This window comes from Lutjanus erythropterus, chromosome 14 (assembly GCF_056507025.1).
Source record: "Lutjanus erythropterus isolate fLutEry1 chromosome 14, fLutEry1.hap2, whole genome shotgun sequence".
Lineage (NCBI taxonomy): Eukaryota > Metazoa > Chordata > Actinopteri > Lutjaniformes > Lutjanidae > Lutjanus > Lutjanus erythropterus.
The window spans coordinates 26,790,233-26,934,411 of NC_139330.1; the positions used below are offsets into that span (position 1 = coordinate 26,790,233).

Genomic DNA, 144,179 nt, shown 5'->3' on the forward strand with positions numbered 1-144,179 from the left:
TTTACCAACAAAAACTTTCCACCAGTTGAGGAACATAGGAACATATAATCAACTGATATGAAAATGCTTTAAAAAAATCAGCAAAATCGAAGTTACAAGGCGACACAGCAACAGTAAAACAAATCAGTTGCACCCTGTATGTACGTGGATGGGCTGTGTGTACTGCATGTATAAAAACAGGACTCACTCTCTCTTACCATCCAAATAAAGGCCTGCGAGAAATGACAGACTGATCGAATTGTCCGTTTATTCAGTTTTCTTTGTCTTTTTAAAAATGCATCGTGATTCAATGGAGGGAGGGGGCAGGAGGTCAAATTTGATGGAGAGACGGCACACACATAGTGTGGAAAGAAATCAGAAAAAAAGAGAAAAAAGTTCACATCCTTTTTTTAAAAAATCTATTAGAAACAACATAATATGCAGAACAATACAATAGCATTTACAATACTTAAATTCCCAGTTCTTGTGAGAGTCCAGCGTAATTTTACAACAGTATACAGTATATTTTCTTTCTCCACTCGCTTCCCAAACTAGGGGTTGATATAGTTATACTTTTAATTTCTTTTCTCTTGCTTTCCCTCCTTCCATGTTTCAATCCACTATATTTTTTAAAGGGCACCTCTTTTGTTTTGTTAGTGTCCTGTCAGATACAGACATTGGCTTCTCCTTGGTCCAATTCCGTTGTCCCAAAGAGTGGAGTGCTCTTCACAGGAAGTCTCTTTTGTTCGCCAAAGAGTCTAGAATATATCGCCAGGTGCTGCATTCACCAAAGGTACAGGCAAAGGACACAGTGTGTCTCTTGTGTCATCAATGCACACAATCGCAATCACTCTCACTGGAGGAATCCATGTGATCTTGGTGGGCAGTGGCAAGAGGGCGAAGTCTGATGCCCACCAGAGAAGAAGCAGGGGTCCATCGGAACAGGGGGTCATCTGGGTGGGACGGGGTTCGATCTTCTGTGCATCACCGTCGCCAGATACACAGATGAAGGTTGCAGACAGTCATTGAAGGTTTCCATGTTGCAGATATCAGCCAAATCAAATGTTGTTGGGTCTTGGTGGTGGGCAGAGGGGTTGGCTGTTGGTTGTTGACATCAGGAAGTCAAGGAGTCCCGTTCCCAAGCTCCAAAGCCCTCTGTGAGGCAGGTGATCCCCTGGTTTGCCCTGCAGTTCTGAGAAAAGAGAAGATCAAAATGGTTAATCACTGTTTTGCACAGACAAATGAGAGAGGTTGCATTTGGAAAACAGGTTGGAGTCTGCTGTGAATGACAGATCAGAGAGAGGAGTCATTGTCAAGTTTCTAGTCAGGCAGTATCACTGCTTGTTTTCTGGAAGCCTTTCGCAAAAAACATTAAAATAAAAAAACAATAATAACAGACATAGTTGTGAGGTAGTGTGGGATCATGGGAGTTATGTCTTCATTGTTAAATAACCACCATTGCGAGTAAAGGGGTGTGACTGAGGCATTAATCATGTTCATGGATGAGGTAATACTAAACTTTTATTTAGACACATTTTCCAACTTCCTTCCTCACTCTATCTGATGTAACCCGTATTTTCAAAAACTGTTTGGATAGGAACACTTCCTGGACTCAAAATGCCTTTGTTGACGTGCTCTTTGGATCAGGAAATGTGTACATAAAAATCACAAAAAAACTATAAGGGAGTGTCTTTTTTTAAACAAATATAATGTCTTTATTGTCATGGCATCGTCATGTTAGAGTATGGTGTAGTTTTCTACGATTTTTGTGTATTCCATGTTTTCTTGGAGGTTATAATAACTAGGCTTGTGGGAAAGGCATTGCTACCTTGAATAAATTATGTATTTCTCCGGGTTTGACCACCGTCAGAAACATTTGGGATAATGTGCAAGTACAAAAGTCAACAAAATATGTAACAAATGTGTAACATTTTTACAAATTTTAATATGGAAATGTCAAATATTATAGCTTTGAATCCAGGAATTACACAGTCCCCTACAGGTTGAAATGAGGGATGAGTACTGGTACTCAATACCTTCAAGGTATTGATTGAAATAACTCGTCTTTTTGTACCCAGATACAAAAAAGAGACTACTCATATGGTTTTGCTTGCAGCAAAAATATTTATCAAATGAAGTTCTCCTTTGGTATCAGAATCATTTTAAGGGCACTGGAATCAGTACTGGTTTTGGAAAAGTCAGCTGATCAGTCCTGATGCTGTAGAGACAACAAGATTTCACATGGCGGCAGTGATATGTACATTTGGTCATTGTATATAGTTGATCAAATTAAAAACTCCAGTGTGTGTGTGTGTGTGTGTGTGTGTGTGTGTGTGTGCAAAGTCATGCAAATATGATTAGGGTCTGAGCAAATTGGCAACTTGTTTCCACCACTGGGGCAGAAAGCATTTAAAAGAAAACTGCTGAATGAGTTAGATGTCATTAATCATTCATTAAATACGACAATAGATCACACTAGACTTCAGAAAGCAGACTCTCATGTTACATTTTCAGGCCGATGGTACATGAACATGGCGGGACTTGCTGATAAGACCCTGGGGGGAGCGGTACAGTATGTGGCAACTGCTGCAAACCCAACACAGTGCTAATCTGGGTCAGAAAACAGACCTGAGCCTGGCCTGCACTAAGACTGTGTGGATGTATGAGAGAGGGAGAGAGCATCGGAGGGTTTAGTGAGTTAATCCTACACCCTCAGTAATGCTACTTTAACAGTAGGAGAGGACTTAGAGACCAAACACACATGATCGACTTGAAGTGATACTGAGGTCCACTACTTAACATTTCCTGGATAATCTGTTTAACTGGACTACAAGGAAACTTGAAATTAGCCTTTGATATATCTTTTGATCATTTACAGTCAGCATTTCAAACTATGTGGGGTTAGTACGAATGTGACAAATAGTTAAACCTTGTTTTAAAGTGGAATGCAAAATCTAAAAGTCTTGTATTGCAATGGTCTCATTCGAGTGAGCATTTTTCTGATAAAAGATGATTATGGCAACTAGTGAAAAGACGTTCAGAACTGGTTCAAAAGTTAATTTGTTTTGACCGACTCTTCACTGAAGACATTGAGTTAAAGTTCATATTTAGATCATATTTCACCAGAATTTGCAGTGACATTTTTCATACCCTATCATGTGCAAATTATAGCCTATCGTTGGCCTAATATCAGAGTTTAAAGCCAGAAAAAGCAATTTGCCGTACAGTACACAAAGTACACAAACCCTAGTTGACTGGTTGAAAGTACAACATTTGACACACTCATCCATCATGTCTTCCTCTTAGGGATGCACCAATACCACTTTTTTGCAGATCAAGTACAAGTACTTACATTTGGGTACTTGCCAATACCAAGTACCGATATGAGTACTTAATAATGCCATTACAGTTTTTACAGTGACTTCAAAAACATGTTTTATTCTCATTGGATGTTCCTCACTTTGTAAAAGTAATTTGTTTTTGCTGTTTCCCAATGCTAGCATTAGCAAGCTCCTTGAACTCTGCGTCACGTTGGTTCTTTAGGTGTTTTATCAAATTGCTTGGGTTTAAGGAGTTTCTTTTTGTAAAGTGGTATCAGGTGTGGTAGTATCGGAGTAGTTTTGCGAATACAAGTACATGAGCAAAGTGTCAGACTGATGCCTGATACTGATATTTGTGTCAGTGTCTATTTGTGCAATTGTCTTTGTCGCTCTTAATACAGTACTACATCCTGGGTCATGTATCCCAGAGTAGTTGAAGCAAATTTGTATTTTGTGACACAAAGTTGTAACCACATTTTAGCTATTGGAAAAGAGGGTGAAAAGAGGTCAAAAACAAATATCAGTCAGTTTTCCACTGGAAATCAACAGTGAAATTCCACTTGGTGCTTGCTGGGATGTATGCTATGTATCAAGCAACACCCGCCAAACTGATGTCACCCTCTGTACGCTGCATCAAACATCCTCCTACAATGAAAAATTGAGTAAAGAAATCCATCTTCACCCTCTACTATCCCCACATTCTTCTCCTCAAAGCCAACAATAGCCACCGTCCATCTCTGCAGGTGGAAAGTCACCACTGAGGAACGACAGCCATTGTTGTCAAAACCAAAGAGGAGAGGTGAGGCTCGCGGCCGCCCGTCACCTGAGAGCGCCCGGGGCCCGTCCACGCGCTCACCACACACTCAAGAGGGCCACTACAGACGACACAATGGCAGCCAGCAGGGAAAAGGACAATGAGGTGCAGCGGGAAGAGCGAACGTAAGGGCCCTCATTTGTCATTCCCCTCATCCATCAGTTTTCACCTGGACAACTGAAAAGAATAGGTGGAACTTGCATAAGTGAAGGGTGAGCTATTGTGTGAGCTGTGCAAGCTTCAGTTAGCTTCTTTTCAATGAGTGAGGTGGTAGAGGTTACGCATCTCTCTGGACCTAATGGCATCAAACCTGTGACCTCTCTATTGTGGGGCTCAAAGTAACCTGTAACACTACAACAAGCTAAGTCATTAGCAACGCTAGCTTAAATGCACTGCAGACCATGTTCATACACTCTCTTAGAAATAAAGATGCCCACTAGAACCATTAAGCGTTCCTTGGCTTGTCCCTGGGGCAGAACCTGTTTTGGTTCTTGGTAGAACTTTTAATAAAGGTTCCACCTCTGAACACAGAGATTTCTACCCTAGAACCCAACATAAAGGGTTATACCCAGAACCAACTGTGAAAGGTTTTGCCCAGAACCCCATTTGAGAGGCTCTAAAGGAGGACTTTTCTATGATGTTGTTCCACCCAAAACCCTCTTTGGGAGTTCCAGAATTTTTCCACTTTTTAAGGGTGCTAACAGAGCTCTTCAAGGACTTCAACAACCTTTGAAGAACTCTTTCTTCCAAAAAGGCTTCTTTGGATGTAAAGTTCTTAATGGAACCCTCAGTCTGACAAAGAACCCTTTGATGAGCCTTTTCTTCAAAAAAGGGTCCTTCAGAAGTAAATGGTTGTAGGTAGAACCTCAGCCTTCAAGAAGAACCATTTTGTTGCCCTTATTTCTAAGAGTGTAGCAATGAAATGCTGAACTTTTGCAAATTTCAGAAAATTGCAGTATGTTTTGTAAAATGTTCTGCCATTAAAATTACAGAAACAAACTTCAGCAGACAACCAAAGCAACAGAAGTCATTATCTGTTGTGACTAAATGCAAAACAGAAACAAAACAACCAAGAATCTGCTGGATTGCTACTTTAAGTTGCTTCTTTGAGTTTTCTGTGGCTCTTGCATATGCAACCCTGGTTAACGAGAGCGTCTTGGCGACTGAAGTAAATCCATGTCAAGGTTCTAATAAACGCTATGCGCGCTTGAAAGAGCACACATTGCTAATAAGGTTTTTCACTTAATAAGCCAATCAATACATTGAGCTGTAGGCCTCCTTTCTTGGACTCCAAGGGGGATTCCAGAGGGGCCAAATCAACAGGGACACACATTCACATGGACAATACACGGGGGCACAAAATCCCCATCGGGACCTGTTTTTTCCCCAATGTTCGTTAATAGTAAAAGTTCATCCACCAGAAAGAGAAGTTGAGGGTGGGGGGGTGCCGGTGGGAGGGGTGCGTAGCAGTGGGGGGTGAGGGGAGGGATCTTGACCCCTCAGCAGAAGGTTAACAAATTTGTGCTTAATGATTGGAGCAGTGAATCCTGGGACAAAAGGTCTCCAGCCGAGACTGGCAGCAAAGGGGTTACAGGCAGCGTTCACTCAAGCGTTCCGCCCGACATTTTGGGAAAAGCTGCGAGCGGGGAGGGCCAGAAAAAATTCCATACGCTCTGCGCCATAATTAATTCTTCCACCCCGTGATAACTATTGTCCTGAAACTGAAAATTACAGTTTTCAGGGGCCACCCCTGGCTAATTTCGTGGAAGAGAGGGAAAGCAGGGGAGAGGAAGAAGGGAAAGGGGGTAAGGGTCATCCGAGAGTCATTCTCGTCGCTATCAAAGGCTCGGCTCGCTTCTGCTTCACTTGCTGGGCTTCATCTCAGCTGACAGGTGTATTGTTTCGCAAGGGGATATAAGCTCTGTAATCATCATTGGGTGGAAAGCATAACGCTTTTCACTAAGCAGGACTAATTGGCTTTAGTTTTAACTAATGTTGCAGTGTGACTGCTAGGCACACCTTCTGTATCAAGGCTCAGCACTCCTCAGCACAATAACCGCTCAATTTAGCCCCGTGGTAACAAAACCTCAACTCCGCTAATGAAAATTGCTTATAAAATATAATGAACCTGTGCTCTCTTAATCAAATAAGATAACCGCTTCCCTCCCCTCCCGTAATAACCTATTAATTTAATTGGTCATGAAAGAATATAACACATCACTTACATTTAATTGACCTAGAAAGGAAAGTAGCAATATTGGAGACAAGCTAGCAGCTAGCAACGGCTAGCTGATGAAGCTGTAAAGAAACAACTAGTCGTGAGGAAGAGTAGACATATTTCTATCACCATCTCTCTCCTTCCCTCCTCCTCCTTCCTTCCTTCCTCCCCTTTACTTCCTCTACCCCTCCCTCTTGTCATTTACGCTCCTCTCGCTCGCCATCTCTTCATCCGCCCCTCCCTCTTTTCTGTCTACCCCTCCACTCTCTCTCCCTCTCTCTCTCTCTGTCTTTTTTCTTCCGCCGTCTCCTCGTCTTCTCTTTGCTTCACCCGTCTCGCAGAGGATTCCTCTGGTGGCCCAATTACGAGATTCAGCAGGCAAATTGAGGCTGTTTAAAGCAAGGTCTGCTGGGAAGGCTAGCAGCTGCTGGAAAGAGGCAGCTTGGACACGGCAAACCAGCCCCTCATGTTTACACACTCGCACACATAAACACAGATGCACACACACACACATCTCTCATTCTGAAAGCACAGCCTTTCTATTACCATGTCTCCCTGCATTTCAAACCTGAGAGATGCCATTCCATGTGAGATTTTCTGTCTTTGCTCTGGTTGTGGACATTTGTGACTGAAACAAGGGGCGGCATATTTTCATCGTTGCATGCACGCACATGCACGCGCATTCTGTGGAGGGTTAATGGTCTCTATTTTTGTAAACTGAATAAGTCAAATCCATTGGTCACACCTCTGGTGATGGCATATTTAATTTGGATCTAGTCAATTAGGCCCAGCTAAGCTCCATACCCTGCTGGCTACCTCCTCCATTTTGCACTAGTTTGTGTCCCCTCCCTGTGCCAGGAGTAATCCTATTACCATACACACACATGCACATACATACACACACACAGTCACGGCTACACAGGCACGCACATTTGTACGCGTGCACACACCCACACATGGGCAAATGCATGTATTGAACATATGAGTGTTTGTATATGACACACACACACACAGAGACATATATATATGGTATAGAAACACAGACAAACATGAATTCACACACATACTAAACAATGATGTTTCACAATGGTTTGGACCCGTAGCCACTTTATACACACTGCACTGTGACAACACCAAGCCTGTATACATCCAGAATTACGTGGGAGTCTATTTGGCCCTGGGGCGAGAGGGAGGGAGGGAGAGACGGAGGGGGGAGAGGAGGTGAGGGAAGGAGAGAGAGAGAGGCAGAGAATTAAAGAGAAAAACTGAAAAAAAAGGTGTTTGTGTGAAAGAGATAGAGGAGGAGAACTGACAGCAAGAAAAACCACAAAGAGGGGGTGAGACAGAGAGAAACAGGGTGAGGGTTGATGGGGGGGGGGTTGAGGGCTGGTTGGTGTGTGTATTAATGTGGCTCATGCATCAACAGCAACCCGGCAGATTTATGACACTTAAGGGGCGCTCCTCACTTCTCTCCCTCTCTCTCTCTCTCCTCTCCTTGCACCAGCGACGACTGCTTACATTTTTGCCAATCAGTCTGTTGCCATGGCAACGTCCTACCTGCCCCCCCTCCTCCAACCTAGTCCCCTTACCCCACCCTATCTTAACACCCACCCCCTTGTCCCGACCCATCCCTGCAGCCTCTCCCTCTCATCACCCCTCTACTCTCCTTTCTCCCCTCTTTGCCCCATTCGCCTTTTCATTCTCCTGCACACACACACACAAACACACACACACCTGTACACACACACAAACCAAGACTAGTTGTTTAATAGAACTATATAAAGATTTTCAATACATACATACTCATACTCATTCAACACATATTAGTGTCATTTGTTATCAACAATTATAACATTTGTACATTCTAAATAAGTATGTAAGAATGATAATTTCTTTTCATTTAAAAAATAATAATTAAATAAATAAATGGATAATTGGATACTGCACTTAACCATATTGCGATATAATATTATTGCAGGTTCTACACATAGATGTATTCATACTTTCTGTTATTCTTCTCCCTTTTTGCCTTTCTTCCTCTCTTTCTTTTTTTTTGGTTTCATTGTCTCTTCTATGTAAGACAGTGAAACAGCTACACACGCACACACACGCATGCAGGCACATGTGTAACACACACACACACACACACACAAAGAGTTACAAGGTTGTGATCAAAGGCACTTATCACCAGACCGAGGGTGGGACAGAGTAACAGAGAAAAATCTGCCTGAGAGGAACAAGAATGTGTTTATAACAAAAAAATCAGGAAAAAAGTACAAATTGCAAAACTCCCATGACCTAAATTTTCATAATTATTTTGTTATGCATTGGTACAAATTGTCAGAGATCCCATTTTTCAAATGCTTCAACCAAAAAGCAGATCCACACCTCCTGTCCTGCAGTAAATGTGTAGATGAATAATGTGTACTGTGCATGAGTCTGAGACACCCATTCAAAATGTTGTAGAGACGCCTCTGCTGGTCTGGCAAGTAAAATCAATCTGTAAGTATAAGTGCATGTGTGTCCATGTGTACTTACATCCCCCTTTGTGTTGCGATTGGTCGGACTGAGGCGGGGCTACATGTAGTGCCACTGACCTTCCATGCCCATGTTCATGCCCATTCCACCCATTGGTCCTGAGAAACACAGAAGGAGTGGATTAAATGCAAAACCGGGTAAAAGAAAGTGTAATATATCTATGCAATCTAATGGCATAGTTCAGATTTTTTAATGTGGGGTTGTATGAGGTACTTATCAGAGGTCAAAGTATTAACTGCAATAAATGCCAGTTGATATGCCCCTAGTTTGGAGAAGTAGAGAGGGGCGCCAACATGGAAGCTATGCAATGAACTGCTGTGGACAGGGTCAGCAACAAAATGTATTCTAGCCACTTAAAAAAGGTCCATCTAAAAAAAAGGTCAATATTTGTATATGTTTAATTATATGTTATATCTAGAATATTTAGGATGTATTTAGAATATTTTCACTGCTTTACCTTGCCATTAGACAGCCTTTAATAAGCCAAACATCACTTTCTCCAAACCAACAAACCTTAATAGGTGAAAACAGTCATTTTACCTTGAACATGGGAGTAGCTGCTCTACTGCTTCCTCCATCAGTCAGACTGTTTGTGCTGTTGTGTGACCTTGGTGAATCTGTACTGTCCTTTTTAATCACCAAAGTGATACAGTAACACTAAATAAATAACATATCAAGGCAGCGGTAGACCAGCAGCTTCATTGTTCTGTAAAGTAAAATGATTGATTTGGCCTATGGAGTTTCGTAGGTTTGGAGAGAGCATTATTTGATCTACATAACAGTGGTTTTCTCACAGAAATGACTGTCTGATTGCAACATAAAGCGGTAAAAATATTCTAAATATAGCGTACATTTAGACTGATATTGATTTTTTTTAGGAGGACCTTTTTAAGTGGCTAAAATATCTTTTGTTGCTGCCCTTGTCCACAGATGTTCATTCCTTTGCTTCCGTCCTGGTGCTCCTCTATGCTTCTCCAAACTGGGAGCATGACAGTCAAGTGCAACCAGGAAAGTGTTTGCAAACTGAAAGAGAGAACGTTGAGGTAAACACTAGAGACGGGTTTTCTGTGTAGCTAACTTCACAGACATCATAGCAGAGGAGAGCACTGGCTTAAATCTGGAAGGGTGAGGTGTGGTGAAGTGGGGTGGGGTGGGGTGGGGGGGGGGTTAAGTAGCCTGGCAGTTTATCCAAACCTGCTGACTTTGAGTGGAGGGTGAGATAGGGTTAGAGACTTGAGAGAATCCCAGAAAACAGGGGATAGAGGAGGAGGAGAGGAGCTTAAGGACAAACTCTGGGATTAGACCTGATGGCGTGAGAGAGAGGGACTGAGAGTGAGGGAGTGGGAGTAAGGAAGGAGATGGTTGTGTAATGTGATTGACCACACCTGTTCTGGTTTGTGTGTCGAGGGAGGGGGAGGTAGCAGTGTGTGTGTGTGTGTGTGTGTGTGTGTGTGTTTCTTTATCACTGTGTTTGAGGGTGCACATACTGTTCAGCTTACACTTAAACCACCACACAGTGACCATATAGCTCTTGCTAAGTGCTTGTGTGTGAGAAAAGACGGAGCGTGCTCATAGAATAAACCACCAAGATGGCAGATACAGCATGAAATACACCGAAACCTACACTCTTAGAAATAAATGTGCTAACTAGAACCATAAAGTATTCTTCAGCTTGTCCCCATATAGGCCTTTTCCACCAATATGGAAATGGCCCCTTTCTGGTTCAAGAACCTAAATTTGAACCATTCTGAGCATTTCCACCAAAAACAATTTGGTTCAGAACCTGAAAGGCTAGTTCCCAGCTGGAACCAAAAAATATTTCCTTGATAACCAAAGTGGACGTGTCACATTCTACAGATTGTTGTGCATTGTGCAGTGCCCGATGCTCTCTAGATAGCACCAAGGTTCCAAGAATCTTGAACAGAACCAGTTCAAGAACCAGAGCTAGTGTGGTGGAAAAGGGGGCTTCAGGGAGTTCCACCTAGAACCCAATATAAAGGGTCATACCTCATCTACCTCACCCAGAACCCCCAATGAGAGGTTTTATAGAGAACCCTTCCATGGTATAATGGTTCCACCAAGAACCCTCCCTTGAGGTTCTATCCTGAATGTTTCCACCCTCTATGGGAGACAACAAGAATCCCCCCAGGGGGTTCCAAGAATGTTGTTCTAATCCATGGATTTTATCAAGACCAGGGAGTTCTACCAATAACCTTTTTATATTCCAAAGGTTTCATCTAGAACACACCCAGGGGGTTCTACCGAGTTTAGGACACACTGGGACTTTTCCACCAGAAAAAAACTAGAATATGACATGCCTACTTTGGTTCCCAAGGAAAACCTTTAGATTTTTTTGATTCAAGCCAGGAACTTTTCAGCTTTTCAGGAACAAGTTTATTTTGGTGGAAATGCTTGTATTAGGTGCTTGAACCAGAACAGGGTCAGTTCCATGTTGGTGGAAAAGGGCCCACTGAGAGGATTCTACAGAAAAACCTTTTATATTGCAAGGGTTTTATGTAGGATCCACCCAGGAGCTTATACTGAGAACCGTTTTATATTGTGATACAAAAAAACCTTCACAAATGATTATTCAAAGACTTTCAGCAATCCTTGAAGAACTCTTACTTCTAATAATGGTTCTTTGGATGAAAATGGCTCTTAATGGAACCCTCATTCTTACAAAGAACGCTTGGGAAACCTTTTCTTCAAAAAAGGATTCTTCAGAAGCAAATGTCTCTGGACAAAACCCCTCAGGAAGAACTCTTTTGGATCCCTTATTTCTAAGAGTGTAGAGTTGCTGTTAGAAGAGGAGAAAGAAGAAAAAGAATGGATGAAGTAGAAAAAAAGGAGGACAAAGGCATGAAAATGAGCTAACGACAGCAAGGAAAGAAGGATGGGAAGAGCGAGAGAGGAAAGAAAGGAACAGACACGCAGAGAAAGCCTTACCAGGTGGTCTGATTCCCATGTGCTGCTGGCCGTCCATGACGAAGCCCCCCATCGGCTGGCCATCTGGATTGTAGGGAGCTCCTTGACTTACTGTGGATGGAGGAGGAGACAGAGGGAGGGAGGGATGGAGGGATTGGAGGGAGGGGACGGAGTGGTCAATTAGTGCTTTTAATTAAGGCTCAGTGGCCGAAGCGGGATCATCTGTTGGCCGGTGCACGCACAGGGAGCCGCCGTTGTCTTTCAACGTCATTCTGCTCCGTGTCTGTCCAGCCGGCTCTCCACTGTAAGCCCCTGGTAGACTTTAATGCGTCTAAATGCTCTAATAGGGATCGGCCTGAGAGAGTTCAACACCCGCTATGGTACAACTTCAGACACACAAGGACTTTTGTTTTAAAATGAGATCTGAGCCATCTGGTGACAATGGTTTTCACAGAACTGACGGAAAACAAATGTAACATGTTATAATCACTGGAGTCCTTGTGTTGATGAAATGTTTTTTATTTTACTATTTAACATGCAGCTGGTCCTCTCCTTTAAGCAGCTTTAAGGTTGTTAAAATCATCTTACATACTGCATAAGTGAAAGAGCAGTTTGAAAACAAACTCCTGCTACTTAAAGGACTGGTGTGGAGGATTTAGTGGCATCTAGCAGTGAGCTTGCGGCTTGCAAACACTTGGTCTCACTCTCTCCTTCCAAGTGTCGGGTAGAATCTACATCAGCCGTAAAACTGGTTTATCCATCCCGGGCTACTATAGAAAAATGCATGGAAGAGGAACCACACATTTTGCAGATATAAACGATTCATTCAAAGCCAAGGACACAGATCTCATTACAATTTAGAGGGGGACAGTGGTGAAATTCTGCCCTGGGCTTACCTGCTTGTAGTGGAGGTCTTTCTATCTTGATTGCAATTTGTGTGATGCTGTGCATTACGTGAACTTTCACTACGAGCTGAGACAAGTAAAATCAGGTCAGTTTTAGCTCCACTGCCTACGTTACTTTATGCTGTTGACAAGGTTCATATTTCATTATTAGATGGCAGGTCAGCTCAATTAGTATGAATTATTAATGTTAAAGTACCCTCTGCTCCCAGCGGTCTTTCAACTGGAGAGACTGTTTAACCAAACTCCATTCTAAAAGCAGGTGTTTTATGTTTGTCACAGTAAAAACTTTAGTTCCACTATAACCAAGGCTCTTTTCTGATTCACTTCAATCTGCAGGCACAATCAGCACACCTAATTTACTCAGTAACATCATTAACTAACATGTGATGATGTCTTTGCCACAGACCTACATTATACCTATTGACTGGCCCAGCACCTGTGACAGTGAAATATGCAGATTATACCATTTAGCGGGAATGATAGGGGGGAGGAAATAAAAAGTGTTATGTTCATGTGGGAATTACTTAAAAAGTGGTGTAGGTTTCTATAAAATATATCTTTTCAATTACATAATTTACTTAGACATAATTTAATAATAATTTAGGTTCTAGTTATTATATTTTGTTTGTTAGAAACTGGGGTATCCTGTGCGTAGCCCTGGGATCAGTGCCCAAGTTCTAAGGTAACAAAAACACAATGATTTTTATTGTCAAGTGATTATGATATAATGAAGACATACTTATGAATATTATGTTACATTTCTGACACATTCTACTGCAACTTTGGCACATAATATTGCTATGTTTATGACTTTAACACATGATCCAAGGGACAAAATGAGCTCCATGACGCTCTGATCAGTCAACAATAAGTCATTCTTGCTGAGCAGCCTGAGAATCTGCTCCTACATAAATGCTTTATCTAATAAATACTGCTTTAACTGAGCAGCGACGATAAGTGAAACCTGATAGGGTTCCTCTTTTTCGCACGCCTCCATTGTTCTGCTCTTATAGAAATCCATTTACCTTCGATTTAGGCTGTTTGGGGGTCAGTGAAGCAAAAGCAAGAACTCAGCCCCACTGAATGCCTTTGAACTTTACTGCGCCCCTAATGCCACCCTGACCTCTGACCCCTATTACAGGTAATAAAGTTTACGGCAGTCCAAACCAAGCCATGCACCAGGGGGACCGCTCACTCACTCCTCTCGCTCCCTGAAACAGCCGCAAATAGGGTTGAGGGGGGAGTTTAAAGGAGTGAGGGGGCGCGGGGGGTGGGTAAAAACAGGTCTGGAGCCAAAAAGCCAAACAACGGTCACCCAAAAAAAGAAACGGGTGTAGGTTGCTATATGTTTTGGTTTGAGCCGAGGAGGAAGGGTTGAGTGTTTTTTTTTCTTTGCCTGGCTGGCAAAGGTTGGGGGGAGGAAGGGGTTAAGAGCAAACTTGACTGAGAACACAGCTAGTTTTGTTTACGGGCTAAGAAAAATAAATCCACTCATCGTTAACTCATTTTCAGCCAAATCATTATATTTTATAATTAATAAAGAGTTTTACACTCCAAATAGCACGTCAAAGCTGATTAATGGTTGCTGTTAATGTTGTTGTAACGTTTTCGTTCTTAATTTTAGTGGTAAGTCAGGACACTGAGGGGGGAAAGCCCCTGGAGGTTTTTGGACATTCCTGTATTTACCAGCTGAGGGGCCTCCGGGTGCATGGAGTGTGGACGGCTTTCGCCTGCGCGACTTGAATACAGTAACTAGAGGAGACTTGCCTGCACGGTTTGACTGGTCGATCATGGGCTGGACTATTCTCCTCCTGGCGTTAATGAACCTGCAGAAGATGAAGAGAAGGAGGACGAAGAGGATGGAGGGGAAAGAGGAAAGAGACACAGAAACATTGTCAGTGTATTCCTCAAAACAAGATCAGGCAAAAATTGCTGACTAAGACCGTGAAAATCTTGGCACACAGCACGAAAACAAACACATTGCCAGACCCGCCTCTTTCTCTTAGCTAACCATAACAGTGATAGGGAGAAACGATTCCCCTCTAAGCAACCCTGAGCCCCAGTAAAGCCACAGCAAAAGTCGCATCTTAACAGCCTTAACAACCAAGGCAGTTGTCTCTCAAAACGCAGAAGTCCACGACTTGTACAAACTTGCACAACCCCAGCTTATACACAGTCCCATCGGCCTGAACACTGGGGTCTTTGTGGGGCGCGGCTTAACCAGGATTTTCTCCCTGCCTGTTTGAAACATGTCGACCCATCTTGCTTTGTTGGAGACATTCCACCTCACGACGAGCCGAGATTGCTGACTGTTTAACACACTTGGCTCCGAGCGTGGCGGAGTGGGAAGTGTTGCTGACAGAAACATGTCACGTTGCCACCGGTGAGAGGCATTGTTTTGGGTGATAGCTGCTCTGTTAAGACAGGTGACCATGTGTTACTCTGTGACGGCACAAGCTTTTTTTAGGTGTGTGTGCGTGTTTTCACAGGAGCAGGATTTCGTACATATAGCCTTGAACAAACCCCTTTACCCTGTGACCTCTAATAAAAGCAGACGGTCACACTGTTTATTGTGCACATACACACACGTTACTCATATTTAAATCGGCTGCTCACTCATTTTCCTCTGCACTCACACTCTCTTAATCTGTCTCCCTGTCCTACACTCTTACACATAATAGATCCAAAAGGGACCTTTTTTTGCATAAAGGGTTTGGCAGGAGTTCTTTGTAAGACCAAGGGTTCCGTTAAGAACTCTTTTGTCAAGGGTTCATTAAAGGTCCTTTGTATATTAATATAAAAAAGTTAGAACCACTTGGGTGAGTGTTAGATAAACCCCTTTGAATATAAAAGTGTTCTCAATGAAGCCCCTTGGTGAGATCTAGATAAAACAACTGGAATATAAACGGGTTCTTGGTAGAACCTCCTGAGTGTGATCTAGATAAGACCAAAGGAATAGGAATATGAATGGTTTTTCAATAAAGCCCCCTGTGTGGGTTCTTGTTAGCATGCTGGTGAAAAGGTTCTGGACACAATCCCCCGAAAGGGTTCTGGATGGAACCTTTACACAAAAGAATCGCTCTCTGTAGAACCTCTCATAGAGGGTGAAACCTCACCACAGATGGTTCTAGGTATAACCCTTTGTGTTGGATTCTAGGTAGAACTCTCAGACAGGCTTTCTCCACCAATAGGTCCTGGTCCAGTCCAAGCACCTAATTTGTGAAATAAATTGCGGGCTGGTTCATTAGAACTATGAGCACAAGGTGAGGAACCCCTCAAGCTTCTAGTAAGCACCTTTATTTCTAAGAGTGTAGATCCATTCACACACGTTCACGCCCTCGCACACACCCACACAGGCAGCACTCTGGCCTTGCTCAGCCTAACCTCTTCTGAAATGACCCTTTGACCTGTAATGACCCCAAGGAGAGGGGACTCTTGGGGCTTCTGACTTGATTTATGTGTTCCTGCTGTTGCTCCACCGGACACTTCTATTTCATCTTTAAAACGAGGGGGGGGCATTAGCTGAACTTTAAGGAAACAATAGTCGCGTAACGCTTCTGAAGCTGGAAAAAAAAAGGAGCATTTAAGAGATCTGAGAAAGGAGAGGAGGGAGAACAGAAACAAAGGGACACTAGCTGGTGCATCTGGTTGACCCCTGATTAGTAAATGGAACCCCCCCCCCAGCTTTATATCTCTTTAATATTCCTGCTTTATGGTGCTCCTCCTTTTATTTTCTGCCTGCTATCTCTCCTGTATCACCTTCTGAAGGCAGAGCTGCAGGGAAGTGAGGAGACAGAGAGTGGCGGAGACAGATAGCAGAATGATTAGCAGCCTGATTGTTTCCCTGCATTGTTTTTATATAATTGCTCTGTTATATCTTGTAAGCCGCTTTAGAAAAATTGTTAATTTTTGACAGGGGTGCCAGCGGTGCTTTCTCTGAGGTGAAACGATCTGAGGAAACAGAAGCGACAGGGATCTTGTCAGCCTTTGAGCTTGATTCTTTGGTAATTTTCTTGGTTATAACGTTGAATTGGAATTTGGGGGGAGACAGAAACAGAGAGAGCTTGTAGGGAGGAATGCAAGAATGCACTGACATGGCAGAGCACCATCAAATGAGGGAACGTCTGGAGTTTTATCACCAACACCCCCCCCCCCTTCCTCCCTTCCTCCCTTGCTACCCTGTTTTGCTGGGGGAGATATGAGAGGAGGAGCGAGGACGAGGGGGCAAGGAGGCCTGAGCATTCCTTTAGCTCTCCTCTCCTATCTCCTCCACTACTCTCCTCTGCGGGCCCTTTATAGAAGGACGAGGTCAACTCGGGGCCAGCGCTGACTAACTGTTGACCTCTCCTTCTCTTCAGCTCCTTCCTCTTGTCTTTCATTGCAGTCCCCTTGCCTCTCTGTCCTGTCTCTCGCCTAATTTTCGCTCCTGCCTCCCTCACAAAAACACTGATGCAACAAAGGAGGTTGTTTTGGCAATAGGTGTGCAGTACTTAGAAAGTCGGGCGTTTGTTCCTCGTATAATGTGGATCAGGGAGGAATGTAATGGACCTGTAAAATGATTTGACCTCCCAAGAATATGGCACCAGTGCTTACTTACTGAGGATTAAATAGAGTATGTATCAGTAAAGTAATAATCCTACACTCTTCTATCTCTTCTTCACTTTTCAGTCTCTTTCATCCCTTCTTTCTCATCCCTTATGCTCTTCTTTCTCAACTGTATCTCTACACTCTTAGAAATAAGTGTTCCAAAAGGGTTTTTCCTGAATAGCTGAGGTTCTACCTGAAAATATTTGCTTCTGAAAAAGCCTTTTTTGAAAAGAAAAATGGTTTGTCAAGGGTTCTTTGTAGGACTAAGGGTTCCATTTAGAACCCTTTATGAAAGAAAGATGGGTTCTAGGTTAAAACCCCTGCGATATATGAGGGTTATTGGTAGAACCCCCTGGGTGGAAAGGTGGAAAGGTTCTGGATAGAACCCAGAGAGGATTCTGGGTGGAACCATCACACAGTAGAAGGGTTCTCTGTAGAACCCTCTCATAGGAGGCTCTGGGTAGAACCCTTTACAGATGGTATTACCAATTATTTTATCTAGATAGAACTTTCAGATAGGATTCCAGGATCCTTTATAAAAGGTTCTACCAGGAACCAAAAGCGTTCTCCTTTGGGGATAAGCCAAAGAATCCTTAATGGTTCTAGTTAGTGTCTTTATTTCTAAGAGTGTAGTGCTGTTACTGTTCCTACAGGAACAGCTCCAGTGCCTCTGCCCCTCTGTCCCTCTCTGTATCTGTTTCCTTCTCCTGCTCCCTCCTTATCATTCCTTCCCTGTATGGTGGAAACTGGCGGTCCACCTCCCAGCAGCAAACCCACACTGTAACCCACGAGCCCCCTCCTCCTTGCAAAAACTCTCGCCGGTTTCCTGTCCCCGTCGTCCCCATATCTGAGGCCAGATGCACCATGGGGGCTGGAACAAAGGATAAAATGCCTCTCATAATAGCAGCCAGGGGAACAGAGCGATGGAGAGCGGGAGAACGGGAGGGAAGGAGGAGTGAGAGAGTGCGGGGAGAAAAAAAAAAGCAAGGGGCTCTGGTCTGCAAACCAGACACTCTTGCTGTGACCGTTAATAAGCTGACAGAGAGGGAGACTGTGAGAGACAGAGAGGTAGGGGTGAGGGAGAGAAAACAGAGAGGAAATAAGAAAGGGGGAGACTCGGAAAGAGATGAAGAGCGACGGAGAGATGGAGAGGAAAGAAAGGGAGGGAGAGTGGAGAAAAGCGGAGCTCCTCTATTAGGGGGAGTGAGGCTTCACCTTTGCACGACCCCTGGGTGCTATAGGGCCAGTGTTTATGGCCTGTTCATTCCCCTGCCTCCCATCACAACACAATGAGCTGCACTATTCAGCTCTGCTCAGTGCAACAATAGCTGGGCTATTTTGGCGTGACACACCACTGGTGGTACGCCTAAAGTTGGGCAAGAAACACCAAAAGCAGGAGACAAGCAACAGGAAGGAAAGTAACTTTGGCCTTGTGTACACACAGAAAAATACAGGTGCTAACTGGAACCAATAATGGTTCTTCTTTAGGGCTTGATATCGTTTAAAAAATTATGATACCACTACTAATATCAGTACTCTCAAAGTGATATAGATACCAATAAAGTACTTTTCTTTCATTTTGGTGGCATCTTGGCACACTCATCTGCCAACTTTGTCAAATACACCATGCTAAACTTCATCACCAATGACTGTATGTACCTGCTAGCTGCAGTAGCGGGCCAATCCCACTTGCAGTGACTGGCTCAGAGCAAAACCAAATAATAGTATTTTTCTACTAGGCCTTTCCAGGTCTGGTACTGACTGAAATAACCCATTACCAAGTAGTATGAAAACCTCTCCAGTCAAACAATACCTGCACTCAATTCTTTTTGCACCCAGATCTAAAAGAAAATTACTAGTTGTATGCAATTTGTGAATGGGCCACTACCACAGCTACAGCTAGCACCCAAAAGCTACATACAGTCTGTGGTGTGGTGAAGTTGACTGTGGTGTATTTGAGTTCAGTGTGCCGACATGCCACCAAAACTAAAGAAGAGGTACGCAAACGAAGTATAAAGTTACTAATATTGTAATTTTTTTTTAACACTGCCCAGGCCTATGGAGGACAACCATGCAAGTATAGGGAGAACATGCAAACTCTTACTCTGCTCTTACTTCATTTAATTACAGACAAGTAAGGTATTAAAAAATGTCAGCTTCAGAGAAGCATATAGGAAGTCCAATGGCCAAACACAAACACAAAATCAGTCACTATGAGGGTGAACACAGAGCCAGCTAGAATCTTAAAATAACCTGTAGATCCAGACTGAAAATCACGAAAGACTGACAGCATTTGCAAGCTGCAGACACATCGTCATACATTGTTATACAGTCTGTGCACAATATGAAGGCTTTACAGTGATTTGGTTTCTGCAGAGTTCCAGGTTAAAAGACTTTTCAGACCTTTGAAATGTCATGTACCTGCCAACAAATACCTTTGTAGAACCAATTCGAGAACATTATTTTTCTGAGAGCAGTTCAGGGAATTCCCAGCATGGGCACACATGCTTGACATATGCACGTACCCATGGTACAGTGGATCAAAAATGTCGGCCACATGTGAAGCCACAACTGAAGAACATAAAAGTCACACGAGGAAACTGGGTGAATTTTATTCTTTGTTGCTCTGCCTCCGATCCATTTCTCCTTCTGAGATTGCTAATGTCTGGATTAATCCTCCCGCCCCTCTCCCTCCTTCTCTAGAAAGAGTGGAACTGATTGCAACGGCGTCTGCCAAGCCCTTGCTAATGTCCTATTCTCATTACACCCGAGACACGCACACACGCGCACACACACATACACAGACACTCTGAGCTGAGGCAGCCGCACACAGGTGTACACGAAGCACACGTGAAATGCCCAATTAAAAGCAAGAAATTGTCTTTTTCATCAGCTGCCTTTGTTGCGTGACCAATTAGGGGATAATTTAATAACGAGCAGTGGAAAGATGCAGATTGGATATACAAAAGGTTACTCGGCAAGCTCGTTGATTTAAATTCATGTGGAGTTCTCAATTTCTCTGGCACACATACTCACACACATCTCCTGAGTCTTCCACCAATATTATATTAGTAATATGAGACACACAGAAACACACACATGTGCACATACACATATGTACACACACACGTCCTCTGCACTCACTACCAATATTACATTAGTAATCTGAGAGAATGTGCACACACCTAACATTTATACAGAGCCGGAGATTTCAACATCACACACACGCATGTCAGGACTTCAGCGCACGCCGACAGGGGTTTACATGCATATTCAAATCTGAGAGCCTCTTAAAATAACTGTATAACCACACAGTCGTCCTGGCTGCCAATCAACTTGATTTAAAAGCAGTAAAAAGAAAGCGGGCTCAGACGGGTGGAATCATGTAGCTTATCATCAGGTTGTCACTGCGCCTAGCATCGATTGTCTGCTGCTCAACCACAATTAACGCCTTGCCCATATATCCTTCCTACTCACACACACAGAGCCGTGTGTACACACACACACACACACACACACACACACACACACACTAATGCAAACTGAGGTGCTGTTCTGTTATTTATCTGAATTAAATCTGTTAATTAATTCTTTTATCTGAACTGTTTCTTCAGAAGGAAATTTTTAAACAATCCTACTTCTATAAAACTGATTATTTCTACACAATTCAGCCCTACATACTTATTATTATTTTATACAAAACTGCACAACACATTTTTTTAAAAACAGTTTTAGAGCCCGACCAATATATCAGGTGACCAATTCTAAGCTTTATTGATCTATATCGATATCAGCATATATGTTGTCCAATATGTGCCAATATGAAAACAGAACATAATGATTGTTTTTATTTTTTAACTTTATAGGCAGCATTTTATGTATATGTGAACCATTTGCTTAAATGACCACAATTTCAGAGATTAAGGAAACATACCAAGTTGAAATACTCATTTCTCTGGCAGCAGGGCAACAGCTGATGTGTTCTCCTTTGAAATTTCTATTCCAGCCCATAACTTGTGTTACTGTTTGCTTTATTTTAAATGAATCAGATTTAAAATGTGTTGGCTGAATGAGTAAATGTCTGTTTATGATTCAGAACAAATCCTTAATAATCTTTTAGAAGGAGTAGATGTTTATAAGAGTTAAATTCAGCAATATGTTAATGGCAGTAAGACAACTGACATCCACTTACAGCAACTTACAGCAGTTGTTACAAATTGCTCTTTTAATTCTAGTTTAATATATGTACACATAATATATTTATATATTCTATTATGTAATGTCATTATATATATTTCGTTCTATTTGCATTTTTTATATATTTTTAACTCTTTTTAACACAATTAACAAAAGTAAAAGTTGAAGAATCATTGCAAAAAATGTGTCCTTATGTATATAGTCCAAATTCTGTACATTCAGCCGATATATCAATATCAGACTCTTTTTACTCCCTAATATCAACATTGACCCCAAAAATCCGGTATCAGTCGGGCTCTAGACGGTTTTCACTTGTGCACCCACACAAATACAGGCACCAGTCATAAATCACAAGATAAGCACTCACACAGCATGTTGGCACTACCACTAACACCATCCACCCCATTCCAATTCTTATATCTCACCTTGTATCCCTGCAGAACTTTATTATCCCATCCCGTGTCCCAGCACATCTCCATCTTCTTAAGTAAGTACTTATTTTATTACAGAGCTCACACATGATCTCATACGCAGCAGGAGGGTGGCAGTGCATTTGAGCGCCCGTACCTGCATACTAGTGTAGGTGTGTATATGTATGTGCAAGAGTGTGCTGCACGTGGGTGTGTGAGGGAATTACAGTTATGAGTTTCTAGCCTTGTTCTCCTCAGTTGACGAGTTAACTCGTAAATCACCTCCTTCTCGTTCCCTCTCGTATCTCCCTCCCTCCCTCTCTTTCTCTCCCCTCAGTGTTGTTCTCAGGTCAGATGCTTGGATTAGATGCGTCAGATTAGTTTAAATAAACTAACGCAGCTGCTTAGAGAACTCTGTTCTCTGCAACAGACACACACACACACACACACACACACACAAATCCACAAACACTTAGGAAAAGAGAATATGGGGGACAGATTGTGCAAAAAGTAAACCATACCTAATATTGTGCAAAGACACTGTATTGTTCTCAATATTTCCATGCAGCTTTCAACACGTACAAATGCCTTCATGCACACACAGAGTTACAAATGTGCTCAACGCACTCACCTTACTACATGTGCTCACTTGTCAGCCAGTAATATTCTCACTGTTTTCCCTCAAAGCTGCCCAGACCAATCAAACGGCTACAAATAGCTACATGCCATACGTCCATAATGCTCCTACACACAAACATACACCCTGCTCGGTCCCATGATCCTCTCTGCTCCTCAGCCTCATCGTATGTAAAAAAGGCTGAGTGATTTAGGTCTGTGGAGAATTAAGGTGTGGTACTTGACATTTGCTTTGGGGTTAGCTGTGGCTCTATTACAGACATAAACAAACATGCATGCTCACACATGAACAGACGCATAAAAACAAGAAGTGTAAAACTTTATGATAACCATCATTTAAAAATTGTACATTTCTAGTTAATTACACTTTAGTTAATATTTATTTTACCGTTAACAAACATTCAAATATTTGTTTTTGTATTCATAAACCATTTATTAAATTTTCTAAACAACATTAACATCCATAATCCATATTACTTGAGAAAACAATGATTTTAAGATATTAAATTGTTTCTTTCAAAACTTAATTTAATGAGTTCATTGGCATTCATCTATTTATTCGTATTTACTTTAAGGTAATGAGAAAAGATTAGTTGTTTCGAGTGAAGTCCTTTATGATATTTTACAGTGTATTTATGTGAGTTCAGGTAACACAATTTACACACGCTAGTATAGCCGTCCAAATAATATTTATAGATGGTTTACAAACTAATTAATGACCGACAATGTGTTACAAATATCTGGTCCATCTCTCTGTGTAATAATTTCTTAAAGGTGTATAAATTATTTGCCATCTTTATCATTAACAAATACTTAATATAGTATATAAAATGTTATTATAGTGTGTGCAGGAACAAACTTTAAACAGAGAATGATTAAGTATGTAACTGATAGTCTCTCATTCAATTTATAAACAAATTATTTTTATTACACAAATCAATAATAAAATAGCACAAATCATACCATTACTAATATTAGTAAACATAATTAATTATCATTTTATCAATCATTATTAATTTACCAATAATTAATGATGGTTATTATAAAGGGCTACCGCAATATGCAACACACACACAAGTTAAAGTTGGAGTGAGGTCATGTTGGGGTCTGAATGCTGCAGCTAAGCTGTTATTAGACAGCAGGCCTGTGTTTTGAGTCAGCAGTACGTATACGTCTTTTCTGGCAGGCAAATAGTTCCTGAATGATCTCCAAATACATGCCTAGCTACACACAGACACACTCACTGACACACACACACACACACACACACACACACACACACACACACACACACACACACATTCAATACATGCAGCTCTGCTGATCCAACTCCTAATAACATGAGGTGGATTAGTTGGATCTAGCGCTACATATGGAGGGAAACATAAGAAAAACAGTGTGAAATTTAAAAGGAGCTTTAGACTGAGAGCAGCCATGGGGTCACTTAATCCCCATTACTGCGCACACATAAAGTACAAGTATGTAAGCACACACACACATACACACACACTGTTGCTCCACTACCCAAGAGCCCAGTGTCCATTAAGAGAGCCATGAATCTACCACTAAAGCTGGTTTTACAGAGTGGAGCGACAGGCTGTGGTAACCACACACACACACAAACACACAAACTGGAGAAGAGCTCAGTGTGTACGTGTGTTTGTTGTGTATGTGTGTGTGTCCATGACAACCAGGTGCCTCTTGGAGTTATGGAGAGGAAATGTTGGCCGCTTGAAAAACATACATGAACTCATTGGCTCTGACTGGGCAACACTCTCTGACTTGTAAGTGGGACTCGCCAAAAGGCAAAATATAAACAGAGGGGTGAGAATACAAGGGACAAAGAAGAAGAAATAACAAGGAAATAAAGGCTGAGAACAAGAATGTGACATCTGAGGGGAGTGCGTAGCTGTCACATGTGACCTCCATCACTGCCTTTATCTCTGTTCCTGCTTCCCTTCACACACATTCAGACAGTCTTGGACTCACTCGGCCAGTCATCCATCACTGCCAAAGAGAGGCTGTGGCTTGAAGCCTGGCTTTACCCAGAAACAACATGGCTGTCCTGTGTTGCCCACTCCACAAACACAACATTGGACAGAGTCTGTGTCCTTTAGCCTTTGGGCTTGGATCAAAATGTATGTATGAGCACGAGTGACTGTGGGTTGCTCTATGTGCTCATGTTGAAGCTCTGTTAGCAGTACTCTCCTTGTGGGTTTTTTGTAGAGGTGGCAATATATACATTCTTTACTCAACTAAAAGAAACTACTTAAACTTTTTTACTCAAGTAAAAGTAAAAAACTAAAAAGTAGCCATCTGAAAGATATTTCTGTGTTTTTGTTCCATCCATTGAGGATGAAATCGGTGTTGATGGTAGGAAAGCAGCATGTAAAATATTGCAAACTGACATAACCGGGTTATGACACCTGTTATGAACATGAAGGAGTCTTTATGAATGTTTATGACTTTTGTCATTACGTATTATTGGGTCAACTTAGGGTTAGGGTTAGTTTGAGATGTCTTTGTTAAAACAGCATTAGTCAAGCAAATGACGTCTTGTTATGACAATTGGACATTAACCAAGCTGTCACTGTCTTTGTCATGACAACTTGAGAGTATCAGAAAGTTTAGGTTTATGTTTTAACATTACAAGTGACCTTATAACATTTAATGACACCTTTTTGACAATTCCAAAATGTACCTCTTCACTTGAGGTCAAGGAAAATATTCAGTGCACACTTATAATGGTCTCATTTTTGTCTTGGCTAATGTCAAGTTGTCATAACAAAGACAATCAAACACCTCTGCACTGAAAGTTAAATAATTGACCGGTTTCCGATTAATGACAACACTCATTAACATTCACATAGACTCCTCTATGTTCATGACAGGTGTCATAACATCCTTTTAACAGTGTAATGAGAGTCTTATACATGTCCCTTCAATTGAAGTGTACCTAATAATACCCAATAATTCCCCTCAAATGCATTAAAATTAAAGTACCATTTTGAAAATGTGAGTCGAAAGTAGAGATATTTGTGTTAAACTGTAGGGAGTAAAAGTAAAAAGTTGCCAGAAGAATAACTTATAGATACCTGAAAACTCTACTTAAGTACACTAACAAAGTATTTGTACTTTGTTACTTTTTTGGTGGCAATTTGCATAATGTATCCGCATGCAAACACATATAGTGTGTGTTTCTGTTTACCACATATACAAATACATACACAAACCTAGCCACTCAGAACAAAATCTCAGTTCACACACACACACAGATGACCAGTGTCACACAGAGCCAGTACTGCTGACAGGGCTTGCAGTGGTGACTGCTGCAAACACAAAGTGGTTGACCTAAATCCCCCCATACTGCCCGTGTCATATCCTGTCTCTGCGCGTGTCACTTCCCCCTGCTGGCTCACAGCAGCCGTCGCTACAGGGATCCCTCTGACTGCCCAGAAACTAGTGAAGGCAGTTTCAGGCAGTTGACATCCACAGTCAGCAAACAGCAAAGGAGTGGAAGTGAGGAAAAGAGACTGATGGGATCGTGTCTGTTTTCTTTGTGACTATGTGAATATGTCAGCGGCTGACAGTCCCAACAAGTGCATCAGTGCCAGCAGAAACAGTCTGTTAGCCTCATTATATTATGCTTTGTCTACAAATCCTTTACACGCGACCATCACTTATCTTAATTGCATGAAATCAACGTCAGTTCTCAGCTGTTAATTGTCGGAGTAGGTGTCCTATTTTTCCCAGATATTTAATTTTTGGCAGAAAACACTTGCGCCGTGTCCCCGCTGATTCACTTCACAACAGCTTTTGATCAACACAAGAAAACACCAGCGTGAGAACAACAACTGACTGATGGCGACGAGTACGACAGCGGCCATGTGTGCGCTTCGACACAGAGCCCTGGCATTCACGTTCTGCCGCCTTTCATGTTTTGGACCCCCCCTCCGCCACTACAAAAGAAGGTTGAAAAGCGAGGGAGAGGAGTGGGGAGAAAAGAGGAGGGAATAAAAAAGACTGAGAGAGAGGCGAGTGAAGAGAAATGCAGGTTTGGCCTCGGGCGGCGTGCTGTGATGTAAGAGAAACAGAGAGAGTGAGAGGAAGAAAGGGGGAGGAGAGATGGTGTTCGGTTCACAGTGTGTCTTTGCACATGGACACCTATATGTGTATAAGCACATACACACATTCACACACACAAACTCACAGGTCTACACACACTTGTGTTGACATAATACAGCAAAGACAGGGTCGTGTCTGCACAGGCTGAAGATTCCTGTAAGAGGCGATTGGTAGCAACAGACTTCAAACTGAGGGAAGAAAATATTGTTTTTGAAATGATTTTCACATTTTAATTTTAAAAGGGTTGAAATCTGAGGGTGAGGTCATATCTAGTCAAGTGTGTGTGTGTGTGTGTGTGTGTGTGTGTGTGTGTGTGTGTGTGTGTGTGTGTGTGTGTGTGTGGTATTTGCTGTAATGTCAGGGAGTTTCAGGCTGAAGCAACTCAACAGAGCTGCAGTGTATGAAACAGGCTCTAGGGCATGGACTGAAACTGGGCCTGGTAATTCCAAAACACACACATACACACACACACCCACACACTCACACACACACACCTCAGAAGGCTTTCTGCGAACAAGTTCCAGCATCTCTCTCTCAATCCTGTCAACATACTGAACCATGCAACTCCTCTCACTCTACCTGTTTGTCTCTCTATTGTATCTGTTAAAGGATCATTCTGATCTTTTAAAACCTTACAACTTGGGTCTTATTAGCAGTGATACCATTCCACACTGTAAAAATAAACCATTTGTTTTAACTTAAAAAAGTGTTTGGGCTGCCTTGAAATTTTAAGTTGATTGAATTTGAAATTTGCAATAATTCAAAACAAATAAACACTTGTAGTCAAATAAACTTAAGATATTAAGTTCAATAAACAACTCTTCATCACACTGACAAAAAATTTAAATAAATTTGATTTCCTTCAACATTTTTTTGATTTGAAAAATCAGTATTTCATTCCACACAAGGAGCTTAAATATATTATATTTTAAGTTTAAGTGGGTAGGAACTGTGGTTTCCGTTTGTTTGCATGTTTTCATTATTTAGAAAAAGAGCAACCATGTCTTTCTTAATGTTCATTGAGACAAACAGCAAGTTTTCATGTATTTCTCAAAGTATAAAAACAATAAAACAGAAGGATCTCGGGGGGGTTAACTCTCAAACAATGCATGCTGGGATGTCTGCTGATATGCTGATCCTGTCTCCTTTGAAAATTGAACTCGACTTAATTTAATGACTTGATTTAACTATATGCAGTACATTCATTCAACTCATTATTTCAAGTCAAAAGACTTCAAGTTAGACAAAATCATGTTTTTACATTTTGAAGTGTTCTGTAAGCAAGTATCAGAAATTTTAAGTTGAATTAATTTGACGAAATAAAACTTTTTATTTTTATGTATAACGTATGCTTAACATAGCATATATAACATATATTTATGATATTGACAAAAGATTAGTTGATTCCACTAAATTCCTATATGTATATATTTTAGACAGTGCATTCACCAAAGTAACATATGAGACCTTGGGCTGTTTTCTTACAGTTGTGTCAGAGGCAGAGCAGATCAGATTGATTGTAAGCAACAGTTTAGCAAGAATTTCAAAACACTACTTTAATTGATTAGTGCACACAAAATGTTGGTAATAATTCCTCACTGCACAGGAAAAGTATGTGTTCACAACTATAGCAAGTGCAGCAGATCAAAGTTCAACCCGGAAACTTGTTCAAGAAACTGTAAGGGAAGTTTCCAACAGACAGAGTAATTAGTTCATGGTTTGTCCTTATTTTCTTTGGCTTTAAAACCTGTCTGATCGTCTGACTGTTTCTTGTTCTGCCTGATTTCTTTTAGCTTTGTCACAGCGTCCCCAGAACAGTACGGCATTATGATGACTGCCTGAAACAATGGCCAAACCTAAGAAAAATATCCAGAATATATGGAATCATTCCTGAATTGTGATACAGTGTATTTTATTAGCATGAACACAATTCACCAAAACTGTCTGAACATTTTTTTACTATAAAGAAAAAACAAACAGTAAGTGCTTCCTCTCCATCCATGTTGTCTTTTTCCTTGTTCTTTTTGCTCTCGCCCGTCCCCACCTCTTTTTTCTCCCTCTCTCAGTTTCTCTCCTTCCCCTTCCCTCACCTCTGTTCTCCCTCTGCTCGTCCCTTTTGAAACCTGATAAGCGGCGTATATGTCCGTGCGTGCCACGCCGCTTCTTCCTAAGTAGCCTCAGCGTCCGTCCACTCTGCCCTCTTAAATACTACCTCTCTCTCTGTTTCTCTCTCCCTCTTTCTCTCCCCCTGTCTATGCTTTTAAGACGTTCGTAAAAGGAGGTCTTATTGACAAAACAATCGCTCGGCGAGGCTTAAACACTGCCTTTAAAGGGGCATTATTAAATTGCAGGCAGGAAGGGGAGGGGCAGCCAACAAGGGAAACCTGATGACCTCGCCATCGATTTTTACATCAGCGGAGCGTTAGGAGAACTTAGCAGAGAGATACTGACTGTAGCCAGAGAAAGAGAAAGTGGAGAGAGAAAGACATTTTATATGTTACACTTTGAGCTATTGGCTGACGCATGATTCAGAACGGTTCACAACGTGTGAGCAGGTAGAGGCTGTACGGTTCAAGGACATTTAGAGACTGTGGATGTTGATAGACTTAAATCTGGGACAAACTGGTTAATTTTCTGATCTAATTACTGCTGACTTCATTCTTTACTGATCCATATATATCCCACGTTCACGTCACAGTTAAGCAGAGAACGTCCATCAAATTTAACTGAACAGTTCAGACAGTTCCAATAGTCCAGCTCCATTCTTTTGAGTTTTTAATTAACACAAGTGCACTGCAAATAAATGCCTCTTAAGATTTGTTTGATCTTCAGCAGATTTGATATTTTATGCTTCGGGATGTGCACTTTCATCATCAGGCACCACTCCCACATCAGCCTATGGTCACATTAAAACAGAATCAAACATTGCTGCGATTAGCTGCAGGGCTGTGCAGGAGTGTCGGCGGTGTTTATCAGAGCTTAGAACATGACTGTGGTGAAACAATCAGGAAATAACATGTTATTTCTCTGATTCACCGACTTTCTCACCACCAGCGCTCCCACACCTCATTCAGTCTCTACCTTGCATGACCAGCTGAATGCTCTCTCTCTCTCTATCACCCTTAAACAAACACACAAACCAAATGAAGTTTTGTGTTATCGCTGTTTTGCAGGAAACTGCAAGCCAGACTCAGATGTCATAGCTGGGTATAAACAAAATAAACAAAATGAGGACACAACTGTGAGATTATCATCATTTGGTCCATTAAGTTTCAATGACATTTCACTCTGTTCTGACTGTTTCAACTTTCTGCTTTTTTCAGCATCCCCTGCGGCCTCCACCCCCACAGCCTAAACGCACTACCCCCATTCAAAATGAATGAGATGACTGGTGTTTTCGCTGCAACACCTGACTCTGTCTGAATGTGGCTCATGAGGGACAGGGAAAGTTTCATCGCTCAGTGAAATGAAGTAAAATAAAAAATGTTTCAACTTAAATGTCACCGGTTCTGTTGTAATAAACTATATTTTAAAAATAAAATTCTTACTCATTATTTCTCCGAGGCATCTTAGCCTCCTGTTTCTGAACGTGACTGAATATTGGTTTGCATTACAACATGATTTCTTTTTGTTTTTTGACTGAAAATCATAATGAGATGTCAACAATTAAATATACTGCATGATATATGTCTTCAAAATGTAAGTAAAATACTGGCCTTGTGTATCTAATGTATTATTTAAAATACATTTGCTTATTCTTTCACAGTATGTATAATGAACACGGATCCATTAAGATAGCTTTGTCATGTTTGTTGTATGTTTAATTCCATGCCTGTGTGTGTATGTTACAAAACCGTTGGTGAGAGTTCAACTCTGTGTGCATAAGTGTTTGTGTAAGTGTGTGTTTGTGTCATGTGGTGACCTATGTGTGTGTGTGGAAACAATACACTCATTCACTGTGTGTACATACGTTACCTGTCTGTAGGATGTGTGTGTGTATACTGTATGAGCTGTATGTAGGGATGTGTGTGAGTATTTACATTTAGGTGTGTACAGTATGTGTTCTCGGTATATGATTCCACCGTGTAAATGTGCACATGCATTACCACACACACACACACACACACACACACACACGTTCTCCATTCAAATTGAGATTCCCTAGTGCAGCGTATTTCTGCCAATAATTCATGAGTGATCTGCGCCCCTTGCCGGCCTTTAGCATTTTTATTTAATCTGCTGAGCCCTACCGCGTGCTCGCTCATCAATAATACACACCGACATGTGTGTTAACACATCTATGGTGTGTGTGAGTGTGTGAGAGAGAGAGAGGAAGAAAGACAAAATGTGTGTGTATGAAAGATAGTGTGTGTGAGTATATATATATGTGACGGAGAGTACATTGCACACGAGAATAAAGAGAATGTGTGTGTATTAGACAGAGAGAGGAAGACAGGGCAGGGTTCCACATTAACAACGGCCTGATGGCCACAAGAAGTGACTCTATGGCCATCAAATATTCCGTGTAGGTGACCTATGGCCACCAAGTTTTATGCCCAACACAGCATTACAGTTCCACAAACATCCCGATTCCTTTGTTCCTTTTAGTTCAACATTTTGTGAAAACAGTGAACAGTACTCGTCTTCAGCTAGCTACTCATATCAGGGTTACTGAAGTAAGGGTTTACTATGCCTGTCCAGGAGAACTTAAAGCACAAAGGTGTACTATGAAAAAATGAAACGGCAATGAAAATCTAGAAGTGAATGGAAGCAGGAATTTAAGTGGCTAAAATATGACACATCTAAGGGCGTAAAGGGCAATATGTTGGCATGTCAGCGCTTAAGCCTCACAGCGAAAAGATCATGGGTTCAAATACCAGTTCGGACATGGCCTTTCTGTGTGTAGTTTGCATGTTCTTGCTGTGCGGGCAACAGATTCCTCTGAGTGCTCCGGTTTCCCCCACCCGCAAGAAAATACATGTATGCTAGGTCAATGCACCAGTCATGGCCACTCACTGAGGTGCTGGATTAGACTTGGAGTTGGTTCCTGGGCACCCCTAATAGGATGGATTAAATTTGAATTTGATTGTATAATTGTACTCTGTATGATTGTACGATCACAATAAAGTTGGCCTTTAATGTACTGCTGTGTGTCTGGAAAGAGTATGCCACTTTCCTCCAAGTTTACATTTGGGGGTGCCTTGGTAGCTCAGTTGGTAGAGCATGTGCTGGGGTTGAGTCCTCTGCAGTGGCTGTGAGTTTGATTTGCTGCATGTCACCCACCTTCCGCCTTTCCTACCATATCTTCAGCTTTCCTATCAATAAAACCATTTAAAAAAGGCCCAAAAAGTTTAATTTGGGCCACCAAAAATGTACTTTGGCCACCAATTTTAGTGGCTTGGTGACCCAGTGCTTAAAAAAATGATGTGTGAAGAGTGTGTGATCCATGCTGGAACTTGTGACAGGATTGAACTGTGCATTTTATTCATCACCTGCACTTGTTTGTCATCATTAGGTCTTCCCCTGTTGGGACAACAAGCGCGGATGACCTGCGGTTCATCTGCGGCCATGGTCATGGCCGGGGGTATGACCGTGAAACAGACTCCCACTAAGTGTTTTATGCTTCCTGACATCCTCTTTGGCTTGATGTCACAGTTGTAGACCTGATTCAGTGCAAGTGAATGCATGAGAAAATGTGTGTGTGTGGATGCAAATTACTCATGTTGTGGGGACATGAACCTGTTTACTCACTCATGTTGTGGGGACTTGTGTTCGTTATCGGGAATTATGGTTATGGTTAGGGTAAGGTTAGATTTAGGTTAAGATTAGTCTTAAGCAAGTTGTGGTTATGGGGCAGGTGAGAGTAAGTCTCCAGAAAATTAATGTAAGTCAATGTAATGTCCCCTGAAGTAATAGAAAGACTGTGTGTGTGTGTGTGTGTGTCTGTGTGTGTGTGTGTGTGTGTGTGTGCGCGCGCGTGCATGTGTGTGTGTGTGTGAAACTCTGAGAGAATTTAGAAATGCATGCATTTGTGTGTGCGTATGTGTTCATGAACAACACCGACAAACACACTCAGAGCCAGGGAAATTGACTTCACCAAATCAGTGGGTCAGGAGGTAACATCACCGGGGGTTGCTATGGAGACACCCAATGACGGGGCTTCCCAACCAGCACAACAACACGCCTGCGAAATGGCAGTTCCCCTAACGTAACCTCTCTGTCTCTGTCTCTCTCTGTTTGTTTCTCCGTCTATCTGTCCAACGTCTCTGTCATCTTTTTTTCTGTCCTCTCCTCTTCCACCTCTCTTCATTCCCTCTTTCTCGTTTCTTTGTCTTTATCTCTCTCGACACCCCATCTTTTCACTTGATTGTTTTCCTTCTCAATCGCCCTTCCATGCTACAGTGTACTGTTTGCTTGCTCAAACAACCGTGCATGGAAATATGCCTCTGGACAACTGTGCACACACACAAACACACACACACTTGTATACAGCGAAATGTGAGGGGGCAGCGGGATCCCAGCATGCAGGGTTTAACAGCTAATACCCCTTAGATTAACCACCCCCGGTTCCCCTCTCTTACACACAAACACACACACACACACACACAACATCTTCCACAAACCAAGATTAACCTCCCACGATTTACACAGTGTGTGTTGGTCATGCACAAATACACACATGCACACACACCTTCAGGGTGTGTTGCTATCCCCCTACCAATAAAAACAACAAACAGAATGAGAGCACACAGTCAGCCTTAAGTGACCAAGCTACTGTTCATGTGACTGTCTGTCTGACTCTCTCTAACACACACACATACACACACACACACAAACACACACTGTTCGGCTTTATCTCAGCTGTAAGAATTGATCCCCCATGGATTTCAGAGGGGTCACGTGATTTGATAACCTCTACAGGATTCCCTCTGGTCAGGAGGCCTTTTTCAGCCAGTGTGTGTGTGTAAGTGTGTGCGTGTGTGTGTGCGTGTGTGTGTGGGTGCATTATTTTTGGCCCAGTATAAAATTAATTCTCCATAGACTGATACACCATACCCTAATCTAACGTCTGTCTGTCTCTGAGGTCTGAGATTGAACAATGGCGGGGAATAATGTTAACATCATTAGACTGCTGGTAATGGGGATTTATCATGTCTCATCTCTTTCTCTCCCTCCGTCCTTATCTCCCTCTCTTTCTCTTCATCTATTTTTCACTCCGTCTGCCTCTTTAACTCTCTCCGTCCTTCTGCCGCTTGTTGCCTTTCTGCAGTCTCCGCTTTCATGCCCGCACCTAGCGACTGACTGATACTTTCAAGGATTATTTTAAGGGCCGCTCAGATCAAACACCCTCAGCCTGGACCCTGCCTCAGTTACGCAGACTCCAGCCCCTTTAATTAGACATGGCTAATAACACTAAGCATGTGCTGATAGCCATCTCTCTGATAAGACTAGCCGCACAAGGACATAGGGCCCCTTTCTACCTTTTACAGAGCTACCTAAGGTTAAAACGGCTAGTTAGCAACCTTATTTTATGGCGCAAGCCAGTCACGCTTACGCCCAATTAACAGGCTAGTTGGCACTTACAGAGCTTTAATTTGCAAAAGCAACCATGCTGCACGCTTCTATGCCAGGCTCCTTGCTAACAAGGGCAACTTAAAATGATAAATGGATTATGAAAAAGTGCTAAATAAAAATGTAAAAAGGGTGTATGGTCATTGGGCAATAGATAAAATAATTGTAAAACAGATTAATGATCAGAGGCTAGTGAGCAGCTGCTGCTGTAATGTAACAATAAAAACTTTAACTACTTTTTTTTGTTTCTTAATTTAAGTCTACAGTTTTAGAATTTTTTATTCAAAGTACAAATCTGTCATTGTCATCATCGCTATCTACACTGGAAAACAGGTAAATGTCTTCAATAAATTGTTACATTTTTAATCAAACTCTAACTCTAAAGTTTTTAAATAAACCTTAAAAAAAGTTTACCAACCAATAATCTTTTGTTGAGATGATTTACTTTCTCCTTTAAAAAAAAACTTTAATCTTTTAGTAAATTCACTTAAGTGAAAGTGCGTAATAGTAAATCATTTAATGTTTTCAACTGCAACCATTTCATTTCAAGCACCCAAACTGACTTCATAGGTCACTGTGAACAATTAGTGAAACACAAAATTTTGAGGGTTTCTCAAAGATTCAAGATTATCTAAAGAACAAAAGTAAATTATCCAAAAAAACAAAAGATAACAGGTCAGAAAAACTTGTTTTAGCTTATTTCAAAACATAAAGGTTTGGGCTTAACTTGAGCATTTACAGTGTACATTGTGAAAAAGAAATAAATAACTATGTAGGAAAATAATATATATTCATTGTACAACTATTGAAATGATCAGATGATAATGAGCAGCTGTTCCTACAATTTAAGGCTAAAAACTAACAGCACTTTGTCAGAATTTTGAAGTTCATGGTGTTGAAATTCTTCATTTGAGTGCAAATCTGCCATTGCCATCATGGCCAACCATCTCTGAGGAAGGCATAAACAAACTTTAAGCTAGCTTCAAGGATAATACGTTGCATGTACTGGGAAAAAATGTTAAAATTTTACCAAGAGAGAATAAATGTTAAATGAGATATTCACCGACTGATTAAAACAAATGTTAATCACAGTAAAAGGTGCTACAGAAAGCCACAAACCCCAAAATAAGTCAGTCAAAGTAAAACCCTGTAATTAGTCTCAGAGCTACCACTTTCTCGGTAATCATTCTTGTATAACTGGGAAAACATCCAATAAAATCATCCAACTTGCATGTTGGATGATTTTTATTGGATGTTTTCAGATGGTAGTTTGACTCTTAATTAACATGGGTGCTCATGTTTGGGCTGAGTTAGGCTGTTGGTTTGGAAAATCACTCCAGGCCATATCTCTTTAGATGGATTGATCTAGGTGAGGACGATTCGGTAAGTGGCGTGTGTGTGTTTCTGTGTGTGTGTGTAGGATGAAAATAGGGGTGGAGTGGAGGCATTAATTCCGATCATTAAGAACTTGGATAGCCTGGGGCCACAAACCCCTGAAATCGACTGCATGTAAACTCTGAAATGACTTACCAGTTGTTCACTTGTAGGATGGTGAGGCCTGTGTCTTGCGCCAGCTGTTTCTTCTGTTCTTCTGACGGGTAGGGATGCTGCAGGAGAGAAAGATAACACCTATGAGAAAAGGCTGACCACAAATTGTTTAATGAAGCTTCTTGTTGTTGAAAAAGAGGTTTGATGTGCCTTTTAGTAAAGAAAGAGTTGTTGCAGGGCACAGGTTACACACACACGCACACGCATGGATACGCACAAAACCGTACTCCGTAATGAGAGGTAGAAAATGAGATGTGTGCTCATGCTCATTGGTGCGTAGGTGCCAGTATGTGCCTGTGTCTATCTGGATGTATACTGTAAGAATGTGTGAGTGTGTGCACGTTAACGTGCCTCTCTCCCCCCGATCATTAATGGAATATGAAATCTTGTAATTAATGGCAGCCAAAAAGGCAAGCCAATTAGAAAGTTAAGTGAAGTGGAGAACCAGCTCTGGTAATTAGGCAGCCTCTTACACAAATATATTCGCGTCGACGGCCCCCCTTTCACCCTGCTGCATATGTAATCAGTGAGCGGGGAATATGTAACGTTAACCCGATGGAATACAGACAAGAGAATGTAGAATCTCTTGTCTATATTGCTGCTGTTTGCTTGTATCCTTATTGCAGCTGGTACAATAACATGGCTCTGTTAAGTTTGCCACTTTGCTGTAATGATTTTTGAAGTTTTACAGAACTGATCGTGAGAAACTTTAAGTACAGAAAGTCTTCCAGCTTTCATCCTTTTGAGTTGCAGCTTGACACAGGAACAAGAATGTCCTCCAAATCACACTCAGCAAAGCATTTAATCTAATTTTGAGGCTTTTAAATATTAAATATCAAAATAGCTGCCAGTGAGAGGGTGGGACAATGTCACATTTCTCTAATGTCAATGAATTTTCACACATATAAACAGATGATAAACTTTCTTTTTTATCTTTTCTTAATGCAGTGGTTCTCAGCCTGGGGGTTGGGACCCTCAAGGTTGTCATGAGAACACTTCTGGGGGTCACAAAATGCTTGTGCAGAATAAAATAACATATTGTTGCAAGCAGCATGGACTGACAGCAGCTCTTTAATGACATTCAACATAAGAGACAAGCACTTAAAAAATGCAAAAAGCAGTCATCTTACTAATGGTTAAAACTATACTATATACCTTAAACTATATACCGGCATTATCTACTGTCAGTACTGCCAGCATGGCCAACCTTTGGACTGATGAAACACTATGAAAACACTCTCTACAAAACATCCTGTGCCTTAACACTGCAGACCGCATTTGTAAAATATGTGAAATATTTCTCAGAAATAAATGTGGAGTTCCACAAGGATCTATGGTGGTACCCCCTCTGTTTTATTTTAGCTCATCTTTTGCAACATTATTTGCAATATCTCATTTTTAGTCTTATTTTATCAAAAGTAACATTTGCATTTTGTGACATAATGTAGTAAACTTAAAGTCCAGCAAGCTTACTGGGAAATGTGGGCCATATTTTAGACTGGGGAATGGTTTTAACACTACATTGTGTTGAACAATCTCAGGCAGATGACGTCAGGAAGACCGATCTGAATTTTTCATGGTTCAAACAGTTGTGTATGTTCAATCAAGCCTCATCACCTTCACATTACAGGCTGTCACTTTTAGGGGAGATTTGTTCAAACAAAACAATTTGCGCTGAAGAAAAATAAATGACCTCACTCTGACATTACTCTATATTTGTCTAAAGACTCATGATGAATACACGATAAACAACAGCCCAGTTGTGGGAAAGACAACCCAAGCTGACTTCAAGCCCGGTGTTTAAATATAAACCACTGAGTGACTGCGGCCTGTCCTCGAGAATCCAGCTGAGAACAGTTAAAATCGAGCCACCTGTTTAAATATATAGAATGAATAAATTGGATAAATGTGAACTCGGGGAGTGTGTTGATTTATATTAGAGCAAGGGGGGTATCACAGTTGCAGGGAGCCTTGTCCGTGGAGGACAATGTGCTGTTCATGACTGAGACAAGACATGGACTGTGCTGAACACCATAGGCAGGCCATAAAAGAGGGGAGGAGGAGGAGGGAGGAGCAGGGGGGAGGGAGAAAATAGATTGTTGAAGGGATAGCATCAACTAGAAACCATATATATTCCAAAAGTGCTATGTACACATTTACGAAATAAAGAAATCGTTAAAAATAACTGAATGATCCTTTATGTAGAAGTGGTTTCATTGTGCCAGCCATTTTTGTCACAGGCAAATTAAAAACATAATTTGTTGGCAAATTTCTACAAGTTCTCTTTATCAGTTCAAAAAATAAATGTCAAGAGGAAAAAAAAGCATATTTTGGTTGGGTTGCTCTGACAAAGATTTATTTTTAAACCTAATTGAATCATGGTAAATTTAATTCTGTTGCACAAAAACTGTGATCTAGTATTAACTTTAACAAACGCTTGTGGACGTTTAACTTTTAAAATAGCTGCTATTTTGAGGTGGATTAAGCATGAATAATGAAGTTCCTCAAATGAAGTTCCTCTTCTTTCTTTCATTTAGGCTGATAATTTGGCAAATACATTTTTCTCAAAGGAGGAAAAATTAGAACTTAAAAAGCTAAACCAGTAATGCCATTAATGTCAAAAGAGTCGCTCATTAACGCAAATCGACGACAAAAAGTGTTTCAGCTGTTCAGCGGCAACGCAAAATGTGTCCTGCTTCGACTAGAATGTATTTACTTGAATGACTGGAACAGGCCACCCTGACAGAACCCTGACATTTACTGAGTTATTCTCCCATGTTATGTTGACCAACAATAGATGCCACAAATAGCCACTGTATAATATATAGAGTATGTCTAACAAGAGCACACACACTTAATAGTCAATCAGACGTGCAAAATCAGTGCGGCGCCAGTGTTTTCATTTTTTCATTACAGTTTTTTCAGTGCATAATGAACAGGATTGTGTTTAATGCTGGGACGACCCAGCAGAGAGAGAGGAGACAGATTTTTCCCAGCCTTCCCTTGTCCATGTGATTGGTTGTGGGGAATGGGAACACAAGGAGGCTAATTTCATGCGCTAAGTTATAATTGCATTGTCGCCTCTGGCCAAATTTGTGTCCACTACTTTTCTGCAACCATTTTTGTGCGCCTTTCTCTGTGTGGATCAGTGCATGCGAGCTGCCTGCCCATTCATTTACTGTGTGTGCGCCTGTGCACAAGAATCTACACCGTAATGTAGACTGATCAGATAATATCAGAATTAAAATAGCTGCATAACTGGGGCGCCACTCGCCTGCCCACATGTGCAGAAAGTGAGAAAACATGACTCTTTAGGGCTTGTGTCATCTGATGTCTTCACATATAGACAACACGCACATTCACTGCTGACATAGGAAAGCTAATCATGTGTCTTCTGAGGCTTTCTTCTCAGCAAACAAAGCTGAGCGAACATGAAACGATCACTGTGTCCATTCTAGGTGCCTCAGATCTGTGGAAGCAGGAGTGTCTGCCTCGTGATATCGGGGGGCTGCAGCCACGCCAGGGGCCACAAAACAGCACAAGTACACCCTGTTTCAGCGCTTTCCTCCCTCTGGCTTCCCAGCACACACACACACGCAGACAGACAGCTATACACAACTAGTCACACAGAGACAGAGACGCACACAATCACAATCGCAGACAGCGGCAGTGGGAGAAAAATGTGCTTGGTGGCATGACTGTGATCTGTTCAACACACATCCTGACAGTAGTGCAATCTAAGTTTATTTCCTCAAGTACGGAAAATAGTAAATTTTTGAGGTTCTTGTCAAGTCACTTTTATTTGTATTGAGCCAAATCAAACAGGAGTTATCTCAGGACAGTTTTCATACAGAGCAGATCTACACCGTGCTCTGTCATATTATTTACAGAGACCCAATAATGCTCACCAAGAGCAAGCACTAGGGTAACAGGGATGAAGAAAAACTACACATAAAAAACTCATATGATTGATCATTACAGAATAAACTACCCAGAAGTATATAAAATAAAATCAAAAAAATAATAATAAAATAAAAGGCAAAATTAGCTCCACCTCTGTCAGCTACAATATGAAAATGCTGTTAACATGTTAATGCAGCAATAATAAACACTATAAAGGACCATTTTGTGGAATAATAAGCACTTTTACTTTTTGCTGATAACACAACTTTTACTTAGGAAACACACATCCTGCAAATGGCAGACTATACGTTTATTTACTCAAGTATACAAAAAGTAGGCAACTGTACTCTTTATAATGTTATTTACAAAGACACACAGTCCTCACCAAGAGCAAGCACCAGGTTGAAAGTGGTGAGGAAAAACTACACTTAAAAAACTCATAATATGATTCATGGTTACAGAATATAACAACTGCCAAAATTAGCTGCATCTGCTATAATGTGAAAATGCTGTTTACGCATGAATGCATTAGTTATAATATGATGATGACACTGGCAGGGTCAGAACTTTTACTTTTCATGCTCTCAGTACATTTTGCTGATAACCCAACTTGAACTTTGGAAACTTGTGAATGCTTGAGTGCTTTAACATTGCGACATCGCTATTTTTACCTTTGTAAAAGATCCGAACACTGCATCCTACCCCTAACACATTCTCCAAAGTGTTAAATGTGCCAGAGTTTTCAAGCTGGAAAATAACACACACTTAATGGAAAAGATACCAGGAAAAGAAGGCCCGAAAGCCAGAACATCAAAACTGTTTTTGTCCTCCTTTTTTTTCTAAACCACCAAATTAGCTCCTATCTGTCAAAACACTGTGATTTAGTTCCTCGCTCAGCAACAAGTCGCCCAGTTTTAATATTGTCTGTGACTGATTCTGGTGTCTTAACGGCCTTTGGCTGTGGTTCAGCGGGTTGAGGGAGAGAAAGGCCTTTAGTGAGAAAAGCAATAACATGTTCTTTAAAAGAGCAGATGGAAAGTTTCTGCGCATCCTTCCCTCCCTTCCCTCTTCCCTCCGCCTATCTTAATGATATGTCTTCTCCAAATATACAACTCCTTTCATGAGAATTTCCACCCTGCTCGCCGCTCTCTGTTGGGCTCTGAGCATGTGGGTGCCAGGAGGGGTGTGTGTTTTCTCCTCTCTCCTCTGTGTGTCTTATCAATCCAAGTGCATGCGTGGGTGTGTGTGTGTGTCTGTTGTGTGCGTGTCAATGTGAGTCAAAGATTTTACTTGTGTCTTCATACTGGTTTATCTATGTGCAGACACCCGAGTGTGTGTTTATGCACACGCGTATGTACTTGTTCTCATTTGAGCCACTGAGTTTGCTGGACCTACAAGTAGGTTCAGCTTTGCATGGTCATATGTGTGTGTGTGTCTGTGTCTGCATACAGATGTCTGTGTGGGTGAGTAACAGAGCATCAGTAACATCCCCTCCCTGTCTGACTGTCTTCCTCTCTGACCCCCTCAGACAAGAACAAGAGGGGGATAGATAGACGGAGAGAAGAAGGAAAGAAAAGGAAGAGGGAAGAAGGAGGCAGGGGAGGAGACGTAGAAATTGATATCTGGAGCCCCAGGGGCTTAACAAAGAGATTAGAGTATAAATATTCCTCAAGACCCCTTTTTACTCCCCTTGTCCCACGCTTAACCCTGGAGAAAACTATTCTAGGCAAAAATGTCAACCATTACAGTTACTGTAGAGCTACAGAAATATACTCGACAAAAAACCTTTCCAAGTAAAAATTCTAAGACTTTTTCTATGCACAGAAAACGTTTATTACTGCAAAATTTTATTCATAGCTTTGTTTTAATGAGCACTTGTCCATCTACCTGACAGGTGTGACATATAAAGATGCTGATTAAACAGAGTAATTATTGCACAGATGTGTCTTGGACTGGTCACAATAAACAGCCACTCTAAAACATGCAGTCTGATCTTGAACAATATCATTTAACAGGCGCTTTACTGTGGCTATTTAATAGGGTTACATATATGATTTTTTTTCCCAGGAGGGCAAAGTCATGACTCACCCTACTCTGCCTCTGATTGGATGATCAGGATATTCTTGCCCTTACAACCAACAAGGGTGACCTGTATTAGCCAATCAGAGGCAGAGCAGGTTATGACTTTTCCCTCCTGGGAAAAAAATGCTATCTGTGTGCACAGAAGAAGTCTTAGATCTTTTACATCAACTCATGAGCAAAAACAAAAGTGTTGAACTTTTAATTTTGTCGAGTACTTTAATCAGTAATCAGGCTTTAGATGTTAATGAGGCTCTGCAAAATATCATCTCATTTTCATGTCTTGTGTGGATTTCCAAAAGCGACTTAAAAAGTGAAGGTGTACCTGACCTTCACCTCACGCTAGCTGCACTGTTATGATTCAGATTTCTAGCTCTGCTTTTCCATTTATGTTTGAGAAACCCGAAGCTGGAATGGACTTAAAATATGGGAGCAGCTATGTGCTTGGTGCCATGCCCAAGGTCACTTTGACAAGACACACGGCTGTTGTGTGGACTGAACCATTAACCTTTACAAGACAAACTGTCCAAACAAAATCTTAATCTCATCTGCAGGAGCAACAACTGGCCAAAGCATGAAAAACTACCACCTTCCTAAAGGTCACACCTCTATAATTCCTGTTTTTTTCACCTTGTAAACTTTATAAATCCTCACCTTAGTCTTTGGGAAAAAAAAGAACAAGAATCTGAGTGTCGGGAATGCTCCACTTAACCACGAGAAGAGGACTATTTCTGAAATGTCTTTTATCTTGCTGCTGCTCTCCCTTCTCTTCATCTCGCCTCCTCAGCAAAACCAGTTGTCTTTCCTAGTCTGTCTCACTCTCCCAGGCTGTCTCTTCCCCTTACTGCTCCAAACAGTTGGATTTTTAATTTGGCTTTGGCTCAAAAATAAGGTCATCCACCCTTTAAAACTGACATAAACATTGATGAAACAACACCATGAATATGATTGTAAAATTCAACCTTTAGATATTTGTATGTTTGGGCTTCTAAATGCTAATGCAACATTTGTAATTTAATGTCAAATAGCTTTGTGTAAAAAATGCCTACTTTTTACTATCACATCTCCATATCAATGTGTGTGATTCCACCCTTGTTAACCAATGCACCGCAGCCACAGTCCTCTTTAGCCATTTAGCATTGCAGTGTTATCGTTGCATATATTTCTATTTAAAGCTGTGCTTCCCAAGCCTCCGTGCATCCCATTAAAAAGCCTTGACACGCCACATTAGCTTTATAAAAACTGCTTCCATGAAACAGGATGGAGGGAGGAATAAGGGAGAGGAAAATCATATGTTGTCACAGTCATGTGACGTCCCTCAAAAAGAGGGCATGACACTGCACAATCTGTGGATAACAGACATGGGTCAATGGTATTTTGAGTTAACTTATTTTACCACCAGATGGTTGGGGTTTGCCCCAAGGCACGAAGATCCCAGAACATGCAATGAATCACAGTAAACAACTTATTTAATGTGCAACAATTTACTCTAGTGTACTGTTCTGTTTCAGTAATTTACAACCCCAATTCCATAAAAAACATAAATAAAAACAGAGTGCAAGTATTTTCAAAAACTTTTAAACCTATATTCAATTGAATATAGTACAAAGACAAGATATTAATTAACTTTTTTGTTTTTTGTAAATATACACTCATTCTGAATTTGTTGCCTGCAACATGCTTCAAAAAAGTTGGGACAGAGCATGTTTACCACTGTGTTACATGACCATTTCTTTTAACAACATTCATTAAGTATTTGAGAAATAATTGTTTAAGTTTTGAAGGTGAAATTCTTTCAAGTTCTTGCTCGATATGCAACTTCAGGTGCTCAAACACCTGGGTCTCAAATGTCACATTTTGCACTTTAATGCACCACGCATTTTCAGTGGGAGACTGGTCTGGACTTCAGGAAGGCCAGTCGAGTACCTGCACTCTTTAACTATGAAGCCACACTATTTTAACACATGCAAAACGTATTTTGGGACATTTTCCTGAAAAAAAAAAGCAGAGACGTGTCTAAAAAAAAGACATATGGATGGCAGCATATGTTTCTCCAAAACCTTGTCTGTACCTTTCAGCATTAATGGGGCCGTCACAGACGTGACAGTTAGCCATCCCATGAGCACTAACACACCCCCATATCATCCCATACCGTGACTACTGCAGAGTCATTTAACCTGGGAATGATTGCACCCTTTCCCACTGAGGACAAAAGCCAGATGTTAGTGGGGTTTTTTGTCCACTGTAAAAGGGGCTTTATAAAAGAACTTTAACTGTCTTGACACAGTAAATCCCAACGACCTGAAGCAGGTTACAGCAACATTATGCATGGTTATTGACTTGCATGTAACAGTTGAGGTTCATGTGAAAAGCCCTGACCAGGCCAAGTCTGTTCCCCTCACTGTTCCCAGGTCAAATCTCTGTGGAAACCGAGCTGCCCATCAGGAATGCCTGACGGCTAATCCAGGAGCCTTTTTGGCTAGAAGGGCATCACTATATTACACACACACACACACACACACACACACACACACACACACACACACACACACACACACACACTTCATGCACACATACACTGATGAACACACAGTTTACTGGAAGTGTAGTGTTGTTGCTGCCAGACGTGTATGAGATTACCTTAAATATTTGGGGAGGCGAACACATTGTTATACTAACAACAAATGCCCAAAACCATGAGCACAAGCAGACTTTAAAACAAGCGTTCCAGACTGTAAGTCTGCTGTATCTCATACAACAAGCTTCCAATTTCAAAATTTTTTCTTGCTCATTCTGTGGAAGTTTCATCCTGTGTGTGTGCTCACGCTGCGCCGTGAAAGCTATGCCATTTCAAATTCCTTTCTGTGTAGGTGGCATCGACTGACATCCCTTTGACTTCATTAGGGAGCAGGGACCCAGCAACAAAGCTGGCCCTGGGAGAAAGGGGGGATTAAAGAAAAAAAGAAAAGAGAGTGAGAGCGAACAAAACAACAACAGAAAAAAAACAAAGCACCCCTAACCTAATTTCCTCTGATTTGGGCTGCTCCGATGCAAAATAACAAAACAGCGCAAAAAACAGATCTTTTGAGAGACTCAAAATGAACCAACTAGAGGATGAGAGTTTCATGAGAGGGTGCTCTCTGTAATATCTACGCAAAATAAACGCGCCCTGTCTTAGCGCTGTAATACGCAAAAAAAAAAAGAAGCAGAAACAGCCTCTTTTATGGTGCTGGACTACGTTAAACCAACTCAAAGCTTGTGGCATGAATAATTCACTGTCACTTTTTTTTCTTTTAAACCTCGATATATGCTCCAGAATGGCAAAGAAACCCCCGTTTCAACTGTTTTTGTCATCAAATCCCTCCATCTCTTCTGGAGATAAAGAAAAAAAACAGCTGTTCTCGTGCCTTTCATTCATTAATGAGCATTTTCTCTCTCAAAAAAACAGCTTTTGTTGATTTAGGGAAATCTCACAGCGCTCTTGCCTATGGGAATGAGATAAATCTAGTTAGCTGGTGAGGCAAAGGGTGAAAAGTATGTCATTAATGCTCTTGTACAAAGTGGATTAGACAATGTACAGCATTACCAGCTTCTCCACTATGATAATTAATGATTAGCATCACTCACTGCTGTTATGAAACTCTGAGGGCACATATAACATAATGCAGGGCAGCAGTCAGTGCTGTGCTGTAGGGTGTGAACGATGATCCGTGTGCTTTACAGTTGGGTGGGTCTATGTGTATACTGAAGCTTATAGCATGTATGCACATGCTATAAGCTTCAAGTCATAACACAGTGCTGTATTGTTGTGTTTAACACAGAATGTAAAGAGTGAGGTCTGTTGAAACCGAGGGAGAGCATCTTATCCTGTATGTGTGGTGTCTATACTCTCTGCTTGCTTTCACTAAGAGCGAGGGCGTGCTTCATTAGTCCTCCCTATTCCAGCTCAGGGGAGGCTAAATTTATTAAGGGGGCCGGATGTTGCACAACACCTGCTGCTGTGCTTCCCTCTGTGCAATAAAGGGAAGGGGGTGCAGCATGCTAGCTAGCGCTAGTGGTAAGCGCTGCTCGTTGGACTGAGGCTGATGAGCTGGGGCTAATTCAGGGGGTGATTATGTAGTTTGCTGGACCACTAAACCTCTTTAAGCCCGTAATTACTGCCTATTTGAGCGAGGGGAGGCACTCCAAAGCAATCGGTACTTGCACCAAGCGGCGCAGTGAACGGCAGCCACAGCTGGAGGTGGGCTGCCTCAGGGCTGCCTGGGATGGAGGGGTGTGTAAATGGGGAGTAGGAGGGATCCACAAAGCCTCATCCCAGTCAGGTAGCACAGAAAGCTGAGAGAAAACAGCGGGACGCCCCTCGGAGCAGCAGCGTGCTAGCTCCAAGCTATACAGTGCTCGGAGCTAGCATTCCAGCAGTGATCTCCAAGCTTAAAAACAAATGTTCTCTTGTTACACACGGCTACAATACACGGAGCTCATTACACAGGGCTGCAGAGAGACAAAGTGCTATTATGGGAGAGTTCAAGGCAACAAAACAACAACTCAAGTCTGTGTAAAGCAATAATAAATATGTCTTCTGAGTTTGTCACACCATAGAAACATGTGTTATTAACACCCAGCCAAATCTGAATGATTAAAAAATTCCTAAGTATGTAAAAAATCAAGAAAAAACGAGTATAGCTCCTGTCTCAAGCGTCACATACCAGTATGACCTGCAACATGGATGCTCCACAAGAGCCAGAGGACAGTGTCTTACTCAACTCATTGGAGAATCATTCTGCAACAGGATGGTATTTTTTCCTGCAGTGTCAGGTTTTTGGAACTGCCAGCTGATTTGGACTGAGAATTGCTGAAGGTACATTTGGATGGTAAGTTTTAGGGGACCATGGCACTGAGCCATATTTCAGGTCCAGTCAGAAAATCCTGAATACAGAACTTGTGAGCAACCAGTCTACCAGTTGCACATTTCAACACTACATAGTTCTCAGTGTTTTCACATGTTTTCAGCAACAGTTTTCTAACATGTGTTTAGACTCTCAATTCCCTTTAGGAGAAATCTGTAATACATTTGTTTGCCTGTGTTACATTAATTAGAGTTCAGATCAATGATTAATGTTTGCCAAATGCATTAGAGTCTGTTTATGAGTTTTGAGTAATCATCAATAATCTTTTAGAAGGAGTAGATGTTTATAATAGTTTAATTGAGCAATATCTTAATGGAGTCTGGCAGGCAGAAGACAGGCAGTCACCGAACTCCAACTCCCAAGCGTGTATTTTCAGAGCAGTGGGCTTTTGTATCAGGATAGCAGGTTTATCTTTACATCGACAGACATTTGACAGTTATAACAGCTGATCGTTAATTATAATTAATATTGTGAAATTCTAGTGTTGTGCTCTTCCCCTGCAGCCTGCCTTCCTCAAGTTTACAGAGGGAAACAACTCGCTTCAACCATAGACTGTATATTAAATAGGATTTCAACCTGTTTTATATACCATCTGTGGCTCCAACATGCTGTTAGAACTGCAGTACTCATTTTTGGATGTACAATTGTTACATATTGCTCCTTTAAATAAATGAGTACACTTTCTAACCACACAACTCATCTGATGAAATTGAGCCTGGAAGTTAAGTGAGGAGGGGGCTCTTCAATATATGTCATTGTGGTGAGAAACTAAAGGGCTTTTTTTAGACTCTGTGTCTGTGACAATACAAGAGGGAATCAGATTCTCAGATTGCACCTCGACCATGGGGGAATCCATTTCATTTCACCTGACTTTCAAGGAAATTTGACTTTACGTAATGCCACTGAAATCTGATCTCTCTGAGGAAGCAATTTGGGGACCACAGAACATTCTAATAACCCTGGCGATATTATTATGTTATTATCATAATTACCCTTTTGCCCCTGACGTTTTAATTAGAAACTCACCGTTGGCCCCTGGGGGGGTGAAAAGAACCTGGGTTGGGGGAATGCTGAAACTAGGTAAGGGTATTTCACAATTGCTCCCTTATGCTCCTCGGAGCGGCAAGTATAAAAGAGAAGGAGGACACAGCCGACGCTATTGAAAAATGAAGCGTTCTCACTCTACCTCCTCTGACTCTCTGACATCTCTGTCATTCAAAGTACAGCTACACCCCTCCCTCCTCTCTTTTCCTCTCATTCCTCTATCTCCGTATCTTTCTCACCCGTCTCCACCCCCTCCATCCCTCTGTTCTATATTTAGCATTTTGCTTAACTATCTCATGCTGCCTCCTCTTCTCCCCCCTTTTCTTCCACCTCCACTTAACTCCTCTCTTTACCGTTACCTCTCATCTTCGATTTTAATATCCTCGCCTCTCTTTCTCTTCAGCCAAATGCATCCCTCCATCTCTCTCTGTCTCTGCTTTCTCTCTCCCGCTCCTCGTCTTCAGCAGCGGAGGGCCTTCTCCATCAGTGCACCGCTTTTACAAATCAATGACTTAATCTGTTGTAACAAACAAGTGAGCAGCACCCTCAGCTCTGTTCACTTCCCCCCCGCCATCGCTAACACTACAACAGCACGCCTCAGAGAGTGGAAGGAGAGAAATAAGAAGAAAGCTGACAAATATGCAATGTGAAATGTACTGTATGTGTTAGAAGACAGAGGAATTAAGAAAAGGAAAGACATGAGGATAGATAGGACATAAACATGAGTGAGAAAGGGGAGAAGAAAGTAAAAGACAGGATAGTAAAAAGTGAGAAAAATGAAAGTGTGTGTGCATTGGCCTGGGTTTTCCCACCACATCTCCTCTCCAAGCCCTCAGCCCTGTCCAACTCCTCTACCATGAGTTATTGAGCCTGTCTGCATTCACCACCTGGTTCACTAGCTATGATTTCTCTCACTTCACTGGATACACACACATCCCGACACACAAATATACACACCACACACAAACACACACACACACACACACACACGTGCACTTGTGTATATATGTGTGTGTTACAGATGCACTTACATTGCCATGTACACGAACACACACCTGACCACCTGGCTCCAAAGGGGCACCTTGGGTCAGCTGGCCGAGTGTGAGCACACCACCAGCCTATGCCTATACCTTCAATACCACCTGCCCCTATGCATCATGAGCCTTATACTGGGTTGCACCCAGAAAGATTCATTTAATATAAGATTAGTTTTAATCAGAGTTAAGCAAAGGTAGGTTTAAAATTAAAAAATACATATTTAAAATAAGGCTGAGCTCTTTTGCATAATTCAAAACTACAATCTCTGTTCAGTCAAAGTTTACTGATGTAAACTGAAAATATACAGTTTAGTCAATGTGGTGATACTTGGTAATCCAAATTAAAAAAAAGATAATAAAAATAAATTCAAATGCTGCTAGCTAGCTAAAAACTAAACAAAAGCGGAAAAAGTTATATTTTTTACTGGCTAGCTAGCTAAGAGTTATTTTAAAAAGTGGTATACTTTGCTAGCTATCTAGTTAAAAGTCAAAAAAGAGTTATATTGCTTGCCAGCTGACTGAAAAAGTAAAGACATTGTATTGTTTGCTTGCTTGCTAGAAGGTTAATGAAATGCTTCCTTTGTTTGCAAGCTAATTAAAAAAGTTGGTTAGCCCAGTTAGCCTACTCATTGTGGCTCAGCAGAGAATTATTTTTTCTCAATCCATCCAATCCCAATCCCTCTTAAAGGTTAAACTTCATCAAGTGTAAGTTTAAAGTTAATACTAGATCATAGTTTAAATTGGAGTTTAAAGTTTTGGTGCAACAAAATTAAATTTAATCTACATTTAGAGTAAAAACTAAACTGATACTTAAATTTAATCTTTCTGAATTTTAAGATAGTTTAAAAGTTCGGTGCAGCATAAATTCAAGTCAAACCATGATTTAATTAGGGTTAAAGAAAATAAATCCTTGTTGGTGCAACCCAGCCTTTTAGAGTGCTTTATGCAGAATACTTCAATCATAACATGATGAGACAAGTAGGTGTAAAATGATGAGTTATGGATAGATATCACAAGATCTCTCATCAATAAATCATAGCTCTCTCCGCAAAGCCTTTGAAACAGCGCAAGTGCACCAATATTGCTATGATATCATGGTTCAAGGCCATTAACATGTAAGGCAACACAGCTGTACATTATAGAAAATAACGAGAGAGAGGGAGTCATGGAAGAAAAGAGGAGAGGCAGAGAGAAGTCAGAGAGGCAGAAGGCATGCATAAAAGATAGGAAACCCTTATGGTTTGTCAGAGAGAAGTGTTTTGTCTGAGAGGGAGACAGAGTGTAGGGGAAAGAGAGGGAGAGAGGGTTCACGCATGGGAGAGAATACAAGTGGGAGGAACTGAATTGATAAATTAGTTCAGCCAACGCGCAAACTGATTACCACGACGGCAAAGCCACAGGATCCATCGAGCACACGCATGGAATGAGACACAAAGACACGCACGCACTCATACACAGCACTTACAAAAGAGACATGAAGCTGACACATACAAATAATGGCACAACTGCATATGCAATCGCACACACACACGCACACACACACACCGAATGTATCTAGGGCAGGCTGCTGCAGTTGCTGTAAGTAAAAGGTATTGAGCTGCTGACTCCAGCCAGAAAAGATCCCACAATCCTCTGGATCACCAAACACAGCCTAATGGATAATGGCTAACAGCTAGCGCTAATGTGATTTCACACTTAGCAGATTTAATATATCACTGGCTGAACAAAATCATGCTACACAAAGAATCTATGCTAAACTCTCTTTCTTGAAAGGTGGTCGACACTTTGCTGCCAAAGCGTCATTTAAGGAGTTTTAAACAAAAAAAAGGAAGTATCTGAAAGGTAATGTGTGTGTGCTTACAGTGAGAACGAGAGGCTAAACCACTAACATTGCTAATCTCTCATTCCATCAAGCTAACCACAGACTTATGACAATATTTTTCCCTGACTCTTCAACACGACAACTTGCCACTCACTCTCCAATAAATACCACAGTGATGGTGGGGAACTCCACACCCCACCCAGGCACTGACGTCACTGCTGTGGGCCCATGCAATAGTGTGTGTCTGTGTGTATATGCACTGTAAAAAATCATATGGGAATTTAGTGATATTAACTATCTTTTCTACATGGTTATTTATTCAAGTTAATTATACCTAAAATTTCCTTTTTTTCAGAACACTTGAGAACTTATAGTTCTTACTTGAAGGGCTTGAAATGAGGAGTTTTCTCTAAAGAAACATAATCAACATATTAGCAGACTTCCCAGCATGCATTATGTGGAAGTTAAAACTCTCCTGAGAGCCTCCTATTTTTTAAGAAAGCATGTATGATGAAAACTTGCTGTTTATCTCTAATACACTTTAAAATAAGTAAAAGGAAAACAAAGTTTGTCTGTAATGTTCATCAGTGTGACTGAATAGTTGTTGGTTCAACGTAATATCTTAAGGTTTTTGAATATATTTTCTTAAGTACAACTGAATTAATATCAAGTTGGTTTCATTTGTTTTTAATCATTACAAAATTAACCCAACTTATCTTTTCAAATTTAATCAATTTAAAATCTTAAAGCAGACCACACACTGACCCTTCTCTCTTAAAACTAGTTTATTTTTGCAGTGTATGTTTGCATTTGTGTGTGTCAGAAGGTTGAGAGTGAGCCTCTTCTTCTTCGGATTTGCAAATCATTGTAAACTGATTAGTGGGTACCAAACCAAGAATGATTTCACACATCCGAGTCATTGGACCTTTTTCCACGCTGGACACATGCGTCCACACACACACATGCACACACACACACTTATCACATACAGCTGATAATGAAAAATAGAACGAGTGTGAAACACAGCTTCAGCATGAAGCCATCAATCACTCAGACGTACAACAATGAAACCACACACTGAACTGTTTCATAGTTTCCCAACTATGAAATTGTGTGTTGGGTTGGAGGGGGAGGGGAGAAGGAATGAAGAATAAGGACAGCAAAGCGAAGAGAAGAGGAAGATGGCAATAATGGTGACAAGATAATTGAGAAATTAAGAGCGAGATTAAATATCCTCTGACTTTGATGTTTAATCATTTAAACATGTTACATTTTAAAACATTAAGAAACAAGCCAAATAAGATTCTGTCTCCTCTCACTGGGGCAGTAACTTCTAAGAACAAATTGTAAAATATATAATTTGTAAAAACAGAAATTAAAAAGACCCTTGCTTGTGTGTATGTGTGAGTCTGTGTGCCTCTGTGTGTGTGTGTGTGTGTGTGTGTGTGTGTGTGTGTGTGTGTGTGTGTGTGTGTGTGTATTCTTGGGAGCCATGTTAGATCTCTTGCGACTGGTGATCCCCTCCAGTGCTACTGACCGACCTTGAGGGTCTGTAAAGTTCTCACGTTCTCAAGGAAACACACCGACCGCCCCTTGACTAAGGCCAGATCAACACACACACACTGAACACACACATATGCTCGCTTTTGGTCTCAATCTATGGCAGACATTTTGGAAAAGTTCAAAGGTGACGTGAATTAAAAGTTAACTGCCCTTCAGGGCTTTTAAAAAGAGAGGTAAAACGATACAGACAAAAGACACACAGAGCAGAAAGTGGGAGAAAAAGCTGAAATAAAGGGTTGATAGAAATGTAAAGGGACTTTGTTAAAGTGTATATAATTAATAGTTCGGTCTGCTTTGAGAAGGGACATCTGAATGTGATAATGAATTTGAAAAGTAAGGAAAATTTCTCACATATAAGCTGTATAAAATGCTCACTTACATGTCAAACAAGTTAATAAATAATTATTTTCATGTAGCATGTGACTAAAAATCAACCAACATGACTTCCATGCAGACAGAACTTTGGGTGGAAATGGTCCAGTTTCATATTTATACAAAAGTTACTTCAAAAAATGTAAAGTATGCAGTGTTTTTCCCAGAATCAGATTCTTGGCAGAATGGGAGCATTTCTAAAACAGACGCTGAACACCTAAACTCTGCTTAGAAACACAGAACCTATGAAATGCATTAAGGTGGGCTGGCTGGCAGGTGGGGTACATAAACTTTTTCAGGTTTTGGAACCTCTGGGATATTGATTTCAAATGAAGAAAATAGATCATAAAGCAAATAAAATGTTTGTCAGACCAATAGATATCTTCCAAATAGGGAAAACTTAATTTCATTATCAATTAATCTGCTGACTAATTTCACTATTAACTGATTGTTTAGTCTAGAAAATGTTGAAAAAATGTTTTGAAAAAAATGGTCATTACAATTTCCCTGAGTACAAATTGTTTCTTTTGTCTAATCAACGGTCCAAAACCCAAAGACTCTACATTTACAGTCATACATTTAAGACACAAACTCCTAACTGTTTGATATTTTTTGCTTGAAATAAGACTGAAATTATACATTGATTAAACATTCAGTCTATAAAATGTCATGAAATTAAGAAAAAAGCTCATCACAATTTCCAAAAACCCAAAGTGACATCTTTGTATTGCTTCTTTTGTCCAAACAACAGTCCAAAACCCAAAGCCTCTTTATTTACACTCATAAATGACAAATAAAGGCACCAAATTCTCATTGAAGATGAACAAGACTTGAAGAACAAGTAAATGTTTGAATGTTTTACTTTAAAAATAACTGAAATGATTGATTATCAAAATGGTTGGCAACTGAGTTTCTTTCTATCAACTGACTAACCAGTCACTGCGGCTCTGCTTCCAAACATCTGCCATGTGTCAGTCTTTCTACTCATCTACTGTATCCCTCCATCCATCCATTCATCTACTCATCCATCCATCATTCCGTCCATCAATCACGAAACAGATGGCCTTTCAGGAGCGCCTGTCAGGACTGATGGCTTCCCTCTGCCCCGGCAATACCATTACCCCTCCCTCGCCCTTCCACCAACACCCCCAGAACCCCACATAAAGTACACACACATATACATTCACACATGCAGAGACACCTCCACCACATGGACCGCTCTTACTATCTACCATCCACTCCCATGGACCAATATCTACCCTCCTGGAAAAGACGGGTCATCTGCCTATCAGCTTTTAATACACATGGTGCAAAAACCCTATGCATGCCCTCATGAAATAGTCGCAAAGAGTGAGTGTGTGAGTAGTGAGTCTGCGTATCTGTGAGGGTCAGTCCACAAAGAGAAGCCCCCAAAGAGAGCTGTCTGCCTTTGGTCCCTGGGGCCTGTCAAGAGGGATAATTGATGATGTTTTCATTACAAGGTGTGGGGTAATGTGGGGGTTGGGGCACAGTATGAGTGTGTGTGCATGTGTGCATGTGTGTGTTGTGGGGGTGGGCAGGTTGACTCAGCTGCCTCCTCTTTGACACCAACCACTCCTGCGATTGGTACGGACAAGTCTTTGCTTCCAAATGCCCTCGTACAGACACACACACACACACACATACACACACTAAAGGAATCACACACAACACTGGTCCTCAAAGACAGATGCACACAAACACAGATACACAAACACACAGCCCAAAGCCAAATCCATTCCCAGAGATAAACTCTCTGAAACTGAATAAAAATGCTGAGAATAAGACTAACTTGTTCTCTTGTTTTCCGCTCTGTCTCATCACAGTGTCATGCCAGGCCCTTGGCAGATCTGTCCGCCTGTCTGTCTGTTGTCTCTTAGGACCTCTTTGAAATCCTAATGCGGTGGCGCCTAAGATTCTGACTGCCACTTAGATTAAATTAAGACCTAATCGGAGACACCAGGCCACAAAGGCCACCATATTACTTTACAGTATCAGGGTGGACATCGTGCCTTTGTTGTCGATTATGAATAAATGAATGAAAACATAAAACGTCTGCAGATGTTTTCCGATTAAGCTCGCTTCCTGATGTCCCTTCAAAGTCATTACCGAGACGTCCTGGCGGCTTGGACAGTCAGTTGTAATTTTTTTTCAGGGCAAAAGTAAATTTGTGTAGGGGATAACTAAGACAAACGAGGCTAACAACAATCACAGGACAAGCGTACAGAATAAATGTAACATCGCTGTGTTCTGGATTTATTTCGAGCGTTACATCTTTGCCATCATCTCCCTTTGTCTTCCAGATTTCCTTCTTATCACCATAACTGAGGAATAAAGATGAATATGGCCACAAGTGAACTTCAGCTAAACTGTTAGAAGGAACACAAGGGCCAATTTTGAGTGCACAAAATTGTTTGGAACCAGTCGGATAACACCCCTCCAGGCGTGAGTTGCCGTGGCAGGTCAGGGTTGCCGCGGGTGACCAGGGTGCTGACATGTCCAGGCTCCAGCAATAAACAGCCGAAGACTAATGGCATCTGAGGCAACTGTGAACCCTGACCTCAGACGTTTTTTTTTTTCCCTCTCTTCTGCTGTTTAGTCAATGCTTTGCATATCTGGTTTGTGTTCTCTTAGCTGAGAAGTTCAGGAACTGATAAGTCTTCAGTTTACACTGCGCTGCACTAACACTTTGCCCTACGAAGATCAAAAGAAGACTTTAAAAATTCCTGATGAGAATTTCCTCAGAGGTCGATTTTTCGCAAATCGCAAATAACTGAATACTGTTGTTCTATTCAATTACAACCTAAGGTAAAATGACTGATTTTGCCTTTGGAGTTTGGTTGGTTGGGAGAGAGCGATATTTGGCTTATATACCATATATATAACACCACATCAAATAATACAAGCTATCTCTTTAAGATACAAGGAGAAAATATCTTGCCATTAACACATAGCACACCTATCCATCCATCTATCACCTCCTTTCACCTTCCTCCCACTCTGCACACCCAGTCTGGATTCCTCCACCACCCAGGGCCCACGACAGCGAGGCTCCTGGCCTCCTCTGCCAGCGCAGAAATGAATTATATTGCCTTTCACACCTGTTTCTGCTCAAAACCCTGCTGCACGCTGCTGTGTTGAAGAAAAAAAAAAGAAAAAAACATTTCCAAGGGGGGTAACAGCGCTCCCCCAGCTCGGCTACATCTGCGTACACGAGCGGTTAAATTAGACTCTAATTGTATTAACGGCGGATTATGCCTTCCAGTTGGATTTTTTATACTCTCTCTCTCCGCATTTTACACGTTTTAAGGGGAGAAAGGAGGAGGGGGGAAAAAAGCAGCTCATTGAGGGTTTGCGGGTTGGCTTCTTTTATGAGCTGCGATCACGGCTGCCCCTCGTTACACTGAGTCTGTGTACAAATAGGAGGGGAGGAGAGCCAGAATGAGAGAGTGTTAGTGATAATGTGTATGAGAGTGTGTGTCCCAGTCTGCCAGGCTAATATACCGATGCTAACACTCTGAATGCCAAACCCCCCTGCCTTCCCTTTCTACACACACACACACACACACCTACTTCAGTTTAGCAAGGCAGCAATCTAAACGGGGATACGGGTGGTGTGTGTAGAGGGGAGGCGGGGGTGAATTCCATCTAATTACTCTATCACATAATTTCACAAATTGCCTTTTCATAGGGGAGTGGAGAGCAGAGCACAGGGCGCGTTGGGGATTTGAGGCCTGAGCTTTCATTTACTACTCATTTCTTGTTAAATTAAACAAGAAAATACCATTTGTGAGGAGGGAGGGGCACAGGGTGGGGGGGGGGGGGGTTGGTGGATTCCAACTGCACAATAGGAAGGATGAAGGAAAAGGAGATTGGGTACTACTTCTTATTCTCAAGGCTTGTCTCTTTGGTTGTAACACAAAGAAACGAGGAAGCTCCAACAGTTATGCAATCAGTTTAGAACTGATTCTATTATGTCAATTATTTTGTTAAAGTAGAAATATGTAAGTCCCTGCTATATAAAAATGAGAGCAAGTAGTGAATTGTAGCCATACATGGTATATTAAAGAGGTTGGATCCCTCCTTAATACATGATCTGTGGTGGAAGTGAGATGTTCCTCCCCAGACTTGAGGCTAAGGCAGGTTGTCTGCAGGCTGCATGTACCTTGAACAGGAGTGTAAAATTAACTGACAAGTGATGATGAGTCCTCCACTGGAAGCTGATCAGCTGTTTATGACTGTCAATTATCTATCGATGTAAAGCCCATTATCCTGAAAACAAAAGCCCACTGGTCTGAAAACACACACTCTGAAGTTGGAGCTGAGTGGCTGCCTGTCTTACTGCCTGCCAGACTCCATTAACATATTGCTCATTTTAACTGTTATTAACATCTACTCCTTCTAAAAGATCATTAATGATTTTGTACGACTCACAGACTGACACTTGCTCTTTGGGTGAATATTCAGCATTAATATTAACTCTAATAAACATGAACTGGGCAAACAAAAACAGATGTTCCAGTCCGAAATGGACAAATGAGTGGCTGTATTGTTGTTGTTGTTGGAGAACTTTTTTATAAGCATATTTCATTAATGTCTTGTGAAATATCATGACCATGATTTAGCACAGTAAATATATTTCTCCGTTAAGCACATTTGTTTTTATTATTTCAAGTAAACTTGTAGATATTTGAACAGTGTCTACAATTTCAAACACATCCTCACTGGTGGAGGTGGAGGATTAGTTTTTTGGCTGGACAAGGGCGTTTTTCTCTTATCAAATGTCCCATTCAGTTATTCAGTAATACCAAATGGCTGTTAGTTGTCACAACATATGTTTAATTAAGAATGTCAATGGAAAACAAACATCAAAATGAGATGAGGACACAAGTGGAAAAGCCCTCACCCCCTCCTTTATTTTGGTTCCCCATCAAGTTTACAGCTGCATGTCAAGCTGGCAGCGAGCTGCATGGTTCAGCCATTGGTGACAGGCGGTAAATGCGAATGTTTTGTAGTCGCTCCAAGTCAGGCCAGCCAAATTCTTATGATGAACTTGTCCCACAAGCGCTGCAGACAACATATGAGCTCATTGGGCGTGTTGGAGAGAACTCAGCGAGCTGCGACTGTCGTCATCGTCACAAATCCAGCACCACTGCTCTATCAGTCGCTCTGGCCATCACACAAGAGCTTTAATCCTGGCACTGATGATACTGGCGATCTAGACCCCCTTTTTCCATACACATGTGTTGGATTTGCATCTCCAAACAGTGCCGCCCACTTGAAGATGTCTTTAACTGAAGACAAGCTAAGCTCGAGTCCAGTGGCAAATAAACGCTTGACTTCCGATAAATTCTTCACAATAAAAGGCTCCTGATACCCTGTCATTTATCTGTACCCAAGAGTCACCCTTTTACAGATATGTCCACTTTATGCTAATCCCAGCTGAAAGCGAACATGAAACAGTAAAATAAAGTACAAATAACGATGCAGGAGACAAACTAAACTTCAAACCGCAGAGATTCAGTTAGAAGCTTCAAAAGCAAGATGTTACCACAACTTGCCTGAAAGCTTGTCTTGCACGCTTTGGAACTACTCAGGAAATGATCCATTGTGGGGACAATTTAGCGATAAAATGATATGGTTTGCCAAAAGTTACAATGGATCATTCTGAGTTACAACTGATGGTGTCCATGGTAATAACAAAACATGACGCTCTCTGATTTTGAAATCTTTCCCTTTTCCAGCTGGAAAAAGATGGGAAATTAGCATCCTTGATAGATACATGAGCAGAGAGGCAAAAATGTCTTCAAAACAGCCCTTAAAAAAAACAGCCATGAATGTGAATGCCACCTACCAACTACCCTGCTGGTGCACTCGCAGCCTCAGTTTGCCACCCACCTTCCCCTTCCGCTCCGGTACAATGGGAGCTCCCCTGAGGGTCCAAGTGTGAGGGCGAATAACAGAAAATACACCAAGGTGGGTATCCAAACTTCAGCTCCACTGCATTCTGCTCTGTTATGTCCCATTGTCTCAAACTGCATATTTATCATCACTGAGAAATGACAGATCCTGACTCCTTCATTCAGGTCTGTATAGGGCCACATCACCCTGCCATGAAAGTGAGTGTATACATGTGTAGCATGCCTGCTGCGTGTGCCTAATTGGCATTGTGTCTATCTCTAAGAGGCCAGACTCACATCCTCCGCCCCTCTGAGAAACAAAGGTGGGCCAGCTGATGATGCTGCGGACCAGCCTGGATCAGCTGTCTGCGCTTATGGGAGACATACTGCCAGTGTAAGAGATACTGTAAATGTTTTTCCATTAGAGGTGCTATGTGTAGCATTTATAAACACAGACATATGCTGATTAAATTAATGGTGACACTGAAGAATGATTAGTGTAAACAAATGAGACCACTGCAAGCATTTATCTGACACCAGTGGTATTGTCAATGCCAGTCTTTCTCAAAATTAAGACCACATTTCCCATAAACAAAGGAGATGCTGCTCCTCGCCGCCTGGGTTTCATTTCTGTTTGGCCTTGCTGAAGAGGGTAAACATATTGGAAGTGATTTTTCCCATCAACCTTTTGGTTTACTTCACATTTCTGAAAGCGTTAGCTCTGCTCGTACTCTCAGAACAGCAGCTTCTTTCTGTTTTGTGCCCATATATTATATATGTGCCATTGTGTGCCCTGTATGCGTGCATGTGTTAGCTCCTCTTCCTCTTTTGCCTGGGAGAAGGAAAAGCTGATGGATCCTCCTTATCCCCCTCTTCACCTCCTCGCCTTCTCCTCCTCTTCTTCTTCTCTTCTCCCTCGCTCCCTTGACACTCACTTATATCCTTCCCACTGTTTGAGATCTAACAGAGCAGAAGCTTCCCATAAGCCCAACTCATGGTGTAATATGACACAGTAGGTGTGTTGCCATGTGTGTGTGTGTATCACTATGTGAGTGTGCGCTGAGCTGCATTTCCACAGACAGGATGTGTGTATGTTTCAAACACCTTTCCTCTGCAGCCCCGAAGGTTTCAGGTTGTGTATGGGTTGAGGTCAGAGAGTTGGGGGAGAGGTTAGTGTGCATGTGTGATGATGTGTGTGTGAATGTGTGTGCAGGGTGATGGAGAGCTGGTGGTTTGTGAAGGAGGTGGTGAGGGTCAGATGGAACGGGAGAGAGCACGAAGAGAAACAAAAAGTATAAGACGCCCTGTGAGATGTGTGTGTACAGAAATACACTATAAATCTCTGCCCACATTCCGCACTATGAAAGATGTTCCTCTGAGTTACCATTAAAACAGCTGGGACAGACAATGCACAATGCATACCACCAACATCAACGACAGGCTACAAATACATAAACAAAAAGTGGAGCCGATGCAATATCCATAATCCAACAACTAAATTACTTTCCCCAGCATCCTCCCTGTTGGCTTGTGCAATTCAAACCAACACCCACTCAGCCAAACTATATCATGTTCTCCACAAACTCCTGACATAGGCAGAATGTGTGTGACGCAAGGCTGGCTGAAGATGGTTTTGAAACATATTTCCTCAACAGATTCGAAATGTAATTAGGAATTCGACTCAGTAAAAACACTATTACAAGCTTTGTTAAAAAAAAAAAAAGCTTTACACATGAACATCTGTAAGTTTAAATCCTGTCAATGTGTCTTTTTTGTAAATTCAAGCAATGCATACCTTGTGTACTTTTTTTAGATTTATTTTTTCATAATCTTTAAAATGTCAACTTTCTGACATCAAACCAGCCTGATATTCAGCTTGAATTTCCTCTCGAATCAGTGAAAACATCAGTTGTTAGCTGTGACTCAGATCTTAAACTTGCTGAAACATGTCAGATAACGTGTCAGGCAGTCTCTAGGATATATTTTTTTTTTATCAAAGCCATTTCATTAACTACAGCAAAAGTTTTCAGTTACTTTCTCAATTATATCTAACATTTAAATGTTTAATGTTCCGGTGTGTAAGATTTAAGGGGATTTATTGGCAGAATATGGCAGAAATGGAGTATAACATTCATAAGTACGTTTCACTGGTATATGATCACATGAAAGTTAAATTGTTTTACCTTAGAATGAGCCGTTTATATCTAGAGAGATTGTGGGTCCTTACTCATGAGGCCGCCATGTTGCACTACCATGTTTTCACAGTAGCTCTGTATACAGACTTTTTGCACTTTTGTGGTTCTCCTACATGCTTGGAATGCAGACAAGGTGTTTGCAATCTGCAAGCTCACCGCTGGATGCCACCAAATCCTACAAACTGGTCCTTTAAGCTTTATGTTGAATGATGTTCTTATCATCCTAAAATCCTCAAAGGGATCAATACATTTTAAATTATTGTTACATGCTATATACGTGTTAGCACAGAACATGCTACAACTTTTTCAGTGTTATTTTCTTTGATTATTTTTTCAGTGCTGAACAGAGGAGAATATATAGTCAGTAAGCTTTACCAACATTAAGTTGAAACAGGGCACACATGACTCCTTAGTGGAGCCACTGCTGCAAATTCTGCACTCAATAATTACAAGAGGCCCTATAAATTACAGTATCCTTGTTATTTAGCTAAACATGGGAACAAGTTTTCTCTTCCCTCTTTCCTTTGGCAAGTATTAAGACATGCTGGCAATGCTGACTGTGGCTAGTGAACTGATGGCGTCTGAAATGATAGAAACTGGTGTTAAACAAGACAGGACTCAATTTCCTCATGGCACGTTTGTATCTTTGACTGTCAAAATACATTTTTCCCACACTATTTCCTCCAAACATTTTGTGACACTGTCAGCTGGTGCTAACAGCACTGGTATTCCCTGCTATAATTGAGTAAAAATAAAGCCAAACCACAGGCCTTTGCAGCATCCCAGGCATCTGTTAAATAATGACAGATTTGTTCTTAATAAGGTTCATCTATGTATCTGCAGTTGTGGCCAGGGGCGGCTCTCCTTGGCTTCAACCTTATTCAGTTTCAGCAGATGAGGAGCGAGAGCGCAGGCTGCTGAGATCGCCGGCAGATTACACAGGCCCGTGTCTTTGAAGTGCTCACCATATGAACTGGGATACATTGTGGAGGAGAGGAGGGCTCTGCGCGTGCATGCGTGTTTGTCAATGAGTGTGTCAGTGCCTGAGAGTGTGCGTTCTTTTGTGTGTAAGTGTATTTGTGTCAAATGAGGCAGGGGCAGAGCTGGAAAGCTAGAATATGTGTGTATCTGTGTGTGTGTGAGAGAGAGAGAGAGTAAGAAAGCCTAAAGTGAAGTTCAGCACGCACACGTGATGTGAAACTGAGAACAAATGCTGTTTCATTCAACTCACTGTTAGGTGCTGGAAGAGCCACGCTCTCATGATGTTGGTGGCCACCTTAGGGAAGATCCCTCTCTTCTTGTTGCGTTTCTTTTCTTTATCCGGGTCATCGTCGTCCCCTGTGCTCGGCGAAGCCACGCTGTTGTCCAGGCCATCACCTGTCACATGACAAGAAACAGGAAGAGACAGCGGAGATCAGACGCACAGTTTGTTTACTTCCTGCATTCGCTGCGCCTCTGCGTTCAAAGGGAATAAATACGATTTCGAAGGAATTCTGGAGGGCTTTGTATGCACAGACGGAGGGGTATAGAGACACAACAATGGCAAGCAGAGAATGGCTGGAAAACAGCACCTCATAAATGCATTCATTTTTAATACATTTATAAATAACCCTGCCTTTCATTTTTCTCCCCCCGTCACTTGAAAACACAGCGAGCGCTCGCATCTTTCCGCGAGAAAGAGAGAGGGGGAACAGGAGCACAAAGGACTTGTAAGGTCGCATTTCCCCACTCTCCCATCCAAGCTTGCGCAGAATTGAAAATGACAGAGAGATTTAGTCTTTATTATCCTGAGGGGAAAATAGTTATTGAAGCGTCGCCCCGGCGCATTCTGCCATTTTACCTGAGGTGGAAAGAGTAACACAGCACTACAAAAGGGGAGGTTGCGAGGAGGGGGGGGTGGTGGAAAATAAAAGGAAAATAGGTGGAAAAAAGGAAGTCAGAGGCACAAACAGCGCTAACAAAGCTAGCTGCTTTTCATAACAATGGCGTCATGGCTGCTTACAGCAACCTGTAGGGCTTCGATAAGGCTCTATTAAGGCCAGTTAACCTCACCTAAGGGGAACACTGAGACAGCTTAGAGTGTTTGAGCACTGAGAGGAAAAGTGAAAGGAAGATGCTCCATGGGCCTTTTCTATGCATTCAGGCTCAACAACATGAACCCTCACACACGCGCGCACACACTCACACACACAGGGAGCATATTCACAACTACCCAATTACTGTACGCATTCTATACAGCTCCAGCTTCAGTGGAGAGAAAGAGGCTCTTCCCATCTGTGGCTGTGAAAAGCCTAATTGTTATTATCATTATTCAAAAATGCAAGCCACCCTCAATGAAGACGACAATCATAAAAGAAACATGAGGCGAGGTAAACAAGTGACACCCTCACCGCTTGAAATTTTAGCAGCTGATAAGTGACTTTTGTCCCGTGCCGTCTCTGTCGACTGGAAGTGAGGGGAAGGAAAGAAGGAAAAAAAGAAAAGAAAAAGAAGCTAAAGCAGTGCACAGAATTGGATCCAGTTATTTATTGATTACACACAAAGCACTTCTAAAGCTTCTAGGTCTATTCTGTGGCGGGAGTAGATAACTGCATTCAAGCGGGCCCGCACTCCGCTAACTTGCAGAGGGCGACACCCAGCACCTAGCTAAACCCTAAGCCCCCGATTCATCGATAATTAATGGGGATGTTGGCGCTAATCCGGTTGGAGATGACTTTTTTCCAGCCTGCCACATCAATGGAATAATCAAGGGCCTAAAACCCAGGCCTTTGCTCCCCATTACCTCAGGCAAAAGAATTCCTGAAAGCATGCCTGGAGGGCACCTGAATTATATACACCATTAGGAGAGAGAGGCTCTCAATGATCCATACGAAACAACACTCTTGGCTAGCTCTCACTGCCTCTCTCTGCGACTGTTCTGGCAGAAGGAGATACATATGCACACATATTGAAGGCTTTCTAATGAACCTCGTGTGGAAGTGGAGGTGACGCTGTTGGAGGGTGGGGGAGGGATAAAACACGAGCTTGCTTTTCATAGATACGGATGCAAACGCCACCCACTGCACATTAATAATGCACATATGCATGTAAAGCTGGTGGAGGGGCTGGGCTACTGTAACTCTGCCAAAAAGGTCAAAACTGGATTCGGGCGATGTGGCAGGCTGAAGTGCCTTTGAGCAAGTCTGCAACCTCTGTTTACAGTAAGTAAATGTATATACAGTACACGCACACACTTTCAATCTTCTACATTTAACCATGCTCTCATATAGTCCTGCAATCAAGGATTATTTTCATTATCTGTTGATTAGTTTTCTGAGGGATTAATTCATTGTTCAGCTGTTTAAAATGCAAGACTATTAGCTGTGTTTTACCCAAAGTACCACAAACTTTTAGACCCAGAAACTACTTTTCAAGGCACTAAAATGCTCCTTCCGCCTGTTGTTGTGTTTCCACCGCGGTCTAAAGACCCACGATGATTAGGCAAATTAGTCCACTGACATATCAAAAGGCAACAACAGTTTTCACGCATCATTTTTGTGTGTGACTATACAGCAATGACTCCATATAAAGTGAGCAAGCACCATTTTTTGTAAGGTGGTGGCCATTCTGTCATATGTTTTTTCTGTAACTAACACAAAATAATTTGATGTGCATATTTTCAAAAATAGTGGATGAAATAAGTGAAATCTGCAAGTACTCAACCAATCAGAACTGTTCAGCACTGTAAGCCCTGCCCTCAAAGATCCAGTTTTTTTGGAAAGTACTATCCTCAGAGCACAGACCTCTGGGGGTGTAAAACATCCCTGGAACTTGATTTATACCCTGGTCCCTGCAGTGGAAATGCATTTAGTTCCTCTCAAGGTTCCTTATCTCTTGAGAAAGTTTATGCTGTGGAAAAGCAACTTTTTTGGGGGGAAAAAATGCACATCAAAATTATCCAGAGCTTTAGATGACTTTGCCAAATTCCTTTTTTCCCCACAGAATCCAAAGATATGGATGTAAAACAGAGAAAAACAGCCAATCCTTAAATCTGAAAGAGTGAACTAGTGAATTTTTGGTACTTTTTCTTGAGTAACAATTACCTAATTATTGTTGTTGACTTGCTAATTCATTGATTGACTAATTGATCGTTTCAGCATGACACGCATACTAGCCCTCATACACACTCAACACACAATGTACCCCTTCCACCCAGTTTCTAGACCTCTCTCTGTCTAAAAACACACTCATGTTGCAGGCTTCAGTTACATCATTAGCCCGGAACAAATGAAGCCTGAGCTTAACAAGTGAGTTTTTTCTGCCTACTGTTTCAGGGCTAAAATACACCCACCTCCCTGTCTCTCTTTCTCTTCTCCTCTCTTCGTCTCTCCGCCTGCATGCTGGAAAAGACGGGCTGAGCAGAGCCGAGGCCCTGTAATCTAAGACCAGATTTTCATTGGAAGCAAATGCTTTCAATCCGTTGTAAAGACCGGCTCATGTTCAGCAAAGCCTACAATAACAAACCTAGGGGCTTGTCCCATGTGAGTTGGGAAAACAGAAGCAAACGGCTGGAGTACCAGCTCACATCATGAGTGAGTAAAGTGAGTGAAGGAGTGAGTGAGTGTGCATGCAAGTGGGAGAGAGTGGGCGAGCAGGCACGCTCAGGAAGAGGTGAGAAATCGTGAGAGGCATGGGGAGAGAGGGAGAGAGAGAGAGAGAGGGGGAGACGAGGGAGCGAGAAAACAGAGAGGGGACACAGAAGGCACAGAATGAGTAATGAAAGTGAGGAAAACTGTCACGAGAAACTGTATGATCCTGGGTTTGATTAGAAGTCTTCTACTAATATTGTATTATGTAGTACTTTATTATCCCAGGTTAAAAAGCAGTACATAAAATTTAAAGGAGCAATATTCAACAGTTTCTTATCCAAAAATGGGCACTACAGTCCAAGTATCTAGTTGGACCCATAGACGGTATATTAAATAGGTTTAATCCCTATTTAATATGCCATATATGGTTGAAGTATGCTTTATTAAAGTGTACTATAATTTCACTTCATTGGAAATGTATTGGATATACATTTATTGTAAGCTGTACTTCATTGTAGTTTGAAAAAGTAGCTAAAAAAATGCAAACGTAAATTTCACGAATCAAGCATGTATATTAGTACAAATAGAGCGATAAACCTCAAGTATACTTGAAGTTGCTCCACAGTAGCACTTTGAAGTACACTAAATACATTTAAAATTGTGCTTTTCTACAATTACAACAAAAAATGTCCTTAATGCAAAGTTTGTTGTTCCAAAATAGCAAACTTTGAGTTAACTATTCATTAACACACACAAAGTGTGACTGTAAGTACACTCATGTATGCTAAAATTTAATACACTCAACATATTTATTTTTCACCGGGGTACTACTATATATGTTTTATCTTAAACCTTTATTGAACAGGGATCACTGAGTGCAGCTCTCTCTTTTTCAGGTGCTCTTTCCAGTGCGGTAGTCGAGCATGCACTCTAACCTTTATGCTGCCACTGTCCCGTGTAGTATAATATCATTCTGCACTTTATCAGCTATATTTTATTGTACTACATGATTTTTATTGATATATGAGGAAAATAATGATATGCAAGCAGCAACTAAGACTATTAATCGTGACCGTACAGAATATAAAATAGCCCCAAAGACCTCATGCTAATCAATAATTAATCATAAACCAAAATGATGCATAATGTGGGAGAAGTACTCTCCATCCATATCAAACCCATTTCATCTCCCTGAACCATGATCAAGAACACAGAAACTTGTGTTCATGTCTAACATACAAAAGATCTCATCAAAGCATTTACACAAAATTAACAAAACTGAACTGACCTCTGCTTTTCAAATTTCAGGCTAAGTTTGATCATTTTTGTCACCCATAACTCAATCCCTAAACCAGAAAGAGAAACATTAATCCCATCCCAATATCCCTTTCTTTCCTTTCCCTTCACAATACTTCTAAGTAAGTCTGACCTATAGACACTTACTTTACCTAGAGGGGGAAAAGGAAGGAGGAGAGCAGGAGAAAGGCCGTCAATTTTATTGGCATTTCCATTTTCACTGCAATTTGATACCAATCACCTCTGCAAGGTCTGGGGATAATTTCTGCTTTGCTTTAGCCCCAGCAAGAGAGGGAAGAGCGCGAGGCAGGAGGAGAGAAAAGAGAGACACCATGGGAGTGAGGAAGGGTGAAGCAGGAAAGGTGTCGAAGCTGTGTCTGGCAGCCATGTTGGGGAAATGTCAGTGGTGTTACCTCAGACTGAAAGGAAAGTAGGGTAAAACGGGAAGAAGGCAGACGAGAGTTGGTGAAGGAGGGTAAGAAGAGAGGAGGAACGGATGTGGAATATTCATTGAGAGCGGAAAAAACTCGAGCCACTGAAGAGGGCATTGAAGGGGGAGAGTATAATGGATAGGAGAGGGAGGAGATGGAGTTAATCAGCTGAAAAAAAATGACACAGGACAGTCAGTCAGGGTATGTCCACAGATAATTCCTCTATTCTGAAGCTGACTTACTGAAGGTCTTCCAAAATGGATAAATCTGCTTGCTAGTATGTGTGGAATTGTTATGCTCTTCTTATGACCATTTTACACCAGTCAATTGAATCCTGTTAGCTGAGATGTAACATTTTGGGCTGTAAATATTATAAAACTGCAAGTCACTTCTTCAAACTGGGGGCCTGTCAGCCACCATCTACTGCAGCTAATACAAAGACTATCAATAAGTACCTACAACTCAACTTCAAATAATACGAACTATCCCTTTAAACCTGATGGCTCAATCGTTTTGGGCATACTCAACCAGACCAGTGTGCATCGCTATGCCTGTGTAAAAAATGTAACCAGCGATTTCAAATGTATCTGCATAAGCAAAACAAGGCCTTAGTGATGTCATATTCAGTTCGTCATTCAACCAATAAGCCCTTTAGTCAGTCAGTCAGGCAGCTGTCCACTCAGTCAACCAGTAAACTATCTAGTCAGCAAGCAAGCTAGGCAGTCTATCAAGCCACTAAGTCAGCCAGTCATAAAGCAGCCTTGTCAATCAGCTGGTTAGCCAGTCAGTCAATCAGCCATTGACTCAGTCAGTCAGAAAGCTAGCCAGGCAGCCAGTAAGCCAGTCAGCCAATGAAGCAGTCAGTCACTCCCCATACACAGGCTGCCAGGCTCATTAAGAGCATCAGCAGGCTGTAACCCTGGGCTGCATACATACAGCGTGGGGCAGCTAGGCTAGCAAGCTCCAGTCTCCCCACGAGGAGAAGCCACAGGCACAACTCTGGGCCTGGCCCACTGATCGGCCATGACAACATCTTTGCAACTAGTTAGAGGAGGGGGAGGGAGGAGGAGGGAGGGGGGGTGAATCAATGCAGGATGGAGGGGGTGCATGTTCGTGTGTGAAGAATGCATGCATGCATGGATGTGCATTCGTCTGTACGTGTGTGTGTCTATCTCCGTCTTTCTTTATGCATGTGTGTTTCCAGCCACAGAAGCTGTGTGTGTGTGTGTGTGTGTGTGTGTGTGTGTGTGTGTGTGTGTGTGTGTGTGTGTGTGTGTGTGTGTGCAAGTGTGTGTGGCAATTAGGGAGCAGGCCAGTGACTGGAAGGAGCCAGGGGCAGTTGAAATGCCCCGGGGCCAACCAAGGGAAGGAATATTTTATCAGTCCCCTCACACGCTGTATACACAAATACACACTTGCACACAAACACACACACACACACACTGTGGGCAAACAGATAATGACGTAAAAACTAGGTTAGCTTTCTTCATGCATTTTCACTAGCTTCGTTAGCATTAGCTAAACAGACAGTTACTTCTATGCTCATTCAGCTTCGATGGCTTTTATTTAAGCCTTTCCGCCACTTCATGTTTCATTCCTGCCTTCCCCTCCTTCCTACTTCATTACTTTCCTCTCTCCTCTTTCTCTCTGTCTGTCTGCTGGAGTGTGTGGTTGGAATGGAGGGTATTTGCACAGTGCTGGGGGTGTAAGATGAGGCATTGTTATCTTTCTTCGATGTAGGTTTGAAATTTTCTTTCAGTTTAAGTCAAACAGATGGCAGTAGATGATATTTCTTAATTAAAGCAGCAATATGTAACAATTGCACGTCCGGACAACAAGCTGGAGTCATAGTCTGTATATTAAAAAGGTTGACATTCTAGTTAATATACAGTTGAAGTAAAGTATACACTCTAGAGTTGGAGTTCAGTGACTTCCTGCATTACTTCCTGCCAGACTCCATTAACATATTGCTCAAGTGAACTGTTATAATCATTTACTCTTTCTTAAAGATTATTGATTATTTCTTGCAACTCATAAACAGACACTTGCTTCATTTGCCAAACACTGGGCATTGATTTGAACTGTAATTAATGTTAAACAGGTGAAATTAACACAATAATTGTGTCAGAGAAGGAAGTATTTCAACCTAGCATGTTTCTTTAATTTCTGATCATTGTCATTTATTACAGTAAATATATTACAGGTGTCTCCTTTAGATATGGTTAAAAATTGAGTTAACATTGTTGGACATCCACAGTCTTGATGTTACCTCTTCAACTAGTGAGCACTAATGATGCCTCCTCTCCTCTGTCTCTTCGTTTCCTCTCTCCTGTGTCTTTATCACTCCTCTCCATCTCCCTGTCTCAAGGCGTACCCTGACATTATCAAGCAGTATCTAGGCTAATCTGTTATGATCTGATTATGAACCATCTCTCAGCGTAAGACAGAGATTGGTACTACCTGCCCCCTCCACGCGGGCACACGTGCCATTCTGAGGTGTCAGCCATTTTTCTGCTGCCTGGCAAATTAACAGCCGCGGATTCACCAGTCAGTCATCTGCGAATGGCGATCTTGTCAGACACGTCGCTTCTAGCGCAACACGAGAGAATAATGACATTTAGCTTTCTAATAATTTCTTCTTAGAAGCACCGCCAAGTTGAGGAATAAGGGTTATGAATATTAGCTTTGTGCCAGATGTCACGAGTGGGGATCCTGTGGCAGGAATCATTCACAGATGGCTAAACGTTTTTGGAGGAGATGTTTTTGCAGGGTTTTATAGGCCGTGGATGGACTGAGAGAGAGAAGGAATGGAGACTTTTGAGTTTATGACAGTGCATTTATTCTATGGGATTTTTTTTTTTGCAAGAGAGAAAAGAGAGTGTGTCTTTCACTGTGGGTGCGAGTGACCTGGAGCTGATCTCTCATGGGCCACTCCTAGAGTTTCACACCCCAGAAAAGCTCACATGACCCTGGGTTGGCTGCCCAGGCAAGGCCCAGGCCTCAGGGACCCGCTATCCTGTTCCACATGGGATATACACATCTCATATTGGCAGGCGAGAAATCCATACACACACACCCAAAACATGATACATAAAGGGCACACACATGCTGATATACATTCGCTAAAATGCTCTCCGTCTCAGGATTTTCCTCTCTGACACTCACACACAAATACACACACACACATACATCGCATTCCCAGAAATCCTCAGAGAGGTAAAGAGGGCTCGCAAGAGGGAGGGAGAGGAGAAAAAAGTGGCGTTTATTGTATTCAGGCCATTCATAAGCTCTAGACTTGAGGAGGGGGAGTACAGGGGGGTTTGCAGGCAGTGGGGGGTTCCCTTTGCATGGCCCTGGAGGCCCCTCCCACCTGCAAATATTCTGAACATGCAGGAATTCCTTGCAACACAATTCCCAACTAGGGGCACATTTTCAAAAGCGTCTCTCCTTCAAAATCACTTAAACACACACACACACATGCACTCATTTCTTAGGATCCACTACGAGGCAACTTTCCAATATGTATTCTAAACCAACACACACACACTTACTTCAATACAAACCACTCTCTGTGACCAATGCTGTTTCGCCTCCCTTTTATTCCCGAGTAGGAGGAGAGACAGAGAGAAATCCCCTCGACTATTCTGCAGATAATGACATGCGCTGTCGACAAAACAATATGGCTAGTCTAGACTTCCCTTCCTGCCTTTGCCAGAGAGACACTCCACTATTTTCAGATCTTTGTTCAAAACTTCAGCCAACGCTTTTGGATCATATCTCTCTGAACATTAATCTTTGTAGAACAGATGCTGGATACAATGTAATGAACAAACAGATTAGGTACAGAGAAAGTTGTCATTATTACAAAAGGAGAAAAAAATAAGGCCTTTCAGGTAAAACAATCAGGGGAGAGCTAAGTAATTGCTTCCTGTAATCACAGACAATTCCATTGAAGTAATTACAGTAAATAACGAGTGCTTTGCAATAACAAAGCCGCTTACTTTGAATGATGACAGTTTTGTGGATCGGCGCTGACAGACTCAATAATGATAGTAACTGGTGAGTCATTTACAAGGGTTATTTGTAATTAAAGCACACTAGAGACGGCTTGTTGTGAGAATCCGAGCAAAGTTTGGAGTAATTATTTCATTTGTGGTGATCTGATGAGGAGGAGATCAGGAAGCCAGAGACAGAGAGTGTGTTTAACTAACAACAAAAGTGAGAATAAAAGCACACAAGCAAGTTATCGCATTAAGGAGCTAATTAAGAGCATTTGTCAAAGCCTCGGGTCTATAAGATTTATGTGGCTTTTGCATGGCCATATTCAAAGGGGTTCTTTGATGTCTCACCTCAAAACATCTGAATAAAAACAGGTTCAGCGTGTACCCAAAAGCCCTCCCCCCCTTTACTGACATGCTCACTTTATGATGATCCCACACAGTTTTGGGCAAAAATCATGCAGTTTGTTCTCTAAAAGCTTTTATTTTGAAGCAGCAAAAACATCAGCAGTAACATAACACAATTCCTATCAGCTGAAAGTGAACATGAAATAGTAAAATAAGGCAGATACCTGAAAGTACAGACAGCAACATAGGAGACACTTTTAAAAACAGATTTCTCTCTGCACTCCTGCACAGTTAAACCTTGACTCTCCAGTGTAAAACAGAAAAAAGCAGAAACAAACCCACAAATGAAAATGATTTTTTATCCCAAATCACAGTATACATTTTTTCTATGGTGTTCTGCGAGGTTTTGGTGTCTTCTTGGGGTATTTTGGAAGGGTTTTGACCATTTTGATGAATTCTTGAGTGGTTTGAATTTGCACTATATTTGTATAGTAAATGCCATCAACACCAAAACTGCTGCAACTATTTCTGAGATAGAATTAAGCATGAGAATGGTCAGGATATACTTCCATCATAATATTATACAATATGGAATAGATATATAATTTTCAGAATTTGACTACGTCTGAACCCAAAGACAGTGTTTATTACAGATTTATGACTTGGGGTGGGGGGTCACTACAAAGCAGTTAGGGCACCCAAATGGCCAGCAGCGGCCCTGGTTAGTATTCACATTGAATGTCGGTGGGCATTTGTGCAAACTTTTCAATGTGTTTCACCTTAACATGTGTGCAATGTACAGATAGGCAGAGTGAGACAAATCAATTAGTCAATCTACAAAAAATGAACAACATTCACTTCACTTCACCTAAGCAACTCACACGTGCTGCTTTTTCTCAGTTTTATGACACTTTATGGACCAAATGATTAACGTTTGATAAAATATTGAGTATCAGACCAGTGTTAATGGGCATTGTCTCTGTGAAAGTGTTCCTCTGCCTCTGTGTGTTCTGGCTGAGGCCCATCCACTGTTAGTTGTGAGAGAGGGAGTGGGTTGGGGGTGGAGGGGTGGGGGGGATCAGGCCTGTTGACATAGCCATAGGTGATGGCAAAAATGTCAGTGTAAATGTGACTGCTCTCTCTGTGCCATTTTCCCGTAAAGGGTCATCACCACAGGCTGCCTGACACGCTGGAAACTGCCTCAAGCGTGGGGCACCGACACGACATTAAACTGCAGTATGCCTCCACGCACAGAAACACACACACACACAGCGACTGCCTTTTATTCCCACTTCCAGATCAGTCGAGAGAGAAAGAATGAGGGAGAAAGAGACAGACGGTACAAGCTAAAATGAAAGTGTAGGGCGATGAATTCACCCTTTCATGTTGAGCACTTTTGCTGTGTAACTATTGATTTTTCCCCTCTTGCCTTTGTGTTGCCGTTTTCTTTTTTTTCTAACCTGAAGATAGAAGGCCAGACTCGGTTCAAATGGGAGCACTTGTGAGGGGGGCCCACAGATTCTTCGCCTCAGTGAAGGGAAGTCCTCACACACACACACACACACGCACGCACACATCCACACACACACAAAACTCAGATTCCTGAAATCGTGCTTCTTTTTGTTGCTTTCTCACTCTTAACTCTCACTCTCTCGATTGTTTCACTGCCGCTCAGATGGCTTTTGACACCTTCGACTCACCGAGCTTCAGACAAACTCGGCACAGAGAGAGGGAGTGAGGGAGAGTCAAATGGACTATGGGAGATGAGGGGAAGGGGGGAGGGGATGGCAGAGAGGACAAGGACTTTAACAAAAGCTAAGAGCACTTAACAGCACAATTGCATGGCGGTGCTTTCCAAAAGTCAGCTGATGTGCTGAAGGGCGTTCAAAAGTCCTTCAATGTAGGCACGGGACAAAGAGAGGGAAGCTTCAGCTAAACCAAAGGAACATTCTTTAAAGTCTGTCGTGAACTACAACAAATTCTACCAAGAAACGTTCAGTAAAATATATATTTTCAGCACAAGAAAACTACATTTACTCATGGAAGCCCTTTAATAACACCAAAATATCTTTTTTCTTAGTAAACACACTTCCTTAAAGGAGAAATAGTATTCACAAATGAGTTCTTAGTCGACATAAAACTTGCAGCCATAGCCTGTTTAATATATGATCAACAGCATAGTTGAAGCAAGTTGTAGAAGCAAATCTTCAAACTCGAGGCTCTGGCAGGTTGCCTGAAGACCGCAGGGAGACTGAACATGAGCACAAGACGAGCCCACTGTTGTATTTTGACAATGACAAGCAAAGACGAGTCCTCCACTGTGACTTAATCAGCTGTTTATAACTGTCAGTTATCTGTCAATGTAAAGTTAAGCCCATTATCCTGAAAATACACACTCTGAAGTTGGAGTTCAGTAACTGCCTGCCTACTGCCTGCCAGACTCCATAACATATTGCTCAGTTTAACTGTTATAAACATCTGCTCCTTTTTAAAGATCACTGATGATGGCTCACAACTCATAAACAGACAACATTTGGCATTACTTTTAGCTCTAATAAACGTGAAACCAGCAAACAAAAACAGTTCCAGGCTGGAAGGAAAAAGTCAAAGGAGAACACACTGGCTGTAGAAATGTCAGAAAAATATTTCAGCTTAGCATGTTTGCTTAATCTCTGGTGACATATCATGATCATTTTATGATTTAGTACAGTAAATATATTACAGATTTCTCCTTTAACTTCTTGGAGTCCTCTACTAAGCTACAGTATCAACGTATCTTTTTTAGCTGGCCAAACACATCCTTTCAAATGATCTCATCTTTTCCGATGAGCTAAATTCTGCTAAATTATATCTTGCAGCCCTACCTTGTTTAACTTCGACCAACCTATAAAAGCCACCAGTCTGATGAACTAAAATTAAGTGGAAATGTATCCTCTCAGTACCAACACTCAGTCTCTTCTGTCTGTAATCATGTCTTCATGTTTGGAGCGCATGCTTCCATTAACCAAACTAAAGTTTCCCAGTTTATTCTTCAGAGCTATAGCGTGTGCAGCTCTCGCCTGTGTGCATTTTTCCACATGGAGACTATCTGAATGACACAGCCTCTGATAAACACTTTTAATACACAAGGATTTTCCCACTCATGCTAACCTATCAGCACCAGCCAAACTGCAGTATGTAGTTAGATAATACAGGCACGCTAACCCTGCGGTGGCACAGGCTAATAATAGCGCATTAGCATCCAGTGAGGGTTTTTTTTGGAATAACAGAAGGTTTTAGGACTATGAAGGAGTGAAATATGGTCTGCACCCACAAGCTCAGGTTACTGAAGGGGTGGTTAGGAAAACAGGATAAGTATTATCAGAGCAACAACCTACTCTATTTACATACTTCTGGTTGTTGCATTTACATTTTAGGGTTTTAGCTGTTTTTTAATGAGTAAACAGGCATTTTTATGATAGGATATCTCCGACAGACTCTATCCACATGTCTGATATCACCAAAACTCCTCTGTTTCACAAGCTAGATTCTCCTGCTTTGTCCTCCTCCTTGTCAGTGTGTCCTTGATAGACACAGGATGTGGTGTTGTGGGGATGTGGGGGATTTGTAGTCCTATCAGCCTGCCCATACGCAGCCCTGATAAGGCTTTCGGGACATGGGCAAAGGAAGAGGAAGTGAGTGGGTTTACAGCAGGCCTATTTCCTGTGGAGCATGGGCCCATGTGGACGGGAGTGATATGCCCCCCGTGGACACCGGTGCTCTCGCCACACAGTCCCACCGAGTCACTTCCTGAAGGAGGCACCCCTCTCTGGGGGTGACTTCCTGTAAAAGTATGACCTCTGTGCCACTGAAGAGAATCTCAGTTGAACAACCTGGACTGCCTATGGAAACCGGTGTGTACAACATATACATATGCAGTGTGTGTGTGTTTAACACCGCCACTCAGGCCTTCACTCCAAAGGTTATCACTAGTGAGAATCTCAGCCCCTGGTCCCTGCTCATCTCTTTGAGTCTCAGTAGCTCAGAGCGAGAAGGGATGATCGGGTTACATCCAAATGTGTGTGTTTGTGAGTGTGTTCAGCAAGTGGCATGCCTTGCGTTGCTCTGCAAACACACAAAGTAAACGTTGATGCTGCCCTGCAGCCCACCCTGCTGCTCTTGTGTTTACCTACAGGTATTTGTTATCTAGCCCTCTCTTCTCTCTCTCTCTAAACTCTTAGCTGAGGTCTTTATCTCTCAGTAAAATCCCTATAGCGGGTATCCATGTCAGAAAGACCAGGGGGGTGATGAGCCTCAGGGGGCAGCATGTTTGGTCTGGGTCAGCCTTGGGTCAAGCTTTGGTGCAGTTGAGATACATTAAAGGAGAAATCTGTAATGTATTTACTGTGCTAAATCATAAAATAACCATGATATGTCACCAGAGATTAAAGAAACACTTTAAGTGGACATATTCCTTTGAAGTTTCTCTTTTGGTCCATAACTTGTGTTATTCTTTGCCTGTTTCACGTTAATTAGAGTTCAAATTAATGCAGAATGTTCACCAAATGAGTAAGTGTCTGTTTACGAGTTGTAATAAATCATTAATAATCTTGTAGTAGGAGCAGATGTTTATAACTGTTTTTTTGAGCAATATATGAATGGAGTCCACAAGTCCACAATGTGTATTTTCAGAGCAGTGGGCTTTTGTTTTCAGGGTAATGGGCTTAACACTGACAGAAAACTTAGAGTTATAAACAGTTGATCAACTTAGAGTGTAGGACTCATTCAAACATGACTTCTACAAAGTGTGAATAACATCAGAGCTTTTGCATTGGCAACGCTTACCTGTATGGTTTCATCACAGATTTGTTCAAATATTCTGTTTCAGTTTAGGTGATAATGAGTGTAAAGTGTAAAGATAAAAGAAATACTAAATTTGAGGTGACTGGGTGTATTTTGAACAAGTAGCCAGTGCAAAATGTAACAGTTGGTCATCCAAAAACGAGCACTATATTCCAAATATTGAGTTGGAGCCATAGATTGCATATTAAATAGGTTAAAATCCATTGTAATATGCCTCCTTCACCTCAGACTTTGCTGAAGCTCAGGCAGGCTGCAGGAACACTGCAGGAGTGCAAGATGAGTGCAACATTTTAATTTGATAATAACAAGTGAGGATGTTAGGAGCAAAGGGAGTTGCACGTGTCATATCAAGGTTATAAAATGAGCCCTAACAAAAATTAAAGTAACATCGACCCATATTCAGTGACAGAAAAAAAAAAAAGTCCACAGGGATGCTGGTGTTGACCGAAAACGGCGCTTCTGCTGGTGTTTTCCTGGCATGAAATTGGCTTTGTGTGGGTGTCGTTTGGAGAGCCGGCTGGTAAATTCTCCCGTTCTTTTGTTAGAAGGGGGGGGGGGGGGGCTCCATGCATAATGGTCTTAGCCAGGGAGGTCTGGAACTGTGTCCATAAATTGAATTATTTCAATTTGAGGGAGAGAGAGTGAGAGAGTGAGAGAATAATGGAGAGTGGCCGTGTGAGTGTGTGTTGCATTTACATGTGAAACATATGCATGTGTGTTGATGGAGAGAGGGAGACTCATTTTTATTCTTCTACAGGGCTCACATTTACAAACGGGAATATAAACCAAGTTGCAGGAGATTACAGAAGAGGCCAAGTGTTACCTTGCAGCTGGAAGCTATAGTGGATAAAAAAAGATCGGCATCACCACAACAATATCCTGACTGAAAACTACTGTTTCTGTATTTACAAAGAGTCTAATTGTACAAAATAAAAATAAATTCCATGACTTTTTAGGGTTAGTAAAACACCTTCATAGGTTTGACAATTTGTCTTAAAGGGACAGTTGGTTTAATTTACTCTAGAAGTAGTATGCAGCACTTAGGCCCCCAGTTTACAGAAGCAGAGAGGAATAATGCGATGGTCTGTTATGGACAGAGCCAGCAACAAACGGTATTCAAGACACTTAAAAAAGGTCCACAAAAAAAAAAAATAACATCAGTTTAAGTGTACGCTATATTTATAATATTTTGACTGCTTTACTTTGTCATCAGACAGCCGTTTCTGATGGGAAACCACTGTTATATAAGCCAAATATTGCTTTCTTCAAACCCCCCCCCAAACTCCACAGGCAAAATCTGTAATTTTACCGTGCAGAACAGGGGAGTTCCTGAGCTACCGCTGCCTCTATCTGTTAGTTTGTTTGTTATTGTGTGGCTTCAGTGAAGCCAAGCTAACCTTAGTCATGCAATAACACAAGCAAACAAACAAATCAAATCAATCGATTTAATCAAGCCACTCCCATGTTCTGCGAGAAAAATGACTGATTTCACCAATGGAGTTTGGATAGTTTGGAGAGAGCTGTATTTGGCTTGTATGACTGCAGTTTCCCATCAAAAAATGCTGTTTGACAGCAAAGTAAAGTGGTGAAAATAGTCTATATATTAAAATATCTTTTGTTGCTGACCTTGTGCACAACAGTTCATACATCCCTTTAAACGTGATAACATTTTTCAAAAATGAACCTCTCAATCATATCCACATGTTGAGATAAAGCCATCTCCTGCACCATGAACACTGAAACAACAGATATGTGAGTGTGTGTGCGTGTGTATACTGTATGTGTGTATGTCTGTGCGTTGGGGTAGGGGTGGGGTGAAAATATTCCTGACACAATATAATCGGCAGGGGACCATATGGCAAACTGGCAGCAAGCTATTTATCCTTATCCTCTTTGGAGGCTAAAATTAGCACTTCACTGTTTGTAGCTTTAAGCTGGACTCCAACCACTGTGATAGAGCTAATAATAAAGAAAAAAACAGCCCAGCTGGCACCACTACCCCGCCTCCTTGTTCTGTTTCCATCTTTTTCTCCCGCTTACTAACTTTCTGTCATGTTCTCTGTGCCTCTTTTCCCTTTACCTCTTTCAAACCCTCCAATAAAACATACAAATCTGACCAAAATCCCATCCATTTAAAAAGAAAAAATCATGTTCATCTGACTATTCTATTAATATCATATAAGTGTTGCTTGAGCCAGGTTCTCCCTATAAGCCCATGTGTCAGGAAAGCCAGGATTTCCTGAACACGGACCCCCTCGGCTAGCTTAAGAGCGTAGGATGATGGGGCTAATCTCTTTATCAAAAGCTTAAATAAACGTCGGTGCTCTGTGCATGTGTGTGTGTGAGTTGCTTATTTGTGTGTGTCTTCTTGTGTGTGCCAAGGGGCCAAACAATGCTTCTCCACTGAACAAAGTGCTAATACCCTGTCTCTTTGCTCTCCCCCTCCTTCCCCCGTTCCTTCTCCTCTCATTCTCCCTCCAAACTACAGTGTGTCTCTTTCATATCCTAAAAATAAATACTCTGATAAAAGCATTAATTGTAGCTTTTTTCCCCTGCACAGTAGGAAAGCTCATCGGGTCACTCCTGTCATCCGCTGATCGTCTGATTTCTCCAGCCTGCTATCAGGGTTTTCCCTGAAAAGTTAACATCTATCTGATCAGAGGCCTCCTGGGCCCTGAGCTCAGCTCCTCTTCAAGGGAGGAGGAGGAGGGAGGGAGGAAGGGAGAGAGGCACAGTCAGCGGCGAAAGAAATGGAAAGACAGACTGAGCAGAGAGAGTTTAAGGTTGTTTTATCGGCCAGATGTAATGCGTTGTGACACGTCAGTGATGAGTCGCTGTGATTCCCTATGAACCTGTTCTGGCCATGATTAAGAACCAGGACATTTTCTGTCTGGGAGAGCTTGTATGTGTGTGTGTGTGTGTGTGTGTGTGTGTGTGTGTGTGTGTGTCTGATTCCAGGCAATTTGGAGTCAGATTGAAAACAGACAAAATAAGGAGTGCAAACTGGTGACATATTCCAAATTTGTCACCATTCAGCACTATGACAAGTTTCCCATGGCAAGAGCACAAGACCCTCCAACACAGACACGCACACAAATTATTCCACTTTTTTTTTACCCTTTTTATTTGCAATGATGAGTGCGTTACCAACTTGTTTACATTTGCAAATCAAAGCTAAAGAAATTCCTTCCCGAAAGGAGATATCCAGTAATTTGACAAAAGTGGCATCTTCTTTCAGGACATGATTACACGACAATGGTGCAAATTATGGTGCTTCATACAGAAATAAACCTGAATGGAGTCCTCAGTTGACACTATTCAAACAAGGACTGGATTTAGAGGTGCTGGATGAAAACATCTTCATGTTCAAATCACATGTGGCAAAGAACCTCTCTTATTCTAATTTTCACTTCCTCCACACGGACAGAAAAAAATGTCGCAGATAAAACTGAAAAAAAAAAAGCCTAGTCTTTACCACGTTTACACATTTAACTTTTCTTGTCATAATCTCCCCACCCCGACACACAAGAGACCTCTACAAGGCAGAAAGTGTGTGTAAATAGTATCTTTTAGCAAACACCAGTAATTAGATATAGGCATTTGGCATTCACGCCAGTCGCAAATTAAAGAAGAGCGCTTCCTGTAAACAGACAGTGAGAATGTGTCTACATCATTAGCGTGCCACAATTATAACATGGGAGCTAAAGATACATTTCCCTCCCGCTTGCTCTCCCTCACTGAAACAAATGAAGTAGAACCTCTTTTTTTTCAAATCAACGCCTGCTGTACTCTTTCTTGGAACAGCAACAAACTATGGTGTGATCCAAGTACATTTATGGGTAAAATAAGAAAGACAAAAGGCAAAACAGGCAATTATGTAAGAAATAAGAGGCATTAATGTTACTAATGTTTTTTTTTTTTTTAAAGACTGAACAGAGCACAGTGAAGGCATAAAGAAAGACAAGGGAAGAAGCAGGGAGAAGCTATTTCATGTGCACGCATGTCATGAATGAATATGTATTTCATGTAAATTGTGCACACGAGGCATATTGTAATGGTCTGGGCTAGATTTTGCATTTCTCCGGTCATGCAAACATGCCCACATGTAACCAACAGACAGAGAGAGGCTGAAAGCAGGGGGATTTAAAGTAACAGAGAGACAGGGGCAAACATTTTATTCACCATCAAAACGCACACAGCATTCCTCTGAATGTTATTTACCAGAAAGTAAAAAAAAACAGGGCATGGAGACAGAGGAGATAAAATAAAAACAAAGTCTCAAAAAATTATGGTCGACACTTAAACAGTTTAACAATAGCTTCCAATATCCAGGGATTACTGCATCACCCCTCGTAAGAATTTTCATTTAAAAAATCAAAATATATCCCCTCTTGTCTGTCACTGTCTAGTCAATGTTAGTGAGATTCAGTACTGTGAAAAACACCTGTGCTAATTACATTTTAAGTTTTGAAAAACATGCTACCCCTCATTATACCTCACATTGGTTTGGTCCGCTGCCCCTATAACCATGGGTCTCTTTTTACTGTCTAAATATTTGATATATAAATTTAGTGACTATCAAGGAATCTAGTGAGTTATTCAGGCCATCAGGGGGAAAGTGAGAAATATACACAAATATAACAATAGTAGCAGTAATCACTTAGGAAATAATGTCAGGCTAGATGAAAATTGGACTAGAATCTAACAAAATATAATTCTCAGTTCAGTTTCCTATTGCATTAAAATCTTTCACTGTCAAATGAACTGCAGAATCTGTCAGGTTTGCCCTAAAATACTTGTCAAGAGTTCTAACTCCAAACAGAAAGCCATAATGTAAAAGTTTCACATGGCATAATAGTGGAAATTTTGCGTGTAACATGTCTCATCTTGTTTTAAAGTCTTTTTAAATTAAAAATTTATCAAAACATTACATAATATGTAGCAAGTTGAGGACATAGAGTTTATCAGTTCTGCTGGTGAGGTGATGCATACCAACTTTTGTTCACACCACATCATAAAACTAAGCAATTTGTTACTTTAATTTAAAATTTTAAGAACTGTATATGTATTATAAAACTTTTAAAAAGATGCAGAAAAAACAGGACATGACCTCAATCGTAGCTCCTGGCCTGTATGTATTGGAGATATATACTGGGGGGAGGGATGGGGAAATGAAATTAGTACATTTTTTTACTGTAAAATCTTTTAAAAAAGAAAATAAAGACAGAAAGACAATGTGTCAAGATATGCGACTCACATGATGATGTGCAAACATACTCAGCAACAAACGGCCCATAAATCCCAAAGTCAAACAGTCAAATAACATCTGACGCCTTATCAAACAGTTTTATGACCATCACCTTCTCACAAATGAGATGATCACTCAAGCCAATAAAACACAGGTTAGTGAAGCTGATCAACACAGAAGATCTCCTCATGTGTGAAAGACAGGACAGGAGTGGAGCTGGTTGGAGAGGGTGGAGGAAGTCACTTTGTTTACTTGTATTTCTGACTCTTTCTTCCACACGACCCCAGCGGCCCGGTGACACCCGCCCTTAATCCTAAAAGCAAACTGGCCCCTCGCTGTGGGAACCTGATACAATTTCCTCTTTTTCAAGAGGGGCAAACTCAGGCCACTCCAAGTTTGCTCATCGCCTACAAGGCAATAAAAAGTCATTGAGGGCTATCATTTTCTGCCAGGTGACCGCCGCTTCTGCCACCGCGATGGAGCGCGGTCGTAAAGATCTCAGTGAATCTGAGAGAGGGAGGTCGTGATTGGACACTGGGAGGCCAAACACCTCTTTTCCCAGGTAACCACAGATAATAATGTTTGAGATGCAATAAATCCAGCAGAGGCTGAATAAACATTCCTACCAGCGATGGTGGGTTGTCGTGGGATATTTTCTCAGGGTGTTTTGAGATGCAATTACCCTTTATGCCTCTCAAATATTGATTTTCATAAACAGTATGTGAACTGGAAGTTATGCTTTGCTCTTGTGACTTTTCTGATATTAAACAGTTTTAACACATGGACACATGCTTACACACACTTCTAAAGGATAGTTTGGATTATCTGATGTGGGTTTGTATGAGCTACTTCTGTACTTCTGTGGATTTTAGCCACTTCTCACTTCTCAATCAGCTTCAATGTAAGTTATGTTTAGAGTATTTTCACTACTTTACTTTGCTGTTAGACTTTTCTCCAAACCAACCAAACTCCATAGGCAAAATCAGTAATTCTACATTGCAGAACACAGGAGTTACCAGTCTACCGCTGACTTGATATGGTCATCCGTTTGTGTCATTGTGTGAATTTTGTGCTTACGAAGAAAATTTTTAAGACACCAAAGTCACACAATAAGACAAACAAGCTAAGAAAGTGAGTCAGTGGTAAACCAGCAACTCACATATTCTGCAAGGAAAAATGACAGATTTTGCCTATGGAGTTACCAATATCTGTCTTATTTAACTATCAGAAAATTACATCAAGCAGTGGAAAGCAGTGGAAATATTCTAAATATAGCATTAAATTGATATGGGTTTTTTTTTTCAGGTTGACTTTTTTGTAAGTGGCTGAAATCTGTTTTGCTGCTGATTCTGCTCACGACAGTACGGTAACAGTCCAGTCCTCCTCTCGGCTTGGAGTGGAGGCATTCTGACCGCCATCTACTGTAGGTACTACAGTGACCAGCAATAGTTACCTCATACAACCCTACATCAAATAGTCCGAACTATCCCTTTAACCCGCAAAGGGACACGTAGTGAGCTTAAGGTGGCCCGGCCACAATTCTTTCACCTCTGACCTGGCAGAAAAGATATTGCCATTTGCTACTAGCAGTGTGTATGTCTCACTAGACTCCCAGACAACACTCAGCAGCACTTAACACACTGATCAGGGATAACCGTTCTCTCTCCTCTTTCCCTCAATCACTACAGGATTTTCACACACACAGAAACACGTCTCCAGCCAGCATCAAAATGTTTTCCCAGCATTCACTCCAAGATTCTCTTCCTTCCTCCTTATCTTACGCTCCTGTTTTGCTGCTACTTTCTGTCTTTTTCTTTCCCTTTCGTCTTCTTCCTCTCTCGTCTTCCCCGTGCTCTCGCTCTGAGGAAATCAAAGAGAGATCCGTGTTTGTGTCTGCCAGCTACTGTACTTACACACACACCTCCAGTAATACAGGCTGCAGACTAATCAAGGGAACCACACACCTTTTATCTACCCACAGAGCCTCACATTTAAACAGATTACCAGGAAAGCTGGACACCAGTAAGACAATTACGGACGGAGGATCTTCCTCCGTAACGTCTAGACAACGTCTAGACAACCTAAACACAAAACTAAGTACTGTTTCTCTTCTTATATTTCCACTTGCAGATTTAAATAATTAACACTTTGAGTTTTTATATGTCCACAAATTACTGGCTTTTGTAAATTCAACATCATGGCACTGATGTGTTAAAGAATGTAGGAATTTTTGGTACTGCAAAACTGTCAAATTTCTCTCGAAGTTATTATTGTATGTGTGCCAGTGCAACCAATGTACATTCCTATGTCTTTACGTACTTAAAGGGTATAATTCTTGTAATAGTAAGTCTTTAAATCTTTATTGCAACAGAGATTTTTCAAGAGCAGCTAAAGGCTACTGGGAGAGAAAAGCTATTCAGGGAGTAGAATACACACACACACACCACACAGACGCTCACAGTTCTCTCTTCCAGTCTACTGGACAATCGGACCAATTAATCGGTGACTTTGAAGGGGCCACGTGAAGCCGAGTGATTGGTCGAGCCGGATCTGGCTGCTGATTGCCTGGCACCCCTGTCCATGTCCCCGTTTGCTCGCCTCGGCCCTGGAGAGCGGCCAATGAGGAGGCAGAGAGCAACAGCTCCTCTGTGGCCTGACCTTGTTGGAGGGCATAGAGGTCGGAGGGTGGATGGATGGATGACAACATCAGGAATATTCCAGCCTGATCGATGGGAGATTCACAGCCAGCGGAGGTTATATACAGCGATTCAGGATTAATGGAGTGAGGATGAACTTTCCAAATGTTTTAAGAGCCACATCCTGAAGGAGGGGCAGGACATGTGCCTCATCCTCCATCAGCTGGGATTAAAGCAGCTGACACAGCTGCTATCATTAAAGCACAGCAGGTCTTTTCATGTAAGTCATCGGTTCCCAAACTGTTTAGGCCACGCAGCCCTTTCTACCTCCTGACCAGGTTGACACACCCCCAAATTCCCACACCTTCAAAATAAAGTAATATAGACTCAGAGCAGGATTTAGCCCCACCCAAAACAATTCATTGCTTTCCCTTGACTTTCTACTGCACAAGTCTCCCCCTTGTCACTTTCCATCTGTTTTTAAACAACAGAAATTTGTCTAAAACCTGCTGTGCAGTGGGATGTACTATCAACAGTGTGAAGAACCCAGAGCTATGTTTTTAGAGGCTGCTGAACCGAAAAATTGAACCTTTATTAAGACAAAAGTGGATACAGACATGAGGCATCAGGCAGAATGAATGGGAAGACTGTGGCATCAGTAATGTTATGCCTTGTTGCTAACAGTTGCTAATTTGTCTAGACAAACTGTAAAGGTTAAAACTAACTAAGCTCAGTCTGGTTTTAATCTTTGCTAGGTTAAGTGATGATCTTACCTGGTGATTCGATCAAGTAGCTGTTAATATAAAATAATTTATCCTGTGGCCATTTAGTGAGATCATTTCTCAGAGACAAGCAACATAAAGAGAAAGACCACTGACATTTACTGACAAAATTGAGTCTATCAGTAGAACTTTTCCTCTCTGGTGGGCATAGAGCGCTAAAATAATCCTTTGACGTGCTGAAAACTAAAATTTAGCTAGCTGCAGTCACTGTGGTAGCATTTCAGTCTTTGGTGATATTGTGGCATTTATAATTATCCCTTCCCCTGGCTGTGGTTTTAAGTATTAAGCATTACGTTCTGTCTCTATAGCCTATTTATAGCCATTGCCATGGTGATGGCAGCAAATTCAGATGTAAACTTCACAACATTTTTGTTTTAATCTGTGATTTTTTTTAGCTTCTATTGCTGAAACATGAGTCTATTCTTGAAAAAATGACAGAAAGATATATTTGCATGGTTAGGCCCAGTTACCTTGTGGAAATAATACCTAAATTACACAATTACACCACCAATTTATCCTCTTGCAAACCACCTAGAGGCAGCTGGCACACCACAGTGAGTGCACGCACCACACTTTGGAAAACCCTGATTTAAATGACACTTTATGATATATTTCTGAGCTCATTTGTTTTCTTCCACATGTTACAGGGCGCTATTTATTTCATCATTCAGTCATACATCAAAGTTGAACTCACTCCAATCATCAAGCACAATAAATAAGCAGGAATTCCATTCTACAGACTGGAACAATTAGTTCAAGTTCAACAGGACCGCGTGCAACAGAAATGAACTATATTAGACTAGATCTATACATATGAGACTTAAAAACACACACACACACAATTTAGGTCAGTTAAATAGCAAATATCAGCATATTTTTCATGTTGAGCATTCCCCCAACTACACCGACAAGAGAAAAAAAACCCCTCAAAGCCAGATATGAGACCAACAACCAGAAATCTCAGGCTGCTACTCAGACACTAGAAATGTATGCAGACGCTAACACATAGCCTTACAGGGAGCTATTTGCCTTGGCGCGGCACACTGTACTCTTCACAAACGGTCTGGGTAATTGGTGATACATATCTAATATCGCCAGTCATCGCCTGACTCCCTGGATGTTTCTGACAAGCGGAGAGGGAAACCCTGTAGCTTTCAAAAACAGAGCAAACACTCTGCTCCGCTCCCCGGCTCGACTCGCATCCACACCGCTGCAGCTGCCCGATTCAGTGCCTGAATGTTATTCTGTTTCCCTCGCACGCCAGGCCCTCGGAGAAGCCAAGGGGTGTCCTTACAAATTCACACAGGCAAAGAGGAGTACTTTATACTGGGAGAAAAAGAGAAGGCCCCGCTCATGTCCGTGAGGGACCCCCCTCCATCGCAGGCATATATGATCTGTTGGCTTTTCCTCTGCCCTTCGAGCATTACTCTTCACAGAGAAGCATGATCCAAGGCAACAACAGCTACAATGAGGCTTCTCTAGAGGGCTTCTGGGTATTAAACAAAGGGGCCCGTTGGTAGGAACTAGCTAGCAAACAGCTGGGCTAATAGAGTGGGACTAATTAACTACAGGGCCGCTCTTCGACTCTCCCTGTCGAAGCTTGTGGATGTTTACAAAGACGTCCCAGAGAAAGGGAGGAGAAAAATAAGAGGCTTTCTTCTTTGTCTGCTGTTTTAGTGCGAGAGGAGACACCCAGGACTGATTTTAATGACATGTGTGAAGCAAATGTGATCCTCCCTCCATTTTTTCTCTCACTGCCAATGGAATTCAGTGCTAAAAAATACCACCGGCATTGTGGTCAAAGCCATAAACACCCATAACTAAGAACTCGGCATGGGAGCATTGTCGCCACATGCAAAAACAAAAAGTTTTTTTTTTTTTTAATTGCTCACATTCTCACTGTAAAATCACTGCAAAACACCTGCTGATGACTAAGAGGTCAAAGAGTTGGCATTAAAGGAGCAATATGTTGCAATGAAATTGGTTGGGATCCTATTGTGCGTACAATTCATGGTTCAAGGGAGTTGTTTGCCCTCTGCAATTTCCTCCCCAGACTCGAGGAAGCTCAGGCAGGCTGCAGGAATGTCCCAAGGGAAGAGCACAACACTATAATTTCAAAATAATTAGTGACAGCAAGTCCTTCACTGTAAGCTGATCAGCTGTTCATAACTGTCAATGTAAAGCTAAGACTGTTAAAACAAAAGCCCACTGCTCTGAACAGACACACTGGAGTTGGAGTTAAGTGACTGTCTGCCTTACTGCCTGCCAGACTCCATTGACATATTGCTCAATTTAACTGTTATAAACATCTGTTCCTTCTAAAAGATTATATTTCTTATAACTCATAAACACTTACTCATTCAGCAAACATTCGGCATAAATTTAAACTCTAATTAACGTGAAACGGGCAAACAGTAACACAAATTATGGATTGGAATGGAAATTTCAAAGGACACTTGACTGATGATATATCATGGTCATTTTGTGATATAGTGCAGTAAATATATTATAGATTACTCATTTTTAAAAATCACATTATTGATTACTCTGCATTAGAAAGACCATCTCTTCCTGCAATCGAGTCCAACAACACACCCGTGGAGACCTCTGATCTTACGTAATGCGGAGACCTCCTCACGATTCCTGCATCTCTTGGATTTGAGTGAAAAGCTACGTTTTTCTGGATAGAGATGGGGATTTTTATACCAGTGGGCAGTGAACCGTTCAGAGGAGAGGGCAGAGCGGAGCATGTGTTTGTCTCAGGAATAGCCTCAGAAAAAAAGGGCTGAGAGAGGAGACTGGAGTTCACTAGTTAAAGGCCCCTCGACCATTCGGCATCCTTCCTCTGAGCTGTCTCGCTCCGCTGGAGGGGGAGGATGGAGGGAAGCAGGGGGCAAAAGACGGAGGAATTGAGCGCAAGATGAGGTGTAGAAGGAGAGTAAGAGGGTGGATTGATAGGCTGAGGAGATGGAGAGATGAGAGAAAGAAGGGGAGAATGAGCAGAGGAGAGAAGGATGGCCATTAGCCGTGCAGCTCTACGGGCAGAGAGGAGGAAAATGAAGAAAGTGGAGGAGGGAGACAGAGAGGGAAAGGTCAGAGAGAAAGCAATCTGTAAAAGGTAGAAGAGAGGAAGAGGTGGGGGAAATACAAGAATGAAACATGAAGAAACAGGAGGAGGGAATAAGGAAAGAGGAAACAGGGAGAGAGAGAGTGCAGGAAGAGGAAGGAATTGAAACTGAGAAAGAAAGTGAATGGTGAAATATAAACAAGCAGGACGAAGAGAGTGAAAGATGGATGAGGAGAGAGGAAGGAGCAAAAAAGAGTCAGCAAAGATGTGAGACAAAGATGACAAGATGAAAACAGCAAAAACAGAGATATTGAAAATGGAAGAGAAGGAGAAGGATGGGGAAGGAGGAGAGAGCAAAGGGAACAAAGAGAGGTGAGAGAAAAGAGGGAAAAGAAGAAGAAGGATAAACAAAGGTGGTGTTTTAGACTGAGTGGGAGGCATGGAAGAAAAAAATGGGGAGGAGAGAGAGAAAAAGCACGGGGGTTCACAAGGAGAAGAAACCGACTGAGAGCGAAATGAAAGAGGGAGACGCGAGAGTAGGTGGGAGACAAGGGAAAACTGGAGAAGAGAGAGGGAGGATGCGAAGATGAAAGGAGCGAAAAAGAGGGAGGAGAGACAGCGGGGTGAAACTGTCGGGGAGAGCGCAAGCAAAGTGCCAAACAGATAAATAACCAGCTTACTGGGATTACCAAGTGACTGACACACAATTTGCCAGAGCCAATATGACGTGGCAGTGATAGCTCTTAACCCATATAAACCTGAAACCCGTCCAAGATGTCCTCCGGTATTTATTGCGTCCTCATGCTCTACACTCTATATGTGTGTGTGTGAGTGTGTGTGTGTGTGTGTGTCTTCACATAAACACCACATAAACAAAGCAATCACACACACACACATGCAGAAATCAGGGTGTGTGCAGGCTTCAGAAAGATGCTGAAAGAGCTATTTGGTGCTACATGGGTTTAAAAGCCTAAATTAAGAAATATGCATGGCCAAAAGTATGTGGACACCGCCCATAGACATATATCCTTTGGATCATATGTTAATGTTGCCGCCATATTGGATCAGGTAAGACTGGCCTATGAACAAATACAGGTAAACGGAGGCATTTCAATGATGCCAATCATGTTATATTCTGTAAAACTTTGTCTGAAGGGGTGTGCATAAGACTGTCATGACACTGTCATAACCATGTCATGACTCATGACTTTAGCAACAAGTAACCCAGCTGACCACTATCTATCCATCAGCTAGCTTTGTAAGCTAAATCATCTTGGTACTGTAGTCTGACATCAAACTGACTTTATAGCATTTAATGGCATATTTGTGTCAAATCCAAATGGTACCACTTTACTTGAGGTCAAGAAAAATATTCATGACACGCTTATCATGATCTTATAACAGGCAGTGTCAAAACCTACCACATATGACAGCAAAATGTGATGTTACAACATAGAGCTAAACATTTTTTTTAAGTTTGATAATGTCAAGTAGTTGGTTAATGTCAAATAATGTCAACTTTTTATTTAAAATGACATAAATGACTGAATGAAACTTAATGACAACAGTCATAAATGTTCTTGAAGGCTTCTTCATATTTATAAAAGGTGTCATGACATGGTTATGGCAGTATAATGACAGTCTTATGCACACCCTTTCATATAAAGTATATTCAAGGGTTCATTATCTACATACTCCTTATAGATCATAAATCCTTGAATAAAACACGACTCACTGAAATCGGTTGAGAAGAATTTTCTAAATTCTTCTCAACCGATCTAAATTTTCTTTTTATCCAGAACAAACACATCTCCTCTTTTATTTGTATTTGTTCACAGGCCAGTCTTACCCTGTCCAATATGGCGGCAACATTGACATATTGCAGCAACAGGCTGAAGCAGTCAGTGTCAGTCTACATATATAAGTCTGTCGTTATACCCACATGATTTTTTAAAGTCTCGTTCCTTAACCGTGGGTGTTAATATGCTGCTATAAAAGTCTCTACTCTACCAGATTTTGGAACGTGGCTGCAGGGTTTTCTCAAATTCAGCCACAAGAGCAACAGTCTATATATTTTAGCCACATAAGTGGAAATATGATGTAATAAATTGCAGTCTGTAAGCAGTCTTCTTAATCGATTGTTGGCAACATTAATGATCTATTAATCGATTAATCGGCATTTTGAAAACATAAAAACTTTGCTTATACCAAACAAAACAAAATGTCTTTTTTTTGTCCCTCAATAAAAGGTTGATTTCAACAGTAACATCTTGCATTTTCCTTGACAGCATTATATAAAGATGTAAAGGCCTTCATATTGCAGACACATAACTGAATATCAGACACATATAAAAATAATCTCTGCCATATTATAGATGTTTGTTTGATAGGAGATCGATAAAATTTTACCTGATCAATCAATCAACTAATAAATTGGCAATAAGTCCATCTGATATGACAGAAAAAGAGGAAACATATGTCAGGACCTGCACATACCCTGATACCTACATACATGCATCATGTTTAGCTCCCGACTTTCCCGTAACACTTCAAAGCGCCTCATTCACTGAGCTGACACACACCAACACACATACATATACACATGTATACACACACTACCCCACATTTTACCCTCTAATGAACTTCAACAACAAACAAAAACCTACAATAGCCGGGGAGAGTCGGGGGGGAGGAGATATGAGGAGATAGAGAGAGCTGATGAGAGATAGACAGAGAGTGAGAGGAGGCGGGCCAACAGAAGGAGTGGGCCTATAATTGGAAAGATGTGAAAAATGAAGTGTCAGTTTGGTCAATAGAGGGCAAAGGTCGCAGAAGCAGGAGCCCAAACTCGGCACAGAGCACGCTCATTAGAGCGACCAATCAGATCTTGCCTGGCTGCCCCAGACCATTAGTCATCAGAGGTAGCGGCATACACACACACACACTCACACACACACACACAATATTGCTTTGTCTTCCCCTGTTTCACTGTAATTCCACTAGTTTTTATCAGTCCATTTCCCTCTTTCACATCACCAGTCCATCTTTTATTTTTATCTCGACTCGTGTCTCACCTCTCAGTCCCTCAGCTCCTTCGTCGAGCATTAATGACGAGTGAGAAGGAAAGACAAACAGTGTGTGAGAGACAGAGAATGTGTGTGAAAGACACAGAAAGGGAGAGGATGAGACAGAGTGTGAGACAGACAGAGAGACAAAGAGAGACAGAGAGAGAGAGTGTGTGTGTGTTGACTATATAAATGGCTGCTCATTGGAGTGGAAGGCATGGCGGCGCTCTCTGCTCCCACCCAGGCTCTGCCTCCTGGCACTGGCAACCCTGCAAACTGCTCGCCTTGACATCGCCTTCAATAATATATGAAGTTGCTTTTTTGCCTACAGTTTGTTTGCAACGCCGCCCCACCACCACCAACCCATTCTCCCACTACTGCTGCCTCTTTCTCTCCCTCACACACACATACATGTACACACACACACATTTTCTTAGAATGCACACACAGCCAGCCTCAGCAGCGTTGTCTGGTCCAAGAGGAATTGTAGACTAAGGTGTTAGACAATTTGAATTTGAGCCTGAAAATAACATGAATGAAAAAAAAAATCAAGGACATTGTAATTAAATTCTATGCACATTTTGTTAACAGTCCAGAGGGTTTCAGTCTAACATCAAACGCAAAAATGCAACTTATAATAACAGTTATAAGCATCAGAGCCATGGTATCTTGATAAGAGATAATAATGATTATAATAATAAGTAATGTCAGAAAAAGCTTTCAAACATTTCAGCTTTTCATTTTCTGTGAAAAGAAAAAACCTTGTTTTTAGGTATGTACGGGAGACCTGGGAGTGTTGTAACACTGTCAGTTTTACCAGTTAGAAAAGTGCTGCGGTGATGTCATCAGTATGGTAAATGGAAAAATGGCATGTCTCTGTTTGGCTCTGATTTTCTGGTAAGAAAGTATTTTTTATAAGGATTATTTTTTGTCTATTGTTCACTGTGTTGTAGATACAATGGTATGACTTCCATAACCAAAAGTAGCAGATAATCTAGTTTAATTTGACACTTTGCATTCATGTTACCTTCAAGCCTGCATGCTAAAACAGTCAGCTATGTAATAGCTGCTGGGGGTGTGAACAGTTCATTAAAGTGATGCATTGTGTGCATGGGACACTCTGCAAACTCAAGGCAAAAACAACGTGTACATTGTCAGTTGTGGACCCACAAATGTTGCACCTCACAGGCAGCTAGTAACTGAACTCATATGTGACACATTCAAATTCAGAACACAAGCATGAAGTATTTTTTTTTTTTGTCATTTTAATTTGTTCACCATTTTCAAAACTGGTTATTCTTTGTTCTTCAATAATGTTTTTCATAAAGCAGCAAATCACCTCTCACTGTTACATCTATCTTTCATTAGTATTACAACTCACCAAAGTAGTGGGGTAGGTTGTAACAACAGAGCTTTTTGTATTTTACATTAATTCATATAAACTGAGCCAAATATGGGTACCATGTATCAAAGTTTAAGAGATCTAGCACAAACAACCACTGAGTTACTGATGCACAAAAAAAGTGTTACTACCATCCCTGGTCTCCCCTATTCAGTGACCTCCACTGATGAATCTGTAATGGTTTTATGGGCCTGAATCTCCTCAAAGAGGTGCATCCAATCCTATAAACAACACTACAACTTGAAAGTTGCTGTCACCATCTTATGACAAGTGGTTCATGTGACAACAGAAAAGAAGTCCTGATAATATAATCAGAGATGATGGAAAACTGAGGCAAGAAAAAGAGCCGAGAGAGCCGCCTACTTGATCAGGAGTTCTGCAAGCTAAGTAGTCAAACATCACACACAAGATGAACTGTGTGCGCAAACACAGCCCAGTATGCTCAGAAGTAAAACAACCTGCAGGCTAACACAAGACAAACAATTGCCAGGGTGGCACCAGAAGGACTGAAACCGCTCTCTACTTGCCATCTACTACACCATGTCTCTACTGAGCAAGACAGTGAGTGTCCTCCAGGTCTTTCACATGCTCTTATATAGCTGATCATGACCTCTGACCTCTCTGTGAGCTACCGGCAGCAACTGTGTGTTGTTGCCAAAACTTAATTCCTCTTCAAACAGCCTGAACAAACCTTTCAAACCTCATCAGCAACACATAATAAACTTGATGTATATGATTGTATATAACCTAGCAGATGTAACACACTCAGCACTTCCCTGTCCTCTGTCTTATCCTCCACCTGATTAAAAAGAAAAAGGCACGGACAAACAAAGTCAGTCTCTTACCCTGTTCGCTGCTGTTGTCGCCGCTGTGCGATGTGTGTCCACCGCTGGACGGCCCCGGCGTTCCTCCAGAGCGTGTGGATGCCGTGTCATCATGATCTCTGTTCCAGGACGTCTGTTGCAGAGACACAGAGAGAAATCAGTCAGTTAATCTCAAGTCAACTTGTTGATTTCATGTGTAATTGTGATTTTTTTTAAGCGTGAATATTTTATCTTCTTCTGAAATACACAATACAAACACAGAAACACACACTCCAAACAATATTCATCATTTGCCAACTCCCAGCACAGTCACGCAGTGTGTGTGTGTGTGTGTGTGTGTGTGTGTGTGTGTCCCTACAACAATCTTACAGAATGAGGATTATTGGGGCTCGATGAGACGAATAGCGAGCGAACATGTTGTATTAGTTCCCAGCTTTCTGAGGCATGCAATCCACGGCTGCCTCCATTTGGCTCAAACCACTAGCAGATGAAAATACAAAACAGCTACAACTTAAGATAGGCCGCAGCCAGCGCCAGGGAGTGATGTCATCCAGAGCAGAGCGGAGCAGAGAGAGAGGTAAATAACTCAAAGTATTGCTACATAAGTATAAATACTCTGTTTTGTCCAAAAATGAACCCAGAAAAATGGATGACCAATCCCGCTAATGTAGATTTAAATTTCATTCTGGGAAGCAGAGCCAGAGCAGAGACATAACCAAATAAGCTGAAGTTTTCCCACAGACTTTTCTCACACGAAATGAAACAAAAATACGGCCCGACCGACCGTAACTGAAGCTTAAAACTTTACAGAGAAAAGAAAAAGTTGAGGTATTACCGCAGAGTGTAAGTCCATTCCTTTTTCTACGTCTTCAAGAAAAATAACACAAGCAGCTGACTAGAAAAGAGACACTCGGGAGACCTGGGTTTATATATAGTGAGCTGCGTCTGTGTGTGTGTGTGTGTGTGTGTGTGTGTGAGAGAGAGAGGAACAGATGAGTGTCAGCTGCTCACCGGCCGGTGGGGAGCAAATGGTCCAGACAGGAGGATAAAGGGATGACACACACATGCACACAAAAAAAAGTGTTCAGACACACACAGGTAAGCAAATACAAAGACACACAGTCAGATACACACACACACACACACACACACACACACACACACACACATACACACACACACACACACACAGACATATTAAGTTCTCTCACACACATACACATATACAGATTTGGCGCTTACACATGCACATATATATAGACACTTGGGCTGTCACAATATCAGATTTTCACTACAGGATTATCGTGGCCAAAATAATTCACAATAACAATATTATCCCGATATCAATGGAAAATCTGAAAAATATATAATAATAATGCTCTCAGTCAAGTTCATCTTTAACTTGTTTATTGTACATTTTGTTTCTTTTTTTTTGGCAAATTAATTACACTCAAAATAGAGTGTAGAGAGGGAAAAACAGTCTGTAACCATGACTGTAACTCATTTAAGAGCACACAAGTTTAAGATGTGCTGGCTTACTTACCCGATATTATCATATGAGTATTATTAACATGATATCAATATTTCATTTTTTTTAATTGGATAAATCTGTAATATATTCACTCTAATAAATCATAAAATGACCACGACATATCATTGGAGATTAAGGAAACGTGCTCAAAATACTTGCTTCTCTGATTATAATGGTACAGCCCTTAAAATTTTTATTCCTGTCTGTAACATATGTTTTTGTTTGCTCATTTCACTTTAGTTTAAGTTTAAATTTATTCCAAATGTTTGCCGTATGAGTTAGTGTTTGCTTATGAGTTGTAAGAAATAATCAATGATCTTTTAGAAGGAGTAGCTCTTTAAAGTGATTATTTTGAGAAATATGTTAATGGAGTTTGGTGTTAGTTTTCTTACAACTTACAGCGGAGATCTTGTCCTCATTTGTTATTGTCTAGTTAAATTTTGCACTTGTCTTGTACTCCTGCAGTGTTCCTGCAGCCTGCCTCAGCTTCTTCAAGTCTATTTAATATATTGTCTATGGCTCCAACTCACTGTTTGGACTACTGTACTCATTTTGGATGCCCAATTCTTATACATTGCTCCTTGAAATATTGCAGTTATCATCAGTACTGGTATATTGCAACACACCTAATACACACTGCGTAAAACAAACACACGCAAATCACACCCTTTCCCATACGAAGCTGCTGCATCTTGTTGAAACTAAACCAGATGTAACCTCTTATCTCTCAGTGCCTCTGTAAAGCAACATTAGCACTGAGGACAGGAGAGAAAAGAGACTTGAGAATAGAAGGAAATGGAATCTAATGTCTCATCACAAACAAACACGCAACAAACCAAACACGCACTCACACACAAACACTTGCTGAAGCCTGCTCTGCCGCCCGCGTGAGCCTATCTTTGCTCTGTCAAATCAAATGAAGCAGATATCAAGGGGGCAATGTGGTGTTTGCATCACGCTTTTAGGGCTACGTGACGAAATGAGTGATAGAAACCCACACGGAGGGAGAGGAGAGGAGAGGAGCACACTGGGGAACAACTGGTTTCAATTGGGATACAGTGCTGCCTCTGCAAGGAGGATTTGGAGCTTATAATTCTGGGAAGAAAAAGTAGACATTAATTCATGACACAGGGTTTGTTTTAAACAAAATGTAAATGGAATAAAATAACAGAAAAGAATATACAAGTCAGCAAATTCAACACATTTGGGGTCTATTAGAGCCCGTTTGAAGTTCCTGGGCTATGAAATTATAATACAGTGCTTACATGGACGATAAAATCGTTGTTTTCTAAATTAGGCTTTGAGGCTTTGCAATAAAGAGGAAAGTCGCTGCACAAAGGCATGACTTGGATGTGATTGGGGAGATAAACGTTGATTTTAACGGGGATAAGATACCAAGAGGTTCCTTTTTTCTTCCACCTCTATACAAATTCTTTTTTGCTGACCGTAGAACGCTGAAAAATGAAACACCCGTGCATGACCGAGTAACTCCAGAGAACATCAGAAGTGAGGTAATCCAGACCACATGCTCAGCACGCAAACAGTTAACACTGGCTTTTGCCAGCTCCTCCAAAAGTGCAGCTTTTAAAAATGAGCAGAACTTGTTTATTCAGAGCTCTGTGAAAAAAGAATAGCACGGTACCCCAGGGACGTCGAACGGCAAGTTTTAAAAAACCCAAGAGCCTCGGCTCGCAAAAGGATGTGTTTTTTTTTTTTCTTTTTGTTTTAATTCAGTGACAAATTCCACTTGAAAATATAATTAGAAAGTGGAGGGGGAAATGGCAAACTACTGCATTAGCTGTAATTGAACAAAAGAGCGCTTTGCCTGCTGGGAGGTGGCCGCTGAGGCCCCATGGGAAAGGGGGCGGGGCTGAGACAGGACCTGGTGGCATCTCCGCGGGGACGAGGAGTTTATTTATAATCACAGGCCGCCCTTGGACGGAACAGGCCCGGCGCTGATCTAACACGCAATTAATACACACATGGCTGAGATCACACAACACACACACACACACACACACACGCCACAGTGCACACAGGTCACACACACCCATATACACAAATAAAACACTTTTTTGGTCACTTAGTTGGTGCATGAATACTTTTCATCTTCCTTTTGCAAACACACCACAGAACCACCACACTTGCAGTGCCTATTTAACAAAAGCACACACCTGGACCACAACACACACAGCGACAAAACACACACACACCCTGTGCCAACAACGTAGAGGTCCACCTTCACAATATGGGATATGTAAATGCACAGGATGAATGGATGCATAAACAGAAAGCTTGAGGAAACAGAGAGAGCTGTTCCTCTGCACACACACAGCTACACACTTGATTTATTCTACGTCCCCTTAATGAGCCACCATGGTCTCTCACCCTCTCTGCCCCCCCCCCCTCTCTTTAACTCTTTCGGCTCTCCCCCGTGCAGGATGTAGATTAATTCACTGCTTAATTGTTTAGTAAATTCAATTTTCCACATTCTATTCTGCCTAGCTTTAGCTAAAGTTCTTAAATCTGCCGCGCCAAGCCGAGGGAACCCTGTTTGTGAGCCGTGCATACCTTTTTTTTTTTCTTTCATTACCATTTCTCTTCCCTCCACCACCCCTAATTCGCCATGAAAAGATTTTCCTTGCTGGAAATTCTGATTCCGCTATGATCGGTGAGCCATTCCAATCCGATGCATTCTCATTGTGCCGCGTCTAAAGATGTGAGGGGGGCTTCCCTTTTCTCGCTGTGCCAGGCCCCCATATCATACAAGCGCTCATGCAAGAAATGTTGCCTTGCCAATTCATTTGCAATAATAAAGAAAATGGTTAAGGTTGTTGTGCTTTGCAGACCCCCCCGTCCACCCCACCACCTCCAACCCTCCCCTTTCTCCCCTCACTCTGAAATATCTTTTGTGATGATATGGATATTTACTTTTCACTCCGTGCCAGCGAGCGTGCAGGAATAATCATATGTGCATACTTAGTGGCAGAGACATAAATATCCAAATAACCCCCCCACACATACACACACGCACACACACACACTCTTCAGTGGTGGTACATCTGAATCAAAGATGACAGTCTTGGCTACTCCATCCCCCAGAATGCTTTGGTGCATCTGTTCTCTGTGGTTGTTTTCTTTAACACCATTTTTGACCTTTGCAACAGCGCTTGCTTCCTCAAGTTGAAATCTGCGAGAATGCCATGTGTTGCAGGAGCAGCGAGATGGCCTCGCAATAACTCTGGACACATTCTCCCACTCAGCCCAACTGAACGCTTCTGGTGGGGAAGCTGTTAGTGAAAGGGGCTGAAAGGCCAGCCTATTGTAAACTCTTGTTTACTTTGCTTTCCACTGTGACTAGATAAAGCAGGATCTGCCTCTCTGATAACCGGCCGGGCAAGTGCTCAGCCCCGACTACCTCCGCTTTCTCTGCTTCTCTCCACCCCTCTCCTCCCCTCACTGCGATATTAGTGCTCCCAAAATGAAAAGAGGGGGCTGATAATGGTATGCGTGGTGCAAAAAAAAAAAAAAAAAGGAGCAAAAGACACCCCCCCCTCTTTCCCTCCCATTCTGTTCAGCACTCCCTCTTTCTCCCTAACTCTTCACAATAGACAAAGAAAGAAGAAATAACCTTATAATTGCTGAAGGGGGTGAGAGAGAAAACTGGATTTGGTCTCTTGAGTAAGTAAAGTATGCTATACTGAATCGCTGTCAGGTACTCTTCAATCGGCTCTTTAAAACCGGTGGGTTAACCTCGTAGAGACAAGCAAAGATAATTACATGTTTGAGATAATTACCAGAGCTTTCAAAGTCCATTTAGATGACACTCGCGGAAACTGACAAACTGATTTTCTTTCCTGCTGTGGCCTCTTCTCGCTATATGGGCTCCTTGTTTACCCTCTGTGAGCTGAAATCCAAACAAAAACATTAACTCAAGTGCTCTCCCCTCCGCGCTATCTAACCCCAAACAAAGCATATTTCTGTGTTTTTTTATTTTTTCCCACTCGTGAATGAAAAGGCAGGCGTAATTTCTTAATGACATGTTTTTGCTGTGGTTTCTTCGTTAGCCTTAGCCTAGCTCACGCCGGGATGCTCTCGGCGGATCCCTTGGAGACGGGGCTGTTTGTGACGGCAGCCATTGTCGAGGGCTCGCGGGGGGTTAAGGGGGAGAGGAACTTTCCATTAGCTATGTACACATGTGTTAAGCCAGGTTATTGTTTACTTAGCCAAAGAAACCGCAGCAGGCCTCGGGGACAGACATGGCCGCCCATCATAAGTAACACGAGACACAAGCCAAGAACTTTATTTGCAAGTGGGATTTTGTGGCTATCCGTGACACTGAGCACCAGTTTCCAGCAATTCTGCTTGATTTAAAGACAACTAATAAATCAAGTAAAGACGAATAAATGCACAGTGGATGATTGAAGTTATATGAATGTATATAAGAGTTCTTTGAAGTCACTCTGGCCTTGATTTGCTTAATCAGAATCACCCCTACTTGCTATTCCACCACAATAATGAAGAGGCTAAGAAACACACAAGTCACGTGGTCGCCTCTTTGTATCACTTGTTGAATCCTTAACAGCCGCCCCGCATTCACTGCCCGGTGGAAAAAAAAGGGGAGTTCAGGGGAGGGGAGGGTGTATAGGAGGGGAGGGAGCGAGTGGGGGTCAAACCTCTCCTCTATTCAACTACAAAAGCTGCTATTACCAACAATCACCGCCAAGATTCAAAAGTTTGTATTAAGAGCAGCAGCGTGCCACTGTAGGAGAGAGAGGGGGAATGAAAAAAAAGAGGCAGAGTGTGTGTGTGTGTGCGCCTGTTTAGTCGGGTGTAACTCGATCCATACTTCAACGAGAAGCGGATAGATTAGCGATAGCGGTGTACTGATTAGGAAAATAGTGGCTGACCCCGGCGGTCAGGGTTTCCATTGAGTTAGGATGGGGAGAGGAGGGGGGGGTGGCAGGGGTCACTCTTTGACCGCCAAGAGTTACCTAAACCAACACTGCTGGGTCTCACTGACCTGGAAACCAGCACTTGTATGGCAGAACAGTGCCAATTGTTGAGAAAAGATACCGCGATAGTGCTATCAAGAGTAAATTCTTACACAGTGACCACAACACTAAGCTCACACAGGCCGGGTTTGTTTAGGAAAGATTGTGTGGGACGTAAGGAAAATAGCAACAGATCCCAAATGTATAGATGTTATTTCAGATTGGAGGCAATTTCACATTCTTTTTACATGATTTCACCAGCCGAAAAAAGAGATCACACTCTGAAAATGCAGAGCTCAACAATAAGGGTTGCCCATGAGTAAAATGCCATGTCGGGCTAGTAAATCTAGCAAACTATCTGCCCAGTCAGGTTAGTGGTGAAAAAGAAATAAACAACTTACTCTTTAATCGATAATTAAAATATTTAAAATACTTTTTCATGCAAAATTTGTAATAAAATGCTGTTTTCAGCCTCTCAAATGTGCCTCTCAAGGGATGTATTTCCCACTTTTCTCCATTTAATATCATATTAAACATGATATCTCTGAATTTGCACTGACAAAACAAGACATTTAAACAAAAAACATATTTTTCTCCCATGTCTGTAGTGCTATTTATCCACACAGATAGTTTTGGTGTGAGTTGTCGAGTTTTCAGCCGTAGAGATGTCTGCCTTCTCTCCAATATAATAGGACTAAATGGCACCCAGCTCGTGGTGCTTAAAACACAAAAATTAAAAAAAACATATTAGAAAAAATCAAAACCAGTGTCTTTCCTGAAATCATGACCTGGTTACTCATGTTAATCCACAGACCTTGTTGTTGCTGACCTTCTACATTTTAAAGTAGTTTCAGTAGACTTCCACTGCAGAAAAACAGTAGACCCTACATGAAACTGCTCATAACAGGGTCTGTAGATTATCTAGAGTAACTGGGTCATGACTTTTGGAAAGAGACACTAGTTTTGAATTTTCCAAATGCAGGCAGACATCTTTGTGGTCAATATCTCCAAAATTTTACAGCTCACACCAAAAAAAAAAAAATAAATATCACTACTAAAATATATGCTTTTGACTTTGGAGTGGACTGTCCCTTTAAAGTTAATATTAATTTTATCATTATTATTTTTTGTACTGACAAAACGAGACATTTAAAGACATCACCTTGGATTTTGAAAAACTGGGGTGGCCATTTTTCACATGTTTCTGACATTTAAATGGACATTGAAGTCCTCATGAGAATTAATTTTAGCCTTTACTGTTATTTGATAACTGCTGATAAACAAGCTAATTTGTATTGGGGCAAGCAAAAATTCACTTTGGGCAAGCAGGTTACTGAGAAGCAGATTTCTGATCCATATACCTGACTGGGTAAGCAAAAAAAAAAAGAAAAGAGAACAGTAACAGTGAACCTGGAAATGTCAGTGCCACAGAGCCTCTCTGATGTGAAAACACCTCTCCACTAAATTAACTCAACAAATCAACTGCTGAGCATTCATAATCACTGAAGACTCTCCCACAAAAAGGCAGGCGGAGAATATTTTTAAGGGAAATTTCAATTATTTCCAGCCCCACTTCAGCCTGCATGGCTCAATCAAGCAGAGGAGCTCTTGAGACTTGGAGTGAGTCCTCAGCACTATTAGTAGTGTTCTGCTCTACAGCGGAGAGCCCGGGCCCTTGGAGTTCATTAGCAAATTGCTGCGCCCCTCCCCGTGCTCTCTGCGCAATTAAAGGCAACTGTGCAAATGACGTACGGCAGCGTTGAAATACCTCCCCGCTTCTTTAGGCTGAGGTGAACATGTGTGCCAGGCAAACAGGGACGCAATCAGCGGAGCGGCTGCCGCCACATTTCCGCAACAACAACAAGACAGACGCAGACATATTCAGTGTGGACACAAGCCTTTCCACATTAAAGGCCTCTGCACAATTCACTCAGAATAATGGGTTTTTTATCGTTTCTTTTATTTTAATGCACAGCTGAGCTGAATGCAGGATGCATAAGTCTAATGGGGCAACTGGAAATGTGCTGCTCAAGTGAAGAAATTAGGCAAACGTGGTGGGAAGCTCTCCAGGGAGCGGCAGGGAAAGGGTTAAGAAAGTCCAACTGGTGCTAACCAGTCACTCCACTCACATAGCACCTGAGGGGGGTGCTGCATTTATCAGGCCAGTCTGAACACACACATGCACACAGCAGCGTACACACAAACACACACATATATGCATACACTTGTAGACAGATGCATGCACACACACACATACACACACACAAAGACGCACACAAACACAGGAGGGTGAGCCCAAACTGGCTGGGCTGCATTCACAAGCCAGCGCAGAGCCTCTCTGACTTTTTCACCTCTCAGCTATGCTCTGCTTTCTTTTGAAAGGGGCGCTCGGCGTCCCTCCATACTCGCCTGCATAGGCAGACTAACAAAACAATGTAAAGACATGTAAAGAATATTCAGAAAATTACTGCTATGACGCAAGGGTGCATAATGCAACAGGAAAGTGAGCGTTGTTGGATTGTTGAGTTTAATAAATTCAAAGTATTTTTTTTTTCTCCTCTGACATTTTTTTCTCCTCTGCTACAGTCGCCTCACTGGAATAAATTGGTTTATGAATAAATGAGCCTGCTTTCTCCGTCTTGTTAACATTGTTCTTTTGTGCAAATTCTCAGCATTTTTTTCCAGTCCACTTCAACTTTATGCCCGAGGGCATATATTAAAAATACATATGGAAAGAGATAATGCACACACAACGCAAATTCGTTAAGGATGTCACTGCCTAACAACTGCAGATAAGATGTCACACAAAAATAGCCCACAAAACTCAAAAAATATATATTCAGCCGCGAGTAAGTCATGAAGTGCACTGCCATTAGATTGACAATGTGAGTATTCAGCAGGGAGAAGCATGCACCCTCTGCCTGTTTGGATATGCCCATTTACACACAGCCTGGTGCTGCTGCTGCTGCTGTGGACACTCTCCATGTTATCCTACTGGAACATCAGCCCATCCCTCAACATCACACATCTGTCAGAAAGTTTTCCCTGCGTGTTAAAGGGATAGTTCACCCCAAAATCGAAAATACTTATTTTCCCCCTGGCCTGTAGTGCTGTTTACCCACTTTTTTTTGTGTGTGTGTGAGTTGCAAAGTTTTGGACATATCAGCCATAGAGATGTCTGCCTTTTCTCCAATATAATGGAACTAAATGACATAAGTCCTGTGGTCGACAAATTGAACACCAGCGTCTCTTTCCAAAAATCATGACCTGGTTACTCAAGATAATCCACAGACCTTGTTGTAAGCAGTTTCATGTCAGAAATATTTTCTTTTGCATAGAAAGGAAGTAGTTCACATAGATTCTACTGCAGGAAGAAAATAGTTCCTACGCAACATTTTCCTACAGAAAAATATGTAATTTTGATTTGTGGGTGAACTGTCCCTTTAATGCAAACTGTAGCTCATTTATATTATTCTGTCTTATCAGTGTAAACAGAAGCTTATGTGGTTTGCCCTGAATTGATATATGTAGGGATCATCATTATATTAAAATAGGCCATGTCTTCATCTTACAGTCAATTAAAGATCCGCATCAGTGCCCGAAGCACAACATAATTTTCTTCATATACCTAGAAACCCAGGGGTTTTAACACACTCTATTTCCAATCTATATAGCCCACCATAAAGCTTCACTCCTGACCTATCTATTAAAAAAAACTTTTGACAACTGAATTCCCGCGAGAATACAACAAGCCCTTCAAAGAGACACTTAAATGCACAAGTGGCGTCTGTGTTATTTAATTCTGTTTCTGGATTAAATGAAGTATTATCTTCCGGGTGATCTTTCTCATTTCCATAATCAGACATAAGGGCCTGGAATGGATGAAGGAGAGGAGGAGTGCATGCGCGGGCGGCGCGGCGGGGTGGGGTAGGATGGGTGGGGGTCTTCCCATGAAGCAGTCGCGGGCCCCAGCCAGTCCTGCTCCCAGTCCTGCCATTCAGCCCAGGACATAAAAGCCGGTGTCTCCACTCAGACCAGCCACTCAACCATATGGAAGTCCGCGGATTTAAATTATTTAGCCTAATCGCTTCATTACTTTTTATGTCGGGCTATCCAACTAATCCCCTTAATTTGGACACTTGATTTCTTTTTCCCTCGTCGGCATCCATAGGTTATATTCAAAACTCCGGGGTAGTTTAACTCGCCGGTCTCATAGCCTGCAACCCTGCGTCTCCTGCGCAAATGACTCCAGCTATTAATGGCCGAAAATCCAGATTTGCATAATTCTAATCATCGGTTGCTGTTATCATTATTTAACGGCAGTGTATGGACCATTAGGGTCATGCCTGCGCGCACACTACAATGTCCCCGGAGTGCCAACAGCCAGTGGAGCACATAATGAAGGCTGTGGTTATCTGTGATATCGGCACAAAAGGAAACACTCCCTAATCTACCTTTAATACCCGCTGCTTCTATAGCTCTAAAAAAGAAAATCAACCTTCTCCTTATTGGTGCTGAATCTGTGCGCTGTGAGCGAAATAAAGGAGGAGGAGAGGAGGGGTCTCGATAAGCAATGTGCACTCATGTCTAAGGAAAAATACTGACAAGACGCGTAATGAACCGTGAACTCCACAGTGGAGGAACCAAGGCACCTAAACCACAGTGTGCTGCCCGTCCCATGCTGCTGCTGCTCTCCTGGGCAGCTCCAGAGACGAGCTGATAACGTTTTGGTTCAAAAAAAAAGAGACGCAGAAGAGAGGAGAGGAAAAATAGGGAGAGGCACTAAATTAAAATCGACATGAAACAGGTCAAGTTTGTGGCGACGCTTTTTCCAGCTAATCTTCCCAGGTCGGTTCCGGGTTCAAGTCTTAATGGGCCAATAATAGCAACATTATTCAGAGAATTTTTCATTCCGATGGATGGAATGTAAAACGGCCTTAATCATATGCAAATAACAGCGCAGCGGAGTAGTGACCCAGAATAGCTGAATAGCCAGCAGGGAGAACACACACACACACACACACATGAAAACACACACACACACACAGAGGATACACAGAGAGAGAGAGATGTACCTGATCAAGGGCCACCGATGATCTTGTGATTTCCTCGCTGTCTGATTTGGACCCGCCCTCTCTGTCGTCTATGACCAAGTCGATGGGCATCTTGCCTTTCAAGCAGCTGATGTACCGGTGACAGAAATTATCACACAACTCGTGCACCTTCAGAGAGACAGAGGACAGGCGTCACACACACTCTCTCTTACACACACACACACACACACACTCACCCTAAACGGACGTTATCATCATCACACACGACCGTGACATGTCCAACCACAACACAAACACACACCACACGATAGCCTTTGACATGAAAAAGATCCTCGAGTTTTTTAAGGTAATTTTGGGGCAAACTCGGACATCACAGCGTCTAAACAATTTAAAGCTACCAGATGGAGTTTTTAACTGGACATGAAACGGTCTCAGTTTATTACAGATGCCTCTTTATGACCTACATAAATTCAAAGAATATCAGCGAGAAGATTGGCTATTTCTGTGGTTGAGCTTAATGTCTGCCACCGGGTCGGATTTCCTTGAAATCAGATTAAATGAGTGTTTACTTTTTTTTTCAGGAAAAGTTACTGCGAGTAGTAAGTAAAAGTTGGAAAGGGGATTTTAATATAAATGCATTATATAAAAACATATTTTGTTGCTATTACTACAGCATTTGTTCACATGGGCCTCCAAAATAAACACAAAATAAAAGTTACTTGTAACTTTAACTTAAAAGAGTTAAACACGACACATGACTGATCACAAACAACTTATTATGATTTTGGCACTGTGATAAATCATCAGGCTAAATATGGCATGAAACTCTAATTTTATTTATTTATTTTGCCTTCAAAAAGTTTTCAATATTGTTTAATTTTTGCCTATAAATTATTTTTAAAAATGAATTAGATCACTTCAGGCTAATGTGTGTCCAGTTCCCAAGCCGTGCCGTGGTGGCAGTGCGCTCCATCTGGACTGTGATAGTAACTTTATTTTTTCCTCCTCTCAAAATAGAGATATCGTCGAAAATTGACAGTGACAAGAGGGCTCAGGGGCTACAACGCACTCAACACCCGTGTTAAATTCATCATCGGTGCCCCGGGTAGTGGCCATTAGAGCAGGGTGACCCGCTTGACTGACATTTAAGGTAAACTGTTTAATTTCGGCTACTTATTACATTATCACTGCCAGTGCGGTGCATCACTTCGCCCGAGAAACAAAAATGTCAGATGGGCAGAGAAACAGAGAGCTGCAAACCACCTTAAGGCTGATTTAGGGAATTTTCTTTAATATATACAGTTTACAACCTCTTATTTACAGTCTGCACGATCCGAGGGGAGGCAGTGCCTGAGAAACTTCTTTTAAAAACTAAAACTTTTAACAGCTTTGATGATGTTTAAAGTTCAGGTTAAAGTTGACTGCACAGGCTACTGCAGTCCATCTGATACGGAGACAAATCAAGAGTTTTACACCCACTTCTCCCTCTATCCACAGATGGCTGCCTGGGGCCTTTTGCCCTCCACAAAGAATGATTTCTAAAAAACCCGCAAAGTTCGCCTATATGTTTCACCTTGCGCGCAGTTTCTGCCAGCATTAAACTTCATTAAAACGTGCGGGGAGATTTGGCCACAGAGATATCCGTTCCAGTTGTAACAGCTTGCGTCGTGATTAAACGCGGAAGAGAAATGGCCCCATGATTGATTTTGACGCTAATTATAACCGACTAGCAAAAATACATTTTTGCAAATAGAGCCCATAGGTCTGAAGTGGCACACTGGACAGAAACGGCGAGAGAATATTACCTTCTCCAGCTCCAGAAGATGAAATCGTAAAACTTGAATGGCTTGAATCATCTGAAAAATTAAAATAACAATAAAAAATGAGCTGCTCACATCTCTTGATATTAAACAGGCACGTTTTTCTCAATACAAGTAACTGCAGACGAGCAAAATATTCATGTGAATGGATTTTATGTGGAACTGATATTAAACTTGGACGTTATTGCAATATGGAGAGCAGGCGTACAGTACAGCCTGGCGCTGCAATAAGCCTCAGAGTCAGAGATCTATTGGCCACCAACTAGTCGTGAGGAAAACGTTACTCTCACATCACATTCAGAATACCAAACTGTACAAAGTGGGAAGCATGGATAGAATAAGTTTCCAGGCGGAGTTCAAAGGTTTGTGACAGCTGTCTAACAGCGGCCCTTCATCTACAGATACAACCGGGGGCCATCATGATATCAAACAGCCCAAAAAGAGGAACATCACCTCCAATCCTGCTTGAACTTTTCAGAACCACATGGCTCTCTGACACATATGTGCAGCCCGCCAATAAACATGCAAAGAACAGCGGGTTCATTCTGAGAAAATACAGGAAATTTGTCACGTAAAAAAATATAATGTATCTTACCAGATTATCCAATTCTGGATTCGATGAAAATAAAGGCTTTTCTGCCCGAATCTAAAAGCAAAAACATTTTCATAAAATATGTGAATATAAATTATATAAAAAAAGTTATAAATTATATATAATGTGGGATTAAATGTAACATGCAATTTATGACATAAGGGTGTATTAATTCCTACTTTACGCACACCAAACACTATATGAAATTAACACATTTTTTAATAACCTTTTTCTTAATAAATTAGTGAGTGCCGTTTTATTTTTGTTCCACTGCTGAATTAACTTGATGCTCCAAAGTCAGAGCTCCACACTGAACGCATGCAGGTGAAAAGAGCTCAACCAGCCCGAGCATGCAGATTGAAAGAAGAGAGTCAAACTTTCCTGACCTGTTTTGCAAACACTGCTATGTCTTCATTGAAAGATTCCGATGAACAGACGTCTCCTCCCGCCACCCCGGGCTCTCTGGGGGTGCAAGTCGCTAATTCACATTTCTCAAAAATCAGTGCAAGCAAGGGGAACAGGGGGTGCCTGGGAACACACACACAATAGCAAATGTCACCAGAGAGAACAGCGCCGGGGTCAAGACTACTCCAGGCTAGATTTAGCCAGCCATGCTACTCTTCAACAACTCGCCCATGGGGACTGCTGCTGCTGCAGCCCCGTGCTATTATATTATGCAGAGGCTCGGAGAAAGGCTGCAAACAGCGGGCAGACTCTGTGATTAAATCTAGGTGTGCCTAATAGCATAAAAGCTTTAGAGTCAGTCAAACAATTCTTGCACAGGACTCCGTTTGGATCCCATGCGTGTGTGTGTGTATGTTTGGCGAAAAAAAAAAAAAAAAAACTCTAATTGTGCGCACATTTTCTGATTATTTATCGTAAAAGTCATCAAAGTAAATATGTGCAAACTGGAAATGTGTTAAAAGTTATGTCAGTTTGGCGTAAGATGGTGAGGAAACTGTGACTGGCGTGTTTAGCCACCGTGAAAACATAATGCTTGGATTTTTTTAATTAAGTGCTGTAAATTAATAAATGACGTGCATATGTGGGATTTCCTTTAAACATGATATATTTTTAATTTGCTGAAGCCTGGCACATTATTAGACACAATTAATTAAAAGAGAGGGTAATTATTTTGCTCATAATAAACGGTGAAACTTAAAAAGAAACCAAGCAAGTTAAATTCTTGAAAAAATATATATTAAAGGTTTTAATTAAAGTGGACTTTGTCTGACATTTATTCTGAGGAGTAATTAATTTTTCAGTTAAATACTAAACAGTAAGACATTCGTGAGAAAACTACATATTTCTTTTTATTCCTCTAGTTTTTATTCAGTTGTTTATCCAGGAGAAACGTGTGATAAATATTATGGTTCACTTTAAAAGAATAAAAATCCAAATGTGCAAAAAATGAAGGCAGAACAAAAAAGGCTGCAGCCGCTCTCTGCAGCAGTTTGAGCACCAGTGTTTTGCACCGCCGTCCCGGACATCGAGCCGGTGTTTTCCCTGCTCCGGTACTGACTTTGCACCCACTAGCCCACCCCGACCGCCCCCTCCAGGCCTGGATGCACGTCTGCCCGCCAGAGAGCGAGTCCCCCCGCGGACACCTACCCGTATATAGCGTCTTTATCTCTCTTGAGAGCGTCGTTAACAGAGGAGCCCATACTGGGAGGCATGGTGTTGGTGTGGGCGGTGTGCGGGTACTGGTGGGAGTGCAGCTGGGGCCCGTGGTTGAGGTGCACCGCTTGCATGGACCGGGCGCCGTGCGGGTCTCCGTACATGGTGGTCGGGATGCCCACCCCGTCCATCCCGTAGTGGGGCAAGTCTTCGTACTGCACACAACAAACACGCGGGGCCACAGTGAATACACATGCACAAGAATATCTTAAAGTCTGCTTAGAAGTTTGCTACAAAAGCACAAGTCAGGAACATATTATAAAAGTTATTTTAAGTGAGAGAAGTCTTATTTTTCTTCGAAAAAAAAAAATAAAGTAAGAATTTGCTAACAGGGCAAAATAGTTTCTTTCATTTACAAAATAAGTGTTTCAACATTTGTCTTAAATTTCTTCCTCTGCTTTCTGTTATAATACTGACACTTGTAACACATGCAAAAATTCACCCCAGTACTTTTATGTTTTACACGCTTTCAAGAAAACAAGTTTTAAAGTCTGAGTGACTTGTTGGGGAAGATACAGTTTACAGCATGAAAACTACTGCATTTATTCTGAAGTGAAAACTAGTTTTGTTCTCAACTTATTCACAGTGACCTTTGTAGTTCAAATGCAAATAAAATAATAATGAATTGTTGAGTATGTTAAAAAATACTAGGAGTAGAAAAAACGTCAAACTATAGCAACATGGCTTAGTTATTATTATGATCATCAAGCAGGCAGTAATTAGGTTTTGACACTATCAGTCTGGTGTTCTGTGTTTTCACCAGTGCAACACCATCAAATGTCTTGTTACTTGCAGTGTTCCCCAATTTTAAAGGCTCATAATTGTGCAGCATGTTATTACACATCAAGCACACTGTGATTAGTGCGTGTAACAAACGCAAGTAAACGCGTGTTTGTGTTTTTTCAGACAGGAGCTGGATATTCAAACTTTTCCACGTGTCAGTTTTGAGTTAAATTATGTAGTTTCGTCTTTACACTGTTGTTTGGTAGTTAATAAACACCCTATTGGTGCGTTCAGATGCAGAGATGTTGATTCAAGCCTGCAAAGGGCTGAAATAAAAATCTTTTTTGCAGATTTGCTTCTTTAACGGATTAAAAAAAGAGGCTTGAATTATTGATAATGCTCTCTAGAAGTGACAAACAAGTGCCGGAGAGAGAGTAAAAAGCATTATCACTTAAAGCCGAGCATTTCGACCCTAAAGGCAAAGAGGTGCAAACCCCAGCGTGGTGCAGCTCCAGTGCCAAACTAAGCAGCTAAATGTGTCCAGTGTGTCCCTAACATCTCTACACTGTTTACTACCCGTGTGAAGATCCCAGCCGCTGTTCTCCAGCAGTCCTGGACTGTATGAATCAAAGCGTTTGTCACCACCTCATTACTAAAAACTGCCTCACTGGCTTTATGCTAATATTGCGTGTTTTAGCACAATTTTGCGGCGTAAAGCGGAGGGATGAAGCAGAAGAGGCGGTGAAATTATGGTTTTTGTTTTGTTCCTAAAAGCTCCCCTCAATGTGAAATCTTGACGGAACAGTCTGAGGAGAAATGTGGAGATTTGTTTTGCCTCTATGCCCTCCCCCATTTCGCTTCCAGTAACTGGCCTGTCATAACTAATCTAAAAAACATAGCCGATGTGAGATATGATCACGCTTCCAATGTCCCTCAGCGGGCCGGTTTGTGGAGCAAAACGAGTGCGGCCGTGCGTAATACCGTGCCAAAAGACGCCAAAAATGAGATCGTGTCTCCATGTGTCAGGAGGAGGACAGAAACTTTCGCCGCGAGTGTGTGTCCGTGCGGGTATGTGTGTCATTAAGCCACGTTACAGTGCAGGATTGCATTCAAGCAGCACAGCAGACTTAGAGAAACTTTTTAGGGGGGATTGCCCTACGTACCCGTTGCGCCATAACCCTCCTGACTCCCTGGTCGTCCTTTCAGTTTAGATAAATCCCCTCTGAGGCCAGGGTGGAGACGAAATGAAGAAAGAAAATCCAAATAAATGGGAAGATGTTTCAGAAAATCCCGTATGCCTTTTTTCCACGGAACGGTGAAGCCAGCCCCCGCTTTCTGCGCAAGTTTAGCCCAGGCGCGGCGAATAGGTCCTCGGCTGTCCTCGGGGCAGCGGCGCCAGGCTCCTTTTCCAAAACCAGGATGAAAATAAAATAGCCCCTCAAACAAAACTGGCGACTCTCATGGCTTGTTGCCACTCCGCCTGTCAGTCAAAACGCGAGGGCTTGTCAAAAGTAGCGGATGAATGATGGTCCGACGCGCGTCTCCACGGGATCGGCACCACCTAAATGTTAATGGTCACAATCACAGTTAAAAAATGAAGCAGCTCTCCTCTCGTTTTCTTTGATCACTCTCGGCTCCCGGCTTGATTTTCTTATGCAAAAGCGTCTAGAGGAGATCAAGAGGAGGTGGGGTGATAATTCTGGCTTAGGCTTTCTTAAAGGAGCCACGATCGATGCTGAGCGTGTGTGCGTATATGTGTGTGTATGTGTGTGAGTGGGTGCGTGTGTATGCATGAGCCGCCTGCCCGTTTGTGTACAATGGATGTGTGTGTTGAGCTGAGGAGGAGCGGAGGATCTGGACCAGACTGCTGAAACCCGGAAGTAGTGGTGGCCATAACAGGTCGCGTCTTACACAACGCACCGGGCTGCAGCAAGTCGTGCGGAGAGGAGGGGGGGTGGGAGGACCCTGCGAGCCCAGCCGAGCCGCACCGCGAGCTGGAACAACACGGGGATAAACACACTTATGACTCCAGCTTCATGTCTCTGTCTCATAAAGTGACTTTATTCTTCAGTCTGGGGCGTTTTTAAACACAGAAACGTCTGTTTGTCGGGGTTGACGCGTCCAGCAGCTACTGCTCTGCTTGTAAACAGTTTATTAACGGCTTATTGAAGCATCTCTCAACTCTGATGTCAGATATTGGCAGGTATGTTGTCGTTAGATTAGTCTGGACTGGACATAGTTTAATCATCATTCATTCATGTAATCAAAAAATGAGTTATGAGTCTAAAACTAGTTAATTATAATAGTTTTGCAGTCAGATTAAGCTCGTGGTCTGTCAACATTATGATGCATGATATTCAGTGTAGCTTGTAGCCAGTCAGTCTTGCAGGTTTCGCGCATCTCTATCAATCTGTATACAGTCTATTTGCCTCGTAATGTACACAAGATTTGATAATGGAGGCGCACAGAAAAGTGTTAGCTCCAGAAATAAAGAACAATAAATACAACTTTAAAGTTATTTGGCAGCACTGTACGTATTTAATTTTAAGATTTTTTTGTTTTGTTTTGTGTACCAAAATATAACTGGGTGCGACCTGCATGCTGAATTCTGTGAATAAGTCATTAAAGCGTTACAGTATCCTTTCAAAGCATCTTTTTTTGGTCTAAATAACAGTTCACATGTCGTCCGTCCCTCTCCCCCACAGCAGCGCTGAATGGGTCGCTCCAGTCTGCCCGGGCTGTCCAATGGCAGAGAGGCTCAGGGATGGGAGCCCCCTATTGGCTCCCCACATGATCGATCCGGGGGTGATTGATCGGTTTTAGGCCACATTTGCGAGTGGGCGCAAAACAAAACATGGTCTGCGAATAGAAAAACACACTCTCCGCGTTTCTGTCAACTTCCACGGGCTGTAAATTCACCAAAACACTGAATATTTGACCAAGGCATCTTTGTGTCTGTCTCTGTGTCTCTCTCTCTGTCACACACACATACACACTCTCACAAAACAACACACACACACACACACACACACACACAGCAATCTTCACATCTCTTGACTTAATTACTTACTTCTAAATACATTCACACTCTGACTAATCTTCAGCAAACTAAACAGAGCCGCAGTCAGACTGAGACATTGTCAACTTTCTTTCTCTCACAGAACTTTTCACTCAACTTTTTGACTTTTGACTAATGAGCGTTCACTTTAGTTTCACGGTCTGCAGTTCAGAGATTGTAAAAGTTTGGTCAAATATTGATGAACTTTAATTTATGGTGGAGAAACTCAGATTCTCGAGTCATTTCCAAAAAAGTAATGACATAATTGAGTAATGTGTGGATGTAAATTAACAAAATAGTTTGAATTTACTGCGTTATCTCGTTCTAATTGATTCCTCGCTGGGATATAAAGGGGTGCAAATCTTATTTCATTTAGTCTATCAAGTTTTTTAATTAAGAAGTTTAACTACCACAAAATCTGCATTAAATATTTATGATATATTTCATGGCATATGAAGGAATATAAAAACGGGATAGATTTGGATAGGATTAGTTTTAAGGGAAGACGCATACGTAAAGGATTTCCAGACATTTTAATGGTTTTTGTTTATTTTTGTGGTTGTTTTCCACATGATGAAGAGGTTTGACCCAACTTTTATTTATTTCTCAGCCCATCACACATGAGAGGAGAGTGTGTAAAAGAGCCACATTATCTTCTGATTATGCTCATAAGGTGTTGCTGCTCGGTGACAGCCTGCTTCAAGTCTTTTTTTTTTTCTCCCCCGTGCAGCGCGTCCAGTCATCGATCATCTGCCCCCGGTGCCAGAAACGGTGTCATAACATGATAATGCGGCTTCACACATTCGGCGGTGATTCCTGCGGTAAAAACCCGACCGGTGGGATCCGACGGGACAAATTTACAGGCATGAAATGACTCTCAAAGCCTCCCCGCAGTCCGGCTGGTGAGGCTCCGGGGCGCGGACGGCAGAGAGGAGCCACGAAGCCGCGCAGGACGCACGGACTTTTACGCACAGAGACACCGGATCAAATAATAAACTGAGTTGACTTGAGCTCGCCGAGTTTGTTAATTCAATAATTTATTGGTGAGTAGAAGCTCTCAATCTCTCATTCTTTTTTATTTTTAAGGCGTAATAAATAATTTAAAAGCTTATTATTCTCAGTATATTTTCTTAAAGGTATATTATTTTAATTAAAGCAGAAGCTGCTGTCTTAAATCCACTTTCAGCAAATTTGTGGGTTTAGTGAAACTCAAGCAAGATTATATAGCTCAAAACACCACAAGGCACACTAAATTTTAGAGGGTCATTGAGAAAAAAAAAAGCACAGCTAAATTAACATGAAAGGGGAACACATCAGCGCCTGACCACTGTAAAATAACTACAATGGCATTATAAAGCAATTAAGCGACTTCAATTAGCGTCTATAAAAGCAAAGTGGAGCTCCACTTTCTCTCCTGGAGTTGCTCTTTCGTGAGGGTCAGCGCATTTTGGCATCCTGAAAAGAGAGCAAGGGGGGCAAATACCGTCATTTCTGTTTAATCCGCTTTGCGCTGACGGTAATGCTGCGAGTCGTTTCAATAAAATCAGCAGGTATTACTTTCAAACGGCTGAATGTAAATTGACAGCATGTTTGACTGCCGAAACAAATGGGAGTGTTATTAAACGGCCTGTGCGCCGTGACCTGCGCTGCCTGCAGACAAAGACAAGTTGCAGCCTTTATGTTAGTTTATAAAACCCGCAGAAATGCAAAGTATACAGTGTTTATTCCTCACCACAGTTCATTTTATAGTACTTTTTACATTTTTTATTCACTAGAAGTTATTTTTAGCTCAGAGAATGTTGTAATAAATTCATATTAATTTAATACGTGCGGTTTTTAGTAAAAAATAAAATTAAAAACAACAACTCCGGGGCAGAGAATCACTGCCCGAGCCTTTTGTCTGTCTCTGTTTAAAGAAACCAGGAGTCACCGGCTGCCTGAGGAGTCAAACTGAGGTCAAACTTTTTGCAGCCCCGCAGCTCTGCGCCCAAACGTGTTGGGATCTGCAAAAGGCCACCGAGTCCCTCTGCTTAGTGTCACAGACACACACACACACACACACACAAACCTGCTGTAAAGTTTTCTCAGCTTATCTAATTATACGAAACTACTGGTATATTATCTGTCAGAATAAACCCGGCTGGATTCATTAGGGTGCATTTGGGCGCTGCGAGCCGTAATCTGAAATTATTCAGTCAGAAAAAAAAAGGCGTTCGGTTTTGCACGAGCAAATGATTTCTCTCGCCTCGCAGATTTATTTTAAAAGTTAGTGTAATGAGCTATAACGCGAGGTGCCATCCAGGGTCACATGAGAACTGCACGCATTCCTAATTCTCCATCATCGTTTACAAATGATTAATTCATGAAAGTGTAGTAAAGATTTGAATTATTTTAATCCACAGTTTGCCTCAAATTATTGTAATGAGATCATGAGATAGGATTTTTGAGAATGTTTTTTTAATAATGGCACTAATATCTCCGGAGTATAATTACATGTCACCGAAAACACCATGGTAAATACTATGGCTTATGGTTTCTGGGGTAAAATCACAGCTTTGCTATAATAGCAATAATATCAATATATCACAATATTAATTTTAAAGCATGAAATCAGTACGAGTTTTTACCAAGTGTAACTCTTTTCCTCCTCTGGGAGTTTTCACTTCTGCTGCTGGATCCTGCAGTTTGGCCCAAATGTTAATGTGAGCTGCTCTCCTCTCATACACATTAATGCTTAATCATTTGCGCCTTCTACCGGAGCTGTTGGAAATTACACGACATGCAGACAGACAGAGGAAGAGTCCTGCTCAGATCATTAAGATAAAAGTAAAACGGCAGTAATATAAATCCACTTAAAACTTTTTGTGTGTGCATGTGTGTCTGTGTGCTTGTAATTGTGCACTTCCGGCACCTTTTTTATTTTCTTTAGCATGTTGCATTAAATGCATAAAATACTGTCTGAAGCTATTCTATTTCTATTTCTTCTCTCTGTTCATGTAAATAATTGAATATTCTAATAAAAATATATATAATAATGCTGTTTTGTGGCTGGTTGCCTTTTGATGTAAATGTCCAATCTGTCAAATTTGTGTTTGTTTTATTTGAAACTAGATGTGAAATTATTGAGACTATATAAATCTTAAAGAGATGTGTTCATTTCTATTGCTGAATTTAAAGATATAGTATGCAGGACTTGTCAGATACTTTTTGTAAGTTTAGTTTCACGGAAGAGTTTAGACTAAATACAATCATATAAGAATTGGACACCCTGATCTGGACTTTGAAAAACAGGAGCAGAGACACCAAATAAGTAGTATTTTAAATATGTTTAGCAACACGGCTAGATTTCAAAAACTCCCTAAGACTAACCCAAGTCCCTAAGAAGATAAAGACTAACTTAAACCTAAAATAACTACTTAAAGATTCAAAGACACTTTTTCATCAGGTAAGATACATTAAATACACATAGACAAGGCAAGTGGAAAATATACCAGTACAGTTTAAATGGATTTCCCTGTCAGCCATTTAGGGTATTCATCCTTTAACATATATTAATAGTAACTGCAGCCTTAAGCTCTTTTTGAAAACAGATGCAGATAATGACATTTTTATAGTATTATCAATCTCACTCCACACCTCTGGACGTCTGCAAACTGCTCTAAAGGTCCTACATTTAAGTTTCCGTCTTTTAGAAAGAGAGTTGATTGTTCAGTCTCATTCCAAGGACATCAAATACCGACGCTTTGAGATGGTAAAGCGTCCTGAATGCATATGAGAAAATAAGAAAATGTAGGCAGAGGGCAGGGTCTCTGCAGATACAGGCACCACACACACACACACACTTCGAGTGCGTAACAAGTCATGATGGAGTGAGATTATTTTTTATAGAAGTCTATATATTATTTTGTTTTGGTTTTCATTAGAAAAATCTTGCATACTATGTATTTAAGAAAAAATATACTTATTAAACAATATATCAATAAACAAATTCCAAATAAAGTCATAAACTAAAAAGACGGAAGTATTAAGGACTCAAGCCTTAGGTTTAGTTTGGTGCACTAACTCAACATGGCAAGATTTTTTTTTTTTTAAAGAACATTCCCTTGTTACTATGTGTAAAACTTCAATCAATATCTTTCTCTGTTACATCCTAAAAGTAAGAAAACTGTATTCATATTTCTTCTCTTCATTCATGTAAATAATTTAACTTTCTAATAAAATATATAATAATACTGTATGGCTTGTGGAGTGTTGTTGTTTACTGCAAAAGTCCAGTGTATCTATTTATGTGTAGAGCTGCAATGATTAGTTGTCAACAATGAAATTAATCACCAACTGTTCTGGTAATCTAGAAATCCTTTTGAGTCTTTTTTTTTTTTTTTCAAGAAAAAATGTCCAGAGCTTCTCACATGTGAATATTTTCTGGTTTCTTTACTCATCTCACTGAATATCTATTGTGCACAAAACAAAGCATTTGAGGACCATTTTCTGACATTTTATGGATCAAACAACTACTCAATAACTTGAGAAAATGATCAACAGATTAACTGATCAGGTAAATAATCATTAGTTGCAGCCCTATTTATGTGTTTATTTGAAGGTGGATGTGGACGTTGTGGTACACGAAGCACAATGAACTCTGCTTATTTCTACTGCTGCATTTAAGTAACGTTTTAGCTCAGAACTTTTCTTAAGCTACAAGCATGAACACATTCCATATAAAGTCATAAACTCAAACAATGGAGGGAAAACTTAAGTTTGGCGCAAAAACTTCAACACTCTGCAGATTTTTTTAGTTAGTATCAGTAGCGTTTCTCCGAGCTGTTCGGAAATTCACCAGAAAGATATCTGATTGTTGAGTCTCATTCCCAGGAGGTCAAACAGCGACATTCTGGGTTGGAAAAACGTCCCCAGCATGGAAAAATGATGAGAAAATAAGAAGATACAGGCAGAGGGCAGGGTCTCTGCAGATAAAGACACCACCACATACTACTAGTGTGTGGTCATGAGTGATGATTAAAAAGGATTATATTTAAGAAGCTACACATTGTTTCCTTTGAGGAAAATGTTGCATATTATGTCTTTCAGCTCCAAGCATGAAAAAATTCCAAATAAACTCAAAAGACAGAAGCATCAAGGGCTCGAACCATAAATTAGGTTTTGTGTACAAAGTCAAAAACTCCTTGGCTATCCCTTTCTAGATGTGTAAAACTAGAATATATGTCTCTCCTAAAAGTAAGAAAACGGCAGCTGCCTTCCCTCTGAATAGTGCATATGTAGGTGTTGTATTAACATGAACATGTGGACTCATGATAAAGAACTGCAAACACCTGAACCGGAACACATACAGGAGCTGCTTGGATGTGACAGTCACACTGACATCACCGCATCACACCTATAGATACATATGTGATGAACAGCTGCTTTCCTATATGGTGAGAAGTGTGTGAAATTGCATGCGCACATATATAGAATTATAAGCATACACACGCACACACAGAGGAGGCCTGTGATTACAGCTGTGCTGAATACTGCCAGTCAATTTTCACATTGTGCCACTGGCCACCGGGTCAGCAGCTCCGCTTTTACTCTGAAAGGCTGCTGAGTCTGAATTAACCCCACAGATAGATAGAGAGCTCATCACCTCCCCTCCTTCCTCCCTCCCTCCTGCTCCCTCTGAGCGTCTCTCACCCTCCCCTTCCAGCAGCATTTGTCACCGCCGCTATTATTTCAGGTGTGCTAATGGTGTCACACACACTTCTGCTGAGAGGACAGAGTGAAAAGAGGAGGATAGAGGGAGAAAAGGAAGACCAGAAGGAAAAGGAGCATTGTCATCATCATCACATGAACTCCTCTCTTCCTCCCAAAAAATCCATGGGTGAAAGATTTGGGTGAAGGGGTATCGTGTCGGCCAGTCTTTCAGGGTGGAGAGGTAAGGGTGGCAGGGGGATGGATGGGTGAGGATGGAGGGAGGGGGGGTTCTCACACCTCCCAGGGAGACTGTGAATTGATCAGCACCTTAGAGAGGGAGGGAGGGAGATAGGGAGGGAGGGAAAGTGAGAAAAAAGGAGAGAGATGAAGGATGACGATGAGGAGAGAACAAGTGGAAAAAGCTGGGTGTTGGAGCCGAGCTATAAAGCCAGGAGGAGGAGTGGGGGGGGACAGAGCGATAGGAAGGGAGGAGTGAGGGAAGGCTGCAGAGGAGGTGTGAATACTCATCTTTTCCTGGATGGGTGTGAGTTTAGGCTGGAGTGGAGTGGAGAGTGGCCTGGGAGCACAGCATAGCCTAGTGGTAATAAACCAGCAAACCCCGGCAGAGAAACAGCAGCTAGAAGGGAAGCATATGATTTAAAATGTACATTCAGTCTGTGAAGGACATTTTCACTGAAGTTCATAGGTCAATAATTCAAAAATATAGCCGTTACAACCAGTTTTTAATGTGATGATTCTGACTACTTTGTCCACTTAATTATATTTCAAATGACAGATCTAATTTTAACATCAAATATACAAAAACTTTATGTGTTAAACTATTTAATCAATAATCCCTGAAACAACAATGGGGGTAAATTCTATCCCAAAATGAAAAAGGTAACTATTGTAATTATCATGTTAGTATTGTGTATGTAGGCTTTTAACACAATAAAGAATAAAGAATCAGTTTCTTAAAGTTCAATGCAGATGAAGTCAGAAGGTGGACTTTTATTTTGAAAATTTAAAGAACATCCAACATGTTAATTGGATGTTTCTTGAATTAAAATGATACATATCTACCTGTAGACATTATGCATTAAACTTATACTAATATCCTATAAAAGGATGAAGGTGAGTTCTAGCACAAAATTATTCATATATGGCGGTAACTATTCTTAAACTTTTTAAAACAAAATATCATGTATGTAGGTTTTTAACACACTCTGCACACAATATAAATATAAAGTAACTGTAACTTAAAGTTTAATACAATGCAGAGGATGACATTTTCTCAGTAGGAGGACTTTTATTTTGAAAACCAAGAATTTAAAGAACCTCCAACATGTTGTTTTTCAGATGTTTCTGTGTATTAAACTTTTTAATATATATCCCCTAAAACAGTGAAGGTGTGTTGTAGCCTAAAATTAATGATGTATGGTAATATGTAACTATTGCAATTTCTTCTTACATTTAATTATCATGTATGTAGGTTTTTAACAAATTCTGTCCAATGTAGAAATATAAATTAACTGAAGTTCAATGTAATGCAGAGGATCTATTTTGGTTAGTAGGAGGACTTTTATTTTGAAAACCAAGAATTTACAGAACCTTCAACATATTGTTGTCGTTTTGGTTTTTTTTCCTTTTTGATGTTTCTTGGATCAAAATTATAGATAGTGAATTTTAGAAGAAAAATGTGTATTAAACTTTTGAACAGTGAAATTATTCATGTATGAAAATAACTATTGTCATTTCCTCTTAAACTGAAGTACTGTGGATCTGGTTTTTAACACAATCTGTCCACTGTATAAATATGTAGTAACTGTTTCTTTCAGTTCAATATAATGCATGACCTGACTTTTATTTTGAAAATCAAGGATTTAGCCTACAGATTGCTACAGTTTTTTGGATGTTTCTTGAAATAAAATTATAGATTTCTAGATCTAATTTTAGAAGAAAATACAAATAAAAGCAAATATGTAAATGGTTTACATTACAGCCAAATGGGGCCACATTCACTTGGTAGTTTTTTTGTTTTTGTTTTTTTTTTCTGAATAAAACCATTTCTCCAGATGATGACTGGTTTCTTGCCCAAGCAGCTGGTCAAGTATAAAAGCCTTAACCACGACCAGCATTGGCTTGTGGCTGATCTGTATCTCCCAGCCTGCAGTAAACACAAGGTCACCATGAAAGTACGGTTGTACTTTACACACTGACACACACCACAAAACCACTGGGCAGCGCTCATATAGTGTGTCTGTGAGGGTGATAAAAGCTGAAGCATTTCAGTCAGGATCTTATGAAAGATTTATAGCTAATTAATTAATGTCAAGCAGAGTTAACGGTTGCAGATTAAACTTTGACGGGCTTTGTTAATTTGTCTATTTCAGTTATCAAATCATGCTTTTTGTACAAGACTGTAATATAAGGGTTTTTCTATATGTGGCTCATCACGACCAAATAAGGCAAACAAGATCATCAACAAGTGGACACATAAAACATAAAATCTACTGCTTTCTAAACTACCGCAACAAAAAAGTGGAATAGTATCCCAGCAAATATCAGAAAGTGATTTACTTTGAATCAGTTTAAAGCTACTATTAAAAATGGTTAAAAGACAAACAGCCATCCATATATGTGTGTTCTTTGATCCAAATTTTTATATTTTCATTTAGGTCATTGTATACACACCTGGTGCAATACATTTATTGCACACTGTCCATGTTTTAAATAAGTCAGTACAATGAAAATACAAATCCTAAAACATTCAGTGGAAACACAGCAATGGAAATAGGAATAAATCAATCACATAACTGTTCAATAACAGCAAAGATATGCAAAATACTACTAATAAAATTAAGTGAAAAATATGAGATAACAGGTCATATAAAGTAGTGCACAGTTAAGGAATACAGTGGAAATGAGTCTCAGACTTTATCTCGTTATATTTTTGTAGCTGTGTGTGATTTGATGTCACCAGTCTTATAATGTCAAACTTTTACTTTGGGCTCAGAGGAAGAAAGTTTGGGAGCCACTGATTTACGTGAATGCCAAGCTAAAAAACATGTGGTTTCATTTGAAAAAAAATGTATCATATTTGGTGGACTGTTGCAGAAGCGAGGATGATGCACTAACGCTGCTGCCTCACAGGTCTCACTTTCAGACTAAAAGTCCTGTAGGTCTGTACTGTAGGACATGCACTCGTAGCATGAATCCGTGACTTGAACTGCAAAAAAATCTAAAATTCAGCGTGAGCAAAATCCATCTGTGAGAGGAGGTTCACCTGGGCTCCTGAGCGGAGAGGCTTTGAAAAGCTAGCCTACTCTTTTTTTTTTTTTTTTTTTTTTTGACTGAACCATGAGTCAGTTCATGACAAAATGGGGGCTCATCTGGGTACCTGCCATAACTGCCTGAAGACTAGGGTTGAGTGTAAGCAGGTGGCTGTTTCTGGTCTTAGTTAGAGGGGGATTGTTACTCCATTGTTGTGGCACTATTGTGTGGTATAATTGGACTATTGTGCAGTGTGTGAGTTTTGGGTGGTATTGTATACTCTAGTAGCTAATTTTCACCATGTTCTCTGGTAAGTTAGAGGAGCTTTTTGAACAGTGTAGCAAAGATCAAAACTATAAAACACTATGAAATTCAGGTACATGATAAAAAGTTGAAAGAAGCCGTAAAAATGCTGTAAAACAAACTGAACCACTGAAAAGTCTTCAGGTGTTTGGCAGCAGTTTGAAACATGTCTTAAATTAAGGTTTGCTTTTCGGTATCTGCCTCTGACAGAAATAAGACACCTTGACATAATGTCGAAGATAAAAGGCCAGTTTGGTGAAAGTTACAACATGGACTTCAAAATAAATGATATATATACATATATATACACACATCAGGTCAGATACTTGAACAGCAGTTCAGCGCAGGGGCACCCGTCCATCCTGGCAGCAGTGAATCAGATTACCAAACACACTGATTGACTGCAGCGGTTGCTAGAGAACCTACAGCCATCTCTCCTAAACAAAGTTATCTCTACTGAAGTTCATGAAGAGGTCAGCGGTCACATCATCTCATCTAAGATCTCTCGTATAGCGAACGACCCCGCAGGATCCTAATAAAGAAGCTTTCAAAGCATAAATTCCTGTCATAACAACAAATGTCAGAGGTACGCTGAAGCAGTAGACTGGTGCTGCTGTGCACTAACTGTGGCTCTGCTGCAATAAATGGAAGCAATTATTGTGCTAACAAAAAAAAAAAAAATCCTCCAAGGCTTTTCAAACAATGAGACGCAAACTTGTTTTCTGTGAAAAGTTCTTCTAAACCCACATGCAATCTGTCAAAGAATCAAGGTAGCGTGATTTGTTGTAAATTTATTCCACTTAGCTTTTGTTAATTATCACAAGTGTCATAACCATCAAAAGACAACAACAGACGACTTGGCACGCGCTTATGGTTGACACTTCTATCTTTATACCCTTTGTTCTGTCGCTCTTTCTGTTTATCACACATTATACCACACCTGCCTCACATAATTATTCTTCCCTCTCACTTTTTTGCCTTGTCCTTGATTTTCCACATGCAGACAGAACATGTAAATTTGAAGATTTCTATTCCAGAGAGCCGTGTACAGTGCTGACTCTGGGGGGAAATAAAAAGTCATTACATTATCATTAAGATATTCTAAATTAGAAAGGATCAAACTGTTTTCTATAAATCCCTCTGCAAGAGTAGGTGTACTTTTCTTTATATGCCTCTAATTCAGACGTTAAGTATCTCATTTAAGATAGTCAGTGCATGTGTTATGTGTTTTTAAAAAGGATGGAAAAGTTCAGTCTTTCATGAGGGCGAAACTAGTGAACTCAGAGTTTTCTCCAAGAATGTTGGGATGCACATGAATCTGATACTCAGAAAAGCATAAATGATGATGGAAACAGATATTTCTTCTGTCCGAAGTTGTCATTATTCTGGACAAAGTCAGCTCTATGATTATGTCAGCATAGTTGAAAAAAAAAGATCACATCTACCAATCACTGATTTAATGCACTGATGCACTGTTACCTTCAACTGAAGAATATTTTCATATACTTGTATGTCTTTACTGTAGAGTTTTTATTTCCAATGCAGAAGAATCTTTCGATTTTTAATTTATTTTTTTTATCAGTTTCAGATTTTTCAATATCCCCCACTTAACCCCTCAGATGGTTACTGTATCCTGAGGGATACAGTCATTTGACCGGCTGTGAAGGGGGGGGGGTCAAGATCTCAGGTCATGTGACTTCATGCCAACATTCAAAACATTATACCCATAATTTGTAACAGAAATCCAAAAATCCAAAAAGGCATACATACACAAAGACATTGGCCATGATATAAATGTTATGTTCATTATCTGTCAGGAGAATTTTGAAATTTAGAAATTTGTTTCTTAAGGATGATTTTGTATGTTATTGCTGAAAAATAGTAAATTACATTTCCACAGCCCTGACATTCAGGTAGTGAATGTCTGTACCCTGGATGATACATCGCCCAGATGCTCACATCTCTTTCATGTTCGCTCAGCTTCCATCGCTGATAGAATACTGCGAGTGTAGGAGGGAAGACGGCAGCATTAAAACAGGAATAAGATGTTTTGTTTCCAAATATTAATAAGTCATTGTTCAGTCAAAGTTCACTTTTTTCACTTTTTAAAACTTTTTCTGTAAAACATAAAACAAAACAGCAAATTAATTGTTTGTGAAATGTTTTAAAGTTGGCACATTTAAAAAAAAAAAAAAAAAATGTTTTTGTGTTAAATTTGTTAAATTTTAATGTGACTTGCACTGTTCACACTCTCATTACAAGCAGTTTGTAGCAGAGTCATTTGTTGTCATTGCTTCTGTACTGGTACACAACATGGTGTAAGGTGAGTACCTAAATTAATAGTTTTTCAACAACAAAAACTCATTTTTAAAAATGTTCTGGAGTTGCAAAAGGTATCCATCAAAATATTTTGACTGCAATGGCATAGTTTTTCAAAAAGCTGTCACTAAAAACATTTCATGATTTATTTCAAGGCAAACAAATTTCTGCAACAACTGCAAACATTTAGACTTAATGTTTGATAAACTTAAATATACTTATTTACATATGCATGTGTATTTTTGTATGTATACTGACTTTAGATGGGATGGGGGGTTGGAAAAGGCGTATTTAAAATACGTAATATCACTTGTACATCTGTAGCACCTATTCCTTTTAATGGAAAAATCAAAATCAAGGGTATAAAAAAGAAAACTCAGCAACTCTTAGATTAGACAGTGTTAACTCAAAAATACAAGCATTAAATTAAACTAAAAACCAGGTGGTTTTTCTCTGTCCTCACAAACTTTTGATATGATGTAATCACTCAGCCCGAGTTACATAACATCAATTCAGTTTCGTTTAGATTAGTAATTTCTGAATAAACATAACTGAACTGGAAAACAGACTCCAAATATTGCAGTAATTCAACAAAGAGAGAAACAGAGCAGCTGCGGCTGACCGCTTGTGCTTTCCGAATGGGAAAAAACTTGGATTTCCATCCAGAAACAGTGACAGACTTAATCAGCCTGGATTGACATGTTAGCAGTGATTACATTGTGCCTGGATTTTCTCCTCACCACCAAACCACCAGAGCTTCCACTGCAGCAGGGGTTTAACTTCCCAGTTCCTGTTATTTTCACCAAATCCTGGAATAAAACTGAAAATCTCATTTACTCTGAATATCACATGACTTGTGCAATGCTTTACATATCTTTTAAAGGTATTTCACACCTCTTTCTATTGTATTACACTCATTTTTCATGTTTGTATGTATTTATTATAGTGTTTTGTTGTACCACTGTACTGTGTATATTACTGTGTGCTACTGTATCATATTATGTTTTGTATTATAATGTCCTGTGATGTCGTACTGTACTCATGTACTCATGTACTCATGTTGACCGCAACCTATTGCCTGAGTCACATTTGTCCTCAGGGACAATAAAGTATATCTTATCTTTTCTTATTATAAACAGTGTCAAAACCTCACAGCATAAAGCCCACAGACTGATATAGAATTTGTGTCGAATCGTGCCTACAGCGCAGTACTGATGAGTAATACTTGGCATTTGTTTTAAACTAGCTGAAGTATCAGATGAGTGGATTTACTGCATCACGACAACTCACACTGTGACTCAGTCATATATAAGTAGTACATTCAAGTATTTAAAAAGTGATATAACATAGTTATCACATATTCAAGTCCAACCATTTGCAGTGGTGGAAAATACCTAAGCACATTTTGGCGAGTACTTTACTTAACAGTACAATTTTGAGGCACTTGTACTTTTTACTCCACATTTATTTGACAGCTTTATTTACTTTACAGGATTAGATTTTGATATAAATATGTAATTAACTATGTAACTAATAAGATGTAATGCATATTTACATATTAAATTATACATCATACTGTATATAGTGACTAAAATTAGTAGCACCTGCTTATTACACATTAATGCATCAATAACAAAAATCTAATGTTAAAATATATATAAGAATAAAACACTGAAGTGTTAATTCTGTATGGTGAGTATTATTATCATCAAAGTATATTTTGATGATGATAATAATACTTTTACTTAGTGATAATAACTAATCACAAGTACTTTGTTACTACACTAAATATTTCAGGTATTCGTACTTAGGAGTTTATTTTTCCAACAACTTTTTACTTTTACTCACTACATTTAAACACAAATAACCATGTTTCACTCCTTAAATTTTCAAAACAGGCTCACTGGGGAATTATTGATTATTTTCCTTTTACATCACTGCGCGCCACGTTCCCAACATAAACACTGATTTCAAAATTCCTTGTTGTGTCCATCAGGGCATGCACCATAGACATAACAAGATGAAAACAACATAACAAGACAAAACATACAGAGAGGCTGGGAGGGAGACTCAGCCACAGAGAAAAGGTGAGGTTCAGTTAGCTTTGCACAGAAACAGTCAGTAGAAAAAGTCTTTCACAGGGTTTTTATACAAGTATCTGTACCTCTGCTTGAGTGAAAAATGTGTGTACTTTTGCCACCTCTGATTTTACTAAGAATTTTTTTGCATGCAGAACTATTTTGTCCTGTAGTAATATCCATTTTAAATATATAAAGCATTGGAGTACCTCTCTGCCACTACCCATTCATGACAAATCTAGTTAGAGTAATAGCGAGAATTAGTTGCAAATATTCTTTGACCTGTAACATCATATTGTTCGTACCTGTGGAAATACAAAACCTACCAGTGATTTAGGAGCAGCGTAGGTTAATCTAAGTCCCCCAAGAGACTCAGCATCACAGGACTGTGCATAAGCATTTTAGAGATTGACCTTTCACCTATCAGGCACTAAAAAAAGAGTCTGGTGGGGTAGCGTGTCCGAAACCATTACGGATCACATGCAATTTCCCTCAGACATTCAGACAGGTAAATTGTGTGCATGCGTGACACAGACTCTTGCAGGAAAGTCAAATTGTTCGTCTGCATGAGCCCAAAAGCTCCTTAAAGTAACACAGGTAAGTGTCTCCTCGGATTTTCAGACGAAGACATATCGATCGTGAATTGAATATGCCTGCATGCAAACGCACACATCCACAAACATACTCACGGCCTGTCTGAGAGCCAGTGTCCGGCTGACAACATCAGTGCAACCTGATCTGGCTTAATAAAGGGCCTTACCTGCATTTACTGCTCCGTTAAAACGCCCTCTTGTTGTTCTACCAATTCACCACACTATAATTGCACCGAGGCTGCATATGGTCCTCATCTAGTGGCCAGCGCAAGATAAAAGACTGCGAGTGTACAACGCAGGGGAGAAGTGTGCATGTGTGTGTGCACGTTCATATACTTCACTGTTGTGTGTGTGTGTATGTAAGCATTTTAGGGCAAATTGGACTCAACATAACTGAGGGGATAGTTAGGAAAACTGCATGATGTCACTGTTATTACACTGTAAATGCAGTTGATTTGGCTTTGAGGATTTCTGTGGACATGTGCGCTGAGGCTGCTTCACAGATCCCACGTCCACATCCAGGCTTTGAACTTTTTACTGAGAATCAAAGTGAAGTATTAACACATCAGGCCAAATTAATCCAATAATTAGTCACTTACTGTATGTTTTATTACTTTTTCAGGAATATTCACTTCATCAAGGACACTATAACTCCAAAATGAGCTACGAGAAGGCTACAGAGTTATTAAAAGTAAATTGAACATCCTCTAGTGGTTTGTAAAGGATAGCAGGGCACTTAAATTACTGGCTTATACAACTCTGACACTAAAATAAGATGCACTGTAGAAAAAAAATATTTCTTTCAATTTATAAAAGGGCTGCCTTAAAATTTTAAGATGATTGAATTTGAAAAGACAAGCTGATGTAATTTTGTAAAGATTTAAAAACAAATAAAAGTTTCCAGTCAAATAAGCTGCACCTGTTCTTAAAAAACACGTTCAATAAGCTTAAGTTATTAAATTCTTCAGTCACACTGGCAAACATTATAAACAAATTTGATTTTCTTTGACAGTACATTCATTCAACTCATCATTTCAAGTCAACAGATGTTAAGTCAGAAGAACTTGTGTTTAAAACTTCTTAAGTGTTCTTAAAACATGTAGCAGTTGATTCCACTAAATTCCTGTTCTAGAGAATTTGGACATTTTACTGATAATCAAAGTGAAGTATTAACACATCAGGCCAAATTAGTTCAATAATTAGTCACATATTGTATGTTTTATTACTTTTCCAGGAATATTTGGGACACTTTTATTCCAAAATGAGCTAAGAAAAGAATTGAGAGTAACTAACAGTGCAAAATTAAACATCCTCCAGCGGTTTGTAAAGGATAGTAGGTCACTTAAATTCTTAAATAAGACACACTGTAAAAAACGTACATAAGCGATGCCTTAAAATTTTAAGTTGAATGAATTTGAAAAGACAAGTTGCAGAAATATTGTAAAGATTCAAAACAAATATTTTTTCCAGTCAAATAAACTTGATAATAATTCAGCTGTACTTAAAATACTTGTTCAAAAGGCTTCAGGTATCAAGTTGAATCAACATCTCTTCAGTCACACTGGCAAACATTACAAACAAATTAGATTGTTTTTTTTGTTTTTTTGACAGTTCATTCATTCAACTCATCATGTCAAGTCAATACACGTTAAATCAGAAGAACTCATGTTTTAATATTCTAAAGTGTTCTAAAAACATAAACATTTCAAGTTTGATTAACCTGAACAAATAAAACTTCTGTATTTACGTTAAGTTACTGAGAGAAGATTAGTTGATTTCACTAAATTTCTGTATGACTTTTTTTACAGGATGTGGACTTTTCACTGAGAATCAAAGTGAAGTATTAACACATCAGGCCAAATTAGTCCAATAATTAGTCACATATGTCACATATGTTTTATTACTTTTCCAGGAATATTTGGGACACGTTTACTCCAAAATGAGCTAAGAAAAGACTTCAGGGTAACTAACAGTGCAAAATTAAACATCCTCCAGTGATTTGTAAAGGATAGTAGGCCACTTAAATTCTTGTCTTTATGCAATTGTAACACTTATGGAGACACACAATAGAAAAAGGTTAAAAAGTTAGTGTCCAAGCTGCATTAATTTTGATTGACTAAATTTGAAAAGACTAGTTCAGGCAATTTTGTAAAAAGCCAAATAAATATGAAATTAATTTCAGTTGAACTTGAGAAAACATGTTCAATAAGCTTCAGGTATTAAATTGAAACAACAACTCTACAGTCATGCTAACAAACATTACAAACAAATTTGATTTCCTTGTATACTACATTCATTCAACTCATAAGTTCAAGTCATAAGAATTCAAGAAGAACTCATTTTTTCCAAGTTCTTAAATCTCAAAACAAATACTACGATTTCTAAGTTTAATTAACTTGAGCAAATAAAACTTGTATATTTACATTAAGCTAATTGGAGAAGATTAGTTGATTCCACTAAATTCCTGTATGATTTTTTACAGTGCGGGGCCCTTTGTGTCTTCTATATGATGAACTTGAGGCCGTGACTTTGGCAAGAAACTAAATAAACAGCTCAATAACTGGATTAAGACTGACAGGAGATTGGCTTGTGGACAACCTCACAGTGCTTCCTTCGTGCTAATGCCAGTGCTTTGGCCTGCTCTGCCCAGTCAGGTTTATGAAAGTCAGCCGGATTAGAGCCCAGCTGGGGCTCAGTAAACCAACACTCGGCCCTTGGACTCACACCACCATACATGACTTCCCAAACAAATCTCGACGTCCACCCTGCCCTCCTTTATTTTGGGCTCCTACGTCGCTCTCCCCTCGCTGTTTTTCCTCTTCCTCTAACACAACCTCGCACTGCAACTCACACAAGACTCTGCAAACACAACACACGCGCGCTCTGCTCCAAATTAAAATACCAAGGCTTATTGAGCAATACTCTTCTAATGGTTTCATCCACCGATGGTTTTATCTTTGCAGACATAAACACACATGCAGCCTCTCGGCTCCGACCGAAAGGAGCTGCTCTCCTTCTCTTCTTACGTAAGCTGGCAGAAAATCTCTTAAATCCCTCTCTTTTGCCGTTGTTGTGTTGCGTCTCGGCTGGTGCTCACTCCCGAAGAGCATCTGAGACCGGGGCAATTAGAACCTGAGCAGGGCCTTTGGGCATCAGACCATTTAGCATAGAGGCTAATAAGGCTGGCTATCGAAAAACCCAGACCTATTGGCACTGCAGCACTGTTCGGTATTGAAGGTGATTTGACGGCACTGAAACGTATCGAAGAGCTTCAAGATGTTTGAGAGCTCAAATTTGGAGACTTTTTCTGGAATGAATGTGAGGAATTCTACAGCCTATGACTCCCGCTCATTTTTTTTTCCTATAATACATTAAAGAAAGCACAATGTTTTGAGCCCAAATTGGCTCTTTGCCGGGCACAGAGGACTTTTTAGAGAAGACAGCTATGGAGACAGCTGTAGAAATAAATGCTGTGGAAATGAGCCTGCTCTGTCATGTATTAAACTTGGACATTAAGATGAGAAGGAAAATAAAAAAATATGAAAAATGAATTCAGATGCAGACTCAGATTTGTAATACCAAAACTGGTGTGCATATTGAAAAACTGCCAATAAAACCCAGACTGCTTGCAGGCACAGTGACATGGTACAAGCAGTGGAAAGAGTACAGAAAGAATTCTTCTCAGAAAATGCTTAGAGTACTGGTTACTTTTTCACATTTATTGCATTATCAATAGCAGGTATTCTATCTTTCCAAATCCTCAGCCTAAGTTACTAACGTACTAACACCTGAGTCGCTATTAGTATGCATGAAAACAAGCTAGCTGCTGTTAGCTTTTCTTTTGCAGTGACCCGGGCTCGCCTCCCCATGTGCAGATGTTCCATCAAAACACCTTCCCCACCAGCACTATTTTGCAACGCCACCATCGCTGCACCCTGAGCTTCACGCCGCCCAAGATGATTGTGATTGGTTTCAAGAAATAGCAAAATGATCATGTGTGGAGTCGAACCTTTTTCCTCAGCACTGATCGCTTGCTATGACTTATGTGAAAACTCAGCTCAGTTAGTGGTCCTGCTAGACTGGGATATAGTCTCAGAGACTGATGCAGGCCAGTTTGACAACCGGATATACAATCACATTACAGAAGGAATGTGCAGGACTCTGATTCTGGAGATGATGAAGACATGACAGGTTTAGGCAGGGATAGGAGGCATGAAGCGATTGTGGAGTGAGGAGGTCATACTGTGTTGAAATAGCTTAAGTTAACAAAATGTTCAGTCTCCTTGTTGGTTGTTCTGACACATTCAGAATTATTATTTCTTTTGTCATTAGCATTTTTAATAATTAATCAATATGATAAACGTGCAACAATGAGATAATTAATGCCTTGAACTGGCAATAACTGGTCAACTAGGAAACTCTTTAGTCAGGATTAGCCCTAAAAATTTCACACTTGAAAAAATACAAGTACCGTCCAGAATGACTTCATTATAGCAATTTGACTTGTAATTAGTAACTTCCACCTTTGGGAAGAGGCTCAGCATTTTTCTGAAATCTGTTCATTCTAAACTTCAAATATAAAGACAAAGTGTGTGCCTTTACAGACAGAATCTCACTTATTTGGGGGATGTTTACTTGTCTTTCCAACACTTTGGCAGGTGCGTGTAAGTACACAAACCTGTCAGATGACCAAAGGGAAACAGATGGAGGAAAGCAACAGAGTGTTACAAGAGATCCAGAGACAATGTGTATGCAAGAGACAATGAGAGGAAAGGTCATAAAGAAAGGAGGAGAGGGAGAGAAAGGGGTGAACAAGGCAGGAGAAAAGCAAGAAAGAGAGAAAGAAAGAGCAATGGAAGGTTGCTGCTAATTCTTCCATATCTAAGCCTCTTTGCAGAAACTCCCTTTGTCTTCCAAGTCCCAGTCATTAGAGCCTAATCCTATCAACCAGGGGCTAATCTGAGGGCAGAGGGTTCAGCCCCCTCAGCTACACAGGCCAACACACACACACACACACACGCACGCACACGCACACACACACACAGGTGTAAAATGTAAAAGACTCGTAAACACTCAGAAACGCTGAGATTTACACATTCATGCACTTGCACATGTGCACACACGGAAATGTGCAGACTTTTGAGCGTGCATGCACACACACTTACTGACAACATTGCACAAAAAATATCAAGAACACTATTTTTATTAAACTAATGAATCTGAACTATTAGTGTGACAGAAAATCAATAATTTCCCACCAAAAAAAGTGCACTTCCAGCCAAAACTTTTTAGGCACTGATGATCTATTTTATGCCTGGGTGGAGCAGAGATCTGCGCACATGTTCCTGTGTGTGTGTGTTTGTACGTGTGTGTGTGTGTGTGTGTGCGTGATGGGAGGTGGGGGGCATCAGTTTCCCACACATTCCAGCAGAGCCTCTCCCCACTGCCATCATCATTCTCCTCTTTATTTCAGCGCTGACTATGCCCAAGATTAGTTATTGATCAGTAAGGATATAAATTATTCTAAAGTGAAAGCTCAACAACACAGTCATTATAGATCGACTATTGACCAGCTCCGATATATCATTCCATTTCCACCGCACTGCACCCCTGCCACCGGCCGGAGAAATGCTCAAATAATGAGATGGGGGATTTTTATGACTCGAGCACACTCTGCTTGACCTTTCGGAGGAAGGTAGATGGATGATATCAGCATCGGGTTCTCAAATGCGATGCCATTTGGAGAGTTTGGCCAGAATGACCTGGTAAATTAAGACAGAGGCAGGTTTGAATGGAGACGGATAGCCTGAGCATGAGATGCTGTCTGAAGTAACTTCTCAGTTTCAAGTCAGATCAAATATGAAGAGTTTGTTACAAAATTAATTATTAGCATTGTGGAAGCAGCTTGTCTATGGTTCTGCAGAAAATCTTGTCACTGGTTGACAAAACAGTAAAAAAAACAAGTTTATAAAATCTTATATAAAAGATATTAGATGACAAATATCAGATGATATTTTTACAAATTCGATTGAGTCTCTGATTCCACTGAGATAAATTATTCTTGTATTTGATAAAACACAAACTATACAAGAGCTTAAGAGCAAAGATTAAAGGGCAGCACATTCATATTTGGTGACAGCTAATGATTACTTTGATCACTGATTAATCTCAATATTTTTTTGATTGAGCCTAAATGATCAATTGTTGGAAAACAAAATGACATTTATATATTGTTTGTTTTATCAAGGAAAGAGTCTCAAGCCCAAAAATATTACATTTAATTATGTATACAAATGTATCATCCAAACTGAACTATAAAATATGTCATCATATATAAGCGTTTTCAGATCTGATGCTCCTCAGCAGGATTGTTTCAAAAAATAAAAACATATTCTTAGGTGATGCTGGTATGGTTAAAGGTACTATATATAAGAACTGCTGCTAATTGTAACTGCCGTTAGCTAATTTCCTCAGTTAGCCGTGCAGCTGGTAGTCCTATTAACTGACTCTGACTGGAATGTGAGCTCAGAAAACTGGAGGAGTGTTGATGTTTAAAGCTCTAGCACAGGAGCTTTGGACCGCTCCTAGAAGGAGGTTTTCAGGCATGAGGTGAAGGGAACCTAGTGGGGAAGGCCAGAGGAGAGCGGCGCTGGAATGAGCACCAGAACTGCAGCTGGGAGAGCAGACAACAGAACCAGGCCCGGCAACCTTGCTGCGAACACGGCCTTACTTGTTATTACTAGACTAAAAAAGCTTGTGGAACTTATCGAAGTTGCTGCTCACACATGATGGTGAAACATCATTTTTTCATGGGAGGACCATCTCTCATTACTTTACGCTGTTTGGTGTAAGCACCTTGTGAGCCGTCTCTCGCATCCGTGTTTCTTCGAGGTTCAGTCAGTTTTGTTTTGTTGTTGCTTTGTGCGGAGTTGCGAGCAGGCGGAGAAGGAGGCTGTTACAAATAGGGGGATTTTATCCATGGAGGTGTCAGAGAGTTTAGCAAAGTGTAAAATACTTAAAGCATCAGGGCAACACAATCCCCTGCTGGTCACAGTATAAATCACCATATATTCTTATTGGCCTAAGCCCTTGTTATGAGTAAATACATCCACAGGCAAGGGAGGCTGGCAAGGTTCATGGGAGATTCATCCAGCAATAGCAGAGGGAAAGTCACTAAATGTGTGTGTGTGTGTGTGTGTGTGTGTGTGTGTGTGTGTGTGTGTGTGTGTGTGTGTGTGTGTGTGTGTGTGCACCACATACCGCTTAGAGAGGCTAAGGAGAGGATAAGGAGATCAGCAGAGGGGGAATATCACGCCTCTTAAGCATGTATACACTTTCTAACTTTTACTTTTTCACCCAAAACCTAAATAAATCCCCACTCATCTAAGCATGATAGACTCCCCTCACCCCTGCATAGTTTTCCTCTAAATAATCAAACCTCCCTTTTTTTTTTTTACACACTTTGGCAAGACTTTAATACCCTCAGTCTGACAAATTTCAAAGAAAACCAAATATATTTAACAACTGCGTCTTATTTCCAATCAGTGATGCTTGTTTACAACATTTCCTACTCACTGTGTTGGAAAAGCTCGCCGTACATTAACCAAAACCACACAAGATCAAGTCATTTTTCCATCCCAGGCCCAAATTATTTATTGCATTCAGTTCCTTGTCTATTTAATGGATGAATTGGGTTAACGGACAGAAGACGGGGAGGAGGAGGAGGGGAGGGAAGGGAAGGAGAGAGAGAGAAAAACAGTTTCATATTTCTGTAAGCCTCAAACTTTTGGCAAACAGAAGAAAAGAGAACTTGGCCCTAATTCCATCTCACGCTGGCGTTTGTGCATTCTAAGTTCTCGGGGGCTGCTCTGGCGGAGGGCCTGAGCCCGTAAATTGGATATTAGGGGGCGATATAAAGGAGCCTGTGTGTGCTCCCGTCCCGGGGAATTATTGCCTCCAATATCCCTGCGTATGCGTCTAGGGCTTCCGAAGCCAGGCCAGATAGATCCTCATCTCATAAGGGGGCCAAGACTATATCCATCGCTCCTTAACTTTTATGAAGCTCCCAAGCTCTACAATGGGATTTGCCAGGGTGTCTTTTCCCCTTATCCAAGCAGGGGGGGATGTGACAATGCAGATATAGCTGCATTCTTCGGGCTCCAAAGCTCCGACCTCCTATTTGAATACAAGCATTCCAAATTGTAAAGTGGCATTCTTCTTTTTTCTCTGTGAAGCCAGCTCCGTGGCGAGATTTCGCCCCGCTTTTAGAAATGCTTTTTTCCTTTTTTTTTCCTTCTTGACTCTCACTCTTTCCTGATTTTTTAAAAAATTCTTTCTTGCATCTTTTTCCTCTTGTTTACTCCCCACCTTTCCTTGTACAGCTCTTGATTGCCTCTGTCTCTCTCTCCATCTTTCTTAAGTCTTGTTCTCTCTGACGAAGGGCTTCAATGACTGCGCCCCCTCCCTCCTCTCCCGCCATGCCCTCGTGCCCCCACCCCCACCCCCTTCTTCCCTTGGGTAATCCTAAGAAGGGGCAACACCATCAGAGGGTGTGAAATTAAATACATTACAGCATTGCGGATTAAAGTGTTTCATAGGCAGTTGCTCATCCACATCAAACTTTAGCTTTTTAAAGCCTAACATTTGATCTAGGTTAGAAGCCGAGGCCAGAGGAAGGGATTGGGACACTTGTGGGCCCCAGAGAGCGGAGAGAGAGCCATAGAGGAGAGGACGGACAGAGAGAAAGTAGACGGTAACTCGGGACTTATTCTGTCGCCGGTGCAGGAAAGGAAAAACTCCCTTCTAAATAGAGGAAGTTGCAATAAGAAGAGGAGTTGGACTAGAAATTTACAGCAGTTACTGGAAGTGCCAGCTAGCAGGGAAATAAAGCGGCCGTGTGTTCTGTTTCACAAGGCATATATATGAGGATAGCGTAATCTGGGAATTAAAGTGCCTGCACAAGGGCTGTGTTCGACCAATGCAAACGCAGGTAATCATGGCTCTTTCAAAAGTAATAAATGTTAATGTGCCATTTCCCAGTTAATGAGAATTACTCACATCATCCATCACATCATCACAATCTGGGCCACACATGGCTGCCATCCTTCACTGGACCACTGCTGCACGCTAAGGATGGACGAAGCGGGACTTCAGATACATGCGTGTACTCCCAGTCTGTGTGAAGTGTTGTCCTTATGTATAGAAAGCTGCTGGAGTGCTCCTGGGCAAGATGCCCAACAGTAGAGTTGTCCAATGGCCAATAGTAGAGGGTTGTGGTTGTCCAATGTAAAGTCACTCACATGTGTAAATGTGTAAAGACTAAGCATGCTCAGGAACTACTGAAATGGAATTTGTTAAAGGTGCTGTGTGAAGCTTTTTTTATTGCCCATGTGTGGACGTGGAGTAACTTTAAAAAAAAAAGAGACAATTCCCCATTTTCTTGGTTGACTAAAATAGCCTGTTGACTGATTTATAAGTCAAATACTTTGGACGGTTTTTCTAGGGCATCTCTTCAGCTGCCCTATGGTACCAACAGTGTGCATTATAAGTTAACAGTAGCTAAAAAATAGAAAGGCAAAGTCTGTCCCCTTTCAGTGAACCACCATGGGATTTTATTTCAGAAAAGATATATGTACAGTTATCAATGGCGAGAGAATTATGCTGCGAATTACGTATCTGATGTTTGTGAATTTAAAAGCTAATTTTGAAAGTCAAGAAAGTTAACGTTTGTCGTCAAACTGTGGATGTTTAAGGCTGTGTAGATACATACAAAGAAAGACTACATACTCAGAGGTCACATAAGTGACATCATGACTTTCTCCCTTCAGAAACTAACATTAGCCGCTGGACCTACGATACATGTGTGATTTTGTACCAGGATGTAGTCACGCAAGTGACAGGTCTTGCTTGTTCTTTCGCTTTTCGATAAAAGAACCAGGAGTCTCAGGATAAAATCTTTCAGGTATGATAATGTTACAAGGGACGGCGATGTTGAAAGTTGTAGGTGGAGGATAACAAGACACAGATGTAGCCAATCAGGGCACGGCAGACAATCAAAAAAGGAGGGAAAATATGCACAGGCAGGAAGTAAAGTGATTTGAAATGAGAGATGTGGGTAACAAAATAAAACAGAAAACACAAGCAAGAATGAAATAAAAGCACCAACTAAGAAACTCGACATTTGTCATGCTCACCACAGTACAAGCCTAACTTACTCACCTCATCTATAAACATGATGTCGATCAATCACGTTCAGTCTTCTGTCACTGTTTTGACTGATTCCCAGGATGCTCAGCCACGCCTAGAGAGTGGGAGCACACAATCAATACAGTGCTGACTGCCATTCACTGAACGCCCACCATGGTCATTAGTAACAAGGATTTTCTCAGAAGTTCACATAGTACCTTTAATATGAAATGTTCTCAACATTTGTCGTGCGCCTTGAGTTTGTTGTGCATATGACTATTAAGTTTCAGCAACATGACTAATTTAATTCAGATTCTAATTGGATCCCTGTTATACAGCAGGTTTATCAAATGAAATTAATTATTAACAACAGAAAATGGATTCTGATAAACAATTAATTGTTTAAATTGTTCCAGCATTACTAATGTGAGGGTTTGCAGCTTTTGTGTGTTTTATATGATAAATGGTAAATTAAATATCTTTAGGTTAGATGTCACGTTTGGCTTTTATAAGTTATCTGTATTTTGTCCTGTTTGCCTGTCGCCCCAGTGCCTCTACTCTCACTGACAGAATACTTTGCACCAAATGTGTTAATTGGACAATTGTTTATTCTCAAAGACTGTGCAACTGTCCTAAATTAAACTAGATCAAGTGTTGAATTAACTGCAGTGCACACTTGCATCAAGCTGCCACTGTGCTGCTTTAACACTGATCAGAGCGCAGCCTCTTCTGCTGTCTGGTGTGGGTACCTGACCAGATGGATGTCCGTGAACTCCTTTTCTGATGATGAGGTCAGATGTGAGGGGAAGTCCGTCCAGCTGGGATCGGTCCTTTTCTGTCTCTCAGCTTATTCCTCTCCCATTCTAATGAGTCTCCAGGGACACTGGCTCTGACTTAATCCACTCATCTATTTTGACTTCCTCCGCTTGAGAACAGTAACCTCAGAACTCCGGTAAAGGTCATGTTCTGTCAGCTTTGTTCAATGACATCTATTGATGCAGCTCCCATGTAACAAACCCTGAGTTTGGGTTACACAGCATCAATGAAACAGAGAAAAAAAAGAGACCTTCCATGGAGACAAAACTTCAAAATCAAAGACATCAAAATACAGAGGAATGTGTCATTTTATAAGCATTAGAGGCAGTAATAAAACAAGAGGTAGAAGCAATATGTGGAGTGTAAGATTATATTTTAGTAACTTTTCTGTGTCTGTATTTATTCTGGCTAGTCCGACTGAGAGCAGGGATCTTTTCTTGAGACAGACATGGCACAGAAACCAATGGCAGCTGTCTTTGCACAACAACTACTTAAAGATCTAACAGACACAACAGAAACATCTGTTGGTGTCTAGACATAGCAACTTATTAAGAAAGCCTGAGAGTCGGACAAGGTTGCAGCACCTACTCTGAGAATGAAAATAGTTTTATTTTTATGTTTTTTGTTATAGAGGTGTTGGCAGCACTTCTAACCAGTGACACAGTACAGTATGAAAGGCTTCATTCCAGTAAGGAAAAAAAAAGTGAATAATGTAAGACAGTGTTGTTCCTAATTTTATCAGTTCATTTCAAAATGACAAATTAATCAACACTAATTTTTGCTGTTAACTGCCAAAATTGCCTGTTTGTTAGCTACGTAACAGTGTCAGATAACTGAGGTTAACTGAGCTGACTCATCATGCTTAAAGTTTCCATGAAGTCATAATCAAAGTTCAGATGTGGTTATCACATATGTATTGCACTATACATCTGCTGTTCACTAGCATCTACCATACCTGTCCTCATGGACAGATGGTTTTAGCTTACTTCATGCTGAAGTAGTGCTGTGAGCACAGAAGAGAACCAGGCTCAGCAGCCTCCCAGTCAGCATGACCACTCACCAGGATGAACACCGCCTCCAAGACCAAAAGGGAATTACAGCAGAGAGGTTGTTTATGGAGTTCCTGATGGAAATGTAGATTTACCTGTTGCTAAGGTAATTAGCTAACCACTAACTGCCATTAACTCGGCTAACCCCTTGGGTGCTGCCATCAAACTGGCCTCCATTGCCCTATGTGGCTGTTTTGGTCCGGTCCGGTCTGGCCGTGCATTACATCCATGGACTGGGGAGACTTAATGCACAGATCTAATGGCTACCGTAACCAGCAGTTGATATCAGCGATAAGTCCCTACCTAGTTGTCTGTTTCACCAAAAACATGTCATCAATGAGCACTCCGCTAGCTGTTTCATCAGTTTTCTGGAACAGAGACTAGGTTTCATGACTTTGACCACCTCGGGTGTCACGCTATACAGGTATGGAGGATTTCGATGGTAATTTAAAAAATGATATATTGACATTGTGTTAATAACACACATGATAATATCACGGAAATAATCCAGCGTCTCTTTAGCATACTGTATGGTCCTGAATTAGCTACTCTTTTGGTTACAGCCTCTCCCTTCACCTCCCTACATTTGTATTTTGAGTACAATATATTGATCTGCCAAAAAGGCAAAATGTGAAATAAACAAAATTAAAGATTAATTTGACCAGTAGTTTTGTTTTTGTTGTTTTTGTTTGTTTGTTTTACAAATTTTCTATAAATATCATATCATATCATATAAATATCATATTTGTGAATTCTTTTGGCCATAATAATCATGAAGTGAGACTGACAGTCCTCATTCATTTGAAATGAGACCCTCCAGATAACCTGAGCTTTAAAGAAGTTTATTGTTCCACTATAAAAAAATATACCATCACAGAAATTATCTATAAATCCAAACTCATCTTTTTTTCAGATATGTTCCATTTTTCATGTCTCTTGTATAAAGAAATTATTCCATCAAGCTTTTCTCTGAATGTCAATGATGGCACCAGACTTGACTGACAGATCTGGTTAACTGCAAATCCTCTATCAATGTTTGAGTTGTCTTGAGATTGTTGCATCTGTTGATTGTGCTGCTGGGAAAAGAATCATAAGGTTTGGAAGTATTGATTGAAGGATTTCAGGTTACAACATTTACCCTATATTAGGTTTATAATAACTGGAAAAAAATCCCTCATGTGATCCCCAATCTTTCATAGATTGAGAAATGGAGTAAACATGCACCAAAAATGGAAGCAATCCAACAGTATTTCCGACTTATCTAAGCATGAATGACCAAAATGACATACGCTAAGTTCCCAATGCAGCTAACCTGACAAATGTCTTCATGTCTCCACCTCCGAGATGAAAGCTGGCTATAGGCCTTTGTGTGCAGGCTGACTGAAACATCTAGGTTGATGCTCCTGTCATCCTACATCCACTGTACGAACAAGCTTTCGCCAGCGACAAGTCAATCATCCTCAACCTTTCTCCGGTAAACAAGCAGCGCTGAAAGAGCTGCCACGTGCTAACCATCCGGCACGCCAGGACACTCGTTGACAATAACACCAGAGGAAAAACAGATTAATAAAGAGAGAAAAGGGGAGTAAAATAAAGATAAACACAAACAGAAAAGGAAAGCAGTTGGAGGTGGTTGGAGGGGAGGGTATGGGGGGTTTAAGAACGCTGGCTGGCTGTGTCTCTTTGGTGAAATCTAAATGAGAGTGTATAATATGGGCCCTTCATAGGATTGATCCAGAACATTCCCCCCTTCACTGGGCTTTTCTTCCTGCTCAAATTGAGGGATTACCCCAGGAGGAAGTGCTTTGATTAGGCACAATAGGCATCTATCCTCTGTTGATTTGTGGGATTGAGGAGGCAAATCCCTGACAAAAAGCTGATACAGAGAGCGAGGGCCGCTGGATGATGCCTGGCTGAGGGGGGCTGGGAGAGGAGGTGGGGTAAGGATATTCCATAGAGAAACAGCCAGGGATGGCCTCTTCCAAAAAATTGTTGGCAAACGGTGAAAAAGGAAGGATCGAGGTTGGGTCGGAGGTCACGTGTGAGGGAGGGGGGAAGGGACGTCTTGTGAAGTTCACGATGAGGGAAGATGAGAGAGTGAAAAAAAAAATCAAATAGAGATGCAGATTCTTGACTTGCTGACATAGACAGCTGCTTCTGTGGGTGAGACTGTTCTTAAACTTTAACCACAGAGGTTTTACAGTGTTGCTGTGTATATCACGAAACACTGAAGACAGAGTAAACTGAAGAAAAAGGTCGTCATGACAGTTGTTAAGGTATGACGGCTTAATCCAAAAATCACATTGACAGAAAAGACTTTAACATTTCTGCTCACATGCGTCTCCTTCGATGACTTTTACAGCTGTCAAAACTATCGGTAAGCACACTGAAAACTCCAAGGAAGTCTTTTCATTGACAAAAACCCACAGATAAACACTTTCCCAGAGTTGAGTTGAGGATACAGATTTTTCTGTTGACTCATAAATTTCTCGGGTGTGAACGGATTATTGTTACCCAGGGGTCATGAAATTCACCTACACACTAAATCAAGCACTCCGGTTGTGTGTTTGTAATGATAAAGGATACTTAAGAGTTTTAATGTGGGGTCACTGAGGTACTTATTGATAAAGACTGTATTACTTACAGTAGAAGGCAGTTGGCACGCCTCCAGTTTGGAGAAGCAGAGAGGAGTACCAGCACAGAAGTTAAGCAGTGAACTGCTGTGGACGGGGTCAGCAGTTTAGCATATTTTAGACATTTCAACAAGGACCATCTAAAAGTATCAACATCAGTTCAAGTGCTTGCTATATTTAGACTGATTTCTCTGCTTTACCATTCCACCAGAAAGCCTTTCTCAATGAGAAACCACTGTTATATAAGCAAAAGATCACTCTCTTTCGCTCAACCAATCTCCATTGGTAAATCAGTAATTTTATCTCTCAGAACATTAGAGTTTCTGGTCTACTGCTGATTCAATCTGTTAGTTTGTTTGCATTATTGTGTGACTTCAGTGAATCTGAAATAACCATTTAAAACACTGAAGTCACACAATAACACAAACAAACTAACAGACTGAGGAGATGGTAGGTAGGAGTGTTCTGCAAGGTAAAATTCCTGATTTCTGCTTCTCCAAACTAGGGGCGTGTTGACTGCCATCTACTGCAGGTAATACACTGACTATCAATGAGTACCTCATACAACTCCACTTCAAATAATCTGAACTAACCCTTTAAGGGTAGTGGCAGTAAGGTAAACACGAGGATCAGCCTCTTTTGCAAAACAGTTACCTCAAGTCCTCCCTTTGAAAGTCTCTAATCTGCTCTGTCTTTCACCCCTCACCCTCTGGTTACTGTTGCAGGAGACCATGGACGGTCTCTTGGCCTGTCAGGCGAGCCCTGTTATCCCAAATGAATCCCGAGCTCCTCTAAACACTGCTGTTATCCAGTTTCCGTGGGGACCTGGAGCTACAAGGCACAGACAAACGTGGGCTGGGCGGTAGTGTTGGGGCGGGGGATTTTTGTCGGATTTACACATATATACAATTTCAGGGTTTAAAACTTAAGTTCCCCCTCCCCAAGGTCAGAGCCCAGGCAAAAGGGGCCGTTAGTGTCGCCAGCGTCGGCTCGAGCTGCCGATATGACGCCCAAAGGTGCAGCGGAGGCCACACACAGCACTGAATGAAGGGCTGACAAAGTGGGCGTGTTGTACCTGTTAGAAGCTAGAAGTGCAACTACGGCTACGGTGAACTGAAAGGGGCAAAACTTCAAAGGAGGAGGAGGATGGGGCAAGAGGGGGGGGTTCTCATTTAAATTCCTCAGTCCAGTCCCTGGGATTTGGTTTAATGAGCTGAGAAGCAGGGGTAGACAGCTGACTCCTGACTGTGTGTGCACGCCTGTGTGCGTACGTGCACGTGTTGGAGGAGTTTTCCCACCGCTAAGTCCCTCTGTGCACGTATGCACGTTAGGTTTGCCAGACTACTGTGGCCATGCACTGACACACACACTTTCTCTTTTCTCTGAAGCCTCTCCAGCGCTGGAGACTCTGCACACACACATACACACACACAAGCAAACACACACTCACACTGTAAAGGTCCAGGGGTTTGCCAAACTGCAGCAGACTGGGTTTCTACTCAGAAGCCACAGCTCTCCGTCTCCCTGTCACTGCTGCCACCGAAACTGGTCAAAGCTGGCTGTTTGAGCGGCTCCAGGACTGTTGGCAGGGAGTGTTGGCAGCCTTGTATCTCTTTAGTTTTTATTTCTCTTCATGACTGCATCTGTAAGTCAGTGTGTGTGTTTTATTCACTCAAACAAGTGGCATCTAAAATATGGAACCTCAAGCCCTCACACAAACCCTGGCTGACTGACACTTCTAACGTCACGTTAATCCATCCCACGGATTCAGTCCCGTGACGTGACACTGGGGAAAGTCACTGTTCCTCACAGCAGCGGCTGCCGTCGACCACCGCCTTTTCTTCTCCTGTTGTTCTGTTTTTCCACAGACGTCATCAGCCTGAAGGAAATGATGCTGTAGGCCCTTTGCTCTCTGGCAGAGGCGGCAGACCTGGAAAAATAGCTAAGACACAGGAGGGAAGCATTTGGTTATGACGGTTGCTGTTTGGCTGGTTACTTATATCAGTACATTAAATATGAGTAGAGCTCCAACTTGCATGTTTCAGTACATCAGTGCAGGATACAAATATTGATATTTATGCCACTTCTGGCAATTTAAATGTAGATTATTCATGAAAATACACTCCAAATATACAAATATAAATACAACATTTTTATTTTTGCTCCTATTTTTCATAGGCTGTAGTAAAAAGTCTAACACTTCCTCTGTGCACACAAAAGGTTTATTTCTCTTAAATCTTGTGCAAAAATGTGTTAAAATCCATGTTAGTGAGTAAATAGCATAAATATTGCCGAGGTGTGCCTTGGACTGGTCACAATAAAAGATAACTCTAAAATGTGGCATTTAATCTTGGAAAAAAGACATTTAATAGGTTCTGAACTATGCTTATTTTAGATATAGTTACAGTTACACTGTAAAAAAGAAAAAGAAAGCGAAAAGTTGTAAAAACTAAAAAAGTAAATGCTACTCTGCCTCTGATTTGTTGCCTTTGTTGGTTGGGTTAGTTTCAGTTTGGTTGGGTTAGTTTCAGTTTGGTTTCAGTATGAGGAGTGGTTAGGGTAAGAATATCAGGGTAAGCCAATCAGAGGCAGAGCAGGCTGGGTCATGACTTTGCCCTCTTGAGAAATAAAATTAGTTCTTTTCAGACCTACATAAAATAGCCATAGTT

General features: G+C 41.1%; 1 protein-coding gene across 1 annotated transcript; it reads right to left on the reverse strand.

The window, feature by feature from the left end:
• Positions 1 to 945: 945 nt before the first annotated feature.
• Positions 946 to 111,346, reverse strand: meis1b (Meis homeobox 1 b). Its single transcript, XM_084736010.1, has 13 exons — positions 110,676 to 111,346; positions 108,724 to 108,944; positions 107,499 to 107,640; positions 107,116 to 107,166; positions 106,506 to 106,556; positions 104,722 to 104,868; positions 93,143 to 93,254; positions 61,846 to 61,991; positions 35,757 to 35,833; positions 14,467 to 14,525; positions 11,816 to 11,905; positions 8,870 to 8,967; positions 946 to 1,171 (listed from the first exon to the last, which is right to left on the reverse strand). Exons 1-12 carry the CDS (start codon positions 110,685 to 110,687, stop codon positions 8,909 to 8,911), a joined length of 1,167 nt encoding a protein of 388 aa, XP_084592136.1. The 5' UTR covers positions 110,688 to 111,346; the 3' UTR covers positions 946 to 1,171; positions 8,870 to 8,908.
• Positions 111,347 to 144,179: the final 32,833 nt, after the last annotated feature.

Excerpts from the sequence above, each read along its gene's own strand:
- meis1b (XM_084736010.1), bottom strand. Across the intron at positions 107,641-108,723 it reads GATAAAGACGCTATATACGG|GCACCCCCTGTTCCCCTTGC; the intron begins GTAGGTGTCCGC and ends GTGTGTTCCCAG. Across the intron at positions 35,834-61,845 it reads GGCTCTTCCAGCACCTAACA|CATCCCTACCCGTCAGAAGA; the intron begins GTGAGTTGAATG and ends TCTCTCCTGCAG.